This window comes from Anabas testudineus, chromosome 3 (assembly GCF_900324465.2).
Source record: "Anabas testudineus chromosome 3, fAnaTes1.2, whole genome shotgun sequence".
Lineage (NCBI taxonomy): Eukaryota > Metazoa > Chordata > Actinopteri > Anabantiformes > Anabantidae > Anabas > Anabas testudineus.
In genome coordinates, this window is record NC_046612.1 from 23570514 (window position 1) to 23714692 (window position 144179).

At 41.7% G+C, this 144179-nt stretch overlaps 1 protein-coding gene across 1 annotated transcript; it reads right to left on the reverse strand.

The window, feature by feature from the left end:
* Window positions 1–2102: 2102 nt before the first annotated feature.
* Window positions 2103–89913, reverse strand: cdh8 (cadherin 8). The gene is made up of 12 exons (XM_026377557.1): window positions 89698–89913; window positions 87228–87756; window positions 54646–54940; window positions 32272–32391; window positions 26453–26620; window positions 26001–26188; window positions 20056–20303; window positions 13615–13751; window positions 10931–11052; window positions 10079–10196; window positions 4356–4607; window positions 2103–4167 (listed from the first exon to the last, which is right to left on the reverse strand). The coding sequence occupies exons 2-12, from the start codon at window positions 87483–87485 to the stop codon at window positions 3674–3676; spliced, it is 2400 nt and encodes a 799-aa protein (XP_026233342.1). The 5' UTR covers window positions 87486–87756; window positions 89698–89913; the 3' UTR covers window positions 2103–3673.
* Window positions 89914–144179: the final 54266 nt, after the last annotated feature.

Consider the following 144179-nt stretch of genomic DNA (forward strand, 5'->3'; position numbering starts at 1 on the left):
TAGTTAGGCAACCTCTGTCAGACCTGCAGCCACACACAGCAGTGGGAGCATGAACATTGACTACAAATGAGTCTGCTGACCTGCCGGGGTCGCACATTCCAGAAAACAATTTGTGCTAACATTTAGCGGGGAGATATCAGTCAGTAAAATGTGTTCTGGCTGATTTCTGACTAATGGATCATGTGCATAAAGACAGCCGCCTTCAGGTTTTGCCATTACTTCCAATTCCGCAGGCCAAATGCATGTGAAAAACCACCTTGGCAATTCAGAAACAGTAGGTGCACAATATGTTGCAGTGGAGAATCAGTTGATGAGATTTAGAATATTTGTGACACTAAATTTATCTAATCTTTGAGACAAGAATCCATATTGTTTTGTATACAAGCACATTAATGCTGTCTTTATTGTGTGTGGAGGCTCTATATATAGGCAGAGTGGCTTGTGTGATTGTGGTGCCTTTGAGTTCAGCGAAGCACAGTGAGTAATTGATACGATCAAAAGCTTTTGTTATTTATGAGAAACCTCAATATCAGATAAAGCCGAACAAAACTCTAATCTTTCAACAAGATTAACAAAGAGGAGACAATGTCAGAAATAAAAAAAAAAAGACAAAGAAAGGAGAATTAAAAGAAAAAAAAAACAGGCAAGAAAATGGGAAATTGCATTATATCTAATCTCCTTTGCTGGTAAAAAAAAATAAAATAAATAAATAACAGAGGCAGATGAGTATTACTGTAACCCAATATCACTGTTTACATCCCAGACTAATTAATATAATGAAGGCCTTTCTCATGCAAAACTTTTATCTCCCTGGGTGCATACTGTTTGAATAATAAATCAGAATTAATTCACAGCTTAATTTTTCCTTTTGATAACACATAGATAATGACAGACAGCGGATTAAGTTGCGTCAATCTAAGATTATATAAAATAAGAACCATATACTGTCTAAAATGATGACATAGTAAGCGATAATTGCGTTGCTCCCTGATTTTATCCTTGATTCTCTTTGAATGATTGTGACTGTGCTTTAAAGTCCAGTCAGTGGGACACAGCCTCTCAACATTCAGTCCTCCTGTCGCCTATATCCTTCTAAAAGGTGTCCCGGCTTCATAATGCCAAACTGATAAAAACACATCCTTAAGACTCTATATTTTCTCAGCGAGCAAAACGGCAACTTTTAGGGATGAAAGGTTGCCTTCAACATCAGAAACATTTTCAAGCCAAAGAAAAGCTGCTGGAAAAGGGGGAAAAAAAAAAGATAAGCATTTGACTTGATTTTTTTCTTCCTCCCTGTCGATGTGTTTTCGTATCTTGCTGCTGTTTTTGGGGCGCAGGTTCAGTCTTCAGCTGTAATAATAGAATGTTGAGTCAAGTGGGTTAAAAGTCCTTTTTTTTTTGCTTTCCACAGCATGAGGAAAGACAGCAAAACAAGGCTTTTATAGCATTCAAGGAGCTGAGGGCCAGAATATGCTCGGTGACTAAGTGAAGAACAGTATGGGAAATATAATGCTACAGGGCTGCTTTTGATGACGCATCAGCCTGCCACAAGCATTTTTAGACATTCAGCACATCTTCCTGCTCTTAGATTCTGTTGTTGTTGGATATAATGTGACTTTCAAGGCTTTCCGGGAGCTATTTTGTGATGAAATGTCGCAATTTAATTTTGTAGTGTCTCCGCTTTCAGTCAGAGTTTCCACTTGTCTGTGAGAAGAAAAACGCCACCAAACAACAAAAATGCACCCACAAATCCATTGCAGGAAACACAGTCGGTAGTAAATTTACAGGCTACAGTAGAATTGTACTCAAATACATCAAATAAAATAATAAAAGGAGCAGCAGGAATGGGAATGGTATTCTGGAGTTTTTGAGGTGACCAAAGTGATTATCACTAACTTTGGAAAGCTCCCCACAGAGCCACAAAAGACATTATACAGTACTTCTCATAATGATTTAACTGACTCTTGAATAAAGTTGATGAAATATCCCTCTAGCGGTGTTAGTATTCTGTCTGCAACTTGTTCCATCTCACAAGAAAACCACACCAATTCAGCAGTATTTATAAAAATATATTTCACAAAGTAGGAAACAATACAGGGTATCTTAGATTACAATACAGGGAGTAAATAATTGAACATACACATTTATAAGCATTAAAGCACAGTAGAAAATATGATCTGCATGTAGGACTATTCAATATATATTGTTTAGTCTACCGACAACTGCCATAATACTGGATCAGTACAAACTGAGTATGCACGCAGCTGTAGTGCCATTGAAATTCTCATTATGTGCAAGAGCTAACGTGCAGAGACAAAACCTACCACCTCGTTGAAAGCTAATGACGTTAGCAGTAACTCTATGTACAGTACAAGTCTTTTTTATTGATATCATACAGTGTAAGCACAATATGCACATGGTCTGGATCTTTTTATTTTACTTGCATTTCCTAAAGGAGATTTCATGTTCAGGTTTCTCAGGTTTCAATTGGAGCATTGTGCTCAGATGGTCACTGGTCGTACCTCAGAATGTATTATGACATATGGTTTTACATAGAATTAGCGTGTGCCAGAAAGGTCCTGTTCCTACAGTCCCAATTAATTAGACCATCTGGATTGTTAGAGCTCTTTTTTGCCCACTTACATCAAGCCTATGTCTTCAACTGCAGTAAATTCATGATATAGTTTGGCTGCTATGGTATAGTGTTCAAGTGGTTGAAAAAACAGCTGAATGTGAAATAATCTAAACACACTCACTTTAAATTGTCAGCACAGAAAAAGAATGATTTAAGAACAGATATACAAAAACTCATAGAACAATAATGAAGGATCAACACGTCTCTTGTCAAAAAACAGTAGATTACAATTGTATTTAATGTTGCTTCTGTAAAAAGAAGGCCTCAGAGTTTCTACATTTCTCTTTTTTGTCCTCACCTCAGTCTTTTATAGGCTAGTAACACAGTAGCGTGTAAATACAAAGAGTTGTATAAAGCAAGCCTTTCTGGGCTTTAGATAGTTTATAAATGTGGCCACCAGAGTACATATCAAATGATAACAAATTCACCTTAAAGCCAATACTCGGTTGTCTTTTTGTGTTTTTCAAATCATACATACATTCATCATTGTAATGTAGACCGTATATTGCTTTTTCATTGTCAGTTTGTTTCGCATCACCGATCAGCTGGACGGCTTCGGGAGACATGAAACAAGAGTCCCTCTGCAGCTTCTCTAGTCCAGCCTGCTGTCCATGGAGCGTGGAGTATGATGTCCGCTCAAGCTTCAGAGAACCAAGCAATATCCATTATTTCCTTGCGCTGGGTTACTACCAGCAATCCCAGGGCTTTTCTGCTACTGGCAGTCACAGCAAATGACTAACACCCAAAATACTGCTAGACACTCCACAATGGAATCTAAGTTACACTCCACAAGAATCATAGATCTCCTAAGAAAGACATTGTTTGGCTCAACAATTACAATGCGCTTGACGTAGTGGATGACTGCTATACCTCACTCTAAGAAGAATACAAAAAGGTGGCCTCCTTTATTTGTTAACTGTTTTTTTCTTTTTAAACACCTGTTTCTAAAAGCCAGCAAACCCCCTAGCGTTTAATACAGAAGTATGTGAACAGAAAAAAAAAATCTGAAAGGTCTTTTTTTTTCTAACAAACCAAAGGTCAGGTCTCGCGGTCACTCTCGCCCACAGAGTAGAGCTCCCCAAGTCTTCTGAAGCGTGGACCCCACTCTCTGAGATAGTCATAGTTCTGGTCCGAGTCTGAAGATGCTGTCTCCAGTGAGCTGAGGGAGCCGGCAATGGATCCCCGGCCCTCGTATCCATAGATCTGGATGGAGTCATAAGGTGGAGCTGTGGGATCATTATCTGCTTCGTGGAGTCGGACGTTGATGAATTCGTCGACATCCACGCCATTTGGGCCCGAGTGCTGGCCTGCCCTGGGCATGAACTGCAAGTCGGGCTTGATGTCTTTACGTGGCAAGTAACCGTTGATGCCGTCTGGGTTCTGCAGCGTGGCGATGTCGAACGCCTCCGTGTCCTCCTCGCCGCCTCCCTCGTCATCGTAACGGATAATATTCTCCCTCACATCCTCGTCATCCTTAATGATCAGAGGCTCATTCTTATGTCTCCTCAGGGTCACAAATAGAACTACTATTACTGTCAGAAAAAAAAGACAGAAGAAATGGAAGAGAGACACAAAGAAGTCGAGGTCAAGCTTTGACTACTGGATTTTCAGTCAGGTAAAATAACATCATTCACAAAGGACAGGTTATAAAAGTTTTCTTGCATGTCTGTATAATCATTTCAAGGTAACAGTGTTACAATATTAAAAACAAACACCTCACCTAAAAGCAGTATAATGCAGGCCAGGATGGCGATGAGCGCTCCCATGCTGAGGCCGATGGGTAAGACGTAGGCCTCCACGTTGCAGGACTGCACAATGCCGTCCTTGCTGCACCCACACACTCGGATGGTCAAAGTGTTGGTGCTGCTCATTGGTGGATTCCCATTGTCCGTCACAATGATTGGCAGGAAATACATCTCCTGTTTCTGTCGTCGGAAGGTATCATGCTTGGCTAGAACACTGATTGAATTGTCTGTCAGAGGGAGGTAAAGCCAGAGATGATTTTTTTTTTTTTTTACTTTTGCAAAGATGTGTGAAAAACCCATTATTATTCATGCTGGCGACAGACTGAAGTTCTATTATTAAATTGTGTGAAGATCAGTGCAGCATGAGGGTAAACTAATTTCACATCAATCGTCACTAGGCTTTTTAGCGTTCTCACATTCCAGTGCTGCAGATGGATTTCAGCCACCTTCCTTTCTCTCGACAGTCCAATTGGGGAATTCTAAAGGAAGGCAAGCCCGAGTTTGCTGTCCCCCTCCTTTGAAAGCTGAGGAAATGAAGGGACCGCGGCAGGCGACACTGACTTAGAAGATGGCACATGTCGACCCAGAAAGGTGCCAGCTGCTCTTTGATGACACTTCTGTGAAGCTGTCTGCTCATTAGCTGGCTCTCCTTACCCTGCTCACATTATCAAACACTTGCATTCCCATAAGAATCTTCTCCTGCTGATCTTATGGAAAACGTACAAGAATTTCTGATAGTCTAACCTTTGGCTCTCCGCTTGAGTGTGCACTGAAGAGGAGGGGGAAAGCAGATCTGTCGACATACACTATAGAGAGACGGGCCATGTTGAAACATCTGCGTTGACAGAGCAAACTTAATCAAAAGATGGAATGCTTCATGATAGAATTATTTGCTTTGCACAATCTGTAATTGATGTGTACATATGCTCAGATTTATTTTCTTACGAGTGGCGTCACAAAGTGGTACGCTCTGCTTTGCAAGCGCCGACATGTCCAACTTCATTCGGATCACTCAGCACTGCATAGTGGTATGCAAACATCTACTATACTTTAATAAACCATGAGGTCTTGTTCCTGTATACAGGTCATTTTTATTTTCTTGGCAACTATTGATGGTAAAAATAGAAGTGAACATTTCCTGCCCGTCAGGCCATCCACAGAAGGAGACTGCTACTCAAAGAGAAAGACAGCTGTGCAGATAACCTTCAAACAGGCGGAACAGTTGTAAAAAAAAATATTTTTTTTCTTTTAATCTTTTATATATTAGGGCACATTAACAGTGTTTAATCTAGCGACTGACGGATTGTGACGACAACACGGTGTATAATAAATATTAATCATCACCATAACAAAAGCGGTGGCTCATTTGAATTAAGGTTTTGCTATAAATAACTTAATATGTAGGAGGCTTCAAATGACAGTAGTGACAGTAGAAGTGACATTAACAATCTGGAAACTTTCTGAACTTGTGAAGTCTCATAAGATTATGTGAGAAGCTACATAACATTCATGAACACTAAAGGAGCAGGATATAAATGCTTCATAATAACAAAGGACGGGAAGAAGCAAAAAGGCACGGCGATGTTGGTGGGTCCAGTGTTGTCTAGACAGAACTAGTGGCTGTAAGTAAGGTGACAGTATCACATGCATGCCGGTGTTATTGTAAATGTAATATGGAAATAGTGCAGTATTTCATCCTACAACACAGACAGGAATTAATTTATCCTGTCTTACTTATTTATAATATATTCAACCTGCTATACAGTGTAGCTGCTGCAGTCCAACTGAAATCTTAAAAATCTTTTTATGCAGTCACAGTTTTTACCGCATTGCTTAAAGGGAGAAAAAAAAGAGGAATTTAGTAGATATATATCCGAAATCTTCTTTTGGCTCTGAAAAGGAAGGCTGGAGTTCATGTTTGACTGACAACTTGCCTGGCTGGGCCCTGACACAGGCAAGCTTGCATCAGTAAATGATAAATGTAACTTACAAACTAAGGAATTCTTATTGAAGAACAAGGACAAAACCAATCACAATGCTGATGTCGATTCTCCCAGCGGATCAGATGATTTCAAAAGTTGTACTACCTGAGAGACTTATTAAAAATGCAATTTTTGTGCAGCAAAATAGATGAGTTTCGACAGAAGAGTTTATGAGGGTTTGAGAAACACCTTCAGAAATTCAGTAGGTGTTGTAAAACAACTGTCTGGATTTAGGAAAGTTCACCACCAATTGATTTTCAGAGTCATTGGCGAGTTAACTCTGTGACTCAAATGTATGGCAATACATGAGATGCCCAAGCTGGGGCTAGTTTACAGCACTGTGGGGCGGGGGTGCTGACATGAGATCAAATTCAGTTGGGCTAATTGTATTGTTTTGTAGCTTTTACCGTCTATGGCAACATTAGGCCATCACAAGGTGCGGGTAACATAGCAGGTCAAAGTTAGGATATACAGTTAGGTTCATAAATAACTGTGCACTTAGTGCAAGGGCTTTAACAAAACTGTGGCATTAACCATTCAAGAATTACAGCTATTTTTATACACACACCTGCTTTACTGGGAGCTCCTGATACATTTATCAGCAGCCAAGTCATCAATAAACACCAGTTACTTTGTCCCACTGGCAGTTCTTTCAGTTTTCTATTTCTCTTCCTATCATTCTGGTTAGTCTTGGTTCATCTTATTCCAGGACTGGTTTGGCTATTTTAGGTGTTTTCTGGCAAGTCTAATTGGGCTGTTCTGTTCTTGAGCCTTACTTGTGTTTTGCACCTTGTTGTGAAGCCTCTGTATTTACATTCATAGAGCGTTTCTTGACTGTAGAATATGACAATGACATGTCTACCTCAGCAAAAGTGTTCTTGACTTTGACTAAATGTTGTAAAATTGTTCTGCTTCACCATGCACAGATTTCTGTGGTCATTCACTTTATTGTCATATATGGTCATCCAGGCCGAGCTGCCGATACCAGATTGATATGTAAACTGCAGCGGGTCCAGTGCTGAGCACAAAGGTGACCAATCCTCTCCATGGTCTTCATCAGGTGAGAAGTTAAGGCAACGTGTCTGTAGTAGTTCAGTGGGCAGAATCAAATCTATTGAAAAACAGATTCAGTTAATTTTCCAAGGCCTGGTCTCCAGTGACCTGGTGACCATCCCCACCTTTTCCATGGCCCAAGATGTATTTCAGTCCCCTCCACACATCACAGACATTGTTCTGCTCCAGGCGCTCTTCCAGCTTTTTCCTGCAGCTGACCTTGCGCCTCCTGATCTTGTACTTCAGCTCCCGCTGCACTCTCCTCAGCTCCTCCTTGTCCCCTGAGAAGAAAACCCTCCTCTTCTCATTCAGCAGGGCCTTCAGCTCAGCTGTAACCACACAGGAGGGCTTCCACAGGGCCAACCTGCTGTGTGGCTCAGGGCTCACCCAGGGCTTGTTGTTGGGAAAACACCATACACTCCTGTCACAGTGTTTTCCACACAGAAGTTTAGTGTAGTCCGTGATACAGTGTGTGAGACTGTCAATCTCCTTCCCAATGTGGGCTGCAGAGAATGTCCCTCAACTGCTCACGTGCCTCCTCTGTCTAGATCTTCAATTCTCTGAACTGTGGTGACTGTTTTTTCACCACTGGAATGTAAGAGGGAAGCACCTGAATAACACTGTGATCAGAGCGGCCAAGAGGAGGGAGGGGGTTAGAGGCGTATGCGGTTCTAACATTTACATATAGTACGTCCAGAGTTTTATTGTCCCTTGTGTGGCAATTTACATACTGAGTGAAGCTGGGGAGGGTGATTACAGGCCCCAGAAACGAGGATGAGAGCCTGTGGATGCTCTGTCTGCAGCTGAGACACAAGGGTGGAACTGTCCACACTTGGCCATGCAATTACCTGTCAGTCATTATCATTATCCTTCCAATATTTATGAACCCTCAAAATGGGTGTGTGTGCATTAAAATACTATAAAAAAAATTATATAATGACACATGCTACTACATACAAATTTTTGTTTGGAGCTACAGGTGTCGAACCACTCACCCTGTGGTTTATGGACAACTACTCTACTAACTCAGCTACATGCCGCTACAGTAATACCACAGTTTTGTCAAACCCCTTGAATTAAAGCCAAAAGTCTTGACATCTGTGACATCTTGATTGGTTTAATTTTAAACTCAGTGTGATGGTGTACAGAGGCCAAATGCCAAAAAAACGTATTATCATTCCATTATTTATGGATCTAACTGCAGCCTTTGAGCATACTAAACTAAGCAAGGGTGCATTTTATTACTAATGAGCTCAACTTTACATTTTGGAGTGAAATGTTCTGCTGTGTTGCAACCTCTCTTCCTGAACAAAGTGTTGTCAGTGCTTGATATCTTGTACACAGCTGGTCACAACCCATTTTCCCCACTGTGGGCAACCCCTAACCTCTTCACTACGCAATCCCTACAATTAGATTTATCATCGCAAACAAAAGCAGCACACAGAGGCATACAGGAGCCTGACGCTCTTCACTGAAGTGTCTCCCACAGCTGCAGATTCAGATAGAAATAGTCAGTGAAGTGCTCGGGGATATGGCGCGATGGGCTTCGTTTCTCTGTTCGGAATTAGCAGCACCACAGATAAGTGGTTGGGGCTGTGTGCAATACATACAACTGAATCACAACACATATTTTTCTTTAAATTCAGGTAAGTGAGGGGAAAATGTAGGGTGTTTTTGCTATTTGAAGTAACACTAAGATGTGCTTGTACTGGTGAAACATTTCTAGAGGGGGTTTTATCTGTTACATCATCTTAAGAAACTATTAAATCTCCTCTGAACGAAAAGGCAGGGTTCAGGAACCTGCATGTTTTATACACTTTGACGTTGATCCACAGTTAAGACCGAGTATTTAGCAGTGAATCTGTGCCTGTTAAAGAGCTCCTTTATTTCTGACTCAGTTTTCTGGGAGGAATTTTATCACATATGTGATAAGAAAAAATATATATTTTAAATTGTTGCTTAATGTATCATGAGAAGCATAGATATCCAAAGATATCTTTCCTCTGCCTCTGATTATTACATGGGTATTTCATCTCTTCCTGTCTTCTAATGTACCTGTCTCAAAAAAGTAAAGTAAAAGGTTTTTTATTTTTGTCAAAAGATGGCTAGATGACCTGATTTTTATGGACTCTTTCTTCCATCAGAGGAAGTTAGCCTGCAGCCCCTGCATGGAAACAGAAGGCTAGTGCCATATGAAGAATTTTTGCCCCAAGCTGAAAACATTACCCAACATCATTGTGAGCACAGCCTGTTCAGAGCCGGGTATGGAGGGGATTGCAGGAAAAGAGGAACTGAATAAAGATGGGAAAAACAGCAAATAAACCAATCAGAGTATTTAGCAAATAAATTTAGTACCATCTGCCACACTGCAACAGCTCCTAGGAAGTCATCGTACATTGAGCTGCAAGACTACCAGGAAAAGCCATTTGGATACCATTCATTTAGTTTCCCTCAAAACGCACTGGGGAGTAAAAAGAAGCTGGTGTCCAGACAATTTCACATCTGCTAATTGTGAGCTACACTGATCCACCAGATTTCATCTCCAGTATGGCTAACATGCTGCGGGTTAGGAATTAGACTGGAAAGCCATTGGAGAAATTTACAGAAACTTCAGTCATTCTGCCACAGAAATGTTCCCACTCGAGCGCTCTTTAGTCTCTCACCTTGGTTGTTTTTGATGGTAAAGTTTGGGTTGTTGAGCATCTCTGGGACTAGACGGTAGTCAAAGTAGTGGCCCTGGATTGGGTCGTCTTTGTCCACTGCGCTGACAGTCTGGATCACCTGTGTTGAAAAGAGAGACGTGAAGCTATACAGAGGAGGGCTCAAAGCCATTAGAGGAGGCAGCCTATTCATTACTCTGTTTTTGCCACAGCAGATTGCCTCAGTGTAATACTGGCTGGATCACACCTGATGAAATATATACCCTATTCATTCCTGGAGCTTGAGATTATTATCAATGAAGTCCTGTCTAGTCTGGCACACTTTCAGGCTCCTAGCTCTATCTGTTAATCTGTCATCATAGGTCTTATCAAGCTGTATGTCTTTATGATTGATTGGAAATTAGAATTCAGGCCCTACAGGACAGTTTCCTCTTCTTCAGTTTGCTTTTTTTCCCCTTCTCCTTTCAATAAAGCTCCCTATTGTATGTATGCAGGTTCCCTGAATGAGGTCGACTGATGAGAAGGAGAATGCTAAGTACTTGTTCAGGATTTTTGGCTGGGGGAAGCATTGTGCCATCTGGAGGAGGACATGAAAGAAAGTCTTGAATTATGATCCACTCTGATCAATCCTGACTGCTCTCATTTCCCCTTTGCTCCGCACACACTGTGTCAAGGGAGGACTGTTTCAGGGAAAAAAGACCGTACTCCCACCTCTGTAGTTTCTCAGTGAAATAAATAGGCTATAATTCACTGTGGCCAATCATTAGAGGGGAGGGAAAGAGAGAGAAATAAAGGCAGAGACAGAAAGAAAGTGATAGATCACCGGATTGATGAATGGGTCACTTTATTCCTTACCTGCCCAGGCTTTCCATTTTCACACAGGAAGGCCTCATATTCGGTGGCAAACTCAGGGGCGTTGTCGTTGATGTCCATTACTCTGATGGCCACAATTGCCCTTGATATCTGACTGTGATTTCCTAATACACAGTTAAAGATAGATAGATAGATAGACAGATAGATAGATAGATAGATAGAAAGAGGAGAATAAAAACATGAGGCAAAAGACAGAAGAAAAGACGATGTGGAAAATATAAAACAACAATAAAAGAACATGGTTTTGCATGAAATCCCACGTAAATTCTATAACCTAGTTTTAATTTCCTTTATTTTCCATCTTTATTTCTCCCTTCATTTCCTGAGCCGATGGGAGGACACATGATAAGCCACATCAATCTACATTTCAGCTGGTATCAGCGATGCAAAACAGGATTCTAGGCAACAGAAAAGAAAAAAAAAAATCCCCATTCAAAGTGCTTTTGAAAATCCCCTGTACAGTGTAATGTTTAAAACATGAGGGTTCAAATATGCATATTAATGAGTCATTGGTAACTGAAGTCTGAAAAGACAATAAAAGGCAGTTTAATTAGATTAGTTTTTGATTGGAATTATTCATCACTCGTAATTGACAGTCCCTTTCGAGTGGCCCTGAGAATGGTTGTATTTATTAATAAGTGCTGCAAATGCCAACTTTTAAAGCAATTATCTATTAATGTGGCCCCAAGAGGGCTGTCTCACTGGCCAATAGCAAGTGAGGACTTGAGGATTTTTATCTCCTTTTATCAAAGTTGTTTCAATTTAAATTGTTTTATTTAGTGTGAAATAAAAAAAAAAAGTGCGAAATTATAAAATGGTTGATTTAAAACTGTTAAAGCAAGACTAACAGCGGCTATTGTGGTAACTACACTGAATTTGCCTCCATTCATTGGTTTCGATTTTCTTGAGCCAACTGCTTTAAAGATACTATCAGAAAAAAAGTAATAAATTGTCAGCCAATGTGCTCATTAATCAGTTTGATGGAATCTCTCTAAAGTATGCATTAGTTAATGTTAGCTACCATAAGCTTACAGTGAAGCTTTAAAAGCAAAAACCCTGAAAGTAAAACATGAACTAAGCTGCATTTTACTGATTATGCATTCATCTTTTCATTTGTAAGAGAAAGCTTATGATAATTCCTCTTTTCAAAGTTACATAGTCTCACTTTTACCTGGTATTACAAAAGCAATCAATTGCAACACAAGAGCATGAAATTATAGTAGGCCTTATTTTTCCAAACAGACACCTTTTACCGCCTTTGCTTCTTTAATTATTCATTTTTAAATAAAACCTACAATTGGAGCAACAGACAAGATGACCCAGAAATTGAAAGCCTCCAGCAGTCCTGGACACAAGTAGAAAAACAGGTAAACAGTGAGGAGAGTGGAAATTGACTGATGGACAATGATATTGGATGGATTAGGGCATATGGAGAGAAGGAGACAGAGCTCCCTCCCTCCTAAAAAAAGTGACATTCTCCCCGCAGCAGACAGGGAATAGAATCTGATTAGTCAGATGTCAACTGGTGCGAGGCAGCAGAACGCGCCTCCGTTTGGGTAGCAAATGGCATCGGGATAGAACTGGGAACACATCTATTCCTCTTCACGCCAGAGAAGACATCGGCTTCCCCTCCCCATCCGTGAAGAATAGCAAAACTGCCATATTTATTTTGGCAAATTCCTATTAGGTGTTCTCAGAGATGCCACTATCTCAAACCACAGTTACTTTGCCAGGAGGCATGAAAACTCGCTTTAAATGTATGGGTGCAAGACATGACAAGGCAACCGGCTTATCAAATGAGACACATTCAATTCCTCCAACGGGGCTGCTATAATGGTGGGATTTGTCTGTACTGCACGGCCAAAACATTATGACAGTGTTTGGGCTTTCATTTATTCTGACAATTAATGTGTGTTTCCTTTGATTAAGCAAAGAAAGGGGCAGATAGAGGATGAGACAGAGAAGAGGAGGAGAGAGATAGAGCGGAAGAGGACAGGAAAAAAAAAAGTTACAAGCTGTGTAAATTTCTATTCCAATTGCTTTAAGGGGTACATTAAGCTTTATCACAACATACAGCCCCCCTGAAACAATCTGTATGCAAATAAAGCCTTACATATGGTTTGAGCTGTTTGTAGCTCTGCCGGCAAGATTTTCTACGTAGTCAGTGAGTTTTGCGGTTCGCAGATGTTCTTTAATCTGTAATGGATGCTGGCGTTGGAGCAATCCACTCTGGAGCATGTCTTTAAAACTGTTTATTTGATACGTCTTAATGTTCTTGCACTTCCACAAATTGACTACTGAGCTGTTTAATTCAATCAAAACTCAGCAAATTAACGTATTTAATGCCTCTGTGGATTCAAATGCTAATTGTTTGTGCCATACTCTCAGAGCGATTAAAAGCTGTGGTTTACAAAGCACTATACTGTTGAACAGAGGATTGTGTGTACCAGGTCAGCGATTCCTTTGACACAGACAACCTTTGAAGCTGCTCGGAAGAAGAACAACAAAAAAGAAAAGAAAAGATACTGTACGTGTCTCCTTGCAGCTCTCTGTTTGGCGTGCCAATAAATGTCTAATAGTATGCTGAATTTGAACAGGACATTACAATTCATGAGGCACAACCTGCACAGCAGGGTCAGAAAACAGAGTCGGAAAGGGTCACTTACTGACTTCTGTGGCGGTTACTGTGATGTTGTGCCACATGTCCGTCTCTCGGTCCAGCGGTTTGGCCAGCGTGATCTTCCCGTCGTCCACATTGATGTTGAACTGCCTCTCCAGGTCCGTGTGACGATCAATGAAGTACCTGCAAAGTCACGGGAAATGTGAGCCAAAAACTCTCAGCGGCGGCACTTTCACAGGCCCTGTTGTGTTGTGGTTAACAAAGCCATCCCCATCAGGAGAAACCTGCAGATTCATGCACATTACAGCAATAGGAAATCAATAATTATCATCTGAGGAATAACTAAAGCCTTCGCACGAGCAGCAGAAAAGCACAACACGGTTCGAGGAGCCCTTCCCTTGATCACAACAACGGCGCTGTCCTGCTAAAAAGACCATTAGCACATGTTATGTCAGAATAAGAGATGGGGTGTTGTTAACCCTGTTTGGGATCTGTCAACATGCAATAGCTCCCAAAGGCTTTTTATTAATGAGTTAGGACAGCATAGTGTCACAAACAAGTTCCAACAAGACAGAGGGGGGTGGAGGGGGGATAATAGATGTAATGGTAAGGACTAGTGCCCGGCTTGTTATGTGTGACCTTGTAGGATATTAACAACAACGAGTTGTTTTAATATGAATCCACTCACCATGTTTAGGTTTTTTGTGAAGAGAATGTTCTTTTTCCCAGTGACCCTGAATGTGACACACTGACTTTTTGCCACTCTTAAAAATACAGTGGCAAGACACAAAACTATCCCGAAAAAAACAAAAAAAAACAAAAACAAAAAGCTCAGCAGCGGGTATGAAATTGGAATGCACATAAAAGAGAATTTTCCGATGCCACTTGAAGCTGTGAAATCGCTCTTTCATGTTGCAACGCGCGCGGCGCCAATTTTTGGGACGAGCCCACACAAAACTGACTAAAAAAGAATCTGTCATTATGGGTCATCTTTGGTTTCACACGTTTCATTTGCCATTATGTGTGACTGTCATAAACATCCTACTCACCCAAAACACAAGGCCGCGGTGATTCACATGAGCTAATTACAAGTATTTCCATACCTCCAGGACAAAGTGTCCCTGTTCCTTTCTCTCACTGTCTCACTCTCACATCCTCCCTCACAAGCTCTCCCCCTCCTCTTACTCACTAACAGTCAAAAAGTATTTTTTTTTTCTTTTCCATCCAGCTGGGTCTCAAGCTCTTCCTAATCCAATCCCCCTATCCAATTTTTTCCACACCCCCTTCCCCAGACAGTGATCCCTCAGTCACCAGGCGCCCTGCTCACCCCGTCTCCCTTCCTTCCTAACCCTGGGTCTCGCAGTGGAACCGCTCATCCCTATCAGTGCAGACCTGTTGGCAGGAACCCTGCAGTTCATATATGAGAAAGAGGGGAGAGAGAGAGAGAAAGGATAGGATACGGAAAGATGGAAAGAGACTTAGAGAGAGAAAGAGGCAAAGACAAAGTCACAACAACAGCAGTTTATATGAAGGAGGATCCTGCTTATACAAGAATGGAGGGAAATTAAATAAATAAACCACTGGCCCAGATTCCAATTGTTGGGAAGATGTACCGAGCCGTGACATTTCCATTTTTGAGATGAAATGGTGTAAAATCCTCTAGACGCCGGGCTGGGAGAGGTCCATGAGGACCCTATCTCCCCACCACCACCCTCCCTCTTCTCTTTCTCTCCTGCCCTGCAGACGCAGAGCACTTTCAAGACAGGCAGACAGCAGCAAACCACCTGGGAGCAGCCTCTCTCCTGCAGACTGAGTGGATCGCAGTCAAACTCTGACAGCCTCACGTGGAAGCGAGGAGACAGACCCTGAAATGTTCTGCCACCTGTCACTCAAACTGACAACGTGATGTGAAAAGAATTAAAAGCAAATAAAAAAAATAAAAAAAAATCATATCCAGCATTATATGTGCGCAGTTTTCCAGAGTGTGATGTGGGAATGTGTTCAAATGCGTTCACGTGCGACTCCGCGCGCGCGCACACTCACGTATGCACGTACTGATTTCAACTGTGCCTTTCTTTTCACGGGTCTTTAAACGGCGCAGGACTGACCTTAGTCTAACAGTTAAACATCGCATAGAGGCTGCATGTGTCAGATATTTCGCAGCAGAGCAGCTCTCTTGTGACTGATGCAACAGACATCCAGAAATATCCAGGCTCTGTGTAAAACAAACATGATAAAGCTCAGAAAAATCAAAATGCGTCAACGTCAGGAGCAGTTCTGTGGATAAAAAGCATAACTATGAGTTCTAATCCGCCACATTGTTATTCCATTTTCCATTCATCTACGGTTTTTGTGTTCATTAACGTCAGACCTCCACACACACACACACACACACACATCACCTATCAATCAAATATGACCTGGACATTTCTCTCTGTTTGACTTCCTGCAGGTGGCCGTCGTATGTCTCTCCAGCCACAGTGACTTTATTTGGTCTTGCTAACTATCAATCACATAATGTGTGTCAAGCAATTTTCTCCAGTTAAGACGTATCAGATGCTGAGCAGAGACTGTGAAACCTTTCATGAATCAAGCAACATACTCACTGAGGCAATTCATCCATTGGACCCTGTGCACTGGTCATGTGGCTGCAGTATGCTGCTTTGGCTTTTCACCCTAATTCCATTCAAACAACGTTTTTTCCAAAATGGCCTGCAGAGTTTGTGATTCGGAAAATGCTGGCTTGATGTCATAGTGCGTACAGGGAAAATATAAGCTTAGTTGAATTGGTGACGAAACAGATGGTGGAGGTAGTGCAGCATTTGGCCTAGTGGCCAAATTGCAGTACAGCAACTTCCTTGTTGATGACGTGATGTACACAAGCATTTTTTCCATCATGGTGATCATTGTAAAATGTAAAATCATCACCTGTATAACAGTGAACACATATTTCTAAGCATCGCTTATGCCACAACCTGGTGCCTGGTTTACTGTACTGCTGCATCAAATGTAATCCCAAGTAGATCTACTGCTTGCAATATGGGACAAATGTGAGGTACTTTGGACAAAATCAGCATTTACAAAGGTATTTTAAATCTACTTGCATTTTGGAAAGTAGTGTTTCTGTAGTTAAAGTCAGCTAGAGAAAAGTCAGAACGCTCCTTCGTGTTGTGCTTTACCTCTTTTGGTAAGTTTGTTACTTACTGTATCAGCCGACAGTATGTGCTGTTATAATGACATGTAGGATTACAGTGGCTTAGTACTACTGCAAGGTCTAAAGGGTCAGCTACTGTGGAAACGTTTAGTGTACACTGCTGCTTGTGTCTTTTTCACACGTGTATGTATGACAGTTGCAATGCTGGGTCACCTCAGTTACAGAGTGAATGTTCGTGAATGTGCACATCAAAGAGCCCGTCCAGAAGGCCTGAAAGAAAAGAGGTGAAAAGATCGAGAACAAATAATTTATTTTTCCACCACTCAGAACAAAATGCCTCTGTGGCATTCCTGCTTGTTATTAGGTCAGTAATTCCACTGGGACGATCACAGATGTAGAACTAATTTTTGTCGTCCCCTGAATGCTGACTAGTTGTGTTTTAGCACTACATCTTATTCATGCTGGTTACTGGAAGGGTGATACTGTTGGAGGCTGCAAAGTAAATATAAATAGCAAAAACAAAATAACCCCAAAACAAAACAAACAACAGTAGTTCAGAATAGAAAAGTCTGTGCCTCCCTGACATTAAATTCAAACTCATTTCAGAGCCATCTCCTTTACATGTCTGCTTGTATTACAATATGCAGCATGTCAGCTGTCAGCACTGAAAAAACAAAAGTAAGCCTGCAGAAAGAAACAATCTTTACAGATTCCATTACGTCCCCACAATTTAGTTCGACAATAAAATGAAGAAAAAACGAGAACAGAGACAAAAATGTAAAGCGAACCTTATTAAAACGCAAAGTGGATTCTGGCGCTGCCTGTCACAGTATCAATATTTTGGGAATGAAACCCATTCGCAGCTACAGTATTCCATGAAATCCAGCAGTTCGTGTTAGACAGCTATAGTGACTGCCAGATGTCACATTTCTTTTTATGTGTGATCAGTCAGGTAGAAAATGACAGAGCACAGGCTCCAGAGAGAAGCAATACTGACGGAGTATTTCATGGAGTGCACCTGAAACGTTGTTGCTTGGGTGCATTAAGTACAGCTAAGGGCTTGTTTGTCTCCTGAGTGCAGAGGACATAGCAGCCCACCAGAGCATTCCCCCTGAGTGGTTTAGACTCAGACTGGTTTGATCTGGTCTGGCTGCAGAAAGGGGTGGGGGGGTGGGGGGTAGGTCTCTGAAACAGAGAGCGATTCTAATCAGACAGGTCGACTTGAGAGCTTGTTCAGATGGTGGTCAGGAGAACAGTCACACTGATTCTGCTATTACTGCTGCCACTTGTCTGCTATGGTTTAACTCCACCTTCACCAAACTATAGCTTTCTTTTTGGAGGCGCCTTTCCAATAACTGAAACACTGAGCTACAGTGTCAGTGTTACGTGAAGACCTGCCCATTGCACGTGTTACAACTGATATATTGCACAATGCACAGTGACATTAAGATGTAGTTTTCTCTAACTTACTCTAAATTTGTTAATCAATCGCTTTATATATATTTTGATGATTGATTTATCATCTTTGTCATTTTTTTCAGTTAGAAACACATTTTCTAGTTGCCTCTTACAAACTGTTGTTGTGAGAGGTACTGCTGAGGCTGCAGCCCCCCTGTCAGGCACTGTGCCTGTCAGATTGTAATCATTCGAGGCTAATACAAAGTCTGACTTAGTAACATAAAGTGGTCTTTGGTAAGGGTGATGCATCATATTCAGCGTATTAAGATGAAATGTTCTTTGTGTGTGTGTGTGTGTGTGTGTGTGTGTATGATCTTTGAGCAGTGATTTTCACTCAATGATCAGTGGCTTTACAGGAGTTGGCAGAAGATTAATGCAGCCCTCTGTTATCCACTGTGTACTTACTATTGGAATAAGACTGAAGGTTTGAGCTTTATTAAAAAAATTTAACAGGGTCTTGAGAACATTTCTTTTTTAAAGTATCTCTTCTGTTTCTCTGGCTGTGGATTTTTTTTTTTCTTTTTTGACAGTCACACAAAGCCCCTAAGCAACAATCCATTGTGAAAATAACAACTTCTCCACAAAATTATTAAATTGCTGATTAAAAGCGTAATGAACACTATGAGCGTAAGCCGCTGACCCCAGGACAAACGGAAAAAGAAAGGAAGAGAGAATGAGGCTGCAAGAAAAGGCACATTACCTGGTGCAGAGATGAGGTGGCAGCCTGTCTCTCAGTTTGAACTGAATCATGCTCAAAAAATGTTTTAACAAGTGCCAACACAGGATGTTGATATCTGGACACTTTCATAGCAGCAAATGTGTGAAGAGATCATGTCAGCAGGGTGCTGCCATCTGCACGCACGCTCATTCATTATTTAGTCACTTACTAAGGTGAATAACAAGAAAGAAGGCAAACGTAACACGCTATCATTACTGCACATAATTCTGAAACAAATTCTTGCATTTAATGATACGCTAGACTTTTGTACACTTAATTTGTCAAGCTTCTTTAACTTTCTCTCTCGACCTCTAAAACACATTCTGGCTTTGACTGACAGCGGAGCGCTGTGACACGAAAATAAGGACAGTGAGAGGCAAAACATGTTATTATACGGGAAATATACTTCTCTTTTTTAACCAGGGGAAGGACACCGTGCTACCTCAGGGTTCAATTCCACCTGGCAATATCATCACTAAACATGAGGATGCCACCAAAAAAAGGAAAAAAAAGTATATAAAAAAAAGGAAAGATAGTAGAATGAACCGGCCCCTGTTCTATAGCCTCGGCCAATCTATGAAACTCAGTCTGCTCTCTGCTCGCCATGCAATTACACACAACCTGTTGAGTGTTGTCCCGGGAATGCGGTCAGCAAGTCGCTGGAGAATTAATGAAATGCCAAGATGGAGGGAGAGAAATTGCCTGTATAACCTATCCTCAAGGTGCCCTTGTGGTATTTCCGAGAATAAGTCACACAAGAGGAGAATACAGCGAGGCAGATCACACACTGAAGGAGAAAGTTGTGCTGCCTTCAACTTATAATCTACTTTTCGTTTTTTTTTTTTTTTCTTTGGTTCGTATGTGGATAGGAACGCAGCTATTGAGATGCTTCCCCACCGTCAAAGACACTTCCACAGTTTCCAAAGGTCACAGGCATGAAAAGATTTAATTGCATGCCTCACTGTCAGGCCTTTTATTAAAACAACTCATTACAGCCTGAAAAGACTCATTTGCTAACCTATTCTCTCCATCACTTCTGGAAGTTACACTAAAGAGCCTTTTCTTTTCCAGCCCCTGGACAGCAAATAGCAAACAGTTAAGCAGTAGTAGTACGAGTTTTTTCTTTCTCTCTCTGTGAACTGAATCCATTCACGTACCTGACAGAGCTCCCAGTGGAGTCTGGATCCCTGGCGTTGACGGTCCCTATCACCGTGTTGATGGGGGCGTTCTCATTCACTTCCAGTGAGTACATGGGTTTGGAGAAAACTGGGGGCTCATCTGCGTCTTCCACCACGATCTTCACCGTGGCTGTATCTTTGAAAGGCCCGCCGCTGCTGGGTTCGAAGCGGACGTTGGTGGCCTCAACTTTTAGAGTGTAGGCTCTCTTGCTCTCGTAGTCCAAAGGCTGCAGGGGAAACAAGGACAGAGGTGATCTAAAACTGCTTCATTGCCCCAAATAGGGTTTTTTCAAATCAGACCCTACCTTTCTGAATGTGCTACCCAACGCCTTGTATAGGCACTCGTATCTTGTCTCGACTACTGCAGTGCCCAACGAGCAGCACTGCCAGATGCACAATCAAACCTCTCCAGATGATTACATTTTTTATAAACCAAAAAGGACACGTCACACACCACTGTTCATTTCTCTGCACTGGCTTCCAGGTTCATTTTCCAAGCTTTGACACTCTCGCTTACAGAGTGGTCAACACCTCCCTAGCTGAACACCCTCATCCAGATGTACAAATCCCTCCCGCCAACTGGACTCTGCCAGCGAATGGCACCTGCTGGTCCCTGCACCGCATAGCAAAAGATTCCAAGCAAAGCTCTTAAGCTCAGTGGTCCCTCAATGGTGGAAGCAGCTACCTGCCTCTGCATACTCAGCTGCCTCACTCCCAATATTGCAAAAACAATTAAAGTACTCCTCTGCACCTTCCTCTGCACCTTCCTATGTCAGAAAGTAGAAAGTGCGCATTACAAAGTGAGTGGTTGGAAAACCTGGGTGTTATAACGAAAGACACCGCATGTATTTCATTATGTGGAATGTACTACCACAAGCTCAGAGCCTGGTCTCTGCTGAATTAATGTCTTTAAAAATAAAGTCTTTAGTCCTCCAACTTTATGAAAATGCAAGGCAGGTAAAAAGTTTCAACCAGCTACGTACAACAATCACAGCCACTGTGCATAATGAGTATTTTTGCTTTAGACTGAAAAAGCTGTAATTCTGTAATTCATTGTGTGGCTCCTTTTTCAAGTTCCAAAAGTTAACTTTCACTGCTGTTAAAATCAGATTACTTATTTTTGATTAAAAACAATGAGCCATACTTCATCATGGGGGCTAAATTGAGTTGTGGGTTGAGTGAGCATACGTGTAGTAGACTTACTATTTCCACATTTTTCTACTAAGAAGCCTCAGTATCATTTAAAGAAGCTGAATCACATCAAAATGACACTTAACAACGAAGGGATGGAGTTTATGAGCGTCTGCGATAACATCTGGGCTGTCCGTCTATTGCTGCAAACAAAATGTTTTTGATTTAAATCAATCATTGACAATGATTGTAACTTTCACAGTTGCAAAACCTGAAAATTTTTTTTTCAGTCTTTATTGGCATGAAAGAGCACAAATCTGCCTGTTAATACTGTCTGAGGCAGCAGATTATTAGAGCTTTCATACTGCTATCACAACCAGCTCACAGAAAATAAATGACAAGAGTCGCTTATTCAACACTATCAACAAAAGGCATAATTGTTTCAAAGAGAAAAGAAAACATACTTTCAACAGGACATGTCATGTGTGACTGACATATCTGTTTAATCCCTGTTTTTAGTTGTTATACAGTATTTCCTCTACAGATGGCTCATCATTAATATTTAAAAGGAAGAGGAGAGTCACAATTTTACTCTCTTGGTATTTCTGAGGACACCCCAGACTGTCACAATTTCATTCAGAATCACCTCTGGTCACTCTCATACTACTAGAATAATGGGATCAAGTCACTTCCACGCTCCATAACCAGGATTTATAGGGAAATCAAAACTGGGCCTTGCCGCTTGAGGGGTTGGGAACTGGGTTTTGGAGAGAGAAGGACTAAGAGAAGGGAGGGGAACAAAAGTGTGAAATGTATTCAGATGATGAGGAAGAGAGCAAGAGGAACTGTCCCCCTGGACAGGGCCAGTGCTGAGAGCTCTTCGGGTAGAGGGGGGGGATGTGGGTGGAGCGGTGCCTGAGAGTCCAACTGTGAGACAGTAGCAGGGGGATGGAGATGGCCACCCGGAGCTTTGACTTCCACACTCCTACACTCCTGGCAACAGGACACTAGTAGACAGACCGAAGCCCCTGAAGCCTTTCCAAGCCCCACTCCTCCACGGTCGGAGATGCTATTTGGAACACTTTCATTATTAACCTCCCCCTCTTCGCCTCCTCCCACTTCTCCTCGCTGCTGACACCTAAACACCCATTCTCCATTCCTTCATTCCTCTCTCTCTAATCCTACAGTACCTTCTGTGCTGAGAAAGTACATAGTATGGCTAGTCCTTGAGCTGAGGGGCTTTAATTCAGAGGGTAGTGGAGAGTAGGAGACTGTATGAGGCTGTGTAGTCAAAATCATCATGAAACGGAGAAAAGGGGGAAGGCCTACACGCCTAACATGATTTTTTTTTAAATGGTGATTACAATCACATGAATATCATTTTAATACCTATACGTTTTTCTGTGTGTTGGGCTACATTCACATAATCATTTGAGCTATTGTTACTTAAAATATTGATCCATGCAGCTTTAGGGGTACTAGATTAGTTTCGTGATCTAAGTAATATAACAATTTACTCCACATTATAGTCGTCTAGGACAATTGGTTCACAGTGCTCTGCTTTCCCCTTATCAAAATATTTCAGTATTATTCCCGCTTGACAGCATGTAGAAACAACTCATTATATTTGTTTCCAGTGTCCTAACAGAGAGAAGGAAAGGGGAGAGGGAGGGCTCTCTCTGCTGCTGGCATATTTAATTATACCAAATCCACTTGAATGGTTTAAGGAAAACAGTGGTAAACAGCTTCTTTCATTAGCCTAGTTAAGGTTGATTAAAATAATTCTCAATATCAATTACAAAATCAAATAAAGCATCTAAGCAAGCTGCTCTTTTAAATACTGTATAATGTCATAGCCATTGAATCAGAATACAAGTTTTATTTTGACCCTTTCAAATTATTATTTCAATAAGCGCACACTGCGCTTTGACTGAGTAACCCACTTTGATTTTTATTAGTATGCACAGTGCTACTGTTGCACAGCCACTGTTGATTACTAAGAGATTCATGAATGCAGAAGGAAAATGGCAGAGCAATGTACCTGGGATTATAGAGTCACATGTTCATACTTATACATTTGATGTTCACTTCCTCTGTCTAAACAGAGGCACTGACTTGCGCTGAGCGACAAACAGACAGTTTTTTGTTGTATCTCCAGTCTTAACACGCACTCGCCATCGTGTCCCACCCCACAAGCCTGCTGTGTCATTCTTCGCTCTCGCTCATGCGTTAGCATCAAATCAGTATGTACGCACGGGCCTTCTAGAGACTTCAAAGATCAGCGTTGGCTGCAGGGGTGAAAGCTCAGCATCCCACTAACATCCCTCGACAGGCCTGGGGGCTGGCAGATAAAAAGCTTAAAACCCGAACAGCAAAGAATCTCTCTCTTGGTTTGTGTCTCTCCAGCCTTAGTTAGATCAATATATTTTAACCTTGCTGCAAAGGATCTTTAAGAATTTGAATTCTGTGTTAGATGGCAGCTTATAGACCCATACAGTTGTTGACAGGGACAGGGTGCATTAGAGAAAGAGTTTTACTAAATCTTTTCTTCTGTCACCCTGGTTGGAGGATAACATTTGTGATGATATAGAACAAAAGAGGAGAGGCATAACAACTGCGTTCTAAAAAGTCATCTTGACTTGTGACACCGCCGTATGCAGGGATGCAAAAAGAGTAGGAGTGCTGCGCTATTCTCCCAACACGTTATGAGTGAAAGCAGAGCCGATATGGGGAAGAGTGAGGCTCTCCGCAGGACACTGAAAGGGAGGTTGACTAAAAGACTAACACATTTGACATTTGCTTTGTCAACAGTTAGAGATTTTATGACTTTGGGTTGAGTTTGTTCTCCAGCAGTGATGTTTTCTTTAGTGGCAGTGTATTGTAGTCCCGGCAGATTGCTTTAGCTCTTAAATATTCCACCTCCCGTGCAGTTCATTGTTCGCAACTTTGACAAAGTCACACCGCACGTCCTTGGGGTAATGTCTTTTTACATCACAACAAAATGGCATTCTGCATTTGAGTGATGTATAGCCGTTCTTGCCAGACACTGAACCAACCATGACTCAAGACTTAAGGAAGTCCATCCATCAATCATCTTTAGGATCCAATATATGCAAACATCCTGTTCCAGGAAGGGCTTCTGTAGACTTAGAATATGCACATATAAATCACATGTGCTTTGCCATCTTTGATATTTCCACAGATGTCCTTTGTCTAAACTTGCCTGGATTGAAATTTCACATAATCTGTGAGCAAACTATGGGATCAGGTGACCCTGACAATCAAATCTAGAGTCACACCTCTACATCTTTTACATTAGAGAAAATATCTGTACTACATGCGTACAATATGTCTAGAAATGCATTACATTATGTGAACCTGTGTGAAGATGACAAGCTCCTGGGATCCTCATTCTCTACAATATAAAGCATATGGCTTAGCCTCTGCCATACTTTTAAAATTATCTGATGAATGCAATGCTATTAATTCCAACATCACAATGCACCGTGCCATTATGTGCTAATGTGTTTGCCTCAAGGTAAATGAATCAGGTTTTTTTTTGACATTACTGTCTCTAGCTTGTTTTCCTCAGGACCATCCACCTGGGAATAGCCTCATGAGTACATTTAATGAGCACTCTTTTCTTCTTTGAACAGCTACTACCAATGTACCCTTAAGCAACAGCCCTGATGAAGTTGCTTTTTGGCCAGTTTGAAAGCTGCAGCTCGTGGACGTGTTAAGGACAACAGGCAACGTTAAGTCAAAGTTATGGTGATGGTAATGTGGGTGTCAACAAAACTGAATTTATACAAAGTTGGAACAGGAGCTGTACCAATTTGCAATTTGTAACAATATGCCTTAAGCTAAAACAGCTAAAGTTAAATGGGAAAGACTATAATTTAAAACTACGACTATCTTGTCAGAAAAAGAAAAAAACAATTCACAGCTCTCCGTTTCCACAGATTTGATGTATTTGCTTTAATGTCCATACACAAACACAAAGAAGGTGCTGCCAGGAAACTCATACTTTGCTTAAAGCAAAAACCATGTTAAAGTGATGTTAGAATTTAGTGTTACTACTTTTTCTTTCATAGATTTTGTGGTTGGATGAAAAATAGGTTGAAGCAATATATACAGAAGAGAAAATGCTCCTTTAGCCTCCAAGCTACTCAGGGGGCAGGCCCCGGTGTTTCAATATTTAATGCAGCCTATACTTTTGAGTGAAGCCTTTCTGAAAAGCTAAGGCACATAATATCCCTAGAAGTTATACAAAAGAAGCAGAGCACCGTGGCATTATGTCAGCACACCATTGAGAATGATTGTACAAAACATTGCTTTTATATAATAATATAGTAATATATTAATTAACACTTATATGGTAATTAATTTTGTCTTTAAAGGCATTGTTGGTTTATCTTTTTATTTTTGGGCCCCTACTGAAAGAGTTAAGGACAATTTCCCCAAATTGCTTATTTTTCTTATAATTATATGGTACTGTATGAAACACATCATTTTAGCTTGTCTCTTTATGACCACAGCACCCTCAAATCCCTCTCTTCTGATTGGCTGTGGGCTAAATGGATATATTATGAGGACGCGCGTGTGTGTGTGTGTGCTGTGGTTGTGCAGACCCTAAATGGAGGTCAATTTATGGATTGTATTGCATAAGTTAATGCTAAAAATATAAAAAAGCAGTACAGTAATATTGCCTTTGTGTGTCATTAGCTGTTGCAGCTTGGCTAGCTCAGCTAACATGCCCAATGCCCCCAGTGCCCTAGTTTCTGAGGTCTTACCTTTTTCAGTCGTAGAAGCCCTTCTTGTGTCTGCGGGTCCGTGACAATCTCAAACACGCCTTGATCGTTACCCTCGATGACGCTGTATGTCGACTTGGCATTCTCGCCGATGTCTCTGTCATTTGCCTTCACCTTGCCGCCCATTTTCCCTGTCGGCAGATCTTCAGGAATGATGAACTCATACAAACCTGTGGAGGGAGAGGCACAGCTCTTTGGTTTCTATCAATTTTGATCATATGAAACAAAATAGTGGAAGTATATTGCAGTAGTGCATCATCATTAGGCAATACAGCAGCAAGAGGAATGAGTTGCTGAGGAGCCTGCTGATGAAATTTACAAAACATTTATTTTTCCCAATTAGAACCAATCAGAGAAATACTCATTTGGAGCAGGAGTAATTTGTTTCTTCTTATAATTTGATTTGGGATGTTTAAGTCTGTGAAGTTACTTACTTTTAGAGAACTTTGGTGGATTGTCATTGATGTCTGTCAAGGTGATGGTGACTGTCGTAGTTCCAGACAAGCCCCCCATGTGACCTCCCATGTCCTTAGCCTGAATGACCACCAGGTACTCCTCTCTCATCTCACGATCCATCCCGTGGAGAGCGATTTTTATAGTCGCTGGAGGTGGAAACAGTTCATAACACATTAATGCAATTAAAATCGTGACTGATATACTGTGAGCATCACCGTAGTGATCCTCTTATGAGAATGCACAAGCAAGCGCACAAAAAAGGCAGTGCAGTATAGTAACCTTCACGTCCACCTTGCTCCCTGCTTTAACTTGAATTATTTTAGAGCATGACTTAACAAAACAAAGACTCCATACTAAGCAGAGATGAAGAATTCCCTGCAGGTTCATTCTCTGAAAAAGGCACAGTCTCTGCGAGCACAGCTAGGTGGTCATGACTGAGCTGGTCCCTGCACTGAGAATCAGCTGTGTTTGTTTTTGAATGTGTTGTTCCGCCGTCTGCAGTCATTTGTATTCTGATTGAGTGTGAATTATGCTGTCTGTCTTGTATAATCTTGAATATTGTATGCAGAATGGACCTTATTGACTCTGCCACAGCGCTGAATATAAAAAGGGCTCAGCACCGGCACATACGGATAATCCACTCAGGAAACAGAGGCCCGCAGGATCATCAAATGAATATAAAACCCCTCATAAAAGACAGGCTTTGGCATGACACCCTGCCTTGGTCCTGAGCCGCCTCAGTCAATGAGAATATGCTTGGCTATGATGAAAAACATGGGAGGGGTTAGGGTGTTGTCTGGGCCTGCATTTTTTATTCTTGAGATAGATTTTCCTCGGAGATGTAACACAATTTCAGGGTCAGGTTTGCTTTTGGAGGTCACACGCAACGCACGTGATCTAAACAACTAGAGAATGTGAAGAAGAAGAGTTGAATATTTTAAATACAATAGTGGCCTGATCTCATCTGCAAGGCAGCTTTGGAGGAAGGAGAGGTTGTTATTATTCAGATAATTTAATAAATAAATCTTTTTGAATACAACATGCTTTTTCTTACTATTGCATCCTCCACCTCAAGCATTACATGTTGGTATTATCATCATTCCCTTGGCTCCATGAATTATTAATTTCTGCAATGTAATGACTTCTTAACTAAATATATATATATATAGTTATAAAGAAGCTTGTGACCGTGGAATCAACAACAAATTGATTTGAACACTGGCCAAGTTTAGTTCAGGTGAAAAAAACTAAACAAAACAATAATGAGAAAGAAAGAAAAAACTAGTTATTATTGTCCTTTTTGCAGAGTATATACATTCTCAGGTTTCATATATTACATGGGCTCCACTTACACAAAATAACCATCTTTGCTTCTCAGGTCTGTGACACCACAAACACAACATACACTTTAAACATGTTATCAACTCCAAATCATGTTTTTCAAGCAACTGTCATAAATATGGGAAAGAAAAATCACTGTATCTAGGTCATAAAACAATTTTAAGCATGTTGTTTCATTGCCATGCGTGTCTCCAGCCTCCCAAACTTTCCTCTCTGCCAGAGTATATTCAGTTACAAGATGCTCAGTTTGCAACCTGTTATCTTTTCAATACATACTGTGCCTACATAGAGGCTGGTACCACTGCTGTAGGATCATTACGACTTTTTTAGACAGTGATTGATCTGATGGCACATTTCATTAAGAAATACACACAAGCAATAACACTCAAGAACTATAACTTAAGTATAATTGTAGGGTAATTGTATTTGAATTTTATGTTACTTTTACTACATTTACAGTATTTGACAGCTTTTTTTCCCCCATTTCATTCTTTTCTTAAATGTTTACATGCAGTGAACAAGTGACAAGGCCCTAGACTTAGATTTCCACATAAACCTAATGCAAGTACTTCAATATGAGTGAAGCATTTAAAGTAATATTTCTATTTGTAGTGAAGTATTTTTATAGGCAATTACTTGCACTATTAGTTGAGTTTTGAGTTTTTGTACTTCTACACCCTCTGTCCAATATACAATTGTATGCAAACTCTCATTATTCCTCCAAAGTCTCCTCTGCTTCTAAAATTAATCCGGTGCACACCAAGTGTGTATATGATTGGTGTGTATGAGTAATGTTTCTATCCTACATGTAGTATTCTAGTTGCAAAGAAAAGTCTTATTTTGGTGTGAGCTCTACATTGTATATGAATATATGATAAAAAGAGTGGCAGAAACAAGTGTTGCACTTCATAATCTCTTTTCCACAAACACACAGACAAACATGCTTCAGTCATCCTGCTAGCAGCAACACTCTCATCTCTGTTGATCATCGTTAATTATTCAAATTAATTCCTAATCACTGAAAAGGGAGGATAGACAAACACTCATTTCCATAGATTTTTGCTTCAACTTTCTTTTTTCTTTTTTTTTTTTTGGTTTTCACCGACCATTAACCAAGTGATGAATTGGGCATGATGTTTATTTATTTACTGAATGCTTTTTCATTTCCAATGTGGCGTTGTAAGTGTCAAATGCATTCTAATGGTTGTTTTCCCCCTTACCTTTTATTTTTCATTAACATTCATTAAAACATCTGGCTCACTTGAATGAGCCGTCTGCAAGTGTGCGCCTCGATCACACAAAGCAAGAATGCTAATCCTTAAATTGTCCGTCCTCAGCGTGTTTTCTGGTTTTCTATAGTCCCGTTGCCAGCTGCCTATGCTTTGGAGTTTGTGACGCCTATAGCGGCCCGGACAAGTCCAAAATTCTATGTGTTGATCCTAATTATGTACATGAATAAATGGAGATTTTGCGACTCCCTTTTTTTTCCAGCTTGTTTATCATGTGCTGTTTTCCAAATTGTGAGCGCTCGATTTCCATCTCATTTCTTATTAATGTAATTTCACCATTATTTAATCATATTGCTTACAGACACATGCTAAAAAGTCAGCTGCAAAAAGCAATTAAAGATCCAATCTGGAATCTGTTTTGAGATGACTTTATGCATGATGACGCTGCTGAAGAGTTTGCCTTGTGAAAGGAACTAATTATTATTATTATTATTATTATTATTATTATTATTATTATTTATATTATTATTATTTTGAATTCATAACCCAATGGTGTTCCACAGCAGCAAATAAGTCCTGGCCCATTTAGCATTTAGGGCAGCCAATCAGCTGATAGAAAAGCGCAAAGCTCAACTCATATGAATCTTATACATTTGTAGTTTTAATAATGACTTTCATGCTGCCCATTGTGGAATTGTGCAATGTCTGACTGACAATCAGATGACCTACATAAAAACTTTAATATGATGCTATTATATTTGAAAACCTTTGTATATGTCGATGTATTTTAACTGATAGAAGTGCACTTTGTCCTCAGCCTAACACTTCCTGTTCTGAACGGCTACACGTGTATTACTCCCATTCAGCACCATCCTGACTACTTCTGTACAAGGGCTAAAGTAGAGTCTATTATAATATGTAGATTCTAATCACCTGTCAGATATATTATGTATTTATATATCTAATACTTTCCATTTCTGAAACCTCATCTGTATGAAATCAAATATTCTCATTAAAGGACGACAACCTGAGTATTGCATCCTGTGGTTCTATTTTGTGAAGAACATACCGGATATATCGATGATATTAAACGTACGTTTTTTTCCCCTCTTAGATTAAAATATTTTCCTGCCTCTGGCTCGAAAACGGAAAAGACTTCTCCAAAGAGTTGTGCAGAAAACTACGACCTCTGAATGTGGAACCAGATGACATCATCTGGCCTGAAAAAACTCCTCCAAGTCATGTCACCCACCACCCAGTTTTTCACCCAGAAAACAGAGATACTTCAATGTAGAGCAGGTTACAGGGAAGTTTCGTACACATGCACGCCTTAAACTGGTGCCATAGGAAGCAAGCTGAAAATTTGTGAACGCTCCCTGTAAATGTATAGCGAGCCACTGACACAGTGTGTGTGGATATTATTTAACTGTTTTTTTTTTATTACCCAATTTAACTATTGTGCCTCCAGTAACGCACATTTTAGCCCCAATGCAGTGTTTATATTTTGAAGTGGGTGTGCAGCTGTAGAGGGATCGGGTGGGGAAGGGAGCGAGCCTGGGAGCCTGAGTGAACAGAGGCCTCATGCAGCGATAATCTACAGGCATTTCAAAAAAAACAGATGGGCTGCGTTACCTGCAGTCCTGTTGTTGTTACACTAGTCTTTAAGCTATAACCAACACTTGTCAGCTCCTTAATGTTGTCCCTGAGGTTACAGAATAGCATGGACACATACATGGCGGTAAATGCTCATTAACATAGTTGCTGCGCAGACCTGTGAGAAGAGTTTTTCTTTTTTGTCCTTTCACAAACGATGCATTTTAAGCTCAATAACACCACCCACTGCTGTTTCCGCAGTGCATTCTTTTACATTTAAAGCCACAGTTTTGGCAGCACACAGTCCTGGAAACATTAGTACACATATGAAGTGATGATAATCTAAACTGTGAATAATAAAGGAATGGCACTGAGTTATAATCACTGTGCTGGGTAGGTCTCTCTCTCTCACCAAATACCGTAAGCACTGGAGGATGACCCTCCAGCCTAAATGCCAGCTTAAAGATGTTTCTGTGTCTCCACTGCAGATTGTTCATGTATATTCATGTAATCAGGATGTTTCAGCTCATGTTTAGATGTCACACTTTACCAGGTAGCCCCGTCTTCTCATCCAAAAAGCAAAACTGATTAAATATTCACCTAATTCTCCATTATCTAACTGTCTGCTATGTCATCTGGCTGTTTTTCATTCCCCTGTAGTTCTTCTCCCAAGAACAATGTGTTCTTCAAGTGCTTTATTCAGCTAAAGGAGTAAGAGAATTTTATCAGGCCATATAGTAAGTGCGTTTAATCAAGTCTAATTAATTAATTTACAATCACCAAATATGAAGATACTACACGGTTTTAACTTACACAGAAAAAGCATATAAGGGAATGATCAGATTTGCGGGGTGTTGCATCATAAATCCTCTTTAAATCTTTTGTCTCCAGGTGACATTTGTGATTGGCTTACAATAATTATAACTATATGGTTATAGTGTTATAATGTAGCTTTAGCTGTAGCCGTGCAGGACTCTACATTTTACCATCATGAGCTTTATCCTCTGCATGTACATCTATACAGAATAAAAAAGACCACTGCCATTTGGATGTACTTACAGTTTGACTCAGTCAAAGTGTGATAGCTCACTACTTGACCTGGGTTGACTGTGGAAGCTCATTTATCTAAACTGAAGCAGGTACGGAAAAGGGACAATGTTTAAACACTAAAAGGTTCTGTCCTAATGTCTCTGACCCTGTACAGAAGAAAAAGGCCATTGAAGCCAATTTCTTTCCTTTTTGTCCCATTATGGGCGTGGTGTTTCATTCATTACATTTTGTAATACATTATGCTCTCCACTGGTTAGAAACAGACAAAGGATTTGCACACTGTATTAATAGCTCCCATTAAATTTAATGAAGCAACATTTCGATCTCACAGAGATCTTTGTCAGGCTTTGTCAGGCAAACAATGAATAACAGCACAAAGGGCTCCGCTGGGTAGCCTGCCCTGCGGTCTCTTCTTTTTGTGCCTCCTTCTTTTCTTTAAGTCAGAGAGATTACATTGCAAGTCTCTATTATTGCATGTGGAGCATTTAGCATGCCACTGTAGTCCTAGCTGCAGGGAGTCATATTACGTATGTGAGATTCAATATAAACTTCTAAGACTGCAACAAGTGGAGAAAATCACTCACCTGAGTTGGGGTCTACGGAGAAATACGGTTGACCCTCCAGTATGCTGTAGACCAGTTTAGCACTGTTCCCGTACACTGGATCATCAGCATCCGTTGCTGTTACTCGGGTAACCGGGGTACCTGTGAGGCAGAGAGACAGGATTTTGAAGTTTAACTTCACAGGCAATCAGAGCTACATCACTGTGAAGTGAAAGTGCCCACCCAGTGCAATAATACTGAGACAATCTGACCTTACAGTGTGTGATGTGGGTCTGATTTTGTTCAAAATACACCTGTGTCAGATGGGCTTGATATTTGAAACACGTGTACCAGTGCACTGGTAGTAAGGTACTGCATGAATTTATTTCAGTCTAGAAAAACAAGGTGGAGCCCATCCATTTTCAATTTGCTTTAGATGTCATATACACATTACTATCTATTTTGCTTTATATATAGTATATCTATATACTTTGAACTGAAATGAAATAATCTTAACGGAAAACTCCTCCCTGTGATGTCATCTGTCACTTTGAAGCACAGAGATATTTTAAAATAGTGAAGTTTAATACCATACCATGCCATTAAAATACCCTAGTGTTTTAAATTTAACAAGTAAATAATAGAACAATAACTGATCATATTATCATAATATCCTCTAAACTGCATAGTGATTACTACTATCATTAAATTAAGTATTATCACTGTCAGTAAAAGAAATAAACTACAACATTTTCATGAGAAAAATTTTCAAGGTTTAATAAAAAAAAAAATACAATAAACCTTCACACTTTATGACCCCTGTCTCCTCTTATTTCCGTACACTGTCAAACCAACATGAAATAAAACCAACAAACCGAACTAAGACAACACCAACACGTGTGATCTGATAATGTGCCACGTCGTGCCCTCAATTCATCTACCAGTCTTGTGCGGACCGTTCCGGCGTCAGAGTGTCAATTACTTGAGGCAAATGTGACATGAGTTCAGATCAAATATGCTATAATGGGTGTCTGGCATAAGTGAGCAAACCAGTTGTGTCAGAGCTGATTAGTCATCTCGCCTCTTGTGAGCTTCTGCTGGATATGTACGCTAGTGTGCAAAGCAACATGACAGTGATGGATGTGTCACACGCTTAATGTAACACAGCAGGAAAACTAGCCGCAGCCCATCTACTAAAGGCCAAATTATACTTTAATATGTAATTTCACATTTTCACTATATTTTGCATAGACTACTGAAGGTTAGAAGACACTAGAAAGCGTGACCTCACAATTCAAAGCAAACTTTAAGCATTAACAAACAAAGAAAACACTTCACCTTCTCTAAAGAGTTTGCCCAATTAAAAGTTCGGCTGGCTTTGACTGTAGGCGTGCATATTCTTAAAAATGCTAATCGGAGATCACTACTCCTTTACCACTAAAGCAATTAGCTATTACGTTTACACCAACAATACTCAATGCAGCAGAAATGAGGCTCTTTATTAAACCAGCACTACTAGGTTTGTGGAAAATATATGCAAGGACCTTCATCAATACACCAACTCTGCCAAACGCTCAAGGCAAATTAGAAATAGATTAGTGACAATTCAATCCTGTATTCATGGCGCCATTATAAGGTATCAGGAAAAAAATGTACTGAAAAACTGAATATAAAGAGACTATTAACACAATTAAACTCATCCATTTCAATTCACTGTGACCTAGCTCCTCATCAGTCTCAGTGTGAGGAAATGTGTGTGCATGTGTGTGAGAGAGAGAGAGAGAGAGAGAGAGAGAGTGAGACATGCTGACAGCGAGCAACACGTCAGCAGGAAGCTACAGATGGCATGGTAATTGTTTCTGTGGAAGATGTTTAAAGGTGTTCTGACAACAAAGGGAGATGTCCCTTGTCGCAGACAGTACAGGTCCCTGCCGCAGGCATCTGGGTCTGTCCACTGCGCACAAAAAGGCTGGTGGTAAAAACACGCAGTGCCAGATGTGATGGAGACAGTCGCTGCAAAGTTTACAGTGTGTACCTCACTGTCGGTGCCTCTGTAAGCACTGAAACAACCTGCTGACCACTGTGAAGACTTAAAATACTGTAACTCTACATTAAAAAACTGGACTTTATGTCATCTGCCACACTTGTCAACCATTGATTAATAGTCGCCGCTGTGTCTGTGGTCTTGTACCAGCAAAACAAAGTAAAAGCCACCTTTGCACTTGCAACTGGAGTAGCAGTTTTACTGTAGCAACCCAATTATTTCACAGTGAGGGAGCCTCAAGTGGTCCTCAGAGACAGAGGAGTTCTAGTAATTCACAGTCTTATGATGATCCATGCTGTTGGCTTGCCAAAGCTTACCTTGTAAATTTCATGTCGCTTGTTACACCTCATGCCTTTTTTCCGTGTTGAGATTGCAGCAAATCAATGAGCTCCCTTTCTTTCTGTGCTTCAGCTTGCTGTGGAGCTACTGACAAAAACTTGACGTCAGCTGCTGATAGACTTGGAATTTTCTCTGCCCAGATCCCTGTGAAATGCCACTCTGATCACTTACTCACGAGAACTGTGAGCACAGTGTTCCCTGTTTTAACATAGCACAATGCATATGACGGCACTGGCTGTAATTAGCTTAAGCTGCACGTTTTGTTTGAAATGTAATTTACATCGAGTCGCTGTGAATTTAGACGTGTAGGATGACACCTCAGTGCGAGGGTACGTGTCAGCTGTTCACACTTCAGCTCAAAAACTGGCATTACGTCGCAAATTTCCACAAATGGGTTAGATAAGTCAATAAATGATCAACTAAATTAGTTGACAAAATGTAAGAAAAACATAATTATGTGAATTATATGCCACCGATGTGCACAATAATCCAAATTGGTGTGCTCATGCAGTGACGCTGGGAAGCGAATTATATCCTGTGTGCCATAGATGTTTGCCAATTGTCAAATGAATAAAATGAGAGACAGCTAAGGAAATTGCACCTCCCTTTCTTCAGAGATACAGAGTCTTATCTGCCTTAAAGTTAAATTACTACTACTACAGAGGGAGAAGGCAGCCATCTACACATTCCTAATTATGAAAAGTACCGTCGCCCTTCTAAAAAGGTGTCTGGCTGTTGCAAACAGGCTTTATAAATTCAGTTACACTATGGATTGAAGTGGGGCAAGTAGAGGGTAGGAAGAAATCTTCATAAAAACAGTGGAACTGGTGAAGCATGAAATAGCTCCCTCTTTCTTTCCCTCCCACAGGGGTAAAATGCTCCTCACCACCTCTGATAAAAAAAAAAAATGAAGGATTAGGAAAGCCAGTGTTTTGGTCCTGTTTCAAATCAGTGCAGATTAGCTTGTCCTTCCCCTTGATAATGTGCGGAAATTTCAGGGACACTGCAGAAAGGGATGCAGCTGTGGGCCAGGCAATGGGCACACAAACCCAATTGTGGGAGGAATATTGTCTCTGGCTTTTGTTTGAGGCCTGTAGCATTGTGGTGATTACAATAATAGCAACACAACACCTATAAAGTTCCAGGGATGAAAAAGCCGAATGGTTGCCAAAGACAAAGGCTTTGCAGGGAGGAATTAGGCCTGTAATAAACCTACATGTAAAATGCACATGTGGTAGACCCTAATTTGGTTTTGCTTTCTGGAAAAGTATTACTTGCACATTTTGAGTTAAAACCAGCTTAAAACGTGGACGCCAGTGCAATCATCCTGTTTCCTGTCTAAATGGATTTGTCTAATTTTTCTCCTGCTGTCCAGCAGATGTCCAGACACCGAGAGACTGCTCATAACCTGCTCCTGGGGAAGCAATTCTCCCTCTGCATTATGCATTAGACATGTGTGAAAATACAGCCTGCGTTTACGGGTGTCTTCCCACTCTAAGTGTAATATCATTAAGTTCACAGGATTTAATATCACACCAATAATTTTAAACACACATCATTTTCAAAGGTGCCATTACTGCATGGGCGCGTGAGGCGTTTACATCAGATTTACAGCTGGTGTCTTGTGGTTGAAGGGTCTGCGGTTTCTGAAGGGATCCCACAATAAAGACACGGGGGTAAGCTTTCTGTTTTATCAACTGACAGGAATAATAGGGCGCACACTTCCTATTTATTCTGTACACTGGCTTAGTGATAGGAAATCAATAGGAATCTTCCTTGAGCCAGAGAGGGGATAAATTGGGGGGGCGCAGCCCGATGTGACACAATGGCTGTGGAAGGACACTGCAGCTTTTTTCTGTAGCACCATCGTCCCGCAACGCAGCTTCATCTGTGTAGCCTGCTTATTTCCTTAGAAGTATTGCAAGGATAATCAAACAGCAGAAGGTCATAAAGATGTAGATGTAAGCTTCGAGTCATCACGAAATGCAGACGGTTACTGAACACTGCAGGGTGACAAGGAAAAGGAAATGAATTTGAAAATTAAACACCGCAGTACACTTTATCTACAAGTAGAGATTTTTCATTACTATATATTTTGGGGAGATACTCCCCATTTAAACACTAATGGTTCAGTTAACGTACAGAAAAAAAATGAGGTGATGAAAAATTGTTTTATTTACCCGGCATTCAAGATATGAAAATAATAAATACTATACTACTATACTAATAATACCATGGTTTAAAAGGACATGTAATGGACTACTACTACAACATGTACTACTGCTACCACTACTTCGTGTTTTGATAAACTGGATGATAAAGCATCAAACTAGAGTTCAAAAATGATCTTTCAAAGATATAGCTCCCTTTTTGGGAAAGTATAACACACAAATTGCCCATAAGTATTACAAAGTCTTCATTATGCTCTTATGTTGTGTTAATCCTAATAAGAACATCGGACAGTCCCCCTCCCCATTACCCAGAACTCACCCTCAGCATGCTTAGTACAACTTGGCAAACGGCACCACAGGGAAGCACTCTCAGCTCAAGTGGCATAATACCTATAATCAGTCAAAAGAATGTGTCATTACAGTTCATTTACTGTTGCTGGGATGCTAGATTCTCCTCCACATCACTTCGTCCAACAAGCATGGCAGCTGTGTAACATCTCAGCTCTGCTCAGCTTGGACCAGCTTAGAAGCGTGAAGGGTAGAAGACAGGGCATTCATATGTATGCAGGCACTGAGCCATAGAGAAGGGATATCACTGAGGCATGTGGAGAGCTGTGGTCTGCATGAGGCGTGGGGCTAACAGTGCCCTGCTGCGAGCCCTACCCGGGTAAAACAATACTGTTTACGTCTGACTGGCTTTTCACTGCAGGGGTCGAAAGCGAGAGTAAGAAACACTCCGATAAACAGAGAGAGAAGGGCACAAGTGTGCATAACAACACAGAATTGTGGATGGTTTATTGCTACACCAAGGTATGCACAAAGCACATATTACAAAATTTACTTTGGTGAAAACAGGTGGGGGTTGAGGCAGCATGCAACGCTGTCTGGTAGCCATATTGGAGTGTTACAGCCAGCAGGTGAAAAAAGTAAAATACTATTGTTTAAGAAGACCAAAGCACAAATATGGATATTTTTGACCATTTCTTGAAAGAAGAAAATATTATGTGGCCCTTGTAAAGTCTCTGCTTATAAGCTACAAGCTACATAGATCTATTAAAATCACACACGCAATAGAAGCTAATGCTACATTACTGTCATGTGGAAGTGAAGGCAACAGTTTGGATATATTTACATATTCATGACTTGTGAGCGTTCATGTCACAGCTTTCTGTATTTTTTAATTATACCTATTGGAGACTCCATCAGTCTTTAGTGTTAAAACAGAACAATGCAAAGAGCAGCTACATCTCTTCAAAAATCATCAAAACTAACTAACCAAGCAAGCAAATTGTCACTATTATTGGCTTCTTTACAGAAGTGTGATTTGAACACATACAGTGTGACAGTTTAAAATGCTGCCCTGTGGTAAATGCCATGCAAAGGCAAGGAAGTAATTTTTAAAGGTAAAAATTTAAAATTTGTACTAACCCCAACCATGTCTATTTAGTACCAAAACGTAGGCCAGATATTTAATCCTAACCAAATTGTCATGATCAAAGCTTGTGATGCAGGTCACATGTCACGTGAAGTTAAGGAAGCAGTGATTTTAACACTAGAACTACGACAGACCAGTCAAATGACAATATACCTAGGAGCCCGACAAGGTGGTCAAATGACAACCTGGCAAAAAAAAAGTTCATTTTTACTAATTCACTATTTACTACCAATATTTAAAGCCCTACTTTAACCAAATGACTTTTTTTGCGTACCTGTTTTCCACTGTTTTTGACTGTTGATGAAAATAAATGTTACACAAGTTGCCACTTTAGTGCCACTGCTCTGTATGAGGAAGCAGATGCCATTTTGGCACCTGATTCCACTGGGAGGGTAATCTCAAGAGATGCCTCTCTCTGCATATGACACACAACTTATATCATACAACAACAAACAATTTGGAGGACTTGTTTCTATAAAAAGAAATGAGTTAAAACCAGAAATAAGTCACTGGCACTGACAAACCTAATCTAAAGATTTCCACCCATTTCTGTTACCTGATAAATGGATTTTCAGTTCATTCTGGTTTTAAAACCCATAGCGTCACTGTTCTGGGTCACTCTCATTGCTGTCATTAGTTGCCTGCGGGCAACTGTTAAAATGTTCCTGACCAGCATAAGATGGCAGGCAGTGAAGCATTTACTGTGGATAAAGTGCCACCATATTTATTAGTACATGAGTTGGATGAGACACAACTAAAAGGAGAACATTAGTCTTGCCAGGAGGCCAGAAAACAACTCAGAATGAATACTAAAGAGCCACATTAGCATTTGTTAAGAGTGGAAATGTTAATAACTTTTGGTAACAAGTTTGTTGTCAACTTTATCAGGACATAAATTGCCAATGTAGTGTTTAGAGGGTACAGTATCCAAACTACACAGTGATAGCAGGAAACCTTACAAGCATCAATAGGACTGTATCAGTGTATCAATGAATTCAACTACTCCTTATCACAATGCTACGACTCTGACTTACAAACTCTCTTTTTGGGTTTATCAATATCTTCACACAAGATCAAGTCACCATCATGTCATGGCTGTAGACAAACAAACTGCTTGATGTTAGATGAACACAGGATCTCTGGGAACCTGTTCCACATGTGTGTGCTGAAAACACATACAATTATGCACCATACCTATGTACCTATGGAAGTACTGTGGCAATATGGGTATTGCGCACATCTTTCTCTTTTATCATTTCAAAACCTGCTTTTAATAAGTTAGCTGGGATAAGAGACTTTTAGTGGCCTTTAATGTTTAATGCACTCAGGTAAATTTGACATTGTTTTGGTAAAATCTTCACAGTTGATTAGATTTTCCCATTTGCTGTAAGAAACAATTTGATTACTACAGTGTCAACGGGAATAGTCCTCTTGACTGTGGAGTTACACGAATAAAAGTGAAAAATCCCTCCATTATTCAGAAATTGTAAATGTCATACGTTCATTGGACAATTAGACAATTGTTCAATGAAGCCATGTAACAAATGATGTTAACTGCATGCTCCCCTGCCATTAGACCGGGGCAAGTCGCTCTGTTGGTCAGTAAATATTTTTTCTGGTCTCATAACTATCTGTTCTTCAACTGTTCTTATATGAGCAAACTAATGTAATGAACCCAAGCACAGTGAAAATGTAATAATGCATCCCATGCCAATAACTGTTTAAATGAGCCCAGCCTTCACTTACCACTGCTCACTTTCCCCTCCTGCTTTTCTAGGTCAGAAAGATGGCGTGCCAACCCCTTTTTTCTAAGATGGCTGGTCTGCAGGGTCGGACCGTCCCCTGATAGCGCCATTGCGGTGACAGGAAAGTGATTATGTATTGATTATGATCACATAGACACTGGTGTAGCTCTCTCTCCTGTCTGTGGGCAGAGAGGATAATAGCTCATGATCAGGCTGGGAGACTGACAGCCCATCTCTCCAGGAAGTGCCGCTAGCACTATTTTTGGCCACTACCACCTATTTGATTAAAATGCATGCGCACGTATGGGGAATAACGGAAGAATTAAGAGGTGATTAGCACTGCGAGGCAGAGTACTGTCAAAAACAAAGTGTAGTGCTGTGCTGTAGTGTGGCAGGCCAAAGCTCTTGATAACACAGAAACGGTTGTAACGAGGTGGAGAAAACAAGCGTGTCGAGGCATCCTTTCATCCATCCATCCATCCCCGTCCATCTATTCTATCAGAGGAGAAGATGACATAGTTGGAGCCCTGCCAGTTGATTTTCCTACAGTAGTCAAAGCCAGTTTTAGATTCCTGGGCTGCAGATGGGCATTTATGACAACACTGCAGATGGGCATTAAGGGAAACCCTTAAACAAATAAGCATGCTCATAAACAAATGGCATGTGCAATCCTTTTGTCATTTGCCAATGCAGCCTCAAATCCCCCTCCCCTTCATTTGTCACCATTTCCACACTCATATGATCTACAGTCGAGACTGCGAGTGAAAGCGGTGCCTCTCCTGTGCCATGATATTTTATATCAAGAAGGTATAAGTATCAAAACACAGGGAGCCACAGTAAATAATTGCAAAGCAGGAAAAAACATAGTCTCCCTCCGGCAATAGGTCCTTGTAACAGGACTAATGCATACTCATGCTAAACTGCGTGTTTCAGCAGGGCTACAGAATGCAGCTGAGAAACAAGTTGAATGAATAGAGAACACCCTACGGAGGCTGGAAAGATCAGGTTATATGTGTTTATATCAGGCTCCAACACCAGGTTCAAGATTAAACTCTGCCATATACAACATGGGCCAACAGAAAATCTTGACTATAAGATATGGTTGTCAGCATCCAAGAAATTGTTCCCCAGGGAGATGATGGATAAGGGATGTTGCACTTTTGAAGAGTAAGGGGACCGTCACTTTAAGCCTTTACACTGTCATTGTTGTGGTACAATTACTATTCTTTTATAGTACAGAGAGCGAGTCGTCACAGGGGGCAGTGTTTGCGCGCATGTGTGTACAATATGTGTCTGTTTGTGTACATGACATCCCTTTCTCATGGAGTTGGCTTGTGAGTCTGCTGCCTTGACAAGCCGCTTACAGGAACGACAGGAACAAAATAATTAAGAGGGTCCTTTGTTCCCCACTGATGGCTGTGACATATGCCGCCATTTTAAAGGGTTGTGTCATTGATTCACTTTAATTAGTTCATAGGAAATGTGTGCAACATGCAGATAGAGTTCAGGACTGGAAGTCGAGGACGGAAAATTGGGCACTTCACATGTTTAATTGCTCCCAAGGCATTTACAATGGGAAGGTAATAACAAAGAATAAGGCAAAGTATATTGTCTAATGAACAACTTTATCATGGGTAAATGAACAAAATGTTGCTTAATTTGAGAACTCTGCCACAGGGGCATGGGTGTTTAATGTGAATTATGCTTCCTCAGTAACACAAAAAAAAAAAAAAAAAAGAGGCACGTTTCAGCATAATGCAAAAATGTAGCTGCAGTGGGAAACGAACTTGAGGTTAATATTTTGCCGCACGACCTCAGCACTTGTTCCAGCACACAAGTTATTATTTAATACCAGACATGTATTACTCATGTGTGCAATGCTGCCTAAATAGCTCTGAGTGACCAGTAGTAACCAACTCTCTGTCTGTTTGTGTGTGTGCACTGTTACGACAGATGGTATCATGGCACATGGGTATTATACTCAACATATAATGCATCTATTTATATTGTACAGTATATGCTATGTGCTTTCTTTAGCCTGCAAACGTGTTAATTCTTCATTATAAACTAGTGCTGATGATAATTTTTACGAGCGATGGAGTCTTAGAGGAACATAAAATAAAGTTGGAAAAGTTTTGGCTATTTCACATCCGACATTTTAGTGTTTGAGTTCTGCCTGACCTGTTAGAACTAGTTTGAAGTGAGTGGAGCTCAGTTATCCATCCGTTATCTAAACCGCTTATCCTGTTAAGGGCCGCAGGGGTGCTGGAACCGATCCTAGTTGTCATCGGGCAGAACGAGGCGCACACTGCGGACGGGGTTGACACACAGAGGCTGACAACCATTTACTGTGCACCTCTGGGCAATTTAGTCGCCAGTTAACCTAACTGCATGTGTTTGGGCTGTGGGAATTTTGGACGAGAGCATTAAAACATTGAGGCGGTGTCAATGGTGACCAGCGTACACTAATGCATTGCAAAATGAAAATTACCATAAACTTTAACTGTATAATGAACTGCAGCCGCTTCCCCAAGTACAGATGTAGAGGTGTATAGGTAATAGTAGAGCGTTGTTTTTCTTCTAGCTATCTATTTTAGAAAAAGTCAATTAGCTTTACATACCAGAATAAGCAGTCTTTCATTTCGTATTCTATGGACAGCAGCAGCACTGAGGACGATGGTGCATTTAAAGTAGAGGACAGAGCTGGGTAGAAGCGTGGTCCTCCCTCTCTCAGCAACACCTCCCCCAGGCTGCTGCAGTGCAAGAAGATGTTCCCAGTCAACTGCATATTTTCTATTCTTATAGATAAAAAAAAAAAAAAAAACTAGACCTCGGGCCACTCAGTGAAAGTGGTAGCACACAGTTTGTAGCCCATAACTCCATCAATTGGCCCATCTAAAAGCAATGTGTGACAGAGGTCCTACACCACCCACACAGCTGCATTAAACCACTGAACTTCACCAGATCCAGCCATACTGCAGGGTTTTTTTTGTTTTTTTATTGTACCAGCCAGCACCTTCTGAGTAACATACTCTCTCATCTAACAGCTGTCCTGGAGTGAGAAGGGTTAAAGCGTTTTCCCAAAGGAATGTTGAAACGTACTACGTCTACGTGACTGGTGACTTAATGTCTCCGTCAGCCGGTGAGAGCGGTGCTATGCTGCCTCCTGACAAGCAATCCATCACGGAGAACACACAGACAGAAAGCTGCATGCCGCCACATAAAGTGCCCGCACGACAGACGCTCTAAAACACACGCCCGCCGACGCGCGCGTGCGCGGTGTGATGGAGGCAGACGCACATTCAGGCACTTGTTAACATGCTGACTGTCATAAAACGCAGCGAGACAGACAGATGCACAAACACACTCCAAATAATGAGCAAACATCTAACACACCCCTAGTCTCTCAAAGTAAGTGGCCAACAGAAGAAAAAAAGGAGGAGAAAATGACAGAAGAGGAGAGCGACAGAAAGACTGGAATGTGGATTTACACCCCTGGTAATCCCAAGGTTTGTTTACACTCCCAGAAGTGAAGTGAAATTTTAAAGGGCTATCTCTGCAGCGTGCTGGAGAGTAGATTCACCCAATTACACAGCAGCCCCCGGTGTGACATAGTAAACCTGCTGTAGGAGTGACTGTTTGCGTGTGTGTGTGTGTGTGTGTGTGCATGTGTGGACACCAGACTGTGACCGTGGTAAAACCGCAAACTGACTAAATCCATACTGCAACGCTGAGAGCGATACAGCTGCCAGTGTTCCAAGACACAAACAGCCACAGCAGGAGCAACACTGTCTCCTGAAAATGACATTCCTATGCAGCTGAACTGCAACCGCGATCACTTTGTTGGAATGAATCAAGTGCTGCATTTGTTAGTGGAAAGCGAGGAAAGGTGGCGGATGGAGGGCGTATATAACGTGCAGGACTTAAAAACAGTCCAGAGTCCCGTGTGAGGTTGAGTTTAGGAAAGAAAAGCATTTTGCCAGACTTGAGTTTGGTATCAGCAGGCGGTAAAATACAATGAAACCTGGACATTTGAAGCGATGCCCGAACAGAGAGTCAAGCTAAAGTGTTCACAAAATAAATTACAAGCGGGGCCATAAATTTCGATGACAAAATAAAAGCATGGCAGAAGTCTTGCTTTTCCCCTTCATTGCATCAGACAGCTGAAGCGTGGCAGCGATTGTGCATTAGGAGCCGGGCGAGGGTTTTAGTTAATGGGGACAGACATCAAGAGCAGGGGCCTCGCTGGCCTGTGCTGGAGATTTGATCTTTCTCGTCTTAGCAGCTTCTTTTTTCAAATGACCTTGCTGTACAGACTTTTATTCCTTCCCCTCCTCCCCATTCCCCACCATTTTATTCTCTGCCGGTGATTGGATGGGCCTTTCTAGTCTCAAATCTCTGCCACCTTGATGAATGTGTTCCACCCCCATCTATGTTGCACTGACCAATCCACCTCCAACACCAGCTATAGCATGATACATGAATCTTGGTTGTGGCCATTTGAAGGTGTAGCGACACACGCAGGCATACAAAAATATACAATATACAAAATATAAAATAAAATAACAGAAAAACAAGCTAATGAAGATATTTCCAGAGCCTGTCTTTGTTCCTCTTTTTGCTTTTTTTTCTCTATGTTTCTCTTGCAGTTAAATTAAGTACAGAGTCTTTTGTGGGAACAAAATGTAACTTTAAAGAGTGTTATTATGTCTTTCAATGGCATGCAATCACTGCTTTTAATTTTAGGTACAGAGTGCTGGATGCCTACAGGGTCCAAATAACTATAGTTGGTACCTCAGACAATTAATAATGCAGACATGGGGGAATGAGAGTACAGGGGATCCTGTTATTGCTGCTCAACACTGTAAAATCACCCCAAGCATGACAAGAGTGCATAGCCTCCAACACACACACACACACACACACGCACACACACACACACACACACACACACACACACACACACACACACACATACATTTTTTGTTGACTTTTGGCTGCACAGCTATGGAGCAGAAGTGCTTGCTTTTTTAGAAAACAACAAAAAAACAAACAAAAAAAAAAAAAACACAAGGGTAAGAGGGAATAACAAGCAATACAACATGCAGCAGGAAGGAGATGCAAAGGAGCAAACGGGGATGAATGCAGAGCAGGAGAAAACGTCCCTACAACACAACATTAAATATCCACAACTCTCTTCTTGAATAATTAATAGGTGAGCCACGGCAGCGCACTGAAGAATGTGTATGAGAAAGCATCCTGGCATCTTCGCAGATATGAGTAAGCATTTGCCAAGTCGGAGGTGCGAACTGGAGCCCTCCTCATATTCCCTGCAATAATGATGATGCAGAGAGGACCTCCCACTCACCAGCATGACTTGAAACAGTTCCTTGTCACTTCTGGCTGATATGTAACACAGCTGAGAAGGACAGACGCGGGTGCACGCACGCACACACACACACACACACACATATATATACACCCACGTCCTAGAAAGTAAAATCACTTCCACCACCTTTTGAAATGGAACTTTTTGTGTGTGTGTGTGTGTGTGTGTGTGTGTGTTACACTGAAGGATTCACTAACACGATTGCATTAAGTCCATAAAATATCTCTACATTAAGACAAATTAACTGAGAAGTTAATTACTATAGTTGTAAAACTGCAGAGATGATTTGTTCCCACAGAGATAAATAAAAAAATTAATAAATACCAGCAGCAACAACATGAAAACATGTAAAAAGTCAGAATAAGTATCACAGTAGAGTGGATGGTGCCAGCTCAGTGTGTCATGTGTACAGCAGAGGGCTGATAGGCAATTAGAGTGAACTGTATGAGTGAGTGTACTGTATTTCTGTTTCAGCCAGACTACACCAGATCTCTGTCTGCTACTATAAGATGTGAGACCACGGCCTAATGAATGCACGTGACGTTGCCAGCAAACTTCACAGACGCAGGTGATCTTGTCTTATTAATATCAGTAGTGTGTCATCAGTTTGATAAGGACCCCCTCTGTGTTTCTGCCAACTGCACATCTGCTGAGGTAGCTCCGACATACGGGTCAAACTAAAATATGTGTCTCCACAGCTAAACTGCAAATGCAAATATATTTTAAGGAGCTTTGATTAAAATCTTTCTTTAATTTTACCCAAAGTGCTTCTCTTATCTATATTTAACCACACTAGGAAGTCTGGAGTTGAGTTCAGGTGTGACTTGTCACAGTCGTAACATTCTGCATTTATGTCTGTGTATTGCTGTATATTGTACAAAGTGACACTATATTTAATAGATGCTGTGTATGAGGTGCGGTCAGTGAAAACACGTGTTCTGTATCATCTGAATCTCTTTTGTGAATATCTACACAAGCCAACAGTGGCCCATCATCAGCAAACATTAAGACTGTGTTCTAATTAATATCAATTCAAAAGTTTAAGCACTTATTAGTAAATCTTTTTGAAATTATTTCAGCACAGCTGAAAACATGTATGTTTTAATTGAAAAAAAACCTAAGTGAACCCAAACTTTAGAATACTAGTGTAAATCCTAAACTAAAATCTCAAAGGATAATTAAGTAGCAGCCCTCTAACAGCAGGGAAGATCACAACAATTTAACATGCTGAGGAAAACCTACAACTCACGGTGAAGCCCGCAAACCCATAAAAATATGTATATTATTTTTTTGCTGTGGCTCTGGAGGAGTTTTGTGAAGCCTAAGGAAAAATCTTTCACTATAGGCTCAGAGACTTCAAATTATGATCATAAAGCTGCAGAACAGGAAGTGTGAGGTTCAAAAGACAGAGGCATTTGCCAGGAAAGCAGGTCTAGCTCTGTTGAATGGTAAGAGCCATGTTTTGAAACAGATTAGGCACTATAAAAGATATCTAGGAATACACTACATTCATTCTGACCAATAGACAAAGGCACTGCCGCCCATTTACAACCCGGGAAATACTGTATATGATCACCAGTGATGACGGCTTCAGTTACAGTGACTTATTTTTATTCTTATCAATCTGCTTTTTTTACTAATCTATTCGGTGATTAACAACTGGTCAATAAAAGATTAGAAAACAATAACTAGAAAAAGAGTTTTCTATGTAACAAGGTGCTTAAATTGCATTTGCTTTAAATAATTTAAACACTTAATGAATGGGTGCCCATCCACCGCCCAATGAGCGTAACAGGAGTCGTGTGGGCATTTCAACACTGCAAAAACTTCCATTAAAATTAACCTGTTACCTAGAACACAGGGACTTTTGTGAGTTTGACAGGGAGTCTTTAAGTCTTAATTCTAGCACTGCAGCCTTATAGTGTGAAGAAGAAGAAAGGAAGAAAAACGTGAATGAAAGTGAAAGAAAATATATTCAGGCAAATGCATTGTATTTTATACATTTGCTTCCTTCATGTCCTATGTACCACTGTTGAACCTGCTGCATGAAACCCATTTAATCACATCCACTCAGCGCACCGACACTGAGGGTGGCATGTGTGACAGCCGGGGACATTCACATCCTCCTCATCATGGTTGCAAAAAAACAGGCGCACAACAGCTTGCACACATACTCTCTAACTGCTAACACACAGATCCACACGTGCTCTCTCTCGTTTTCCCTTCCCTTTCATGATTTCGTTTCTTATTTACCTCTTTTCTTTTAAATGTTCTTCTCATTGTACTTCATAGGCAAAAAAAAGTCGTTTGAGAAACGACACTGTGGCTACGGAGGAGGCTGTTTTTTGTCCTTAGTCTCATTGAGAGTCTTTTGCTATTCATCGGGGCAAAGGCAGCCAGGCCAGCAAGGGAGGCAATCTTATGCAGATCACATTGAAGGGCTTCATTACCTAGAAGCCAGCTACTTTTTGTTCTCCCTCAAGGGAAGAGCAAGAGAGAGAGAGAGCACTAGCTTAGCAAAAGGGAGGAAGAGGTAGAGGGGAAAAGAAAGTGTGTGCATGAAAAGCGATTGAGAGGGAGAGAGGGAGTGGGTTTCTGTGAGGTTACACAGGGGAGCAGGGACAAATTACAACTGAACAACAGCATATTTACGAGTGCACGGTGACTTTATGCTAACGCAGACACGGTGCACGTTTTAGTTCGCATGTGCACTTCCACATGGTTTTGTGCAGTCTGTATGAAATCATATATCTGCTCACATTATATATATATATATATATAAAAACAAAGTGCCGCAGGAGGCTCTAAATGGCTTATTATATTACAGTATATGGACCAATGACTAATGATGTTACATACATAATGCAGGGATACATTGGATGATAAATATCATTTGATGAACTAGTAATACACATTTCTATGTGATCTTGAGCAGCTGTGTGTGCATGTTTTGTTTTTTGTTTGTTTTGTTTTTTTTTTTGTTTTTTCCGCACACAAACAGCATATGTTTTAGCTAAAGTCATATCTGACTTGAATTAGCAGCGGCTCTCTGTGTATCGGCTACAGGCAAGCGCAGCGGAATAAAAGAATGGATGCACACAAGAAAAAAAATGAGTCACTGGGTTATTGACAGGTGACAGGAACTGTGTGTGCAAACAAAGGTGAATAAAAACAAGCTTACAAATACACCCACATACACAGGAACACACACATGCACGCACACATACACACTTACAGGCAGGGATACACAAGTGCAGATGCTGTTGCCAAATGAGGTGAGATAGATAGCAGTAGCAGGTTATTTACAGAGAAACTCCAGCATGTCAGTTAAATCCTTTCTACCTCGGAGGCCTGTCCTATCCCCATTTAGCACGACCACAGAAAGGGCAGGCTGGCATGCACGCTGCCTGGCAGTTAGACAGGCCTAAGAGAGTCAGAGCCTTGGCCAGGTTCACTGCTTCGACCCCCTCTCACCCCCAGCTCAGCCTGCAAGCCACCCACCACCGACTCCGCACCCGAGTCCTGCCGCGTCCCTGCCCAGCCCAGCCCCGGAGCCTGCTCGTCAGATGTGCCCCGGCCCAGCTCTGGCCCAGCTCTGGCCCAGCTGCACACTGTGTTAAAGGGCCAAGGGCCCCCTGCCACTCAGTCCATCTGCCAAGCCGCAGAGCAGAGTTTAGGATCAGAGAAGAGAGAGACACAAACACCAGACACCCTCGCTCTTAGCACACTGCTCCAAGCTCAACTGAGAAATGCCAGATAAAAGATGTACTATATATGTGCTTCTTTCACTTATGTGGGTTGCTGTGACCCTGAAATACTGCTAGGGTTTATACAAGTTAAACTGCATTTAATGCATTCAGACTCCGACTTTCCAAGGCTGAGATATGTTCAGGATTTACTGCAAAATCAGCAAAGTACAATAATATTTTTAGGTATATCAAGGAAAGGGGATTTTTATAGAACATCTGGCCCAAGTGGAGCATGAAATGCTCTCAAAATAGCTCAGCTTTTCCTGTATTGATCTGAAAGATGGCAAAAAGTAAGTAAAGAGCCATGTGAATTAGTTCTAGGTAGACAGGCCGATGGATAGATACTGTAGATAGACAGATAAACACATATAGACACGTGTTTTGATGAAACTACAGCAGCATTTAACAATGTTATCTGTCATGCAGGATCACGTATCAGCGTATCACCGATGCAACAGCGAGAGTATTAAATCTTTTGTGATCACAGTGAGCTTTCTGCTGCATGTTGGAAGCATGAGACGATGGGCTCTGATAAAGTTCTGCGTCTTGCTCATTTCCATATGGCTCCCCTTGATCAAGTCTGCTCATTTATCGTCCAAATCCGAGATGACAAGCCTTTACTTATTTTCCCAGCTGCCGGTGGTGATGAGAGCGTAATCAGAAACATCATTAAGGCCCTACATAGACGGCTGTGCCTGTTAGTCCTGTTACCTACACCCATAATAACTCTGAAAATGCAAATCAACTCCAGGTAATCTATTAATGTCACTTCAATTTTATGTCTGCGCTCCAATTTAGCAGATCTTGACACATTTGGCAAGGATCCGCGCTTCCATACAGGTATTCATTTTGCCAGGGTCTCTGAGAGCGCGGCCCATGCGAAGAGGAGACGGGCCATCTGTCTACGTGTGCGTTTATTAATCGCCCTGATAATGAAGCACACTCACAGCTCAACACTCCCGGGGCATCTCTCACATGAGTTCCATCCAGCAAAACAACTTTCAGCAAGTTTGTTTCGCAGTGTGGCAATTATTGTCATTCACACCACCCTCAGCGCAGGGAGGAGGGTCTGGCGACCTCCTTCTAATTACCTGAGGCGTCACTTCAAGCAGACTTTGTAATTTCTAACTACATCACAACCCCCTTGTTAGCTGCAGAAGGGTAGCAGAGCCTCATAATTCCAGCATATGGTCGACAGACAGACGGGGGAATTTGTCAGCTTGTACTGGCCTTAAAGTCGAAGACCCTATTAACAGGAAAACAGGATCTACTAATCCTGTGAGATCTGTGCAATCCGTGCAAATGAATTATAATTCGAATCATGGCCAGGCTTACACAAATAAGCAACAAACTTACTTTGAACTTGACATGCTATATATTTATGAAACATAAAGAATGTGAGAGAGGAAAGAGGTGGAGTTTATAAAATATTAATTTGTTCAAATGGATTGATACTGGCACCAATTGTTACCCTTCAATTACATGACAGATCACATGGTCCTTGTCTTGCCTGAAGATTAGAATCAGAGCAAATGAGCCTTGGTAAAATATACAAAGCAAAGTCAATTAGATGAAAAAACTTTTACTATTACTATTTAAACATTAACAATGGATAAATTATGGAAGTTCTGGAAATCAACCTAATACCAGCATGACACCACCCTGCCCTTCCTGCCCCTTCCTGTCTCGTGTTTCATGATGCTCCACTCCACCCACCCTTTCACTTACCTCTCTGCTCAGTTCACTGTCTCAGCTAATGCAGGAAATTGGGAAACTTGCTGGTCTGTGAGTATGACACAGTGTCATCTTTCAGCAGGGAATGCTAACTACTAGCTTGATGTCTCGCGAGATGTAGTGTGTTCACAGGTTGATTGACATCTGTGACCTTCCGCATCTGACTTTGGCCTTCTCTGATTGGTTAGAAGGGTAAGGCTTGTCTGCACTGCTCGCAATCAGTCTGGGTTACAGAAGCCCCCACATTAACGCACACTATGGAGCAAATTTTGAATAAAGGACATTAGAAAAAAAGTTACATATTGTAGCTTTAACTAAGAGAGCAATTGTCTATGAACCCCAAGGTCAGTGGTTCCATTCCTGGTTCCTCCTGGCTACATGATGAGGTGTCTTTGGACAAGATACCAAAACCCTGCAGTAGCACTGACATGAATGCTCTGGCAGCTGCCCAACAAAATTACTCAAGGGGATCAATAAAGTAAACCATTTTAAAATGCTTTAATGTCAGGTAAATGTAATTCATCTGCCAATCAACAACTAAATAATTGTTAAAGTTTCTGTGGCATGGGCATTAGCAGCACGGTTAGGGAAAGATTGAGGTGTTGTTGAATGTGTATAAAATGTTCGTCACTTCTAGCTGGGGAAACACAATGTTTGTTTAATGACTAACATTTAACTTTAGGCTCAGACTCTCAGTTTTTCCACTGCATTGCATTGAACTTTATATTTTCTTGAATGTTCTGTATTTGAAGCACATTCGTTAACACTGTGAATGTTTTCTAAAGTTGCAGTGTGAGGAGATTTCCACGACACCGTTCTTTATCCTCAGTTATGACAGACATATAAGTTATAGCCGGCTACTAGCTGAAAAAACAGGCTACAGTATTCATCAATAAATGACAAGGTAGCGACAAGGAGATTAAAACAGAGCCATGAGGAGAGTGAATTACCATGTCATGTGGCCATAAACATGACTCCAAATAAGTGTTTCTCTGCTGCTGAATGTGTAAACATGCCATTGTTAGCCAAGATGACTTCATATACAGTATGGTGTCATACTGTTTCCCTGCCTGTTACACAGTTTTATCTAGATTCAGAAAATGTCATATTTTGAAGAAGCATATTTTCACCTACAGCACCGTGGAGTAACACACAAAGCCTCCACTGGCAGCCCACTTATCCCGGCTCCTTACACTAATAAGATCAAACTCTATTCCGACTGGCCATCACTCCTCCAGCTCAGCCGCCACCTTTGCTCTCCACTCCTTCTTATTGTTGCACTGTACTCTGAAAGAGGATCCACTCAACAATTAAAATGGTAGTCACCTCCATTCTCAGCTATTCAGGAAAAATGAAAGTCACTGAAAAGTCACAGAAAGCCACACATCTTATCCGAGCGGCCCTTTTAAAGGAAGAACAAAAGGTCTTTCTCCTTCATTTCCCATTAACCTCTATGCACCTCCGCACACAGGAAACATGGCGACCTTTGTGGCCTATGTCACATATCTCATCCGGCTGTGGGGACCGCTTCCTATGGGGGATGGTGACATTCAGTGAGTGGGGTTTTCTATCTAGCTGTAGTCCTTGACAGATAAAAGGTGGGTGTTGATATTTGTCACTGGTCCACTGATACCACATGGATACACTCTTGGTAAGTGAAGAGCTTGGGAGACATTGATGACATCTGGAGTAGGACTGACAAGCTCTGTAGGTGGATAACGTCATCAGGAGATTTAGCCTGTTACGATTTGCCCAACGCCGTCCGTTTGTTTTCTGCTCTCTTTCCTGTGGACTTTATTAGTTATCCACTGTTCAGCACACTTCCAGTAATCCACTTCGTTCGGCACCAATTCTTATTCCAGCACGATAAAGATCAAACACAACTGTAAAGAAACCGGTGATTTATGAATATGAGGCGAGAGAGATGAATGACTTATTATTTGTTTGTCCGGGGCGTCTGATTCTTTCCCATAATGCTGCGCACATGAAAACTTACGAAGAGGAAAACTAGTTGCTGAAAGAAAAGCCTTTCAAGCAAACAACTGAGCATTCGTGAATGTTTAATTAATCAGTAGTGACAAAAGGGAACAACAATCAACAAAGAGACGCCGATTTCCATTTCTTATGCATTATTCCCACTGGCAAATCACAGAGTGCTGTCAACCACCACTTTCCTCTCTACCCCTTCACTATGGCTGTCCCTGCACTGCACCGACAAAACCCTTGGAGAGCTACAGTACATTTCAACTGAGATCCAAAACAATGAGCAGCCGGGATCAAGTAACAGAGTTCAGACAACAAGAGTTCACTGTTATTCCGTGTTTACACGGATACTTTAGCAGTGTGTTTTGTTCCTTTTTGCTTCCGCCGCCGCAGCTGCAGCGGCTAATAAGAATCAGCTACGATGATGGCGAGAAGCTGGAGCGAAATCGCTGCTACTTCCAGGAACCTACAGATGGGATTTACCCAAACAGATTCCGTTACATACCACAACACCATCTGCCCTAGCATGTTATGTCATGTTCATGACAGGTAACAAGAGGACAAGAGGAAGCTCGATGACGAAACATAATAACAAGAGCATAGAGCCCAACAACAGACCTCAGCACCCTTGTTGAACTCCTCCAATGTCAAAAGCGGCATAAAGACACTCTGATCTCCTTCCTGCTAGGGATAGAAACATTTTCTACAAGTCTCCTGCTGCTCTGGGGTCAGAGGAGAAGCTCCCCTGATGGGAAAAAAAACCCACATTGCGCTGATTCGTTTACAGACTCCTGCTTATCCTAGATGATGGCTATACATTCGAAGTATGTGATCATCACGCAGTAGGTATTTAAATGCACGACTGGCATAAGTGAATATATGAATATATTAGCACACAGTGAAACAGAAAGTGTTTGCAGTGCTTTCTATACCAGTTGTGGAGGCTTGAAGAATGGTAGCTTGGAGAAACTGGCGTCACTGTTGTCAAGCTAAGCGACTTGCGCACAGTTTGCGAGGATACACGATTATAGCATTTCTGAATTAAAGTCAGTCCATGCACAGACTTTTCAGTTTCTTAACAGCGAGATTTGTTTAGCCGTTTCAGGAAGAAAGGTCAAATGTGGAGTTCTGAAAAGCCTTTGATAGAAAATGAGTGAGTCCACAGCGGTTTGTTCTCTACTTTGCCTTTTCCCACAGTTTTTGTGAGGGATAAAATATTATAGCCTGAGCTTTCTAATCTCTCCATAAATATTTGATCACACCAATCACCAGCTTATTTCACATAAATGAGTGCACACAAGGAAATGTTACAAAAAAGCAATAAAAATTCCACACATTTCCAAGGGGTCCACATCAGAAGATAGCGTGGCCCCTCGACCTGTATACAAAGTGGAAAATAGCATTTCAATTCATGCTGGGCGGTTTGAGCATTTAAATTTTGTAAAATAAAAAAATGTTTGGCTCATATTTTGCATATTTTTAGCTAGACATCTTTGTGAGTGGGCCGTAGCAGAGGATGTAACATTAGCATCGGAGTGGCCTTGCGAAGCGTGTGTTGACACTGACGCCAGTTGTTCAGTTGCAGCACTGAGCTATGGGTGAAGTTCTAGTCATTTGATTTGATTCATCATTTTTCTGTTTTCATTTGCCGAGATGCTCATAGCAGGCAAGCATGTAAATAGGCACACTCATTTCCGCTTCTTCTTATTCACTCATTATTTTTATGCAATAGCCCATTAGAGATCAGCCGACTCACAAATCTCACACACTGATTAGGCTGCTGTGTGCGGCAGAGACCAGAAATGAAGTCTGTCTGTTGTGACTCACCAACAGGGGACATTTCTGGAACAGAGGCTCGGTATGGGCCCTCAATGAACTGCGGTGGATTGTCATTTATGTCCTGGACTTTGATGATGAACTCAGACGGTGGCTCCAAGGGCTCGTCCGTGTCGGCGTTAACGACTTGGGCTGTTAGCGTGTACTCTGCCTTCTCTTCACGGTCCAGCCTCTTCATGGCGTGGATGTCTCCTGTTAACTCATTGATGGCGAAGATGGTGCCTGCCCCCTCACCTGCTAGGACATACTTGATGTTCTTGCTGCCCACGTCCAAGTCCGTGTGTAGCTGCAATCAAAAGGAACAGAACAAATAATAAATACAGGTAAAAGGTGCAGCAGAGTGCTCAGTGTGATCCCAGTGTGCAAACAGACACTGGATGGGGGTTTTAATGAATGCGAGTTGATATGCTCAGCAGATTCGAGACATGCTCGCCATGTGCTGTACATAAATGCAGAAAGTGTACGATATGAAGCGAATGTGCTTTGCGGCAACTAGTGAAGCAGAGACACTAAACATGGCTCAACATAGGCTACACTTTGCTAAATGAGGCCCACTGGGGACAATAACTTTATAAGTAGCACAAGAAATGGACCTTAGCCTACATTGTTCCTCGTTATATATTGCAAATGCATCATACGAACACGCATTGTGGGGGATATTGCTCCCTACAGTCACAAAACGGAGAAATTGGTGCGAATGTGCGTTGCATAACACGGGCAAGAAGAGAAAAGTATCAGAATCCATAAAAAATTAAAGTGGATGATTCATGCTCACAAATAAGTAGCCCCAAAGTTACTGGACGATACTGCGTGTTCCTCATTATTTTTGTAATTACACTTTCATTAGTTCACTAAAGCTGAATTATGGGCCAGGCTGAGTGGTTGGCTCCCACTCACCGCATCGACTGAGTATAACTAATGAGTCTGACAATGCTACATAAGGTCGTCTGTGTTCTTCTGTGGACAGAAGAACAGGCAGTACCTTCTGCTGCTTCAAGTTTAAAAAAGGTAAATTGGGAGAGCAGGAGATACAACACTGTAGAAAGAAAAGAGGTCAGAGAAAGAGAGAAACACTAAGGCTTTGACATCTGGGGAAACAAAGAACATTGCTTTTTATTCACATACACAGAAAGGGCCCTTCTTTTACTGTAAGTCACCTTTCTCGTAAGCCTCCTGATCCCCAAGGTGAGTGACTTTCAGAGGGTGAGGAGAGTGGCACCGAGTAGAACATTTAGAAAATCCAACTGTGTTCGGTGCAGCTGTGACACGGCTGGCAGCGTGACGCCGCGCACGCACGTGCCTCTCGCAAAACCCGGCCCGCACGCACACAACAGGGCACCCGGGCGTGCATCAGAACATCTGCATTCAGCAACTTTAATTTCATTTCCTGCCACAGTGTTTTCCACAGAGAGATTCCTGTGGGAGCGTGGTTAGGGTGCAGAATAGCAAACTAAAAATCTGTCGTTGAGAAATCCTGACCTCTAAACCCCCTGCAACGTTTTTATAAGCCGGCTTTTATGCATACACTGTCTCCGAGGTGTTGTTTGCAGACACTGACAAAGCACATTCACTTAAATTGTCACACCTTGCACTTTTGTTTTCCTAATTGTGCCATCATTTCACATGAATGATGTAGCTCATTAACACAAATGCCTCGCAACATCCTGCACACTGAGAAACTCTTTAAATGAGCTCAAATTAATGATGGGCTGTCACTGTTTTTTTTGTTGTTTTTTTTTCTTTTTTCATGCTATACTTGACTTCCTGTGTGTAGTGTGATATGACTGCATGTGTCTATGTTTCATCTCACAGGCGCACATCGACCGTGGTAGCTTGCATGTTGGTTTTGGTACTGCCATATTTAGTATTCAACATATTTTTAGCCACACGTCATCAATTCAGTGCAAGTGTGCTCTGCCACTGACATTTTACTTCTTTACTTGCCACTAATACGCTCAGTTGAGGTCACCTGTATAAAAGCTATGTTAATATATATATTTATGAATATATTAATTTATGACCCATTTTCAAGGTCAGTTTTAGTATCATATTAATATTTGTCGAGCACAGAGTTCATGGGTTTGGAAACACTGTGAACCTGTGGTAAAATATTTTAAACATGCTTTGCTGCTGCTGTTTTCCTGCCCTTCAACCGTATTTCCCACTTCACAAAGTGAACTCGCCCAAATGTCATCATACTAAATGCCACAGGGGACACAGCTGTTTAGAAAGCCAGCGTTAACTTGAAAGCTTAACTTGGAAATATCTGACCAATGTCAAACAGCGCAGTTACATTTTCTTTTATTAGTAAGAATGAGTGTATTTGTTTGATTAAAAAAATAAAAATAAAAACAGAGAGAGATAATCGAAAAGCATGCTTAACCATCAATGCAATATAAAAAACAAAATAAGTCATTCAAGTCATTTTTTTTATTAAAGAGTCAGTTCTGCATCAAACACTGAGGCTGCTGGGCCTAAATGCAACACCAACTTTTATCATGGTTATTATTCTTTTCTCCACATTTTTAAGTTTTTAACAGTGCATGCTGGTTTTGTCTACTTCTAATGAGTTGAGCAAACTATTGGCAGGTCATGGATTCAATTCAATTTCAAGTCAGAACCATTTCAAGCTACAAGGTATAAAGTACCTTGATTCTAAGTTGAATTTAACAAGACAAGCTTATATGGTAAATTCCAGTATTACACAGGACCAATCCTAACCTGTTGTAAATAATAAGCTGATGGGCTATTAATATTACACACAGTGATTCTATAGGCTAGATTGGTTCATTATAGGTATTTTCAAATCTGTGTGTTTACAATTGTCTAAATTAGAAAATATGTTTGTAGATTTCTGTCCATCTTCATTTAATTAATTTTCCTTTCACACATTGAAAAAGCCAATTGCCCAAAATACATCACTACAAACCAAACAAATCCTGTACTGTCTGCATATTGGTTGAATGAATGTGGGGTTGGAACAAGAAAAGTAAACATAGGAAGAAGATCGTGTTCCCCATGCCCGAAAATTTGCTATTAAAGATTTAAAAAATTGTAGATTCTGCATTTTCTGAATGTAGGAACAGCTGTAACTATCCTGACAATATACCAAACCAAACTGCTTGTTACATTGCCACTGCAGACTGCTGAATGAAACACTACTTCACACTGTGTAAAGAAGCTGTACTGTAAAAGCCATTTAGCAAAAACATGCCGCTGTCAGATCATGTTCTCATCACAAACTAAACCCTTCAGAGTTTGTTTGGGACCAGACCAAACCACATACAGTAAATGATTTGGGTTTGAACCGCACCAAGGTGGAAAAAAAACAAACTGAGATTTGACTCAAACTGTCTAAACTAGGTAGATCCCTTAATGTGACAGGTTGGACTTCATACAGACTGAACATACAGACTGAAGTAAAGAGAGTAAATACTGTTGTGTGTAATGAAGTGCAATGATGCACTTGATCAGAATGAGCAAAGGGATCTGTGATTTCCTCTTATCATCATAATGCATAATAATAATAATGCATTTCAGTGCAGTAACTTGTACAATCAAGAACGAGTGTGAAGTTCAAGAGAAGCACTGTTCACACATCCAGTGAGGATTAGTAACGGCTCTCCTTGTCTGTCCACTTTAAAATGTTACACGTTCCATACATTAGGGAGTAAAATACGACTCTGTAAGTGATAAACATGAGGCTGACAGCCTGATGCTTTCCATTAGCACATTCACTCAAGTATACAAACTTACAGTAAAAACCTGGTGTTACCATAGCCACACTCCTAAAAAACAAAACCCAACAGGAGGTGACTGCACAGCGGGCGCGCTCGCTGCTCCTTGATAAACAGCACTGATTTGTCTTCTCGTGGACAATTGTAAAATGGAACAGTTGACAGTTTAATTATGTTTCCACATTGTCTGGCAGACTAGGTGGTGAAAGCCATCTGCATCCCGCCTCCCCCCCCCCCCAAAAAAAAAAAGTTACCGAAAATGATAGGTGGATAAAAAAAAGCCTCCGCTTTACAGAAATGGCACACTGTGTGCTTTGGCTTCAAAAGAAAAGAAAAGTCAGGCATCCAGTCAACACTTTGCCACTTTAACTGTTGAAAGTTAGGACGAGCTGCCTTTAACCAGCTACAGTTATCAACACTGATGTCGCCTCTGAATGCCCTGGTCGCCCACTTCTTAGACAGCCTTCGCGCTGGAGTGCGCAAATGGTCATCAAAGAGTACAATTACCGGAGGGGGGGAAAAAAAAGTCTGCCACAGGTCCCTGTCATTAACTGAGTTGCCTGGGCAACTAAAACAGCACCAACAATCAGTGACATTGACTGTGGCATTCAGAAAGCGGGGAGCTAATGGATAACAACATCCAGTAGTCATGATGCAGTACAGAGTAAAGGTTGTTTAGACACATAGATCGCTGTCCACCTTTATGTCCTATTGGAGCAGTAACATTATTAACAGGGCTGTTACTGTAACATCCCAGCCACCGTCCACAAACCTTTGGACAGCTTAAGCTGAAACGAACGACAACTGTCATGTGGAGTTTTATTCTACTTGTAAGCAGTGGTATAGTGAGCGGTGATTGTGGTTTTGTATATATGTAAACAGAATCAATCATAAAGGAATAATAATGCCAACAGTGAAGGCAGTGTGTGTACACAGGCTGGGAAAGTTATTATTATGACTCCTGACTTAGTCGCTGTTCTCTGGCTGTTGAAAAGACAGACGTCCATATATTCTGAAGCTGCTGTTCAGGATGATGAAGAAAGCCTCGCTTGACTGAAAGAAATTATCGCGTGGCAGTGCGCCCCCATGCACGCGCATACACACACACACGCACGAGCACGCATGCATACCTCCGTTTGCCAACTACGACTCCCAATCAGGAGCTGCATGGGACTGCTTATCCTGTCAGCGGAGGAGGAAATATGTCAGTCCCTGCTGAAGATGAGCTTTTACAGCAATCACTTGAACAATCACTGTGCCCTAATGAGGAAGATTCTACAGATTCTACTCCCACCCCCTCCTCTACCCCCGTCTGGGGCCTCGGTTCCACATTCTTGAGGATATGTAGCCCCACAGATGGAACTAATGATTTTGCTCCTTGTCAGGGGCAAATGGTAGATAGGACATGTGCTCCTCCTATTTATGTACCAGTAGGAATGGAGAAGGAGAGGGAGACTGAAGAGAGGAGTGAGAGGGAGGAGATGCTGTCACTGTGATGCAGCTTGTCAGCTACTGTCTGCTAAAACAGAGCGTACACAGTACGTCGGACTGCCTTCTCCACATTCTGTCTCACTTAGTCCTTGGTGAGGGTCAGTGGTTGCTTCTTTTTCTAAAATATGCCTCGGAAAACTCGGTTACACACAGATATACAAGCATCAGACACAACGTTAAGGCCACCTGGTGGTTTTGCGGTAATGTTGCTCGTGAACGGCAGGTGTCAGGACACAGTGCAGCACAGCGTGCTCAACATAGGCCTACATAGACACACAGTGGTCAGACTGCCCGTCCTGCCCCCTGCGCTGCTTTAAGATATTCTTTATTTATCCCACATTGGGGAAATTCAATTGCTACAGCAGGTCAGTGCAAAAAGAACAACAGCAATGTGCAAAAAGAATGAGAGGGTGTGCAAAAATACAAAAGTAATAAACATTTTACGAGAATCTACAACTGTATACACTATTACGAGTTAACATATATAATATGTTATACGTAATAAAAAATAAATAAAATAAAGTAAAAACAATACAGTCAACAGTCTTGAGACAGTCAACACTGTGTGTGCTTCAAATTCAAGTTTTGATGACTCCGAATTTGTTCTGAGCAAAATGTACAAAAACTATCAAAAGCACTCATTCGGCAGAAAAATGGCTGCTGTGAGTGATGTGTTATTACATGTGACATTATCAGATTCTTAATAGTGATGCAACTTTGTGCAAGCAGCATGGTGTTGTAGCCGCTTCTGTTGTATAACTGCACTAATTTCAGAGGGTGGTTCAGTCCCGCAGTCCCCAACATAGAGGTCAGACCTGTCTAAAAGCTCATCAAATAAATCTGCGGGAGCCCCAGAATGATTAATGGGAGAAGAACTTTGTTTGATCTTTGCATGTTTTTTGCAAAATACGGATTTTTACTTTCTTAAGAAATTGACTAATACATTGTGAAACATTGCAAGTACACTAGTTACTAGCTACACACTAGTCAGACAAAAAAGTTGGGAAAAGGTGGTTTACTATGTAGAAATGAATGTATTTATCAGAGTGTTACTGTGTATATTAAATGTATTACCTTACTCTTACCTCGTATATATATATATATATATATATATATATATATATATATATATGTGTAACGGTATTTAACTTCTTCTATTAAAATATCCCTCCAGATGACACCACCCGAAGGAGTTTTCAATTCAGAATATGTCATCTGGAGGAATTCTGGAGCCAGTCACACCTCAGACACTATCACCTCTGTAGTACGAGCAGCTAGATGGCATCATCTGAACTGAACGAACCCTTTCAGATGACATCATCAGAAGGAGCGAGAAGCAGTGAAATATTAAAATATGGTGAAACTAGAGTCACATTTTAAGTAACAAGTAAGCAGCAGTGAGATAAATGAACTGGTGTAAAAAGTATAGAAGATCCCTGTGAACTGTAGTGGAGTAGAACTGTGATATACCAACAGAGGTACAACTATCTCGAATGTGTATTTAAGTGCAGTATGCGAGTGTGTGGTTGTTTTTACAGCACATATGTAACATTCAGTGACATTCAGTGAGAAATGATGTAAACTGGCAGAAACACAGACAAGCATGAAAATGTGCTGTATAATACATCATTGTTTATTGTGATCCTGATGTGGAGAATACGAACCATTAAATATGCAGCAGATTGCATGTTGTTATGTAAAATGTATGGGAACCCCGAGGCTATGCGGCGTGTGGACTATAGCACGCAGAGCACCTTTTGTAAGGGCCAGATGTTGACCTTTTTCCTATTCAGTTCAGTCGGTTATTATGGCCCAGTTCTTCTCCTCTGGTCAAAGTGACCCAGTCTCATAAAACAAATCGAAAGAATTCATTCAAGATGGCTTCACACTGCAATCAGGGATCAACAGGGGCTAATTCATTGCCAGAACTGGTAAAATTAGAGCCACCATTTTTAATTTTCCATCTGTACACCCTTAGGCAACTGTAGCCTAAATAGTTACTCCAGATAGATTCTGCTCAAACATGACTGGAAATGAATTGTGACTTCCTCTCATTTGTTGGATTTCGACTCTGTTAATTACACCTACATGAATAATCTGTAATTCTAAATATTGCAATAACATTTTGAATGTACGGAACAGATGGCGCAATGCATGATATATGATACACTTAGCTATTCTTGGGAACATTTTCCCTCCAGTCTGTCTCATGGCACGTAGCGTTTTATCAAATTGGACAGAAAAGTCCCCTTCTGGTGTGAACCACAACAGACTTTTATTGGAGAAAACCACACAGTGAACATCCGCGGTGCTGGAACATTCGAAATGAAATGCTTCATTCAGAAATAGCTTTTTCATAACCCAAAAGGAGGCAGTGTTTGAAGGTGTTAAGTATATGCTTAAACAGATTCATTAATTCTTACTTCTCTTGTGAACAAATATAGATTTTTCTCAAAAGCTCAGTTAGAATGAATCTCTTTATTTTCTCTGTCTCTGGCCACAGAGGATTTAAATCCATGGGGGATTATTGGGCATCGGCTGAAATAGAGCAATAATCAATAGTGCTCATCCGAGAGGTCAAACAGTGGTTATGGAGCAACAAGAAGAGAAAAAAAGAAAACAGTGCCAGAGGTGCCGTGCATGTCTTCCTGTTCATTTATTATCATCGCAGACACTCTCCTTTTATTGAGACAGTGGAGAAGAGATGGTGTCATGACCCACACACTAGCACAGGTGACGTTTTGGAATCGAAGCCATCTCCACTAAGAAAAGGTACACTAATTGCAATCAACACAGATCCTCCCAGTGTTATACCATCTCCACATAGCTTTTTTTTTTTTCTTTTTTTTTATCCCCTGTTAGTGGACAGAGAGCTGAATCCCTCTTCAACCATTTGTCCTCTTCCGCTTTCATTTTCTTTTATTGTCCTTTTGGACAAGCGTAAATTAATGAGACAAACAGAAACAATGAGACAACGTGTGCAGGGTGCGTGCATGTGCATGTGTGTATGTGTGTGTGTGTGTGTGTGTGTGTGTGTGTGTGCAATCTCTACTAAGGTCAATCAGGGCTAATGTGTTCAGCTTTGATCAGTGGCACGTGTTGCATTCACTGCCACCGGCGCATTATTGCTTGTGGAGAATAAGTCAAAGCAGCAACCTTAAGTACAAGAGACCAACACAATTAGATTTAGCCACCCATAAAAAAAGCCTTTTGTTTGTGGGTGTGGATGTATTTTAATCATAGGAGGGGGTGAGTGTCACTGCAGAGAGAGACTCTGAAATAGGCAAACAATTCTGCATTAACACATCCAGGCTGTTCACTTCAAGAATGACCTATTGTATGCAAGCAATGTTCAGTATGGATTTTATCCCCTGCTCATTACACCCTGTTGTTAGAACAAGAGAGCATTAGACAATCAGCCTGTTCACTGGTGTGTGCCCGATGCAACCCCCCCCCAACACCACAACACAAAGATTAAAAAAATAAATAAATGAATAAAAAACTCCTGATGTAATGCATTTCTCAGATTCCTGACAGCTCCACGTGTACGACATCCTCCGAAGAGCTCCGCATCCAGAATTAAGCTGTTGCAAGAGAAACGGTGATTTGCAAAACAAAGAAAGAAAGAAAGGGAAGAAATGTTCTGAACAATAGAAGACAGAGCTGTGGAAAAGTGTAAATGAGCTCAGCTACGGGGACTGTGGCACACACGCTGCGTGTTAAATAGAGGGAGATTTTTTAGCATTAACCTCGACTATTGTCATTACCCTACCTGTGGGCCCAAAACTCATCAGTATACACAGCATGCTGAAGGTGGGTGAGTGTAGAGGGGTGCAAAACAAAACAAGCTTAATGAAGGACCACAACAGTTTTCTCTTTCTTCTGTGTGGCTGACCTAATCAAATCAAGGAATGAGATTGATTTCATGAGGTGCAGATGGATCTCGTAGCAAGTCTAATTCAATGTGCCGGCTCTCCACTATGATGTGTGTTTTCTCGGTCCAGATGGCGCTGCTCGGGTCTGTAATTCATATTTCAACATTTCTACTCCTCCACTCCTCTCCCTCCCTTCCCTCTTCCTCCCGCCCTCTTTCTTTCACTCGTTTCTTTTTTTTTTTTTCGCTCGTACTTTACTGAGTAAATGAGTGTTGATATGGATCACAAACTCATCTGTCAAACACGGATCTTGTAATGTTGTTAAATGTCACAAACACCACATGCTGACTTCTGAGATGCATGTCGGAGCTCATGTTTGGCAAAGTAAAGGAGAGAAGGAGAAACTGTAGGAAAAGTATAGTGATGGGGAGGGTGGTCAATATGAGGGTTTTTATTATGTGGGCATTGGTGGTACATATTAAAAGCTCCATTATGAAATTAAGATACATATATGCACTTTTATGTTATGTTGAATTGTGAATTTCAAAACTTAAAAGCATTATAACAGTTTAACAGTACTGTACTATAGTATAAAGTGAAAGGCCTATAATTAAAATATTACTGTACAAGTACAGAACTATTATTAGCAAAAGCACATCTAAATTATTAAAAGCAAGAGCCCCCCTTTAAAATAATCATAAAAAAATTACAGTATATTTTTAACGTCATATCCTGTTGAGCGGTTTACATTAAGGTGGTCACTGTTGTGAAATTATAAATAATAATAAAAAAAGAAATTCTCTGATTAGTCAGAAGGGTGAGTCTCCTTTTATTGAAAGAATTTGTGGTGCAGATGATTTCTGTTAAAAAAAAAAAAAAAATGAAAAAAGGTTCCATACAGTATGTATGTACAAATGAAATGGTCACAAAACAGCTCTTAAACACAGTACTTTAATAAATGTCATCAATTATTCAGTGAATTTAACATGTTGAACCACGTTACATACCAAGGGTGGGGACTGCAATATCTGTGGATCACTGATGAATTAAATATTAATAATTACTATTAAAATATATATATTAAACAAACCCACAGGAGATAAGAGTCATATTCTGATTTTCTTTGCTTTTCAATCAGCATGTTTCAGGAGGCGTTTCGTATACAGTCTATAGAGACGTGCGCAGATTTCCATAATTGGGAGACGTGCGGTGCTGGAGCCATTCTCTGGGACTCACTCCTTCGGAAAAAAAAAAAAATGCAGATGTGCTCCGCAGTGCCTGTTCGAGCTGTCAAAGTCATTGTTCTCAACCTAAGAAACCTTGCAAATTATTCAGTTTCAATGCCACCTGCTACTGGCAGAAAGGCATGCATTTCTGCGGTTGAAATCTCCTGCAGGTATACAATGCGTTTTCTGTATGGAGACTTCAAAAATGGGCTCTGACAGCTTTGGCTAAGCACTTTTATTTGTGTCATAGAAAGCCTCTACTGTAGGCGCTTCCTTATAGTACAGAGCCGCAGGCTATATCATGATTATATCAATTATTAATGTTTAATAAATGCATGTGATCAGTTAGATGAGCACAACATATGTAACAAATCAGAACGGCTAGAGGATCAATATCATGGCTACATTATTATGTGCTATGTGTCTTTTTTTTTATATACACTTTGTGTCAGTAGCTAATGCCAGTGTCCAAACTGTCAAAGGGAGACACACGTGTATGTAGTTTCTCCGCATTCAAAGCCAACACTTCTCTCCATGGGATGCAGCTTATAATAGGCATGTATTGGAAAGCTGTATTTGCTCAGGCCTAAGAACAAAAGGCGGTATAAATGAGGGCTTCATTGGCTATATTAATAATCATCTGTGCCTTCTCCTTTGAGAGGCCTGTGATATCGAGTATCATTAGACATGCAAATAACAGCTCCATTTTCCCGTCCCTGGGATTAGGAAGGAAAGAGAGAAAAATGAAGAAGAGGCATGGCTGTGGCAGAAACAATTAAGCCATCCTCTTCGCGGAAGCACTTGGCAGCCAGCTTCAGACTGGTAAGGGGGTGGGGGGGTGGGGTGGGACGGGTTTGGGGGCAGGAGGGGTCCTTTAGCGAGGCAGCGACGTCAACATGCTTGTCTGAGTGAATGTGCAATTGCGCAGCGCGTCGCTTTAAGATGTCAGATCACCTTGGAGTGGACGGCAGCTACAAGCACACGCACTCCTCCTGTGTGTCATGATGCCACTGTACGTGTTTCACAGTGTGTCTGAAACACCGACCCAGAGATGGGAGGGGGGCGAGGTGGTTGAGGAGAGAAAGAGAGAAGAGGGAGAACAAAGGAACAATCAGCAGAGGAAAAGTACAAAGGAGACAAGGACAAGGGAGAGGAGACAGAGTCATCCCTGTTGTCTTATGCAGTGGACACTGATGACATGCTCCTTTTATTGCTTCCCTCACTGTGCACGAGGCAACCATCAAGGGCATTACCACACCACTCCAAGACAAAATCCTTCAGCCTTCGTCCATCGCATTAGACAAATATCCAAGACCTTTCTCCCTTACATAATCGCGCTTCTCATTCAACCGCGGCAATACCACAAAACCAAGAGAAGTCGCAGGAAGTCTCTCCTGGGATGCTCCACTTGAGACGAAGTACTACAAGATTTCTTCATACACTTAAGTAAAAGTCATTTACGGTTCACTTTGGTGCTTGGAAAGGGAGGGGTGGGCACGGGAATTGGCTCTGATAACCCATTTCCCTGATTCCCTTGTTTCCCTCACTTCATTTCCAAGTTGTCCTCATCTATCCACTTCTTGTGATCATATAACAAAGCTACTAGAGCTGGAAAAATAAATCTATCTTTGTCTGTTAAAAGGTTACCCAAAGAAAAGTAAGAAAACAGGTTAGGTCTGAGGGGTATTGGAGCTGTAAGATCCGGCAAACGAATTAAAGGGGCTTTTTTAAGACCGGTTAAAAAAAAAAAAGGTAGTTTCTCTGCGTCAGTCTATAAAAGAGGAAGAATAAAAGATCATTAAACATGGCAAATCTCAATGAAAGACTGAGGATGAAAGCGCACAGCCCACTGAGTTCAGTCAATCATTCGGGAGACAAATACAAGACAGCGAGTCAAAAAGTAAGAAAGTCAAAAGTGACTGCTTGAAATGCTCACGTCTCCTCACATTTCTCTCTCTTTCGCTCCCATTCCCTCTTTATCACTCTCTTCCTCCTCTCCTGCTCTCGCTCCGTGTCTTTTTCTGGAATCGCCCGTCGGTAATGTCAACAGAGATTTCACGGCACAGTGCCAGTGCATCAGCCGGGCTCACATTTCCCCTACCTGTGATTTACATCAGAGAAGAGGCTCATGGGGGATTTTCCATGCCAACAAAAGGGAGGGGAGTGATGATGGCGATGGTGGGTGAGTAAGGGGGGGGGGGTGATGGAGTCAGTACCCTGGGGGCTTGACGCAGTAAGGCACTCTAACAATGGTGGCGTAGACCACCAGACTGAGAGATGCTTTTACTGCACAGAGAACCTGCATGACTGCATTCAGACCCTGCTCCTTAAATGTCAGCTTCCTCCTGATACAGCACACAGGTCTGACTGGTTTATGTGGAGAACAGTTTGGAGCAGGACCATGTGAGTCTGTGCAGCCTGGCCGTCACATTTACTTCAAGATTTGCTCACATGTCACATAAAGGAAATGTGAAGTTTTGTTTGTGATAAAACTGGTGTGATACAGCTTCTCCTGCTGGAAAAACAGATTGTACGTTTTTATTTTAAAATGATCTCCAGAAAGCAAATTGGGTTTGGGGAGTCATTCAGAAATCATGTTTGGATTCAGGAAAGGTTTAGTCAGGTAGGGCAAACCAAACCAAGGAAAAGACAGCAGGGCCAATCAAATGCATCTTTTGTTAGACTTAACTGCATGGGCTCGGTTTGGGTAATAAAAAATATGCTTGTCGGCTTTTAGTCAGGTTTGGTGATCACACTTTTAACCTCGTGGAAAGATGTACGCTACTTTAAACAGATGTACGACAGTGAATAAGAGTGTTTTACAATGTATCTGGCTGATATGTTTTTGGACACTAACAGAGGTCTCCGGCACAGATAAATAAACTAATCCAGGTTGCAGACTGATGGGCATCATGCAATGATGATGACATTCCATTCAGCTTCATTGTATTGACAGGATCTCTGAGGCAAAAGCATCAAAATCAAACAATACTTGAAGAAACACAAGGATCTGTATTTAGTTTTGCTAGTTTAGTTTAGTATTAATTATGAAAAACAATTAAACGTAATGTTTCCTGTAAAAAAAAAGTCATTCTGATGCATTTAAATCCATAAACCTCTTCACAGGAGAAATAACCCAAACCCAGGCCGGTCTTTAGTATTCAACTAAAACAAAGAATCAGCCTCATATCTACATGTTGAATCTCAACACGTGCTGTGCTGTGTGAGTGCTCCAAATGTTTAACCACAGAAGGGGACACAATTAAATGAAATGTGTTGCGCTGGTTGTCATGTCCGGAGCTAACGAGACGGGACACAGCGTTGCAACGACATGCCATTTGTCTCCCGTAATAAGACATGAGAGCTCGCAGACATTTGAAGGAAGTCAGCATCGCAAAACGACTCCTTCCTGGAAACACACACAGCGAAGCTTGCCAGGAAGGCATTCAATGTGTGTGTGTGTGTGTGTGTGTGTGTTGTGTGGCTTAATAGATGTGTGCACGCTTGCCTCCCTCGCCGACTTGTTTGTTTGTGTGTGTTTGCGCGCGTGTGCTCAAGCAGACTTGCTTGCTTTGAAAACACAGGCTGCGGTGTGTGTACGTGTTTGCGCTGCGCGTGCGCGCGTGTGTCCCTGTACAAATGCCCCCTCCCTATTACAGCTGACTAGTAGATGGATGCTGGCTGTCACACCTGCATGACTTTGTTCCTGCCAGATGCGGTGGGGTCACAGGGAAAGCGCCCAAACACTCATCAATCTCAACCATTGTCCAACATCCTTTCGGCTCCGCCAACAGCCTCCAATATCCATCCAGCCGCTCCAGACGCAGACAAAAAATGCTTACATATGCAGAAAAGGGGGTGGCTGAACCCACCGACCTGCACTGTCAGTACGGGTGAATGAAGAAACAAACACGTCTTGAGCAGTCTATAAGGGCTTGTGAAAAATACAAGTTTAACATTGCGTTTACTTTGCGGGGTCGTCATTGTCATTAGTCTGGCAGTAAAAGAAATTGAATTTGGTGTGTTCCCAAAGGTAGCTGTCGAGCAAGTGCCAGAATACTGCCTTTGGACCTCAGGACCTAATAACATCAAAGCCAAACAGAGGAGCTCTGGAATCACACAAACAAAAAACAAAAAAAAAACGGATGTAAATAAACTCTAGCTGTGCTAAAGGTTTGGCAATGTATCCAAAAGCAATATAATGTGGATCATTTTAGTCAAGAACACACCATTTTGCCTTTGTGAACACACCAAACTCAATTACATTTGAAATACACTTCTGGCCTCATACAAGCGCCATGCAGAGAAGCCAGAAAAGTAATTTCCATCACTCTGGCTCGTGCAGAGTTTTGCAGTTCCCTTGACAGGAAACAGCAGTTGAGTAGCCAATCCACTAATGGGAGGGAGGGAAATGGAGATAGAAAGTGTAAGTCTGACAAAATAAATTGTTATCATGCCGGAGTTTTTATTTCCTCGAGAAAATTAAAAAAAATAACATTTTGGAGAAGTTTGCACGGTTAAATATTTATAATGGTTAAGAAAAAAAAATGAAGGGGTGCCGCTGTAATATGTGGGAACTCAATTAAGTTGTGTTGTGTTATGTTGGTTGATCAACCACTACTGCTCTGGTCATAGTGTTGTGTTTTTCTGCAGCACTTTTTTTTTTTTTTTTTTGCCATCCAGTAGTTACTCAGGGTGCTAAAACGCTCTACAAACAGTAATGGTGTGAAATACAGCTCTCACCCGCTCTGCAGCTTTTCTCTTAGCGTCTTCTCTACATTTTTACCCCTCAGCTCTTTTTCCCCTCTCTCTCTCTCTCTCTCTCTCTCTCTCCCTCTTTTTAATTCTCCCTCTCCTCCTCCGGGCCTCCTGAGGGTTGGGAAATAATGTACACAAACATAACAGGCGAACGGGAGAAGCGCTCATGTTGTTTACGCGAGGAAAGGTGGAGGGGGAGAGGGAGAAATAAATAAATAAATAAATAAATAAAAGAGGAGGGGGGAAGAAATCATCACAGCACGCATTCCCGTTCCTGCACCCGACTTTAATTGTGAAGAAATCAGAAAGTTGAGAGAATTCCCCTCAGTATGCAGATGCACTTTGATGCTGTCACTCACACGGTGTGGGGCTTTTGATTAGGCCCTGTCTGTGCACTGGAGGCACATGACCACACTTGGCAGGCAGGAGCCATTAAAATCCCAGCAACTCTGGCTCCCCCCTCAGTCTCTCCCTGAGTCTCGTTTTGTCTTCCTCCCTCTCTCCCAATTGGGTCACCCGCCGCGAGAGACTTGATACAGAAGGTAACGCCGCTAATAAACTAGTGCCTGTAATGGAGAGAAGGGGGGTGAAGGGTGGGTGGAGGGCAGCCATGAACAAATGGGAGGAAATATTTAAAGTAGATTTACAGAGAGAGCTATTATTCCAATTCACGAAGTGCTATTATAACTGAAGTGTAAACTAAACTAAAAATAAAAAAATATAACAGCAACTCATTTACTATTGTTTAAAATATGTTGTTTTCTCAGTGCCACACTCTCTCCCAGTGTTTCCTGCCTGCCTTTCTTCTCCTTCTACTTCAAAAATATATGTAAAAATATAAATATATAAGAAAAAAATGTACTTGATGAATGAAACATGAGCATTATCAGTTACTGTGTTATTTTAGGTGACTCTATGTTTCATTTTCCTGTATTTTGTACAAAGATACTTAACATTTGTGGTGTGCATCACTCTACATAAGAATCCAATGAAGGCTTCAGCTAACCTCTAAATATTTTTATCGTAGTTCAAACACGGGGTCATTGTTAATTACTATGAAAGTTTCTCTTTAATTTTCTTGAAAACTGCAAAGTGAAACGACTTGAGAGCTGTCATGTTCAGATCTGTTCTGTTGTTACTGTTCAACGTGATTACGCAAATCATGACAAAACATGACAAAACTTTTCAGCAAACTGTTTAATTATAGCTTTTAATTACTGAAACGTGAGAATTTGTTGCATTTCACTTGGTTCTCAAGTCGTCAGTCTTGAGTATTCGCACATCAAATTTGGCCTTCCCAGCACCCGTACCTTAATTAATAGAAGCGATGCTGCTGTGCTGATGTATCAGTAACACCGTGTTCTATGAGGAGGTGTCATTGGCACCATGCTCAATGTTTTGAAACTTCATGTCCCATTAGGGATGTAGAGGACCAAAAAGAAGCAGCTGGATTAACGTAGAAGGTCCTTTAGATTGTTTCCCAACCCTCAGAAGATTGTGCTCAAGTTAACTAGCAGTAATGCAAGATGAAAAGACAACGCAGACTGTGCAGAGGCAATTCGGGACCACTTAGAACCAGTTAATGAAGAGTCAGTGTGTTGTTTAAGATGACATGGGGGGGGGGGTGTACCATACTTACTTTCACTCATGGGTTCAAGTAAATTTTATGTACAGTAGTTTTTAAACCTGAGTAAATAATGTATGTGGCACTTGGACTGGGGTATTTTTTTATTTGCACTTTTTCTTGAGTATTCAACTTAGTTACTGTAGAGTACCATCTCTGGTAAATACACAGGCAAAGAAAAAATAAAGTCAACTTTCAACTTTAGTTCTCCTTTATTTTCTTTTGCTGATAAAAATGTGCTCTCAAAACTGGGGCTTCTTGGTTGCCAAGTAGATAAAGATGCATTGCACATAACTGCAATGTCCCAAATTCTATACCCCTGGGTACGATAGAGCATCTTCAAGGAATTGTTTTTGTGGGGTTTCTGCCTCCTAAGTATTCACAACTTAGAGCCATGTTTGTTTACCTTTGCACCTGAATAAAGCTAATTGAGGCTGAAACTTCGACGGCGTTATGTGTCGTTCGCAGGGAGAAGTTGCAATTACAGAAATGAACCGTGTGGAACTTTTGATGTCTAGATTTGGCCTGTTTTCAAGATTTACGGTCAAATTAAAATTTTTACAGATTTCACGTGGAGTAGCAGAAGCTCAACTTTTCAGTCATCTCATTCGCAATAATTGGAGTAAGCTGTAACAACCGGCCATACTGCATACTGTGCACCTAAATGAGTCATGTGGTCACTACGCCACAGGGCTGGCCCATATAAAAGGTAAAATGGTGCAGGAAAATGTAGCCCAGGATTGAAGAGACAAAAAAGAAAGTTTGTGCATTTGCCTGGTCAGGCGTTTGGAGGGCGACAGAAAGTGCGAAGCGAAGACGCAGTGTCCGTGTGCAACCGACAAGGCACCAGAGACGGTGCGACACTCGCGCGACACTTCCACTCTGCCGCCCACTCCTCTGCACGACCACACTTCCTCTCTGCCTTGCCGAGTCCTGGGGACATCTTCCATGCACGCTGGGTGTCACAGCAGACGGATGACTAGCTCCAGTAGCACCATGCCATTTCCCCTCATCACACTAAACTGTCACCTGACATACCCACCCACCCGTCCACCCCGCCCGCCCTTTCCTCTGTGCCTTCCCCGGCCTGCTGGGCCTTACTGATTCTTGCCAGGACTGAAATTCACACTCAAATGCGCACGCATACGCACACAGACAGACAACAAGGCACACACACTTATTCATACATGCATGCTCCCACAAGTACAGGCATCCACTCCTCTCACTTTCTTTCTGTGATTTACACTCAGTGGGAAACAGCACGGCTAGTCACAGTCATCCCACTGGCTGACTCCAGGAGCCTCTTCTCCCAGGCTAAGTGAGTAACTCTGCTCGACCGGATTCACGCTGTAATTCTAAAGGTCACAACACTAGCTCTTACATCATGGCCCATGTGGCTCACAACAACAGCAGCGGACTTTATCACAAAACAGCCAAGTTTTGTGAAGACTCTTGACCTAACGCTCTTAAGAACGGATTTTGAAAGAGAAATTAAAGGTGATATGAAAAGCGATGACTGCTGTGAATGAGTGCAACAAAAAAGACCAATACCGACCACCTTTCTGTACCAATAATAACTATTAGGGCAGTTGCAATTGCTGCCAGGAAATTATCATAAAGAGCCTATTGCTGTTTTCTCTGCATTCTAGTGATTGGAGAATAAACCAGAAATGAGGCATTAAACAAATGCTACCCCTGAGACAGCGCCAAACAAACAGGAAAGACAGGAGAAAACTACGGGAAGGGATAAAAATGTCTCACCCGAAGAAATTCAAGATTTGCGAATATGAAAGCAGCAGGCTCTCGCAAATCAAAATTTCCCACCAATTTGCTTCTGTTCACATTTCTGGAGGTGCAAAATGGCTTGTTTGTGTGTCCCCTGTCAGAGTCTGGAGGGTTCTCAAATGAAGCCTGTGACAAAACACACAAAGTTACCGCAGTAGAAAGAGAGGCTCCGGCAGCACTGCAGAGCACCATTTATCCATATCAATACTTGTGCATTAGAGTTCATTTGCAAAGGCGCATTAACGCCGCTGGTAAAACCTCCGCCATCCCCCTCTCCTCTGTCTTCCCTTTAAATCTCTCATAAATCTCAGAGCATCCCTTCTTCTACCAGCATCACTGCAGAAAGCCACACTTTTCAATTTCTGGAGTGAGAAAAGGACAGGGGGTAAAAAGCCTCTTCCAGTATTACATCTTTTCTACTTTATTACCAGTCTTCTGGGAAAATGGAGGCAGCTTTGCAGGCTGGCTATCTGTTTACATTTTCTTTACAAGACTATATTGGAATTATAATTGTGTTCTATGGCGCCTTCTTTTGGTGCCTTGCTCTGTTTAAAGGTCCTGTGGACCTGGGGAGATGAAGAAAAATGGACCCCTTTTGAGGGATTCGATTACTGAGGAAGAAAATGCAGCTGCACACTGGTCCTCTTTTTTTCTTTTCCCTTTTCTGTTTTCCTCCAGGTGCCAATCTCTCGGGATGCTCGATATTAGAGCTGGAATGGCGCTGACGCAAACACCCCAGCATCAATGCACTGGGAAATTATTTCTTTCTGCAATTAAGGTGGAAAGAGACAAGGGGGCATATAACAGGAGATGGATCATTATAAATTAGACAGTTAAAGAGAAGTCTGGTGTTTCTGTGATTGACCACCGATCCTGCTGGACGGATATTAATTGCTTTATTGACTTTGGTGACTCATCTTTACTAGAGGTCAAAGTGGTGAATTGCTGCCTTTGAGTTGAAATAGCGATGTGCTTTATACATAAAGATAGATATTAGAAAAAAAGAAGAACAATTTCCATATAAATAAGCAAATACTGAAAAGTAACTTTTCCCCTTATACATATACAGTAACTGCATGAATTTGCTATTGATTGATAATATTCTACCAATTTAAGGACTGGATCTGTTTTCCAACTCTTCAGTTATCACCATGATAAGAGCAGGAAAAAAAAAAAAAAGGCTTTATCACTAGTCACGACACAATGTGACATGCAGGTTACACAAACAGCTTAAATATTCCATCACAATATGGATAATTGCTGATATTCCTGCAGCTCAACTACACTGCGTCGCGCAGTGGAGTGAGACTGTGAATTTGTAACCTTAATAATGTTTGGAATTAATTAAAATTCGGAGCTACGAGCCCAGAGTGCAACCACAGGTGGCGGTGAAGAGAGAGCAGTGAGAGCAGCCGTGATCAGTACGAACCTCCATAACTCATGTCCATTTAACTGATGAGTTCTAATTTTACTATTGTTATTCATATTATTTTTTGCCACCATTTCAATGAGATGAGTTTGCCATTTTATACAACAATTTCCTGTGTAATATCACTCTGTCAATAAGTAATTACTTGCTTGGCAAATTGCTGTGCAAAATGTTCATCGGAGGGGAGAAGATCCATATCAATTGTTCATTTGCATAATGCAAATGAATCCACGGAGAGGAAAAAACAACTTTGCTGCCATCGCTGACAGTTGGATACCAGCACTGCTGCTGGAAAAGCAAAAGTGCCTTAATAAGGACCAACACAAAGGTCTTTAGCATTTTACTGTACAATGAAAAGTGAATTTTCTCTTTTTTGTTTTGTCTTTTCAGCTGGTAGGATAAAAATAAAATGCTGCCACTGTTGTGACGTGTGTTGGGGACGTTTGTGAGCAGTTGTCCATTTGCTGCAGCTGATACCTTAGCACAGGATGAGCTCCCCGCCACTCCATTAGGCTTTTCCCTGATAGAGTAACACCATTTTAGCCCCCTGTTTACTTAATATGCAGGATCCGGCCCTGTCTATTTGCTTCTAATCAACTGATAAGACGAAAGGCCTTTTCCACAGCCCCTGGAGGATGAAAACCAAACTCCTAATGGTCATTAGTAGCAATTATGTTCCGTAACTGGCACACCCCTTTCTGCTTTTGCTGCGCTGGCTGCTTAGGCGCACATGGATCCGATGTGGACACAGGGGACCCTGGATGCAGCTCCGGAGCATTTTGCGATACACTTTCATAGGCTGAGGCTGACCACAGCGTCTATTTGATGATGGATAAGTTTAGCTTCCTGTTTGATCGCCTGCTGCGATTGGGATAAGTTGCTATTTGCGCTCACAAGTACACAGCAATGACTGTGTGTGTGTGTGTGTGTGTGTGTGTGTGTGTGTGTGTGTGTGTATGGTCTATTGAAAGCATGGTTACAGTGCATCAATTGCTCCATGACTCAAAACACCCGTCTATTCTCCTCCTCTCTGAAAGCATCATTAACACAGCACTCTGACTGTACTGTAATTGCAGCATTGTCAAAGGCATCTTGAGGACACTACATGAAGCTACAAGTCCATCCCAGCATGCAGCAGCACCTCCCAATTAGCTAACTCAGCTCCTTTGCTACAGGATTCACTAGACTTGTGATTTTTATGCAAAACCACCAAGATCAAACGGCCTCTGCCCTAATCCCCGGAGTTGAACCTGGTGAGTGCGATTCTTATCGACAAACGCCAAGCTGGTGCAGAGCGCGATCCCATTACGTATGCACAGAGACCTTTTTGACATGCATTTCCCCTCCGCATCAGTGATGCTACAAAGGCAGGAATCCTGCTCCTAGTTTGTGCATTGTAAATGTTAGCACACATTATGTGTGCAGAAATCCTGCTTGAGAAACCCAATCTGAATCCTGCCTTGATCCTTTGTGGTATTTGTCGAAGTAATACTGCACACTCAGGTAGCTGCTCAGCTAAATCCCTCGATCCTATTTTCATCTATGTGTCGGACTGGATATGATCCATTTATGAATCCCTGGAGATCATCTCTAAGACGTTCCTGTGGATGAATAACTGGATAAGAAATGGTGATACTATGGATATTATGACTATTGTTGAGCCAAACTGACATATAAATAGAAGCATCATCACACACTCGATCCATTGTCTTTATCAGATGTGCACGAGTAGCAGCATGAGGACTCTTAGTGTACTTTAGGATTCTGCTGTGCAAACAGGACAACAGAAGAGCCTCACACACACTAAAACACACACAGCACTCAGCGGTGACAAGGAAGGCCATTGTCAGAAAACTAATAAAGAGGCAGCATGTTGCTGTGGCGCAGTAATTACACATCCCAGGATATCAGCACGGTATTTATAAAAAACACCAGGCATCAACAAAGAAGAAAAGGTCATCAAGACAGATATGGCATTAGCATTTCGACTGGGCACACTCACACACACGTCCACATGTAGATAGTAACGCATGTGTGTGTGTGTGTGTGTGTGTGTGTACTTGGATGCACAGGTACACAGACACACCAAAAAGATAATGTCATGTTTTCTTATCTGGCCACTCAATGAGACACATAGACAATGTGTGTTTGTGTTTACAGCTGCATCTGTGTTTATGTGGCTGCGCGTTGCTGTGTGCAGAGAGAGACACTGATAAACACGCCGCTTCTTGGCAAGTGGGGATTCAAGCGGGCGCCGGCTCCTGTAAACACCGGGAGTGCTGCACAGATTGAAATGGAGGGAAACGAGGACCTGCGCGGCTGCTTCCATCCAGACGGCGGGTGCAATGGTTTTGGGGTTAGGCCCAGGTCTTTTTACCCCCGATGGCAAACCATCCAAAGATCTGTGGAGCCATTAAAATATTGCTGCCTCACCACAGCTGCGACTTCTCTTCATCAGCTAACAGCAGCGACGCGGCTTCGTGACGCAGATAAAGCACAGAAAGGAACATGAAAGGGCACTGTGCCATTTGGCAGAGTCTTTCTCTTGTTAGAGGCGAGGAGAGTCATCTCCTGAGACTCGGTGGGGGTTTCCCTTCCAAAACGCAGCTCCTCTTTTTTTTTTTTATTTAGAAATTTTAAACATATCGTTATACCGCCTGGTTTGACCGCTCTGCATTTACAGAGAATTTCCTCAAAGAGTAATATCGTTGATCATTTTTGAAATTATTTTATTATTATTTCATTTCAATTCAATGCAGTATTAAAAGCGTATTCTTAATGGCACATTTAAAGTGGTTAACTTGTAAGTGGCTGGATAGTGTAGTGTTAAGATCATCGCTCTCCATGCAGTTCGAATCCTGGCTGTGGCCTACCTCCAGTAAGGGTCCAAGGATGAAAGTGTCTGCCAACTGACTAAATCTAACAAATACCATTGAATTGCTAGTCACCGTCTTTTCCATGCATTTTGTAACTACAGTATGTTTGCCAAAAACAACATAAATAGTATACATCGTGTTGCTGTGTGGACTTTAGTGGTGTGGCATGATCTCCCTGCGTCTGTTCTGGTTTCCGTTCACAGGCACGCAGGTTAGGTGAACTGGAAACTGGAAATTGCTCGTAGGTGTGAATGCGAGTGTGAATGTGTTGTGGATGTGTGTCAGCCCTGTGACAGATTGGCAGCCTAGTGAGGGTGTACCCTCTTTCTTGCCCAATGCATGCCGGGACTGGCTCCAAGCCCCCTGAGACGCAAGATAAGGCTAGAAAATAGATGTTCATGACACAAACACGTGATTACTGGAATGCATGTTGTTTTTAATTTTGACCAAATAGTAGAAACATTAATGTTGTTTATATTCTGCAGAGGCAGTGCTCTTTCTCTTAGTCTTCTCCAGGTTGCATTAATTTTGTAGTGTACTCTGTGTGTTATATCACTTCCATTTCAAAGGCCAGCTAGTGAGGTTATATTGTTAACAGTCAGTCTATTGTGCAATTTCAACGCTCCATTACTCCATAGCCCGGTAACATATTGAGTGCTGAAGTTACAGGCCTCTAGTTGTCGCTGAGAGTTTCAACAGTCTGGTCATTCGCCCTCACCAAAAAAAAAACAGACAAACAGAAACGACTAAAGCCAGCTACATCCCCCTCCTTTGCATAATGTGTTGGACACAGCACAGTGCAGGCGCTGCCAGTGACTCAGCAGGTGTTCATTTACCATGATCAGAAAGTAGCATCTAGTGGGAATCCACTCCAAACATTAACAAGTGGGCTTCCACTTTCAGAGAGGACGCTGGTTAGCCTAGCCTGCGAGCCTCTGCTTTTCCAGCATTGAATGCAGACTTCGGCAAACAGTGGGTCTTTCTAGGTGCAGGACAGATAACGTGCTGATGGTGCGTAACCAAAGCTATGGTAACTTGTTGAGAAGTGAGAAATATACTTCCTGTAGCAGCTTTTTTTTTTTTACAGAGTAAGACAAGTTCCCCAGTCAGCGGGGAACCACGCACATTTACAGCTTAAATTCTAGCAATGCTCGCCCTCCAATATTGGCTCAGCACTGTTTCCACAAATATACACAAAAGTCCCATCGTAGCTTTTGGTTTTCTTGAACTAAAGCGACTCAAGTTCGACTTTCAGCTCTGTCTAAATCATCTGCAGGTACTCCTCAAGGTTTTGTCTTGTCACTAAGTCCTAGACAGTGGACTAACACAACATTCAAACACAATGATAACTTAACTAAACGCTCCCACTCTCCCGACATTACAGCGGTCCGGCCTTTCATGAAGCTCATCTGTGATGATGTTCCGCTAATTGGATGTTCTATTATTCATAATAGCAGAAGTTTTTCTTGGAACTCTGCATTTCATTAAAACACAATAGAGACGACTGGGTGTTAGCATAGATTTGTTAATATTTCATCAGATAGACCATTGGTGCGTGTCCAGTCCGCGAGCAGAACAACAAGCAGTTGCAGTCGGGATAAAGGCAATTAGCCAGACTTTGATAACAGACGGCCTCTAGCCCCTAAAAGCTTTTCACATGTTTCTGGCATCCTCCATTCAGTGTCCCTCAACACCTCATTTCGTTGCCATCGAGAGAGGAAAGAGCAGCTGAGAGAGGCAACGTAACATGGCGTGTCGCTCGTTGTGCACGCGGCGCTAACAGACGACACACACACACACACACACACACCAGGATTCTTTGAGAACTATTTCAACATCCTGCGTGCTCGGCCCTGATTCCCATTAAGCATTCATGATTCATCTGGATTTTATATTATAACGTTTTGAATTTTTCATGTGTCTGCCCCCCCCCTTCCCACCCCCACTCCCATGCTTTCCGTACATCCCACCCCCCTTTTGTGATCTGACGTGGGGGGAAAGAAAAAAAAGAAGAATTAATCAAACATTGGAGGAAGAAACGTGTTAGTCTCACACACAAAGATGTGTATGTGTTTTCCATCATCATCGCCACCTGCTTGTAACATCCTGGGTATTTTCTTTTCTCGAAGTCAGTTCATTTGTAAGGCTCAGGCTGGATGTATCACATGCACCTTGGAGACACAAACACGAGCGAGAGGCATTATTAGAAGGATACAGGTGTCTTGTGTGAGGATAAGGTGTCTTGGTTGTTGTGTAAGTAAAGATGGAGAATAAAGTATGGGGTATGTGTGGGTGTTGCCCTTTTACGACCCAAGCCCCCCTCCTCCCTTCACTCTTTGCTATTATTTGAGCTATCTTTTTGTTCTTTCTGCAGAAGGGATCATTAAACTGAAATTATTCATTTGTGAGAAAGGTCAAAGCCACAGTCTGTTGGCACCCAGATACCACAGTTAGGAGTAGTTTCATTGAGAGCGCGAAGACAGCAAAGGATGGAGCCATTGATTCTTCGTGTGTGTGTGTGTGTGTGTGTGTGTGTGTGTTTTTCTTATTGTCAACTCAGTGATTGCGGCGAGCATCCCTCTGCCTTCCGCTCAGCAGTGATGATAATCATCTTCTTTAATACCTGTTATAGGTGAAGACACCGATCCTCAAGTAAATGTCACATCCACTGTTTACAGAGGCCACTTTGTTGTTATTATGTCGTATGAGGCGGGCGAGGAGCAAGGTAAGGAGTTTCTAGGGAAGGAGCGGGGAGGGAAAGTCAGGAGGCGGAGGAAGAGGGTTGAGGGCTGTCATCTTTTAAGTGCCAGAAATAGGCACTCACACCCCCCCCCCTACACACCTCTGCTCCAGTACTCCCACCCCATTGTCTCTTCCGCTCCAGCCCACGTGTGCTCCTCGGCAAAACCGCGGAGCCAAAATGCACATCCAGCCGCACAATAACAACATCCATTCTTAACAAGATTACTCCAGCAGTCCCAGTTTGGCTGATGGGATGCGTACGGGAGCAGAGGCGCGCGGATAAGCCGCCTGCAGCATTTCACGTACGCTGGGCTCTATCCATAGGAGAGGAGCTGCCTGGAGAGTTGAGCCAAACATCGAGCCCACAAGAGCACACTGGCACCAGGAGCAGGAATATTTAGCTGCTACTGTTTCTGCGGCTTCTCCCGCTGCTGTGGCTTATGCCCACAACTACTATGTCACAGGCAAGACCCAATTAGTAGGTTTCAGATAATCATAATCTTTTGATTTGAATAATCAGATTGGAACAATTGTAACCTCATTTACTGCTACTGATGCTTGGCCAGTGTTGTGACTGGAAAACACGCAGAACGTCCAACATCAGCATCAGGCTCTCTAATGTTGCTTCAATTTAGCCATCACTGCCTGTTTAAAATATAATTATACACAGGCCAGTGTTTCGTTTAATTATTTAAATGTCAGCACAACACGAAGGCCAAGAGGTTTGAGTGTGTTAAATAGCAAAAACATCTCCTGATAATTCCAGAACGCTCCAATTCAAAAAAAAAAAAATCCCCTGTTCTGAAAAGCAACTAGACTAATTTAGTCAAAGCAACGCACGAGCCAAGCGTTTGAGGTGAACTGCTTTAATTCCTATAAATTAGTTGGAGCAAAGTTCAAGGCAGAGCGCCAGATGATTTAGCCTGCTAAGCGCTCCACCTCCGCAAGACCAGCCCAGGCCAAGCCCGGAGAGTGAGAGAGCCAAGAGGAGGGAAGGAGAGCAGTTGAAATAAGTTAGGGATGGAGGGTGGAGGGGGGTTTCTGGATTTTTGCTGGTAGAGTTTCAGACCATTGACTGACAAACACAAACATGGGAGAGCGCTAATTGTGGCAGCGCAGTCCAAGGTGAAACCATAAAGGGGCCATTTGCTATGAATTAGCACCGGTGTAAAAGCTCAGGAAAGTGGCCCCCGTGTGAGCTGCTCACTGTACAACACGGATTTAATCACGCCGAGCCGCAGATGTGAGTGATAGCAGCGAGCTTGTTATTTTGCTCAGGGACTCTGAAGCCATGTGAATGGATGTGCTTTCCTGTTAAATTATTATTGCAGCTGATGCATGTACACTAGAGAGCTTCCAGGGATCGAGACGCATCACGCGCCTCCTTACGATACACTGAGCCGAAACATGATTTCAGCTCCCTTATGAAAATACACACAGGGAGAAAATGCAGAATTTGATTTAATGCAGCAGTCGCCAGGTACCATTCGAGACGTGAGACAGGACGCCGGGAGCCGGGGTCCGCGCCAAGTGTTTATACGTGTGGGTGTGTTAAGGAAGACATAAAGAGGAAAACAGAACGAGAGATATTTCAAAGATGACGCATCTGCCGATTGTAAAGTGTGAGTTGTTGTATGTACTATTGTTGTCTATGAAATGATCACTGACAGGCTGGTAAAAAAAAAAGAAAGAAAGCAAAAATTGGCAATAACATTTAAGATACAAGCGATGTTCAGTACATTTACCGGAAAGGTAATAACACCAGTGTGGATGAGATCACCTGTAAATTTGAAATGCCACAGATTTCAAGCAGCAATTTCTGTTCAAAGCACATATAGAGAGAAATCTTTCATAAGTACAAGTTGCGCTGACACCCCGGCAAATGTTTGCAAAGCTATAAGCTCCATGGACACACTGTATTTACTGTTGCTCGCTCAGCCCTCGTGTCTAAATATACCCCATCCAAGCCTGTGTCCGCTCATCTCATTTTTAGTCTATAACACCACCAAATGGACTGGTGGATGATACATACACATGCGCAGCTTGTTAATGGGAACCACGACGACAACACAAAGCCATAGACAAGCTGTCAAGCTCTTCGAGGGCAGCACTAATGTGATCCCACAGCTCTATCAGAGCCACCGCTGGGCCCAGTGTTTTATTACAGACCGGGAGGGACAGACAGAGGGAGAGATTGGAAAGGAAGAGGGAGACGGCGACCATGGCCCATTGATATAATGGTCCTGCCGACATTAGTGATACACCGTACAGGTGGGCCTCGGGGAAAGAGAGAAGAGCACTAGCACAACACACAAAGAGGGAGGACGGAGAGATGTTAGCGTTTATTTCTAAATTACAAAAGGAATGGAGATCTGAGGGGCTCAGAGACAGAGGAGCTGCTGCGAGACTGCAGCTCAATATGGATCTTTGTGGTGCTGCCTGAAGAAAGATTCCAAAGCTGTATTCCAGGAGCTGTGGTGGGTGTAAAATTGAATGAAATTAAGTCCAGCAAACACTGATGGGCTTTCCTTTTCCTGCTTTTAATGACAGCTTTTTGATTAAACCCTCTCAGTATGCCAGTGGAACCTGTGTCTAATTTGGGCCATATTTCAGAATTTATTATATCCGAGCCAGTGCTTATAATTTATGTGTCATAATGGCTATCAATCACTTGCAATAATTCGGCTAATATTCTTGTTAACTCCCACTCCTCATCCATCAATCAAGGGCAGGGCCAGATATCAGCTCAATTGTTGGAGCTGGAGTAAATGCAGATTAAGGTGGGGGATCCCTGCTAATCAGAGGGCCACAGTGACGCGACTCAGTCAAGAACGGGGGATCGGGTTTTCATGTGCTGTAAACCCGCGACTCTAGGGACCTTTTGGCAGGACCAGGGAGTCTCAGGCTTCTCCGGCAGCTGCATTCAGGACTCAATCTCGCCTTAGCTTTGCCTCGCTAAAGCCAAGCACTTGGAGAAATTTTAACAATGTCATTGTACCGCACCCCATCGGTCCTGGAGGCAAGCTTACTTGGGCTCAAGAGCCACTCTGACCATAATCGCCCCATCACAGAGAGAAAAAAGAGTGAAAGGGGGGAGACAGATGGGGGGGGGGGGGCAGAGGCGGAGGAGGTGAGGGACAGACACTGAGAGGCAATCCAGTCGAGCAGAAGCAGCTTGCATCAGTATTTATAGACTGATGTCCCACATCTTGTACTAGCAGTGCAAAGTGCAGAAAGCAACAAAAAAAAAAAAAGGTCTGAAGTGAATTCAGAGAGCGATCCCAGATAGACCGGGCTGGGAAACAGACAGCAGAGCATGAAGCCGACTCCGATTTGAACTTATATCACACTCATAAGCCTTGAACGCCTCACTTTAAAATAAACTAGTCAGGAGACAAAAGGAATGTACAGTTACAGCTCCTGTCTTGTTTCCAAGGTACGATGTGAATCCAAGCTGTGATGTCTTACCACTTAACTCCAATCTGCCTCTAAAGAGGAAAACAAGAAAGACAGCGGGATTGAACCGTCTCGGAGAAGTCAGCACAAGCAAAAAAAGCTCTTTAGCATTATGTTACTGAAAATCACCTCTGCTTCGAGCACAATCGGCCCACTGATGTGCGTTACAGGAGCAGCCTGATAGTGCGGCCATTCTTGTTGGGGATCCCGTCAAACGGTTTGTTTTGGGAGAGCAGAGAGTTTGTTTCCTTCCCCCAGCACACACAAAGCTTTGTCTTTGTCTCTGTCTTTGTGTGTCATAGACATATCTGTTGTCTTTGCTGAATCAATAATCAAAGCTCTCCTTCTTTCTCTATTTGTCCTTGCGATCTCGCAGTTCAGCGTGAACCGATGAATATTAATGGTCGATTATCATTTCTCTTTGCACACACAACGCCGGGGACGGCCGCATCCTCCCGCATCTTCAGGCAGGCTGGAATCCGTCATTACGAATCCTCACAAGCCATATGCTAAATGATTACTGGGAGGCGAGAGAGGAGTCTGGAAAAGTTAGGTCTGAGGCCGTGAGCCGTTTCAGCGCTAGCCGTCATCAATCTGGCTCCAAAGGAAACACATTCGGATTTCTCTTTTAGTGCAAACGCAGCAATTTGTTCACTGTTTGTGTTTTGTTCTAAGGCTGTGTTTTGCCCTTAATGGCCCGATGTAAATGCTTCTTTGCACGTTTGAATAATTGAAACAGCTTTGATTGAAGAGGCAAGTGGGTGGGAAAACATGGCCGCCGTTGCAGACGTTTCGGATCGGGGGCCTCGCGCCTGAATGAAGAAAGGTCTTCAACGCGACTATTTTAAAAACCCAGGCTGCTCTTTTTTCCCACTGTGATTGTACAGTGGTGAATCAAGAGCTGCTTTCCCAAAAATGACCACCTGCTTGCCTTCCAGTGGTCTACATGAGAGCCTTTACTCGCTCAAGTGGCGTCTCCACTCGGCGTCAACAATGCGCGCGAGTGTCCCTTCACTTCGCATGAGCAATGCGTTGAAGCCCATCCACTGTCGCACTACATTTGCCTATTTCTGTTCTTAATGACAGGTTATTTCTGAACCGTCCCTTACTCGTGATGAGTAATCCTAAAATCCCTCCCAACACCGTGTTCATTTTTTATTTTTTTAAAGCTACAGCCGAGCAACAAGCTTTCACAGCTGTCTCCCCTGCTTCACTTTAACAAGTACTGCATGTCTGCCTCCCCGACGCCAACGGGACTGACGGGGGCTGACGAACGTGCCGCTCAGTGAATCACAATGTCAAGAAACGACGCGCTGAAGAAGAACAGCGAAAGGGAAGGGGTGCCGTCACGCCTTGTGGCCATCCTTCTCACTCTCCTGTACCTCCCCCCCCCCCCCCCCCCCCCCCACTTGCACCCTCCTCCCCGAGCCTTCCTGCGTTTATGCAAATAGTCTCTGCTGAAAGAGAACAGCCGAGAATGACACACCATTAAAAATCGATGGCACAATCTCTTTCTGTCCCACTCACAAACACTATCTCTCGCTCTTAATCCCAATATTGGTGTAGTTGAGGGCAGCCCGGTTGCAGACAAAGATTGGGGATGCAAGTATAATTAAACCTCAGAGTGTGCCAGCAATAAAAAAAAAAAAAAAAACTATGGGATGGAAAGAGTCCAATCTTTGCCTGGACTTCCTTGATAATCAGCCCACAACCACAGACACAGGCGGCCTCACACACAGCGGAGGAAATTGTGCAAAACACACAGAGAGCTGTATGACCCATTTGAATCACACCTCCCACCCATTTGATTCATTTTTTTTTAATTAAGTGTGAGAAACACAGAGAAAGGGGAAGAAGAGGAGACAGAGGGACAGAGATGGGGCGAGATTTATAGTCTTAAACCGATACATCACGCTCTAACATAGGACTTATCTTAGCTCTGCCAGGCATACTCATGAGCACTTAACCTTGCAGCGAACACAACCCGTCATCAGCGCCTCGTACGAGGCGAGCCGTGCTCTCCTTTGCCCAGAGATGCCCCCCCCCACCCTATGTTCACTGTTTGGAAGATACTTATACATATGACTAACCAATCGCACAGACAAGAGTGCTGCAAACATTAACCGAGGCCTTCAGAGGAAGCATTCTTCTAGACCGGGAGCTTGATTTTATGCCACCAATCCTCTGTTCACAATCTGCAGCATATAAGAACACAGCACGCTATCTTAAGCAAAAATAAATACGAAACTCTGGCAAAAATCTAACATCATGTTAGTTTAACTTTTTCTTATTTCACTTGAAACATTTGGAAACACTTTGCCAGGCCGGTCTGTCACATTCTCTGACGCTCAGCGTCTCACAGCAGCGAGCTAACCTTTAAATTCCAAGCTCACGTGTGGTCACCACGGCCCCGGTGAGTGCTTGTTTGTTTGAGCAGTCTGATGAGCAGCCATTGTCAAATCCAGCAGAGGCTGCCTAATTGACTCGCCTGAAAAATTAATGCATCACTTAACAGCATTTTTGTGTTCGTATGGTATTTAGAAAACACAGGTGCAAATCCCGCATGGTGGCAAATGTTTAATTGATGCAGCCATATGACAATGTGACTGGGAGAAAAAACAAAACAAACAAAAAAAAAAAAAAACACAAGAGGTACTGGAAGTAGAAGTGATTACTTGGACCACAAGTCACTTATTTTTCCTGTGCAACAAAAATGGAAACAGCTTTTTTTTTTTTGTTTTAGTGCCATCAGGTGTCATTTTAAAGGGTTGAAAACACAGGTTTTAGTGTCAATGTGTCACAACAAAGAAATGCACACCCACCAATTATCAAATATTAGGCACTGAAACACTGTTTGCAAAAGCTATTACTGAACAAGATCAAATATTATGCTAGATGGCCTGCATTCCTGCCCACTCCAGAGTGGCTGGGTGACATTCTGTTTGAGGGAGGTGAGCGTGGCTGCCAGGCGGACTCTCCCCAGGTGAGTCCCAGCAATGAGCTGTGAACAAGCTGCTTTGGCCGGGCTGGCCAGCAGCCTTCTCCCCTCCTCTGAAACCTGCCTGACACTTCCACACAGGCCAGGGAGCAGGTGGCCCTTAGCTGCAGGATTAGCCTGCAGTTTTGTTCATTACAAAGCTGCAAATAAAAAAAAAAAACCTCTCCTATGTTCCTCACAATTCATAAATCATGCCTTATGTGGGGGGGGGGAGGGGAGATTTGGTTAAAAAAAATAGAAAGAAAGAAGACATTTGTGATTGCTATACAGTGTCTTGGATTTCAAGGACACCCAACATCGCCGAAAATATTTGCAACCAGTATTTGATGGGAGTTTAATTATTTGGAAAAAGCATTTCGTGGTCCCCCTACCACCGCTGCCACTGCTCGCCTCTCTCTCTCTCTCTCTCTGTCTTGTCCCCATATCTCTGCTTCCCCTTGACAACCCAAACCCTCCCACTGCCCATGGGAAGAAAAAAAAAAAGAAAAAAAAAATGGATGGAGCATTCAAATGGCCGAATTAATGTTTCCACACGATAAGCGAGCTTAATATAATGCTGACAATCACGGCACTCACCCTGCCAACTAGAATTGGATCGGGTCCAGAAAATTCCTCCAGCACAAACATTTGATTCCAAACCCATCCTCTCTTGGCGCGGCTCAGTAATCTTTGTCCTTCGCCAAGACCGCTCGCCACTGCTGTGGACCCACCAGTTTGTGTACTTTTGGACTGGCCTATGATAGGAGTCATAGACACGCAGGGAACGCAAGTAATCCACACCAGCAGCAAGGACATCCACAGATCCATGAGCATCTCCTCGGACTGCTTTGGCATCCTCGTCGTTGTGTGTTTTATTTGTTTGTTTGTTTGCTCTACAAGCCTCTTCTCTCTCTCGCTCTCTTGTTTCCCCCCCCCTCCTCTCTTCAGATCAACAGCTCCTTCTTAGATAACAAGAAAAGGTTACTTGTGTCCTCTTTGAACGGCAGAGCTTGCATTCATGGTGCGATAAAGGTCACTTGCATGGCTTGGCATGCCTCCATAGCAGTTGGTGAGGGGGTGAGGCACTCAGCACAGCATCCATTTGGCGTTATTCCGAGGGGCAGACCTATAAGGGAGCAATCACAGTTTGTTAGTTGTCTTTTAGTCTTGTGAGGAGCTGTCAGGAGGTGGGGAAAGAACGAAAGGGGGTAGTCAAATAAACATTTGAACAAATCAGACGAGGCAGCCAGCATGAGAGAGATGAAAAATCAGTTTTTTAAGTCAGGCAAACAGATAGAAAGGAAATAAAAAAAAAAGAAAAACAGAAGGGAAATACTCATGTTAGCATAGGAAGTGAAGATGTCACTTCATCGTTTCAAATGCTCATAACCCTTTATTCCAATCTTCTCCTCATATTATCCCACTACAATTAAACAACATGTCTGTACTCCGAGGCTATTCAGCCCTCACCATCAGATTTCCCTCGCATTAATCTGTTGTTCTGGGGATTATGCTGAAAAGATTGCGAGCAATTACATGTTCCTTACGATTCATGTTTTGACATTGCCTTTCGTGTGAAACATCCTTACACGCCTCGGTCAAAATTCTGCAGACACCAGCTTGTGCATGCACTCGTGTCAGCTTTGGGCAGAAAGACTGGCTGCAGGTGAGCTCGACAATGTCAACTGCGCTGCAGCTCACTGATATCACAGTAATCCAGATTCATTGAGATAGAGTCATGGAGATGTGATGTTACATTATGTAGATGGTTTTTCACTGACAACCAAAGCAGTGAACTTTTTTGGAGATCAAACAAGAATAACACAGAATACAACAGAGCAGTGTAACATTGAACAGCCTCATGCAAATTTTACCCTTTAATCAAAAACTGTTTCAACATCCACTTCATCCCTCACTGTGTAAAAACTGATTCATTCTGTTCACCAGAAGACAAAAAAAAAAAAAAAAGAAAAGCTTGGCTCTGAGTTGTCCCCAGCTCAGACTGATGCAGGTGGACAAGCTATCACAGCACCGAATGCTTTGCTCTCAGCACAGTGTCAGTGTTAGTTCTTCCAACTTTTATTGCACACGGTGTGGAGTAATACATGTTTCATGTTTCCACCGGTGCAATTTCAAGGACAATAAGCTGGAACGTATTCCACCTGAAGCCAACAGCAATATCATAAAATGTGGAGAGATTCGAGTTACTGTGACATTCTCCAAGTGCAGGCAACGACCTGGAGACTAAAAAGACCGGGGTAATAAAAAGAAAAGGGAGAAATATATCGGAGGGAGATGAGTAAGAGGAGAAAATAAACCTGCTAAGATATGAAATAACCACCCATATAAAATTTAACTGTAAATAACTCACATGAAATTGGATGATTTCTCATCTTTTTTAGTGCATTAACAAGTCGCTGTGGTGCGTGACTAAGCAGGCGGCTTCAGCACCATGAGCGTTGGACAGCTCCCCGCCGGAGAGCAGCCGGTCCACACGGCTCAGCCGACAACCAAGCGCCGGCAGCGGAGGAGCTGTCCAAGGTAGGAAACATGGACGCACAGGAGCAATTCAGTCCTCCAGTCACTCGGCAAGAAATTACACCACGAATTAAGCCACAAAGTTTGACGCTCATGTCTGCAATAATCTGCACCACGTACCTCGATTACCCGAATCTCTGAAGTTTTCCCCCCGTTGACGGAGACCTGTGTTTGCAGCCAAGCCACCTGAGTGCGTCAGATGTGCCACTGGACCACATGAGCACTCCCGGCGAAGATAAAACGAACTGAATAGTGGCTGGATGTGCAACTTACAGGCAAGTGAGACGCGAATAACGTAGGTAGCCTAAGTTGCAGACCCTTTTTCTACACTTGCTCTGTCTTTCCCCGCGTCCTCTCGCTCCTGCAAATGTGCACAGAGATTGTACTGTAGCACCGCGGTGGAGAAAGGGGCAAAGAAGTCCAGTGAACCCTCATCCAACCCACCTCCCCCGCGTCCACAAAAAGACCTCTGTGACACAACGGTGATGCCCGTTATGTTTAGGTGTTAGGATATGAGGGCTATACTTACTAGTGAGACTTGCATCCTTCTCCGCTGCTGCATCATTTCACCGTTTTCTCCTTCAAAATACGCACAAGAGAAAAAAAAAAAAAAAGTCCAATGCGTCTCGGTCGAGGCGGCGGGGGAAATGAGCGAAAAGCGCAGAGACGAGAGGCTAGAAATCCTTCGTGCAGTTTGTCAAAGGCGGAGTGACAGTGTTGGGTTGGTAGTTAAGAGCTCCGACGGGCTCGCTGGCCGACTGGAAAAGTGAGGAAGAGATGGTGGAGAGAAGCACGGTGGCGTAGAGAGCCTCCCCTCCACGGCGCTCATTGGGTTGATGAGGAGCCGGGTCAACAGGCGCACAAATGAACGCATGCCGCTCTGCCCGGGCACGAACGCGCAAAGGTTATCGTCTCACATAGTCGCCCCATAGCTGCAGATATCACATAGGTGCGCGCAGGTGAGATTCCTCTCATTAGTGTCTTTCCCTCCGCGGTCTAACTCTTCTCTTTGTTGAGGCAACGACGCGTGAGTTTTTGGCCGTCACTTCTCCCGGTTATTAGTGAAATGAAATCGGCCGGGCGATCAGTGAAACGGAGCTGAGGCAGCTCATTTACACTGTCACTTGATAGGGTTAAGCAATGAACAGATGGACGCGGGCGCGCGCGCGCGCGCGCACACACACACACACACACACACACACAGTTAGACACTGTGCTCATGCTGGCACAATGGAAAGTAAAGAACTATTCCATCCATTCAGGATACTGTGACCAAAATCTTACACTGTTCTGGTTTTAGTTTATTTGGATTCCTGACACGTGAATGTGCCTATATCCTGTGTGTGTGTGTGTGTGTGTGTGTGTACAGGTGCTATTTAGACATTAAGAGAAAAGGTCATGCCTCATCACTGCACAGCAGCTGGATGTATGTGTTTGTGCAGGAGGGCAGCAGAGTGCGTGAGTGACAGCGGAGGGGGCCCGTTGCTGCTGTCCATGGAGAGAGCCCTCTAGTGTTTGCGCGGCTGCTTGGCAGCAGCCAGGCAGGCCTTGGGGGGGGGGGGGTGGCAGGGGAGGGGGGTGAGAAGCCTTTATCACTGCAGTAGGAGAGGATGGTCAGTACCCTGTCAGGAACACGAGGCCTTTTTCTCAGCTGTGAGAACGTCTTCATGACACGTACACAGCATTCTCATTCAGTGCTAATAAGCACTGCCCGGAGAGTGAAAGAGTTTGTCTGAGAGAGCGGGACGTGATATTGCATCTCAGCACCTTAGCACAATAGAGCTGTTCTTCCTAGGCTTCGCCTCGTGGAGGCCTTTTGACCCGAGTGCCAGAGATCCCAATTAGCAAAGACATCAAGTCTACCATTACTTATTTCTGTACCATTTAATTTTCCTCCCACTCACGCTTTGATGTTGCAGCTGTGATTCAGATGGGAGTTCTCCAATCATCTTCTTTAAAAGCTTCTGCTGCATAATACATTAGGCTGTAAATGTTGAGCCATGTTTTCCCTTGCTCAGTATGAATGATGATTTCATTGACGGACAAGCGCGCGGCTCGTGTGTGGGTAGAGTTAGATGTATTTTAAGAAAAGAGTGCGCGTGTTCATTCTGAAGTAAATAAGCAGGCGACAAGCACCTGTCAGTAACTGAAGCTGTTGCCGTGGTGCAATTCAGTCTAATGTCTAATCTTCCTCTCTCTCTGTCACACACACGTGCACGGCCTAACACAACACAGTAAAAGTCATGCCTAATAAGAGAATATATAGTGTTGTAAAAACGCATCTGCATTAATGTAATTCATGGCACAGTCTTCAAAAAGCAGGATAAAAGCCACATTGACATCAGGTGAATCTGAAACATACTAATCACTCAGAATCTCCTTCTGTGAGCAGAGTTTTGTGCAAATGAGAAGGTTTGGGCTTTAAATTAGTGATTAATTCCACTGACATGGCCCCTGCCAGTGATCAAAATATCAGATGGCTTTGAAAAAGGCAAAGTAAGTGAAGGGGAAATGGTCTTTAGAACCCAAGCATCCTCAATCGATCATTAGTTACTGCTTTGTCAGTGGTATTAATCACAGTGCCGTTGCAGTGTGTGCCACAGACCTCCGCAGCTGAAACGCTGCAGAACAAGTCACCACCGCGGGGACTGTTGCTATATGAAGATTTTGTTACTTGATTTAGATGCTGGAGATGTCGTTTTAGATATTTCTTCCCTGATATATCATCACGGCCCGAGCTTGCACACACTCATGGATATTTACACCAGGGTATTCTGAGTAGCAAGTATACAAACCTGTTATAGCAAGCGTAAACATCCTCAAAGACACATTTTTGCAAATAACCCTCTGCCACCAGCACCGCTTCTGCACCCTAATTTGACCAAGTTTCCCACTCATTACATATCACTCATCTTGATGAGCAGTCTACCTTGAAACAGCATCCAGCCTGAGGCTGCGATAACCAGCAACTGTAAACTGTATATTTAGCTTGATGTCCCTTCCTCACTTTGCTTTACTTGTTATTTTATTGCTGTCTGTTGCTGGCGGAGCCCCCTGCTGCGACTACTGGCCTCATGTTGACAGCAACAACTGGCGCAACAACTGGCTCACATGACTGGCCAGAGCTGGCACAACATCTGGTGCAAAATATTGAACTCAGCGAAGAGACGTCCTCGATGAGAGCGATGATGGTTTTCATGCAATGAGTTGTGCAAATACAGTCTTTTTTTAGAAACCAAGCGTTATTTTTTGATCATCAGTTGAGAAACATAGTAAGTCAGTCACTTTATAATGATTGCAAACATTGCAGAGGTCACTTCTGACCCAAACCTTCCTAAACATTTTTAAAAATATCCATGGCTTTGGATTCTCGTTTTGTGCAGACTTCTCTAGTCCACTGCGGTAGTTGGAGGGTAACGGGTTTATTCGGGCGCAACACAGTCGTGTTGTACAATTACTCACAGAAACTCTACAGTGTCTCATGCACCCAGTGTATCAGCATCCTATAGCTCATATTACTCCAGCACGGGCTTCGTGACGCTGGTGTCCTGTCAAAGTTGACACTGAACAACAACCCCACTTGAGCAAGGACAAGGCGACAGTGGAGAGGAAAAATAACACATGACAGAAGATTAATTGGCCGCAAATCTCAATAATTATCACTGTACCTATAGCACAGGATGCCCCTAAGGGCTTTAGTTGCCTTGTCCTAACCAGCCCTGAACTAAAAAAGCTCTGTAACATTTGGTCTGTACGTCGGGCGTCTTGTCAGTCAAATCCTTCATCCTAATTTCTTAAAAAGGTCACAAAAGGTCAGATAGTGCACCTATATCAACTTGCAGGTATCTCTTGTGACATAAAATAGCGCCCGTACAGCATGGTTAAAATAGATGATGTATGGATTTAATGGAAGGCAGACTTGAACACACATGACTGTGAGCTGACTAAGAATGGACCTGTGTAATATATCTAATCAATCTGGTGCCTTTTCATTGGTAAAAAAAAAAAAAAAAACCCTGACTGCAGCTTTAAAGGAGGTTGGACCTTTGGGAGCAATGCTCATTCACTTCCTCCTCCAGGGGATTTCCCAGGTGATCAAGAGATGGAGAGTTTCCCTCTGGTCACAAACGTGTCTCACTGATGCTTGGGCTATTGCCACAATCATTAGGGGGAAAGATACAGTGTTTACCAAAGAGTTACAGCCCAGGTCACATGTCAGGATGGAGTGGGGAACTGGAGGCGGAGGGGAAGAGTTCTGCATCTCAACTGACCAAATTGCCTTCCTCTTCTTCTTTTATTCATCCTCCTCTTCACCTTGTCCCCATGTCTTGGTCAATGAAACATTAAAACATCATATCAGTAAAAGTGCTTTACTCAATAGAAATGTGTCTGGTGGACATGAAAGGCTTGGAAATACTCATTGTTCTTCATTGCCAAGCGCTGCCCTCTCCGTTTGACAGTATAATATTAACAGCACAATTGAGTACCCGGGCTGGTGCATTCCATCGGCTCCTTCTAAACCACACTGGCTGATTTCAGGAAGGTTTTTTTTTCCTTTTTTAAAAATCCTCTTTTGAGCTACTGCAAAAATGTTTAACGTGTCAAAATATGCAAATCGCTTCTGACCTCTTTTGAAACATGAAACACAGCAAACGATCGAACTTAAATTCCAGTTAAGTGCGTAAGAGAAAATTAACCACGGCACAGTTAACGATTAACCACTTCCTGTTCAGACAATATGCATACACATACACATACACATACACACACACACACACACACATACTTGAAGCTACTGAGAAATTTTGGGTGACTCCCGTGTTTGAACAGGCTGAGATATAAGTACAGCATGTGGCACATTAGCATTCCTAAAAGTCAAATTTTAATTGGTTGCAGATTAAAGTTAATTGATTTAGCTGATACTTTTAAAGCTCCTGAAGATAATTAAGTGCAGTGTTGAGAATTCTGATATGTTGACATTTTGAGAATGAACAACCTGTAACATGTGGGTGCAACATAACGTTAACTAACATCTTAATCATGCAAATTGAAAAACATGGCAGATTTAATTATCACCGGTCGAATCATTGGTCCTCATTAATTACATTGAGCTTATTTATTCACATTCACATATCTATTCCACTTACTTTCCAATTATGCAGGACAGTCCTCAGACCCCCGCTGATATAACAAACAGTAATTCCATTCCTGCTTCATTAGGGGACGCATGTAATAAGACGCTGAGGAGATGAGGGGGACAAATGAGTATCCAAGGTTGAGGAGCTGCAGCAACAAGAATCCAGACCATCACAAACTGTCGTTATGCGTACGTTTGTTTGTTTTTTAGATTGGAAATATGTGACAAAAAGGTTTGTCATACATGACTAGTGAAATGGGACTTAAATTATCCCCAGCACACCCACAGACACTGAAAAAACAAGTTTATGTGCCGTGTTAAAAATTGCTAATCGTCTCAACCAGCAGTGAGTAGCTGTTGTTCGTATATAAACGTGTGTGTGAACTTAAGATAATAAGGTTGATCAGCAGATGTTACTATCTGAAGCAATAATTAAGTGAACTAATTAATGAACAAAATTCAAATTATATTTGTTTCTTTTTTGCTGAGAGCAGAAAACAGCTGCAGCAGACTTAGGTTGTTCTAAAATTTGCCTTCGCTGTTGGGGGGGGGGTCAGGATTGAATGCGGGCCTCGAGCGTGGTTGAAAATAGCTTTATTTTTAGAATAATTCACTCAAACACTTAACAAATTAATAACTTTCATAACACCGTGAATCATTCAAACTATTAAAAAAAATCACAGAGCTCCTTATTTAACTGCTACAGTGAACACAGGTGGTGATTTAATTATTTCTGTGGGGTGCTGAGCGTAGCTGCCTTCATCTTCCCACCTCCCTGCACCCCAAATCAGGTACATACAGTGTGGTAAATCATATCTTAACTACAATGTGACAGTACATTAAGTAAATCAATTGACATTATGTGTTAAATGGCACAGTTAAAACATCATTAATAATCAGGTTGGACACTTTAATATGGCACAGAGTCGACGCTCTAATGTTGTGCTGCTGAATTTGAACTTTACAATTTGAGGTTATGCAGGAAAGGTCATATAAATCCTCTTCACACTCCTTATGGCAACAGATAGGATACCATAAGATACTAGGATACTAGTAATATTAATATTGTGTGTGACAAGGAGCAAGAGAACACCTGAGCATTGCACTGGTCATGGATGTTTCGGTGCCACAGCTCTGCAGGACTCTGCTGATGTTTTGCAAACATGCTAATGCTAACACATTATTGGTGTAAGGTGGTACAGTAATATTATTAATTTCTTTAATGGTAATATTATTACAGTTGCTAAACCAAGCCAAGTGTTCACAGGGGCTATTAGCCAAAAAGCTAAACATAGGATGAAGGATAAAGCAGAGAGGCTTTAATCACCTTGAAGTGTGGCTATTATTCTGAATTTATCCTAGTCAAAGATGCAAAGAACGTTATTGGGAAACGCTACAAAGAGAAGACTGATAACAAGCTGTCACACAGAAATATATTTGCTTGCTACCTGGAGAAAGATGTGGTGATGGAATATCATTAGAAGGCCACACTCAGAGAGGTAAGCAGTGTTTCTACCAAGCACTAAATATGTTACAGTTCCTCCCTCCGGCCCTATCTTTTAGTTTGGTTTTGTTTGTTCTGTCTCACTCTCCTGCCACACACCCATATATGGACTTCCTCTTCCCCCACTCTCCACACTCTGGACTGATTACAGACTCAATTCACCTGTGACTCCCTCCATTTTAAAAGCACCCCTCAGTCCTCAGTTCGGTGCTGGTTTGTCACTTCCACTTGCTCATTGACTTTCACACATTGCCTTCACCCTGATTTCATTCATGTAGCACACTACTCCTCCACAATCTGGTCAGTCAGTTAGTCTGTTTGTTTGTTGGTTTGTCTGTGAGGCACTGTTCTGTTTTTGGTTTGTCGGTTTGAGTTGTTTGGTCTGCGCTCATGCAGTGTTTTTCAGTTGATACTTTGTCCTGTTAGTTTTGTATGTTTTGTTCTCGTTTTCCTGCCCTCTGCAGTGATTTTGGTTTGTTACTTTGTACATCTGCTTTGTCCGTTGGTTTGGTCCACATTAGTGTGTAGTTTCAGTTGTTACTTTGTATGTTGGGTTATGGTTTTGTTTGTATGTTGTTACAGCGTTTTTGGGTCTCTTTAATTTGGTACTTTGTTCGTGTTTGTTAGTTCCCTGTGTCCCCTGCCCTTTTTGTTAATAAATATCCTTTTGGTTCGTACCTGTTTGGTCCCAGTCAGTCTGTTCGTAACAGAACAAACCAGCCCGTTTGCGACCATGGAACCACCACATTCCACCACTGGTCGCTTCCCCCTTCCTCCCTGTCCTAGTTTTGTTTGTTATGGGGGCCTGGCGGATATTCTGGAGGAGGAGTATTTAGACTTGCTTTGCAGTGCGGAGCATTTGGTCAGTTGGCTGCACTCGGGTGTGGACCCCGAGTGTTTCGAGGCGCTGTACAGGGCAGCAATCAGAACCTTTGTGAAGAAGGGATACTTGATGACATATCCAGAGTTTCAGCGTCTTAAAGACGCTGTCATGGCTGCTCTGAGTTCCTTCGAGCAAAGGTTTTGCTTGACTGCCCTGCCTAGCCAGCACCATTTGCTCTCCTCCTCCAGTACTCCCCGGTCCCCAGCGTTTGTTAGTCCTGCAGCTAGTGCTGCTTTTGTTGGTTGTGCAGCCGAAGCTGCTTTTGTTAGTTCTGCAGCCGAAGCTGCTTTTGTTAGTCCTGCAGCTACTGCTGCTTTTGTTGGTCCTGCAGCTAATGCTGCTTTAGTTAGTCGTGCAGCCGAAGCTGTTCTTGTTAGTCCCGCAGCTCCCGCTGCTCTTGTTAGTCCGGCAGCCGATGCCGTGTGTGTTAGTCCGGCAGCCGATGCCGTGTGTGTTAGTCCGGCAGCCGATGCCGTGTGTGTTAGTCCGGCAGCCGATGCCGTGTGTGTTAGTCCGGCAGCCGATGCCGTTTGTGTTGGTCCCGCAGCTCCCGCTGCTTTTGTTGGTCCTGCAGCCCAGGCTGCTTTGGTCTCGGCTCCTGTTCCTGTCACGGATCCGGCTCCTGTTCCTGTCACGGATCCGGCTCCTGTTCCTGTCACGGATCCGGCTTCTGTTCCTGGTCCTTCAGCTGTCGCCGCAGTTGCAGCCACCTTGATTGCTGCAGTCACCGCTGCTCTGGTGTCAGCTGCTGCTCCGGTCCCTGCAGCCGCCAGGTTCCCAGGCGGGTCGACGCAGAGGTCGCCGTCGCCGCCGTCTCTTCAGTCTTCGGACGGGTCGACGCAGAGGCCGTCGCCGCCGTCTCTTCAGTCTTCGGACGGGTCGACGCAGAGGCCGTCGCCGCCGTCTCTTCAGTCTTCGGACGGGTCGACGCAGAGGCCGTCGCCGCCGTCTCTACCCTTCGAACTTTGTTTGTCACCCCAGGAGATGTGGTGGGATGACAATGAGGACACCACCACCCTGCTCCTGTCTCCTTGGGGGGCCCCTGAGAACTGTGGTCCTGTTCTGGCCCCTCAGCTCCAGCTGGCTCAAAGTTCGTCGCCGCCGGGCAGTCCGCCCGGGGCTCTCCAGCCTTGTTCGTCGCCGCCGGGCAGTCCGCCTGGGAGTCCTCAGCCGTCTTGCTGTTCCCCGGCTCACTGCTCGCCATCCGGCAGTCCGCCTGCGGGTCTCCTGCCCCGTGGGTCGTATCCTGGCCCCCGGCCTGGGGGTCCTCGGCCTGCTCTCCGGCTGGCTTTCCGGTCCCCGGTTCTCCAGCCGGCTCAAGGGTCTCGGGCTCTGTCTTCTGGTTCGTCGCCTCCCGGCCGTCCGCCCGAGGCTCTGTCTTCTGGTTCGTCGCCTCCCGGCCGTCCGCCCGAGGCTCTGTCTTCTGGTTCGTCGCCTCCCGGCCGTCCGCCCGAGGCTCTGTCTTCTGGTTCGTCGCCTCCCGGCCGTCCGCCCGAGGCTCTGTCTTCTGGTTCGTCGCCTCCCGGCCGTCCGCCCGAGGCTCCGTCTTCTGGTTCGTCGCCTCCCGGCCGTCCGCCCGAGGCTCCGTCTTCTGGTTCGTCGCCTCCCGGCCGTCCGCCCGAGGCTCCGTCTTCTGGTTCGTCGCCTCCCGGCCGTCCGCCCGAGGCTCCGTCTTCTGGTTCGTCGTCTCTTCAGTCCTGTTCGCCGCCTCCCGGCCGTCCGCCCGAGGCCCGGCTTTCTGGTTCGTCGTCTCTTCAGTCCTGTTTGCCGCCTCCTGGCCGTCCGCCGGAGGCACTCCTGGTCCGTTTGCCGCCTCCTGGCCGTCCGCCGGAGGCACTCCTGGTCCGTTTGCCGCCTCCTGGCCGTCCGCCAGAGGCACTCCTGGTCCGTTTGCCGCCTCCTGGCCGTCCGCCGGAGGCACTCCTGGTCTGCTGCGCCCGGTCCCTCCTCCGGGCCTCCCTCCGCCCGCCCGGTCTGGTGTTTCGGGCCCTCCTCCGGGCCTCCCTCCCCCCGCCCGTCCTGGTTTGTTTGGGGCCGTCTGGGATCCGCCCCTTGCCGGGGGGGTTCTGTTACAGTTCCTCCCTCCGGCCCTATCTTTTAGTTTGGTTTTGTTTGTTCTGTCTCACTCTCCTGCCACACACCCATATATGGACTTCCTCTTCCCCCACTCTCCACACTCTGGACTGATTACAGACTCAATTCACCTGTGACTCCCTCCATTTTAAAAGCACCCCTCAGTCCTCAGTTCGGTGCTGGTTTGTCACTTCCACTTGCTCATTGACTTTCACACATTGCCTTCACCCTGATTTCATTCATGTAGCACACTACTCCTCCACAATCTGGTCAGTCAGTTAGTCTGTTTGTTTGTTGGTTTGTCTGTGAGGCACTGTTCTGTTTTTGGTTTGTCGGTTTGAGTTGTTTGGTCTGCGCTCATGCAGTGTTTTCAGTTGATACTTCTGTTCCTGTTAGTTTTGTATGTTTGGTTCTCGTTTTCCTGCCCTCTGCAGTGATTTTGGTTGTTACTTTGTACATCTGCTTTGTCCGTTGGTTTGGTCCACATTAGTGTGTAGTTTCAGTTGTTACTTTGTATGTTGGGTTATGGTTTTGTTTGTATGTTGTTACAGCGTTTTTGGGTCTCTTTAATTTGGTACTTTGTTCGTGTTTGTTAGTTCCCTGTGTCCCCTGCCCTTTTTGTTAATAAATATCCTTTTGGTTCGTACCTGTTTGGTCCCAGTCAGTCTGTTCGTAACAAAATAAACATGTATCTGAAGTCACTGTTAAGGTTTTCCTTTTAAGCCAGACCCAGTCTTTCTCTAATTTGTGCTATGAGAGTCTTAACACAACCATAAAAAAGTTAAATCATTTGGTTTGAACAAAGAAACATGTTTAGATGCATTTAATGCTACAGCTGTTGCACAAAACAGTAATACAGCAAGTAAAGTACCTTAATACTCTTCATGCTGAATAATAGGCCATTAGCTTTGAATGTACCAGATAAATTAAAATAATGACAGTAGTAATGATACTGGTAGAGGAAAGGTCAAGAGATCAGGATGAGAAGGACTGTGCACAATTTCTCTGCAATCTATCCAATGGTTGTTAAGATGTTTCAATCTGAACCAGAGTGTATTGGACTGATGGACCAATAGCGACCGGCATTGCACATCCCCAGAGCCTCATGCATGTCAAGAAAACAAATCCATTGCTTACAGGTGTAATTGATTGCATCTGTTATCCTGATTGCAATAGCATCCATTTTAAAGTTTCTGTGCATTTGTTCAAGGTAGTTCTTTTGGATATGAGCCGTGACGTTTGATTCACTGTATTAAACCGCAGTGGTTCATATGCCACAGGAGACTCTGAGGACACTAAGAAAGTTAATACAGTAATGGAAAGTGTTTTGTTCACAGTTACAACTCCACTCTGACAGTGTTTCCAATCCTCTATTTATCTTCATTGGACAACAGCCCAGTCTGCTGATGTGGTTTCTCTAAAGTATGATTTCCCCATGGGTGCTCACAATTTCCCAGAAACGACGTCTATGACTGCGAAACACTTACGATACGAACACATTAAGTTTGTTCATATCAGAATTAAAAGCCACCGGTGACCAACTCAAGTTCTGAGATGGAAATGCACACAAGTGTAGAGTGAAACTGACAAATCTACAAATGTAAACCTGGATTTTATTAAACACAGGTTTGTTTCACTGAAGTGTGCTGAGTTTTTAAGGCACCTATTTAGGGAAACTCAGAGAGAAAGTGGCATCAGAACATTTCAATATGTGACCCAGCTCTATTTATCAACATCTCCATCCCCTGTCAGCCTCTCTGACAGTCGCGATGCTTTATGAGCGTGGGGATACAATAGCAAATTTGAATGTGGCAAAAAAGAAATAATTCGACATTAATCTAGTGTAATGCGAGAGGGAGGTTATAGATGAAGACAAGTGCCCACAGAAGAGTTCTATGATTAGATGAAGACAGACATCAATAGACATTGATGGTTGTAATGAATAGACAGAGTGCTGCAGTAATGACACTTTACCTTTAATAGTGCTCATTAAGAACACTAGCCACTTGGTTAACGAGGATGAGAGATGAGCACCGCCATTTGTCGCCAGGCCATAGACAGAGGCAGAGGCTTCTGAATTTCATTGCTGATAAGAGGGAAAAAATATGGCTGCCAAATGGTTATTATAGTTTAGTGGAAAAGTTTGAAACACGGGCAGATGAGGACATACACTCAAAGAAGATGGGCACATTTGGAAAATGAGAAAAAAGATGTTAGATTCTAATATGATACCAGAGTCTAGGTATCATATACTCATTGAATTACTTCATGGAATTGTTCATTCAATGTAAGAAATGCCAACAACAGTAGCAAAACATAACGCTCATTACTAACTCCATCAATAAAACACGCACAACACAGATCTTGCCAACAGGGGGCACAGGACAACTTCACTGGCAGAGATGAGAAACTAACTATCCTGAGTGTGAGCTCAGTGCAAAGATGCAGCAAAGAGGTTGTTTTCTCCCTTTTTGAAAACTTGTTCTATTTAACATTTCAGCAGGGTCGCGATTGAACTTTTTTAATATAAAGTCGCAACAAATGCACAGTAGCAGTTATAGTTAAGTTATATTTGCATAAAACAATTACACTGTACAGTACCCCACATAACCTGTTGATGTCAGTTCGTGCCATTTGTTTGCAATGACATAACATATATTTCAATTAACCGTGTCGCCATGCGCTTTTATTGGAGTAATTAGCATCCTGTTATTACACAGACTTAAAGAAACATGTTTCCCTAATCACAATATTGCGCCTGAACAATGACTGTGATTGCACACAAGCAGCGAAACCTAAAAATGCCCATGATTATTCCTCTTGACACAACAGAACAAAATATTTTGATTAACCAGATGAAACTGTGTTTGGGTTTTGCTTAAATTAAAAGTGCCGTGACAGCTTTGATGGATGACAGTACTCACCACGCCAGCCACGTTCCGAACGGCTTAAGACTAATTGTGAACTCGTGTGATATTCTCAGAAGGCAAACTGAATATTTTGTACTGTATCCTGATACCATCTTGGAAATAAATAACCACTTAAGGTATAAATACTGTGTTACTGGTAAATTGCGCATTTTACCACTAATTCACAACTTATTGATCATTCATTGCTTTAATCACACTAAACTTTACATTTTGATGGACACAACACCAAATAAAAAGGTGATCACATCTCAGAGTTTACAGCTCTGCTGTTACAAATGGATCTGGCAGGTCTAAATGGAAAATTAATAATAATGAATTAGTAAGTAATTAGTGTTCATTTCTATTTCACATTGGGTCTTTGTTTATGAGCTACTATGCTATACGTCTTCCTCATTCACCATACACGCTGCTATCACCTTGCAATTTGAAATAGTCCTTTGAATTGGATTTGAATCATACATTGATGCAGTAAAGCCAGGCAGATACTTTATAGATTCTGCCTGGTTTTAGCTCCAGTTCAGCTGCATCCCAAAGATTTTAGAATTGCGCATACATTTGGCCCAGTGTTTGTCGCACACTTTGAGCCGACTCCTGGCACTCGAACAGTCACCTGACCAACCCCTGAACCCGCTCGGATGATCATCTAGAGTGTCTGTAGAGTGAAGTATGCATTAATGTATGTATTAACAGGAGTGAGCTTGTTTTAATGTTACTGGAGTCGTAGTTGTGGCTAAATGGTGGTATATACAGATCTGCCACAACATTAAAACCACCATGTGCAGACTGATGTGATATAAAACAGAACTTCCTTTAAGAAAAGATACAGAAAATCGGTTGCATTTTCAATCCCAACATGTAATGCCTCCTTTTTTTCTCTCTTTTTCAGAATAGAGTCCTTTCGTTTGAATAAACTTGGAATTTTCACTGCACAGACCTGACAACCTGACAACGGTCCTTGATGATCAGCGTGAACTCCATATCGTTGCCAATGGACTGCCTCTGCTCAACTTAAAAGCCTGTTAAATAGCAGGTTTATGTGTACCCAGATCAGAACGCAAATACTGTCCCACTGAGTACAAACACAACATGCTAACTGAGTAAAGCTGTCATGTATTGATGTATCTTAGTTACCAGTAAAGAGCTGAAACACACCTTCTCCACCAGTGTTTTTTCTATATTTGTATAATTTTCAACATTTTATTACTGAAGGCATTACAATTATGACAGAATAACAGTGTGTTGTTTTGCTGAGACTTCATCTCATCTGGTTTGCACTTTGTGGGAGCATCACTTGTTTGTCAGCAGGACAATGACCCTAAATGACCCTCAACAACGTACTCCTTCAAGACTGTTGGAAACCATTCCAGGTAATTTAGAAGTTGAGTCATAGCAACTTTCTTGTTGAATTAAAACATTTCACTACTCATCCATGTAGCTTCGTCAGTCTGCCCTGAATAGTCTCGTTAGGTGAAACAATAGAAGGTGAAGGGCGTGAAAGATGTAATCGTCACACCTCTGCCAACCCCTGCCACCCCTCCAACCCCCTAAAGTGGCCTTTAGGTGTGGCGGATGTGTGAATTGGTGATCGTTCTGGAAGATGGATGAAAGGGCAGCATGATAAATAGGAGACAGGTTGTGTCTTAGGCCTCTACCTCTGTTGAGTGAAGGGGTATTGATTTGCACGTGCAAGGCTTCCCTCAAACCATTTGTCTTCTCTGTCTAATACATGAACATCATTGTCCTCCAATGAGTGTCCTCTGTTCTTCAGATGGAGCTGCACAGCTGATTCAGATCCTGAGGTGTTGCTCCTCGCGTGCTCTGCTTCCTTCACTTACAGAGGTGACTTTTACAAGCAGAGACATGGCTGCGTCATGGTTTAAAGGCCACATTAGGGGGTTGGAGGGGTTAGCAGAGGTGTGGCTGTTACATCTTTCATACCCTCCCCTTCCATTGTTTCAATTAACAAGGCTATACAGGCCAAGGGTGAAGTGAAACCAACCTTGAGGATAAATTTGTGACCTCCAACCAACTATCTTCAGATTGAAGAAGCTTCTTGGATGAGTAGTGTTGCCATAAGTCAACTTCCATGAAAACTTCTCCTGGACGACTGAGAACCTTCACCGAAGGCTTTTTTGTTTACTGTTACTGTTAAAAATAATATAACTAAAGGGAAACCATTGAAAAAGAAGGTGTAGTAGTATGTCTGCATGTAGTTGCATGGCAGTACACCTGACAAGAGAAGATGGGTTTGAAATGGTACGCAGTTTGGCAACAACGGGACAAACTAATTCTTTTTTCTTGTGCTAAGATCTAAGAGGGACTTCCAGTTTCTGATTGTTAATTGGTATGTATGGCTGATGCTCTGTGAGATCATTTGAAGTCATTAGGAAACACCCCCCTTCCACCGACTCTTAGGAGAGTAAGAAGGCGACCAGAAATCCAGCAGGGACTGCACAGCCGCACCAAAAGTGTTTTGTTCAAGAAATTTAATTGCTGCAACTACAAACTCATTCCTGGGAGTATTACAAAATAATGACTGTGTTCTAACAAGAAATTAAAAGCAAAAGGTTTTTTTTTTTCTCCACGCTGGAATATTCTTAATAGAAAAATATAAACGTTAACACCCTTAATCCTGTTGTTCTCGGTGCCTTACTTCATTGTTTGATTATAAGTAGCCACTTGTCCCAACTCTCCATTAAAGTCTCTCTGTGTTTGGTTTTCAGTATCTTGTAGCATTCGCAGTCCAAAAAAAGACTTCCCTTGGTAGTGCATACAGAAAGTTTCTTTTGTTCTCTGCAGAATTAACCAAAGCAGACAGCCAAGTGTGACGTAATGTTTCATGATAAACGCCGACAAATACTTTAGTGTATCATGACTAATTAGCAGACAGCACAATATGCCACAGCTTTAAGATCACGTTTAACAAGCTTAAAAATTACATTTAAAAAAACAAAACTAAGGGACATGGATATGTAATGCAACATGTCGAGACTGGCAAAAAGAAAGAAAGGTACTTCAGGACAGAAGCATATGGAAAGGGCTGGAGCAGAATAGAAAACACCAGGACAAACACATTTAGGCTATTGATTTATTGGAGGGTAAAATCCTAGAGACGGGTGCAAGATTGATCAAATGGAAGGTTATCCTTACTCACAGAGGCAAGCTGTTTGCCAATATCCATCACTGGAAACTCAAAATGGCTCAAAGGATCCTTGACATTCCCTAACACTGCAGTGCCAGTAGCCGGCCGGGTTCGGAGCTTCTCCGTGCGAGGAGGGATTCTGTTAGACTCCACTCTGACTGAAAGGCTGTACATTAACCTTCACGTAGGTAAAAACCCGAGGCAGGTGTCTGTGTCTTTTTAGCATCAGGGCATCAGCTGAAGGAGATTCATCAGTTTCTTGTCTGGAAATACAATAATACAATATTGGATTCAGACAGTATGTAGGCGCATGTGTATCTAAATACATACAGTCTGTTCTACTCTGTCTATCTGCATAGGTTGAGTGATTTGGAGATGGTAAATACCTTTTTATATCAGTGGATATCAGTGAATATAATTAAACAAGTAACTCCTATTCCTAGTATTCCTAGTTGAATCAATAGGTCATCATTTCAGGATATGTAAAATGACCATCATGAGTTAAAACATTCACTCCAACAGTAGGTACATCTTTCTTTTATGGTTTATAGTGTTTTGTACATATGTTTTAATATGTTGTTTCTCTATTGTTTGGTATTTGCCTTAGAAGAAGCTGCATGCCATCAAACAGTTTTTTATCGTGCACTGCACCTATTAGATACCTACTAGGTTTGTTAGCCCCCGCCCCCAATATATGGATTCTGTTCACCTGTTCACCATATATGGCGTCACTTATGTCAATCATTAGACACACCCCATGCATCCTTGTCAAATTTAGAGGTTTACTGGTCAGACATCACGATGGTGCTCATGACACTGTTTTTTATTTGGCTGTATATGATTGGTTGTATTTTTTGTTTAATATCCATTCTACTTTAATTTAATTTGTCCTTTGACAGCAGCTAGCATGAATTCTACTTTTACAAGATGATCATTTTTCAGTTTTTGTTGAAACTTCCAGAAAGGTGACACTTGATGGTGGAGTCGAGTGCATAAAAAAGATGTTTTTGGCTCCCTTATAAATGGAAATATGCTGGTAGTACACAGGTGTACAGGTATACATAATAAAGGGGCCAGATATTGTATGATAGCAGTCTTATTACAGCTTATCACAACCCCCACGTGCACAAGAAAGCCACCAGAAAGCATACATACTGTATCTACTATGTCCTGAACCTGCCCAGACCGCTCTGGGAAGTTATGGCCTGTTGAGCATCTATTAATTTGCATCTGCGCTGCTGTTGACAAGAATCACCATCAGGTTTACTGCCCTGATTGTTTCATCTGTCGGGGCACGGGAGTAAAATGAGACAATTAATTCCTGTGAACCAAAATCTACCCTGTCCATTAATCTTGTAATTGTAACAGAACACAGCAGTGGAGGCCACGGCGGCAGCTTGTCAAGTGGGGAATGTGAGATGAAGGAGATTCAGTGATCCTACAGATTGGCTGTGAAAGCTTTAACACAGAGACAAACTTCCTAAATACATTTTAGTTCACCTCTTGTGTTTTCTATGTTTTATGAAGCATATGAAATTAAATATATTGACAATATGCATGGAGTCTGGTTTCTACCACATTTGTTCCTCTAAGATCAGCATGTTGATACGCTGCCAGCAACAACAAAACATATTTTTATTATCAATAACCTCTTTATTGTTTTGTTTCTGAAATGTGATAAAACGAGTCGATCATTCGCCAGTTGCTTATTCTGACTGCACGGTCAATGAATATAGTGTTTGAATACTGCTTATAAATGGCAAACAGGAGATGAAATAAAAGGTGTTGCTGACAGAATGCGTTTTTCTCCTTTCAATGTAACAAGCCTAGAGTGTTTATTCAAGAACAGGTCTTCAGCGATGAAGGTAAAAAGCACTTGTGTCATGTCCTGTACTAATTCTAACAAAGATTTTGAGTAAACCATCACTCTGGATAATATATGTAACTGTGCTAACTACAGAATGTTGGAAAATGAAGCAAAGAAGTACCAAACTTTTAAAGTCCTCTTTTCAATTTAAGCTAGTTTAATTAGCATTCTAAAGGTGCAGTTTGACATCCAACCCATATTGTGTATTTCTTGTTTGTGATGTATAAAACACTTTAGAGGTCTTTAAAGCCACCTGCAAAAACAGAATACTATGCAGTGCATGCTGGATCCAGCACTGCACAATATTCTACTATGACCTCCATGTTGCCAGTGAAGATAAATCACAAATTCTAAATAGTTGAATGTAGTGAAGTATATGAAAGACCATATCAAGGATAAAGGAACAATTTCTTCAACAAAAAGTAGTTCCTACAAAAACAGTTGACTGTGTCCTCCCGTGAATCTCCCACACTAACTGAAACACAATTTCTAGAAGGACACACTGTTGTTTCGTGTTTCAAATGTAATTTTCCGATGCTTTGAGCACCACAAACACAAACTCCAGTCACCTCCGTTGTTTTGGGGTTGGTGGCATAAATCTCAGAGACAAAAATCTCTGCACACAAAACCAAAATTATCCGCATGGGTAGATCCCGCAAAAGGTAAGTGATGAATGATGTTATTTTCTGATTTGGGTGAAGTGACCCTTAAAAGAGACAGTGTTGTCATGACACATCTGCACCATCAATTAACAGCTTACCACCAATGACATGAGGACTGAGTGAGTCACGCTGGAGGCCGCCGTTTTTTTTTATACAGTACTGTGCACATACTATATTTGATTGTTTGTGCTGTTATACTTACGTTACCTGCTCATGCTGTACTTGATTAAATTATATTTCCTCGGCACCCTGAGTCTCCTCTCAAAGAGAAGGCGCCAGGTGTTTCACAGATAGTGTGATTTGTCATCTGGTATGTTCAGTCGGTGTGTAGGCCGCTATATCATAGGAAAAGTCCCACAGTTTCCACCGCAGGCGCTTGTGTCACGCTCATCACGTTTGACAGCTGTTCAAACTTCACCGCATCTGCTTATTTGGAGGAAAAGTCTGTTGCTATCATTAGCACATTCACAACATTGCCACAGAGCCCCTTTTTTTGCATCTGTTCTCAGAAGTAAACTGTAACTGATGGTATTATCTAAAGCCGTGATTCAATAATCTGGCTAATCCTTTGGGACTTCTTAGAAGTGGGTGTTGTAGGACTGAACACTTGCTGTGCTCTTGGAAAAGTAAGGAGCCTTAGAGTCAAGAGTTGAAATTATGGTGTGCAGGATAAAACTATTTTTGGGATTAGGAATATTTCATTTGGAAAATTAATGAACGTACTCTGCAGAAACGGAGAGAGAACTTTTATGCTCGCATAAAGATGATGAACACAGTGTCAAAGCTAGAATGATGAAAGACTGAAATAGGTGCATTCATCAAAAAAAAAAAAAAAAAAAAGTTCCATTAAACACAAAGAGAAGTGTTGCAGTGTGACAGCGATTAAAATGCATGCTTGTTTAGGAGCGGCACTGGCTAGGAAGGCTCCATTGTATTTGGAGTGGGGCTATGTTTAGACTGGAGGAACACTAAGGTCATAAGAAGCTTTGGGGTGAAAAAAGAAAAAAAACACATACCACCTCCTTCCCTCCCTTATTCCTTCACACTTTCCTGCAAACCCTGCCATTTCAGAGATTTATAAATAGTATTAAGACTGTTCTTGGCTCTCTTGTCGTTATGGGCCGCTCACTTTGAGTGGCGGTTGTCACTGACAATTTCTATCATACTTTCATAGAAAAAAGCTGTTCATCGAGGAGTAGAAAATTCCCTTTGAGGAGGCAAAGTCTTAGTTGGAAGAAAATTGGCCGCAGCGACTGCTGATCTATTTTGGCAAGTAATTGTAAAAGCAAAAAAAGAATAAATACACTAGTGTTGCCAAAGGTCTCCAGAGCTTTCAGGTAAACACTCTGACTTGATTTCAAGTGTTAACACATCAGAGAAGTGTGATTTGATAACCTGCAGCATTTGTAAGGCACTTAACAATCCTTCACAACTTGTGATTTATGCATTTCCAGGTGGTTCCTCCCACAAGGGCAGAAAAAGCTCCATAAATTGAGAGTATACTGTGAACTGATATATGGCATCTATACATCACCAGTGGTAAGACCTTTTTTTTTTCATTTCACCTGTAATCATGATGAATATTCAGCAGGGGTGTGTGGAATCAAGCCTGACTGATGTATCAATAAAACATTGTGGCTAGACACATCATGAGCCCGTAATTGTCAGGGAGGTAAAACAAATCCTAAACAAAGCTGTAATGTATATTTTAGTGCTGTGTTGGAAGGTTTTAGGCAGAGACTTGATGCACAATCTGACAGGCATCAGGGAATAGTAGCAAAAAATGGCAAATCCCTCTTAGACTCAGAACTGGGAGAAATAAATGATGTAATTGGCAGAAAATGTCTCGGGACTGAAGTCTTGTGTTTTGTAGAAGTTCTCCATTCGTTCTGACAGAGGAGTAACATTTATACACATACTGCAATAACTAAGAAATCGCCCTGACACTGGGTAGGTTGCATGAAGCTCGCCTCTGTTTGTGAAGCTCTTCGCCCTCAGGTCCATGAGGTGCCCTGAGATCTACTGTACCATACTCTTAAGACACCTACTCGGCTCCTATACTTTGCAAGTCTTTCTGCCCGCTAGCTCACTAACACTCATCATTTCACCGCTTACATTATTCAGCAACTCACGCTGCAGTATGTGCCACATTATTTTAAAGGGGTTTTACATGATCACACATTTTTAAAGCAGCGCGATGCACCTTTTCTCGCGTGATTGTTTTAATGAGTATGAAGAACAGCATGCTGGCTTTATGCCGCGGGCATTCGTGCAGTTGCCCGGCAGCTTTGGGGAAATTCTCAGCGCTGAAAACGATCCAACTCTTGATACGTCCCAGGAGGAACGTTAGTATTGAAATAGTTAGATTTGTGTAATTGAAATACAACACTAAGCTTCTTTTATAAGACCAAATTGAATAAAAAACACTCATAGGCACTTACCATTTTCTTTTCCATTCTAGCAGAGCATACTGTATACGCAGTTTCTAATGTGGTTTTGAATATTTGTGCTCATTTTCATTCAAACAACTGATGAATGATATCACACAAATGTTGACATAAGCTGGTTTCCCATATCTAGCCATCATTGTCAGATGGAATGACAACTGTTAGTGGCAGATTAGCTACTGCTGTGTATGTTACTGTAACTCATTCAGCTACTTGAAAACATTTTACTTCCCTCCTGTCGCTGTGCTTTGACTAACATATGGATTGTGTGCGTCACAGAAATCACGTCTCCTAAAATGAATGTATTATGCTACAATGCATTATGTTGTGATGCAACATATTTTTATAATTAATTAAGCATGACACTTATTAACATGAGTCATGGCTGGCTTAAAATATAACACTATAGACCAACACCACTGACTCATGTGTGTTTATGTTTATGCAAGAAAAGCACTGTGGTTAAGGTTAGGGAAAAATTGCAGTTTTGTTTGAAGGTCAATGAACATATTGTTTTTGAAGTTACATTTTTCTGTATTCAGCCAGAACACAGCGTTTCCGTGACCTTGTGCTGTACACGACTAAACACAACCATGAAAAACTTAAATAATGCCACTTTCAGTATCATTGAATTTGCATCATTTATGTATCTAATTACTTTGTATCAACACGTCCTCACGATGTTAACAGAACATCACATTCAATAATGCATTCATGCTCTCTACAAAATGTATTAGTGTTTGCTGTTTAATTGTATAGAAATGTAATTTTTAGTTTTTACTAAGTTAAGCTACAGGCAAAGGATGGAGGATCAAGCAGAAGGCTGGATAGAGTGAAGCGCATACATTTTGAGTCGCATTGTACAGCTAGCTTGACTTTCAAAGGCTGCACATCATTACTTCGATGATGGTGCACGACAACAACCTTACAATTTGCCACCTAAAACTGCCAAGACTCACAGGAACAATGGAGGACAATGGCATTCTCATTTCCTAGTATTGAGTATTCCTAGTAGGAGACAAATTTGAATTTTTGTGGTTGTATTAACATTTTCATGTCACCTTATGGTATTAGCTTGACTGGAACCTTAACAGAAGTGATCCCAGGTAACAGATACTATTTATTACTTTTGTTTAATTGAAATAAATTATAAAGTCAAGTTGAGTTGAGCTGTTACCATGCACTGGAAAAGCACTAATTTAGAGCAAAGGGGGAGAGGTGAGCAGGAACAGCCAGAAAATAAGTTGATTGATACAGTTAAGGTTGCAGCCACAACAAAAATTGGTTCACATTTATGTGTGTTTGAAAGAGGGTGAGATAAATTTATTCCTGTTGGCAACCAGTCCCACATCCTGCACTTCACTCTCCAGTTCGGTTTGATCCAACTTTGACCCATGGAATTCTGCCTGAAGGTCCCCTGTCTCCTCCTGCTTTTGGCCAGTGTAACTGAAGAAGACAGAATAGAAGAGAAGACAATAACTTGGACAAAGACTTGGATTTAATGACGGCTCCAATTGTTTGTAATGAGATAGTTAGATGGTTTTTAATCTTTAACTTTTAATCCATTTATTATACCTTTACATGTGTTTTTGGTTTTAGAAAGTGATAAAAAACAACAATCTGTGTCCAGTTGCTGACTATCAGCCCCATAATGACAAATTCAAAACCTGACAGGCCTTCCATCATCTCATTGATGTGGAAAATGACAACATCTAAAAGCAAATCAACTATTTTTTACATTAGGTTGATCTGACGTCTTGGCTGTGATTGAAGTAACTGCAACTAAAGGTATTTAACATGTTGTTCTCCACCAGATGTAACACAATGCACCATCATTGCAGCTATTGAAATGGTGTATTGTCCCTTTGACACAGGCTTCACTGTGAAGTGAAGTAATGTATCCCAACCCAACAAAAACAAACTGGCTAATCAAGAAAGTTCTGTGCTCTAAACCGTCCAATTTTCCTGCAAAATTGATTTTAAATGTGTGGAATTTGAATTGATCGTCGATAACTATAAGTTGAATTGCCATTTATATCTCTATTGAAAATGACTTGTCAGCTCGTGATGTGCCAGTGCTCAGCCCTGCTGTTGCTGGTGTTCAACAGGCGGTGACAAATCAATGGCACCAGCTCCAAAATTATTTGCAGCAGTCTTTGCCCAGGTCTTCTCCCTACCGTGTCAAAACAACAAGACTAGGAAAATGCTAAAAATATGTTGACAAGGGCAGACTTCACATGCTGCCTCAGGACAAAGAATAAGAAAGACAAATACATTTGTATTCACCTCCCACCAACCCCTCAGAGTCTGACCCACCCCCTCTTTCATTTGGATCGCTTGCTCCTTGTTAAAAGGACCCAGCCCTGGATGGAGTGGGGTGGTGATACCCTTAATGAAGATGAATATTCAGCATCTTTAGAAAGGCTCCTGGAAGGCTGCCCAGTCTGCACTCGCTGTTGCAGTCAAATTGGAGGCATGGTGAGGGTGGAGGGAGAGGCCTGACGTGATGGGCTAATGTGAGCAAGTTGGCTGGTGGGGGCCAGCGGAGACGACTGGGGTGGCAGACAGACAGGGGAGTGTGTGTCATGCGTGCCTGGATGCTCCTCTGGTAAATGAGCAGATGCATAAAATGTGTTTGCACACACACTGTCCATGCATACACATACTGTACATGTGGACAGAGGCACAGTCCAAAATCAGTGGAGTGGGGCGGGAAGCTGTCAGCCTGTTGTGGAGGACAGTACAGCATAACTAAGAAGATGGACACAATAATTAACAAGGAGGCTTTGTTATTTTTGATCCTCGTCTGATTTGAAACTCTCTATCTGATTTGATTCTGATGAATCAAAAGAGGAGGACGAATGGGTGTAATGATGCCTTTTGGGGTCAAAAACTTCTGAAAAGATCAGAACCATTTGTGGAATTTGCCTAAGTGTAAAATGTGGAGATAAGATAAGCTTTTTGAAAAAAAAGAATCAGGTCCATTAATATCTAAAAAAGCATCATTCATGCCTTAAAGACACATTTTTTACTTGTGTGACTGTGCGAGTTGAGATGCATGTCAGCTCCTCTTTCATGTTCTAAACAACTTTAATTCCAGTTTGTAGAAAATGTCTGTCTCCGTTGCATGTCTACACATCGTAAAAAACTTTAGAAAATAAAGACAGGGGTTCACAAAATATAAGCATGTAAATAGTGAGGTAGAGAACCAGGGGACCGCTCTGACGTCCTAATACGACTGTTCTGAAGCACTCGCTTGTTTTTATATAGCAGCCTTTCTAGAAAATCCAGTTTAACTTCTTGCTTCTATTCCCGTATGGCACATTGCTCCCCCGTGGCATCAAGAATATTTATAATAACAAGAAAGAAATCACACCGTAGAAAGTTAATTGAAGATAAAGCAAAAAAATATCTGTTTGAAAGTCAGATTTTAAAATAACATTTGCAGTGAAAACAGTCAGAAACAGAATGATTCCTAGTTGATAATTATTAGTTAGTTAGAGGGACAATGAGCAAATTAGTGTGTGTGTGTGTGTTTTCTCTTGTTTTTGTTTCTTCACATTCTGCCACTTAAAGCCACTTTCTGACTAAACAACCAAGAGTCTGGCTTTGGAGGACACCAATTTATAAGAAGAGAAAAAAAAAAGAGCAAGAAGCATCCTGTTAAACTATTTATCATTGTGTAAAAATTACAGAACATTGAAGTGGAAACTGTAAAAAAAAATAAAATAAAATGATGACACTAATTTCTGAGTGGATGTTGATAATGCTTGGTTTAAATGCTCTGTGCTGCGCCATGTGCTGTCACGGTTCAGGCTACCTTTGGCCGCGGCTGCGAGCGCACTCCTGTTGCCAGGTGGAGAGGGGGAGATGGAGAGAGCCGGCGGCCATTAATGGTGTTGGATATTGAAAGTGAAAAGAGAAGAAATGTGGGGCAGCTTTGCCACCCGTTTGAAGTTGGGACAGCTTGTTTGTGAAGTGGAGGCCGAGCGCTCGGCTTTCATGTCCTGCTCTCATGTGACCTGGGGAGACCTCAACTTCATAAACCATATTGAATATATCGCCTGAAAAAAAAAAAAAAAAAAAAAAAAAAACACACACACACACACATACACACACTGACACAATCTATTCCAGCACTTATGGGCCTTGGAAGCCTGAAGCTTTATGAAGTGAGATGAATGAGAGAGTTCTGGGAGTTTCAAGGCCAGCCCTTGACACAACAGAGAAACATTGAAATGTTCTCAAGTATTGACTCATTACCTGAGCAGTAAATAAGGGATTTAAGGGAATGATGTGACAGTTAATTTCAGGCCGCATAACAATACCAACACTGTGACATTTTGTTCGCGATTCTTTTAACGATACTGTCACACCCCATTAGCGTTTACTCTGTGATGCTGTAAACGATTGTGTGATTAAACACGAATTAAAAGTGAAACCATGAAATTGCAAATCCTCCCCACCACCTTCTTTAAAGTTGAAATCTTGTGCTCTTAACGGGAGTTTTTTGACACAACTGCTGATCCAGCTCTCGGGGATGAGGGCTTGAGAGACTTAGACGTTTTTTTGTCGTCTCTGCATTTCTTGGGAGGGAATTGGCAGATTATTTGGTCAACCTCGATCAGTTCCACCGCAGCTTAGGGGGATACATGCCCGCTGACTAATATTGCCCGGAAATCCATCAAAGTCAGAGGGCTTGTCCCCCCTTTAAAACGTCTGTGTTCCAATCAAGTGCTCGGCAAGTCTAAACCATCACAAACAGAGGCCACACTCCGCCTGCAACTGACACTGACACATCCTGATGAAAATAACTTATGCTGTCTGTGAGCATGAATGTACCTACTGTAATGTCGAATGACATGAAAGTTAGCTTTAATCTTCAAAGCGCTCCTATAGCATGATGCAGTTTTCTGTGCCACTTTAATATTCCATAAAAAAAAATGTTAATATGCTTTTTCACACTCAAGAGTTTTGATGTAGGACACAAAATGTCCTTCTCTGTCGTGCAGCTTGTTGTTCTACATCTAAGGCTGTGTAAGTATGCAGCCATGTTCGGTTCTGGAGCGGTGATTGCAATGAAGACATACAATAAATCAGGACATCGAGAGGTGACCTGAGAAAAGGACCAAAGGACTGTTGCAGTTTTATGCTTTCCATGAAACCATTATTGGTAGAGGTCAGAGCAGATAACGGTTAATCACACCGATGACGTCACAATCTTAATCTGCTTGCAATATTTTTTCAGTCTAAAACACAAAATTACAAATTAAACTGATAGAGGTCAAAAGCTTATTTTTTCAGATTAGCCTCACTGACTGAAGTGGTTTTATTAAGGCTGCACAGCTCTTTGTTCCTAATCCCTTAAGTTCCCTATACATTGTGCACGTGGAAATGCTCTTACTTTCACTATTAAACTTAACCATAAGTTCTAATGTTGTTTTTTTTACAATTTGATTTCACCAAAGTGATCAGTGATCACTTTATCAGTGATCAAGTGATCGCTGATAATTATAATTCAAGATTTAGATAGAAAAGATAGAAGTAAGTAATGTATTATCCTGCTAGTCTAGAAAAATCAGTTTCTACACAATAAAAAACTGTAAATGTCATTACACATGTAAGACTGGTTAAGTACAGTTAGTTAAGAAAAAAACTGTGGGAAATATTTTGGTTTTATTGTAAGACGTAATAAACATGTTTAGGCAGCGCCTAAACACAACCATAAAAAAGTTTAATAAGTAGTTGCAAAACTGTGTGTTGCACTGCAAGATCTCATAATTTGACAGAAACAAAACATATGACAAAAACATATTTACGTGTGCAGTTTAGTTTTTTGTCATCTTTTAGAGACAGCGCTGCATCATCAGCCTAAATGATGTAACTGAGAAAACAGCTGGAACACCTGGAAGATTTTATTTAATGACACCTCAACCTGCTATTAAAGTAGAACTGAAACCTTGAAACAGAAAGAAAACTTGCTTAAGCAATTTTTTTGGATTTTTTCGCCCTCTAACAAGCAAAGAGAGAATTTTGAACTTTTAGGTGAGCTTTAATTTGACATAGCTGGTGGTTAAAAAAAATCATTCAAAGAATTCATTGTAATAGGGATTTTTTTTAAATTCAGAGACACACATACATGTGAAGTTCGAAACAAAATTGATGAGTCAAGGTAAAACGCACTGTATTATAGATCACTGCCTTCCCATGTCTCCAAGACATTAACTATTCTCTTCTTACCTCCAGCCATTACAAATGTCAATGCTCTGCTTTGCTCAGCAGGATGCTCAATTCACAAGTGCAAGGAATGCACACACACACACACACACATCCACACACACAGCCTTACACATAATTTCACATTCCTTCTGGTCCTCAGCTGCAGCACGTGACAGAAAAACAGTTATTCAGCACAGGTCCCACGGGCTGTCTGTCTTCTCGTTTGTTAATGACAAGCATTTGGTGTAACCATCGATTTCCTGTGGCACTAATTAAGAGTAGACTCATTAAAACGTTTGCAATACGTCCTGCGTTAACTTTGCAGGCAGTGTTTTTCACTCTCTTGTCATTCTACTTTGATCACTGTGTCTTTCCTCTTGTTGAGGCAGGTGCTCGCACATCTACAGAGAATAACAGTGTTGTACTACACCCTCACCAATCACTTGTCTCTTGGAAAAAACCTGCAGCTTTGTTGGATGTAGCAGACACCTAATATGTTTCAAATAGTGACCAAGTGTTCCTGCGTTTGCCCATAAGCACGGCTAAATCTGTCTCTCATACCTCACATATCATTGCATCGGAACACAGCTAAGGATTTAATAGGAGTGAGAGGTAATGATGGAAAACCCTTGGCTTTCATTCCAACTACGTAAGCTGACTAACACTGGGAGGTATTTGAGTGGACATTCACATCCATTTAGGAGTGCAATCTGTATTAAAAGCCCAGTAGTTCTTATTCTGACCAGCCATATTGATCCACCCAACTGTCCTCCCCGTGTGTGTTTAGTGCCAGATTGGATATCTGTTGCCTGCTGTTGTCCATGTGCTGCTGCCTGATCACAGTTCACTAGGTGATTTGCCGTAGGCTGGTTATTTAACCTGAAAAAGGGGCTGGTTCACCAAACGTATTATCTGTAGTGCTTCAGTTCGTGAAGGCTGATACAAAATCATAGTGTGTTCTCTTACTGAATAGCTGAATCAATTGTATCATTGCCATTATTGAATTTTACTTTGGTGTAATGTCAGCTACTGTGATTTTACAACCATTTTGACACCCGTTTGTTGACACTTTTTGTAGTTCTTCTCTCTAAGTGGGAGATTTTGTAGCTGTGAGAAGAAATTTCTGAATCCTCTGTTGCTGAAAATTGCAACCGCAGGAGGTTGATGTGAGCATTTTCTCCCACTCAGCTGCTCATAAGTATGCACATAATTAAGTATTTACCGTACAACATACATGGCAGACTATCTACAGTAATGAGAATACAACTAAAGTAGCTGACTTTGAAAATTTTTAGAAATTGATTGTCATTATGATAAATTAATTTACCCAGTGCCAAACATAGGCGGCTTTAGGCCTTAAATATAGCAAGGCTCTGTATATATTATTATTCAGCCAATATATTATTTTATACATATATTAAATAATTTATTATATTATTATTATAAAATGATTTATATTTTCTCCCTTTTCTTCTTCTTTTCATTATTATTATTATTTTAATTGTTTCAGAAGTTGTATTTTTCCATATGTGAACCTTAAGCCAGAGTAATCAATCAACCAAACAAACATTCTTGATTAAATACCATTTCTTCACAGACCACATGATGAACCTCCGTTGGCACTTTGCGAACACAACATTTGTCCCATTATAATGGCAGACACTCTCTTTCTTTCTTTCTTCCTTTCTTTCTTTCTCAAATCTTGCTCTGCTAGTGGGCAGCAGTTGGAAATGTGTGGAATGAACAGCCTGCAACAATATCAAGTGTTAGCAGTCAACTCAACAGAAAGCTAATGAACCATAGCAAACAGCTTGTGGGGTGTAGCAAGAGAGAGCAGTTGCATCAAAAGCCCTTCATCGGCAGCTTGAGCACGCTGAAGTGAATAAACTATATCCTAAGGCGGGTGGTGGAAAACAGACATAATACGATGGCATGTACCAAACTCTAAGAGACAGTGTTGGGCTCAAGTGTAGATGTTGCACACAACAAAGACTCCATTCAAAAGACAGTGAAAATGAATTGCACTAATGTACGGCGGTGACTTATAGATTCATGTTTTTGCAGTTTTTTTTTATTTTTTGTAAACAACAACAACAACAAAAACTGGAATGTCTTAATAAAAAGTTCCTACAAAAGAATTTTGTGCTTTGTAGAAGCCTTTTTTGCAGCACTAGGAGCTTTGAGTCTTCTTGGGTAAGTCTCTCCAAGCTTTGAGCACCTAGATTTGGCAGTTTACCCCATTCTTCCTGGAAGATCCTCTCAGTCTGCATCAGACTGACTAATAATTGTCTTTGAATTGCCATCACTGGGTCTGTCGACAGATGTGCTGTAGGGTTTAAGTCTGGACTTCTATAAAACACTGTAACCATCTCTTAAAGCTTGATTTATGGAGTGCTGCTGAGATAATGTACCCTGTGCCAGGGTTTCCCATCTCTGCAGAGGACTTCTGAATCTCTGTTGGGTGGTCATTGGCTACCTGGTCACTTCAACCAAAGTCTTACTGATCTGGTGACATTTGGCCAACTTGCTGACTCTAGAAAGAATCCTGGTAGTTCTAAAGTTCCCCCATTTGACAAATACGGAGGCCAATATATTCCTGGGAACACAAAAACTCAAAACTTTAGAAATGGTTTTACAGTATACCCTTGCCCTGAGCTATGCCTCACAACTAATTTTATTGCTGAGGATACAAAGAATCACAAGTTGCAGAAACCAACAAACAAACAGAAATAAAAAATAATAATAATAAACCTCACAGTATTAATGAATGCTAACTCATGGGCAAAACTATAGCTGATTTTGTAATTTGAACACCTTTGATTAAGGTCAGGGTAATAACTTTCATTTTTATTTGAAGTGTGGATATTTTAGTAGTCAATAATATATAGGTATAAATCAATAAATCATCCCTGCCAATCATTTTCATTGTCACACTTCAACCTGTTTGCAGTCATGTATCTTCCAAAAAAAAAATTTTCCACACAGGATCCCTACATACAATACCTATCCTATGTCACAATATTCTCTAACAAAAGTAAATAATTAACATGTAGCCAACAGTATCTGTTCCGACTACAGCATCTGAACAACAACTGTGTAATGCTTTATCAAAATTTTTAAAATCACTACATGGGAAGCATTGATTTCATTTTTACAGTGAGAGCAGTGAGATGTAAAGTTAACAGTGATCAGAGCTGATGCTGCACTCACTGTCTTCTGTGTGTCTTTAACTGATGACACGTTCTTCAGCTTCAATACCGTATGTGCTTCTGCGGCCCTTCGCCTGACACATGATTCTTGTTTTTCACAAACCAAACCCGACTTGCTAATCTGCGAGTCTCTTGTTAGTATCAAGTCACATCAATCTTTTATTAAAACTAACATACAATGTTTCATTTTGAGTTGACTTATCAAAAAGTGCAAAAAATTGATTTAATTATCACAGGGTTTCAGGTTTCACAGGGCTTACACATAAAAACTATTACCTAACTATTCACGCTTACATTCACACTTCACAAAAAAATTGTGTCACCGGTTAAACCACGTCTTTTGGATTGTGTGAGAACACGTGTACTCTGAGTAAATCCAGACACTGCTGTCTGCCAGCTGTTCTTACAATTCCATTCATATTTTTCAAAATAAGAAACCTCATTTATGACTCCCACGTCATCATCTCTGTTGGATTTCATTTTGTAACACGGTATAGAATAACTCCAGACACTAACAAGTGTTCAATTTCTGGTGTGTCAAGGGGAACAAACAGCAAACATGCTGAAACAAAGGGTAAACACAAAGGAATTTCAAGGTGTCTACTCCATCATAATTGTACCGTTCAGACAGTAGTATTCATTAGAATTCAAGACCTGTGACTCCTCACTCTATAAAGTATCCTCTTCCCCAAGTCATCTGCCCTAGCATTGTGATCCTCAGCTAGTCCTCCTCACCGCATATCCTGCCTCTGTTTTCCAATGCAGGTGTTGGACTGGCAACGCGAATGGCAGTGTGAATGCTAATAGGCCGTCGTAATAAGGTCTTTGAAGTATGCAATACACTGTTGCAGAATCATAATGCGAAAATCCCTGTTTGAATCGGAAGACTCAGCTCTGCTTGACATTAGCAGGCCCTTGCTGTCTCCTCTCTCTGTCTTTCTTTCTCTCTTCAACCCCTGCATTTCTGCTTTTTTCCCCGTCACTCCTCCCAAACCCCAACCCAACCCCACCCCCACCACCTGCCCATCTCCCCCTGCATCTTTTAATATTCACTTCTGGCAGGAAGACTTGCCTTGCTCTGATAGGTCTTAGATGACAAGCAGGGTTTCCAAAATACCAACATGCAGGATGTAGCGATCCGTGGGAAAAAAGGAAGGGAGTGGACCCAGCAGGGACGAGTCTGGATTACTGGTTTAGGAGAGAAATAGCGGGGGTTTAAGAAGGGGCAGGCTGGAGTGGGGTTGGTCAGATGAGATGCATTACATTGGTAATGTTCCAGTTGCAGTTTCAGACATTTAAAGCGCACCAGCATGCTGAATGTTTGCCGATTAAAGGCGCTGTGTCTATAAGCAGGGATTCAATTAATTGGCTTGCTTTTCACGAACGACCTTGAACTGTTTGGAGGGCTTGACGAGAAAACTGCCTGATATTGTGCGCGACCTCTGAAGTTTACATCGCCATATGAGATGACTGAAATGACTGAAGGCTATGTTCATTTCGATGAACCAAAGCCGAGAGCAGGAAATCATCAAGCCACTTGAATTTCAATTTGTGATTCAGACAAGACCACTTCAACTTTCAAAAGACATCTCTACAAGTAACTAAGCAGAATTATTATGACCCTGAACGGTTTTATAGCATTCCTGCACTACAGATTGGAAGGATAACGTTTAATAGAAAATAAATGTGATTCAGTTCAGTCTCAACCTCTGCCATATAGTCACTTGAATGGTGCTCTTCATCAACACCTAACATCTGTTTATTCCAGTGCACAAATGCTGGGATGATGCTCGGGATCATCATTGATATTCATTTCCATATTCTATATGAACATTTCATATTTACAAATGTTTATTTTAAATACTTGATTATGAAAATTCATGTCAATATTGGATGAATAAATTATTTAAATTCACTATTATCTGTCATAAAGCGTGTTTTAAATCACATTTGCATTTGAAGCACATTTATTTATCTCCTATTCATATTTCTTATACTTTTACTTAACTGAAAGTTACTAATAGTCCAAGGTCGGACCAAACCTTTGCTCTTGCATTGCATTTTCTTGCATTTGGTTTACTCCTCCTCTGGATTTCATCCTCTTTTTTGACCAAAGAGCTCTGTGCAACTGGGATAAAATGAGCTAAATCTGCAGTGCAAGGGCAACACTGTAAGTCAATAGTGTTTGAGGGAACGCATTTTATATCCACTTTAACCTGCAAATAATTATTGCGGACTAAGTGAGTATTGATACAGAAAGTTGTGAGTGGTTTATTTGTTGTACTCGCTCTCTCGCTCTAAAGTCTACATCTACTTCAGTTAGTGAAATTGTACTTTCCCAAGAAAAGTGCTTCTGACAAGCGCTCAGTAAAGGGCTCCCTGTGCTGTGTACATGTAGGTGGAGAGAGTGATAACAGCGGCGCAGAAGGGTTTCTGCAGTCGAGAAAAAAAAAAGTGAGAGCAGACAGAAAAGCGCTGCTGAAATGTGCCATGTCCAATTGTTGTAATTACAGGGAGAAAAAAAGTGTTTTCTTACTTTGGATTTTTCCCTTTAAATTTCTGTGATACACTATCTCTTGTGGTATATTTGCTTTCCCACTCATCTCTTCTCTGATCTTCTCCCCCATCCATCTCTGCTGTCGCTTCATCACTTATGCCACTGTCAATCACCCAGTCATGCTTATAAAGCGGCTGAGTTATGAAGTGCTTTTATTTGCCGGGAGCGTAGTTGAACTTGACCTGTGATAAAGCCTTGACAGAGAACGTGTTAATGATGAAGCCCCGCTGACTGATGTGCCGCCGTACAGGAGTCGGGAGGGGAACTTATGAGACGTTGACCTTTTTCGACGAAATGTATTGAGGGGCCGCCGCTTCTCTGGCTCACTTGTTGGGCTGGTGGATTATCGACCTCATCACCAAAATAATCATAGCCATTGTCATCAGCATGTCATCTGTAGCAGCAGTCACTATTTCTCCTCTCTGCTTCTGCTTCCTCGCCAATTCCTCTTGCTGCACGCTTTTGTGACCAGATGACTCATTCCCCTCTCCTTTTTAAGCTCGTCTATTCCTTTTTATCTCTCCGAACAGGTGATTCAAGCCTTTCTTTCTGTCTCTGGTTTGCTCCTCTCAGTCGTTCTCATTACAAAAGGTGATCACCCATTGAGCTCATCAACCCGGAGTGAACTCCCTTCACCTGCTGACTGATGAGTGTGAGAAGGGGGCTGTCGCCACGCTGTCAGCTGCTCCTGAGCAGCAACGTATTAATGGCTCAGCTTCAGAAAAAAAAAAACGAAATGCACAGACCCCGCCGTCCCACCCAGCCTGCGGATACCACGCCGCTCGCCGCTGGTATTTCTTAAATGCCAACGTCAGTCATGAATAGGTCAGGACAACAAGCACTTAAATAAGGCTTTGTCACTGATTAATGAGAGGTGGAGAAGACTGGGAAGGCCCCTGACTGCCTCGCACAGATAAAACAATGAATGTTTTGTAAATAGCCACGGGTGCTTCTCTCCCTCTCTCTCTCTCTCTCTCTCTCTCTCTCTCTCTCTCTCTCTCTCCCTCTCTGTTCTTTCCTTCCCCTGGTGGAGAGAAACATCGCCGTCAGAAAAGTGACAGCTGCTCTGGGGATCGTGGAAACACATGTTCCCAGCCGCAGGACTGGGGGAAATCCAATCAGATCCCAGCGAGCCTACAGTGGCTCAATTTGCAAAGCCAACAGGCCTTTTACCAGTATTGTTGTAATGGTATTAACAGGTTGGATGCGAGCCAAGGTGCACTATAGCAGCACCATGCTGATGTTATTGACTACTTATCCATAAAAATGCATCCCTTCTCACTGCATTATGCTCACGCGTGGCACAAATTGACTAATCTGAGCAGATTAAAGTCACTTAGAGGAGATTGGAGTTCATCCATGGTTTTATTAAAATGCGCAAATCTAATCAGAGACAATGTGTAAATTGGCCGGCCAAAAAGGCAAATATGTTCTATGGTGTAAGGAGTACAGTTTATTTTGTTAAGCCTTGACTATCAATCAGAGGCAGTACATTCATAAAAGGCAATCAGCTGGAAATGCAGCTGAAATTAAATAAAACGATTTGATTTTTGTGTTTTAATAAAGTATTATAATAAAAATCAAATCTCCCTGAATGCAGCGTCTTTGAGTTTTGGTCCTTATTTGAATAATCCATAAACACAGAGCAGTTTGTGTTCTCCATCCGAAGAAAGTGGTGGCGCTCCCTCAGCGTAGACCCGGCTCTCGCACTCGTCACAGATGCCTCAGAGTTTCAGCCGTGTTAATTTTTTTTTTTCTCTCTCTCTCTCTCTCTTCCAAAGTAATTAACTTGTGGAAATGATTTACCCTTGAATGCTTGTCAGATCAATTTCTCATTGGAGGTCTTTGTAAACCTACTGTGGCACCCGCAGCCTGTCAGATCCCAGCCACTGGGCACATCAGGTCCCACATGAGTGATTTTGGAGTCGAACACAGCACAGTGAGTCTTTGAATGGAGCCTGGACCTGTAGGTTTGAAGTGACGACTCACTAATGAGATGAAATATTGTCAGCAAAGTTTGCGATGCTGCAATGCATGTTTTGAACCATACAGAATGCATGCTAGTGTTCTACCTCCAAGTGTCTTTAGGTATCAAATTTAGCTCGATATACCAATATAGGACGCTATATTGTGTCCACTTTTGGGTTTTTATTCTAGGTCAAGTAGAAGAGAATATCAAGAGAACAAAACACACAAGAACCAGGGAAGACATTATAAGGAAAATGAGTAGCAGGGGAGCATCAGACCAGCCACTAAAAGTCATTCTAAAAGTGAGTTTTCAATAGCTTTTTTGAATGTGAACAGGTTGGTACAGAGTTGCAGAGTTGAGGTTCAGGGCAGCAACAGAAAAAGCCCCGTCACTCAAGGTCCCATGTTTGGTCCTGCATGGCGTGGATAAGGGGATAAGAGGTTGGCATCGGCTGAATGGGAGACTGCGGGCAATAGTGCAGCGGTGGAGAAGGTCAGACAGGCGAGAGAGGGGAGGCTGGGAGGGAGGGGGGTGTTTATTTGGGAGTAATAAGCAGAGGTCGTGGGGCGGGAGTGGGCGAGCACATGGGCGGCGGAGTTCTCCGTGTGCCGGCGCCTACTGAGCATTTTGGATGTGACTGCTGGAGTCGAATCTGAACGTGACTAAAAACAGCTGGGAAGTAGAGCAAAGGGGGGGTCTCAAGACGCAAGAGGGCAGTTTGGGCGATGATGACATGAGGTGATGGCGGTGATGATGTCAGATATGCAAATAAACAACAATCACAGGTGTTGCTCGTATTGTTCAGAGACAGTTGTCGGATCACCTCATGTTCAGTGTTACGATCATTTGCATCTATTTCCCGCACAGACTAATTCATTTACTCCTCTCATTTGGATGAACTCATCATCTAAATGATCAGCAAAAGTCTTTGAACTATTTTGCTTCATAATTACATCACAATTAGGTTTTAAACGTGCGTCTGCGTCTGGAAATGCATTTAAACGTGTCCCTGGTGACACTATGGACACGAACCAGGCTCAGGCACATTGGTTTTTAATGATTAACCTGGCAACACACACCTCCTGTAAATATCTTATACGGAGCCAAGGAGTCTATTTCCAGACACATGAACAGTTCAGCCGCTTCATTTGACAATTCCATGCCTGTGGTGTGAAAAGTAATTGGTCATATTAGCCGGTGTCTCTGCGAGCGGAGAGCTGGTTTGAGTCTCGATCGAGCCAAGGTCTTCCTCTAATTCACATAATCTCAGACTTACATGTTTAAACCTCTCCTGTTTTAAATAAAAACACATCTGCCTCAGTTAATTACGAGGTTGGCTGTGTGCTTTGCGAATGTGTGGTTGCACCTGTGTGGTCTTTTGTGTGTGTGTGTGTGTGTGTGTGTGTGTGTCTTTATTATGAGCAGAATGATTTAGAGCTCTACGGTGTTGCGACATTAGGATGATTCTTCTTGCCCTCTTGCAGTCTTCCTGGCAGCTTCCCAAGGACAGGCGGCAGAAAGCAATTGCTATTAGTGCACATATATAGTCCAAGCAGATAAATATAGGCTGCTTTTAGCAGATGAGCCACAGCGCCATCAATTAAGATTAGGGCAAGTGCTATCACAGTGTCATAAAGAACAACAAGATGGCATTCCCTCAATGTCAAAGGTAAGATGAACATGTACAGGCCATTGGGGAAAATCAAAGAGAACCCGATAGCTCATATACATAATGCTCACATTGACAAATAGCTATTGATGTTTCTTCATCAATGAGAGTGACAGCGAGTGATGAGAAACAGCCCGCAGGGGATCGCATTTGAGCACCCAAATGAAATTATGCCCAAATTTGGCGAGGATGAATCTAATTAATTTCTTTCAGGCATGGGTGTTATTATCTATTGATACGAGGGGCGGTGGGGAAAAAAAAAAAATCTTGGAGACCCTCGCGCAGCTAGGGAACATTGTGTAGCCCGAGCCGAAGCCTGCCTCCACAGTGCTTGAAAAGTAAACACGGACGAGGAGGACAGAAATAGCTGCAGCTCATTGTGTGTGTGTGTGTGTGTGTGTGTGTGAAAATGAGACATGGCAGCACTGGAATTCATCTGTTGCTCTGTTGTCCAGTCACAGACCACGGCTCCCCTTCCGACTGGACCGCACCGACCCTGCCTTTGCCCGGTGTTCTCTTTTCTCTGCCCTGGTTGTAACAGAGAGTATGGCAACAATCTCTATGCCAGGCCAGGGGGACGTGGACAATGTGTGTGCCCTGTGACTCTCCAGTGATTTCCAAGTAAAGGCCATCACTCTCTCTAATTAGCCGGTCTCTTTTGGGCTGTGACTAAAATCACCTCTGTGGCTCCTTCCTCCATCGGATCACACCTAATTTTAATTAGACCCCTCGGAATATTAGCCGGGGTCTTCGTTCCGCTTCCTCTCATTAAGGAACCAGACAAATGAGTCTTTAAAATCCTTTACACATTTCCTCTACTTTTCTCCCTCTGTCTCACCCCGCTCTCTCTCCTTCTCACTCTCTCTCTCTCTCACTATTGTCCTCATCATTTTCTTGTGGACGCTGTTTAGCTGTGATATACTGTATATAATCAGCCCCCGGCCAAGCTGAAACCATGTGAGTAGTGATTGGCCATTCTGTCAAAATATCCCAGCAAAGTTGCACACTCAAAGGGCTGCAGATCCAGTTTGACCTGGATCACACAAACCTGTAGACTACAGAAATCAGTGAACTTGCATGGCAGGCAGAGTGCAAAGAAGTCGAACCAAATATTCAGCACTTCATAAATGTATAATTATTTTGTTGGATTATGGGACATATTTACGCACACACATGGAAATAGCTGCAATTTGTGCAGGAATTCTAAAAATATTGTTATTAAAGCCCTAAAATTTTACAGTTGACATTTTACACAGGTCCTGTTTTGGACTGCTGATTCACATCCAGTGCCTTTTACTCCCCATTTCGAACAAATTGATACACATTTAGCCAAAACAAGGACGCTGTGTAATTGATGTAAAGCACCTGAAACCAGGCCCAGCCAACAATCAACAGCCGCAGTGCCAACAGACCCAACAGGTCCTTTAAATTAAACAAATTTGGTTTGGAATTGACCTTTACCTTAACACGCGTAACCGTTTCTGAACCGGCGCTGCAGTGGCAAGTTAAGGCACAGAAACTGTTGCAGCATAGTTAAATGTACACTTACTAACTCACTGGTGAAGCAACTTTGTAATGAGTGTGTGGCTCACTGTTCGTGACACCCATGCCTGTTACGAACAGGGACGGACAAGACTGACGGGGACCAAACGGGTGCGAACAAAAAGTATATTTATTAACAAAAAGGTCAGGGGACACAGGGAACTAACAAACATGAAGTATCAACCAAAAGGGACCCAAAAACGCAATTGTAAAATACAAACAGAACCCTAGACCTGACATACAAAGTAACAACACAAAACTTCACACTAATGTGGACGAAACTAACAGACAAAGCAGAAGTACAAAGTAACAAACCAAAATCTCTGCACAAGGCAGAAGAACATTATTAAACAGACGAACCAACAGTACAAAGTATCAACGAAAAACCGCGCACTAAAGTGGACAAGAAACCAACAGACAAACTAGACGTACAAAGTAAAAAACCAAAATCACTGCAGGAGGCAGAATGGACAGGAACAAACATACAAAACTAACAGGACAAAGTAACAACAAAAAAATACACTGCAAAAGGCAGGCCAAACAATTCAAACTAACAAACAAAACAGAGGTTCCTGATGGACAAACGAACGAACAAACTGAACAGAATTGTGGAGCATGAACGAAGCAGAAGTGAGCAGCATGAGCGAGCAATGAATGAATGTCAGAAGTGAGAGGATGAATGAACAACAAACCAGCAATTCAACTGAGGACTGAGGTGTGCTTATAAATCAGAGGGATGACCAGGTGAAATGAGTCAGTAATTAGTCCAATGTGTGGAGAGTGGGGGAAGAGGAAGTCAATATGTGGGTGTGGCAGGAGGGTGAGACACAGAACCAAACATAACAGACAGGGGCAGAGAGAGGAATCGTAGCAATGCCTTCACTCTCATGTACATGCACGATGCAAACAGTGTGTAAAGAAACCAGCAGAGGTGTCACCAGGCCCGGCCAGTAACATTTTAAAGCATAAAAAAGTCATAAAAAGCATTTTTGCCTCTCTTAGTCATTTTCTCCAAATAAAAGTACTTTTTGAATTATTTCACAGAGGACAAAAATACCAAACAAATCCAAGTTTACAAATTGTTGACTAAATTTACAGATGTAGCCACCAGGTACAAATAATGCATCTAAAATCTGCTCATCTATTGTTGCTGAAAAAACACATTTCAAATGTATTAAATGAACTCCTACTCTATGAGCAGAGCCACTGATGCTCTTGCTCATGCTAATTTGATAAACCCGTTTTTTTGCTTAGATGCTTTAAGTATATCATAATTTGTAATGAATTTGGAGCCACCTCAGTGATCATGGAGATAATAACCACACAAAAATTCATATGACAATTTAACTTGATTTTATTTTATTTTTCTTTTTACTCTTTAACACTTTAATTAGTTGACAGCATCTTGTTTCCAGCTGCAGGTTGCTGTCTAGGAAGAAATAAATGATTGTAGCTCATTAAGAACACGAAATGAAAGCTTTTTAAGTGGATTTCATTATTCTTATTTTTTGTGACTACTGAAGAAATCATTGTGTCTCATGTCTTTACTTGCTGAGCTGTTGAACAATGGGGGCTTGTGAAATACATCATGCTTGTGGGTTCTTGACACCAAAGGCTGACCTTTGCATTACTATTCTAAAGCAGTGCCTTCCAACTTTTTTGACCTCTAAAATAATCAAACGTCTACTCGTGACCCCTTATTGCAGGTTAAGGCCTCAGCGTGGACGCGACTGGTTATCAGTTGAACTCTATGATTGAAGAATTGTTAAGGGCCGTTTCACACAAAAGCAAAATAAATACTACATGAAAGGAAAAAAGACAAAGAAATCATCCTAACTCTGATGCGTAACACAGGTCAAAAGTGGCCCAAAAATGTTTCTCTTTAATATTTTTGCATGTGATGAATGTTATAACTGTCAATCAGGTTGATTTCCATTACTTTTTTTATGTTAAAATAAAAATATAACATTTTAGTCTTTAGTCTTTAGTCTAAGTCTTTTTTTTGTGCTACTACTCCATTAATCCATAGGTTGGACCTTCTACGTTACACCTGTCTCTTTCGGCCAGCTAGCTGCTGAACATTGGGGTTTTAAGTAGTGAAGTGGGACAGAGCAAACTGTTGACCATCTGACAAGTAGATAGGGAGACAAATCAGACACTGAGCGGAAGAATTCTGTGAAGATGATGATCCTGACCATGCCCCGCAGCATCCAAATGTATAGTGAGTGCGCCTGAGGGATCGGCTTCACCTGAAGACTCCACTGATGGAATAGAAGATTACTTTGATGAGTCTTTGGAAGAGGAGGCATTACCTGACCAGTTTACTAGATGGAGTAGCAGGAGGTCTCACTGAAAGGGAGACTCATCCTGTTCTGCATGTGGCCCTGTCCAAGGTTTAAGAATAGTTTAAGAAGAATCCTTCATACATGGATTACAGCAGCAAACTGTTGTAATTACTTCTGAGCATGAACACTCAGCAAAGATACAAAGAAACACGAGTGGATGTTACTCTCAAGTTTAGAGAGTTTTCAATCAGCACAGTTGTTGTAATTTATGAAAAGTCATAAATTGTTACCCCTAGTGACAAACACATTGTGGTTATTTGATCTCACTGTTCAGGAAAAGACAACAACACTGGAGTCCAAATTACACAGAGATTCTTTTGGTGGTTTTAGTTAGTTACTGTGGTTCACTGCAGCTTTTAAAGATAATTACAATTGCCATCCAGATAGTAGTATTGATCTGGATAATATAATCAGTATTGCATTGTGATATTTGATTTCAACTACTAATATTATAGTGGTTACTATTTTCGAATAGTGTAAGATGTGTTTTTGTTTTTTTTCTCCACAAAGTTTTTATAATGACTTGGGTTCTCTAAACATTCAGTTATAAACAAAATTGCAATGAAGATGACTGCAGGTCAGTGTGCATTGAAGTAGTAGAATATGTTCATCATTGGGATACTGATGAAATGTGTTTTTCCCCTTCTGCTATATGTTCTGCTTTTATATATGTTTAAAGCTGTAATTTAAATATATCTAAGTGTGAAGTTTATAAAAAAAAGTACTAGATGTAAAGAACCAGAATCAAGAAAAAGAAAATGTGGACAAGGAGGCGGAAATAGTTATCACTAAATATTGTCAATTTGATCTGCACCACACTAGGAACACAGCCAGCCTCAAGCATCTAGTGCACTTCCTCTTTATAGGAGATGCTGTTAACAAGGGGCATGTTGACTCCCCAGCAGTTGCCAATCTTTTTTTGATGGCAGCAGCACCTGTAGGAAAAAAAACAAACAAAAAAAAAAACACAACAACCGTCAAAATACATTAAAATCTCCCAGTGGCGACTCACCAGAGTTCAACTTCCTAATCTTTCTCACTCGTATTAACATCTGCAACCATTTAGCCAGTGCAAGTACATATCTGGCCTTGTGCTTGTCTTTGTGTGTGAGCGCACGCCAGAAACACACACGCACGCACAGTCACGCACCCACGCCCACGTGTTTACTATTTGTCTGCATAGAGAGAGTGTGAGATGCACTCATGGGTGGTTGAGTAATAGATGCTGATGCTCTGCCAGGGCCGCACGCCCTTGTTCATGAATTATAAATCCAAGAGCAATTATGGCTTTTACACAAATTAACCAAAGCATGCTGGATGCAAACTGTAATTGGGTCAGTGGTTATTTCCTGCAACACACCTGGGCTGGAAGTAAACGTTGGGTATCAATTATGAAAGGCTCCTAACCTACCCTGGGTGTGTAGCAGACCATGGCCTAACACAGCATATACAAGTGCATTAGCATACACACGATGATTGTAATGATCTCCATGATAATGCCTTAGTGTCTCTTACTCAGATTGTATTAGTGTTGCCTCTTTGTATTCTGGGGTCAAAGGAGGATGGAATGTGGCTGTGTGTGCACTTTTACACACAGTTATTGTGCACAAATAAGTTAACTGGAACATTGTATGTTTTAATTCTGATTTCTGTGTTTTTAAAGCATATCTCCATAATCTATACAAAGTTTTTCACTTTGTACATTTATAGTTCTTTGGTTTGGCAGTTTTAAAGATTTAAGGTCTTGGTGAGCAGGTGAGTCCTCTCTCTCCAGCAACGTAAAGTTCAAGTTTTAGTCGGTGACAAGTCAAACCCACAAAGGATACATGTCTTAACCCATGAATAAATTAAGTAACAGACTCCAAACTAGGCCAGAAGCGAAGCCCTAAGTCTTTCATTTATGCCAATCCTACGATTTAGTAGCAACAACAACAACAAAAAACTAATTAAATAAGAAATTAACACTTTGACCAAGAGCTTAGAAACTTTGCAAAAATACCTCAAAAGAAGAAGAAATCTGAAATCTGCTTCAAGAGTCAAGACTCATGAGACAGACCATAGCCTAATGTGGAATCAGCACACTATATTAATCTGTCAATCATTTTTTACACAGACAAACATGAGCTATTTTTATTTTACTCTCCCAAAATTCATCTTTTATCCCGAAACAGACACATGCACAAGAAGCAAATGGCCGTAATTCAGGGTTTGTCCCTCAGCTACTGTGTTTGTTGGCTGTCACAGTATAGTTTAGCTGAAATTATACCAAACAAACAAATTAACATTAGCATTTACGGAATTTGGGCTGTTGAAAGAGAAGAATCCCGTTCACCATTTTGCTACGTACTTGATATATGCCAGGTGTCTTTCACATCAGTGCAAAATCTCATACATGTGTGCAGTACACACAGGCACAGCTTTACTCAAAAGATATTATGTCAAGAGAGGACTTAATAAGTGTAATTTATCAGCCCACAGGACCATGAAAAGGCTCTGCACACCTGTTAGTGATTTCTCTGAAAATGTATTATAAGCAAGATCACCAAACTCCTAAAGCCTGATAAACTTTTAAATGTGTGGTTTGTGCAAAAGTATCTTATTAAAATCCAAATTTGACCATTTTGTCTAGTTGCCAGTAGTTAAAAATGCATCGCAGAAGCAGTAATATTCCAACCACACAAAATCATATATAAAAAAAGAGAATATATACTGATATAAATATATCTTAGCATTTGGCATTTGCTAAAGGCTGGTTTACCAGCTCCTGCACACCTACACAATGCATGTCTGCAATATTTAAACATGCATTACACAGCCTTTGATAGATGATTGATGGCTATGGCTTTAATAATGTGCACACATTCATGTGTGTGTAAAAAAAATGTAAAATAAAACATGTGACCCCAGGCTCAGTAACAAAATTGTCAAATATACTTAAGAACTGTTCACCTAGCAAGTCAAGACCCTGAGGAAAGTTTCTATATTTAAATGTTTAATTCCCCCTCATTTATAAAAGGAACTATTAGACAATTTAATCCTCAGCACTCCCTCGATTGCACAGCGCTTCAAATAACCACAGGTACCAATGATCTTTTTTAAAGCGTCTGAGAATCAGTCTTTATCAATGTCATAGCCTTTGGTTGAGTTATAATCTTCTGCAATAACAAATGAGATGTCACCGTGGCGAAAACAGCCCCGGCTGATATATCTGTTTTTATAGCCATTAAAGGAGGATCAAGAGAAAGAGAAATAGTTCCACTTTTGGTTTAAAACAACATAACGAGCAGACACCTGAATAAGCTACAGACACACGGCGTGCTGGATTTTCCAAACAATTGCTTCAGTGTGGCTTGTACTGTACTTTCTGGATAATAGTGTGATTAGACTGGAACATGAAGAAATGTTGTAAGGCTGTGACAGGTTGGTGAACCACGCTCAAGTGTTTGTTCTAATTAGGATATTAAACCAGGTCTCTGTGGTAAGGTGTGCAGCTGCTGAACTTTTAGGCAGGTCCCTTATACTGTATGTAGATGCACGTTGAAGTGTAGGAAGGTAGCACAGTAGATGCTGAAGGAGGGAATGGTGGAAGGAGGGAAATGGTGTTTTTGGAAACTGTGCTTCCAGAACTTATTCATTTTTGTTGTCATATTAAACACACAAATTCACTGTGGACATTTTCAGTATTAAACCGTACCACACACTTTAAGAGTGACTCCTTATCAGCTGTTGTTACCCTGTCACTTCTGCCTCTGATGGCTTTAAGATAAAGCAATAATCTTGAACAAAAATTTCCCCAGTCTTTATTTGGAGAACGCTTACTCTTATATGTGTTGTATGGTAAAGGTAACTTCACACCCGTACTGCAAATCTTGCTTTTGCTGTCACTGAGCAGTGTCAGTTTCCACATTGCTGCAGGGATATTAATCACTGCTGGGTGGTCTCACAGATACAACAGTAGCAGCAGACTTGAAACCTCTATACCTCTATAAAGAGGACAGCAAAACACTGCTTTTCATTAAGTTACGTTTTAACCAAGCGCTGAGTGCCCACGAAAGCAGATACAGTCTTGCAGGAGTCCGTTTGCCATTTCTTCCATACTGTATGATAACGATAGTACAGGACAATAGCGCTAACATAAGACTTAAAATCAATTTGGCTCTTCCTGCTCTTCTGTGCCGTACTCCACTCAGCCCAGCACTTCATCATTATCAAATTAGACAATGCTCCAAAAATGACTAATCGTGCAGAAGTAAGTGAAATTATCTGACTGGTTGGAAAGGTGAGCCTCACTCAACATGTTTTTCAAGTGAATATCTCTACAATGCTGCAGCGTTGGTAAATGGGTGCAGGTAGCAGAAGTCTTTGACAACCCCTCTCTACATTAAAACATAGTTTTGGAGCATATTTGTAGTAAGAAAGCATTACAAAAAGTCTCATACTGTATCTGTAATGATGATGTTGATAAGAATGTAATATGCATGGCATTTTGGTTTCATACACTTTGCGCTTTGTTGTTTGAATACATTTCTAGAATACAGAGGTACTGTTTGACTGGCGTTTTGTCCTCTTTAAGTGTTCTGCATTGGGGCAAAGAATGAGGCTTTCATGTTTAAATGTCAATTTAAATATGTATTGTAGATTTGAATCCACTTTAAAATAGCAATAATATAAACAAGAGAAAAACTTGTGTTCATGAGAAAAGTGTTTCTATCAAAACTACAATTCAACTTTATTCACATGAGTTCACAGTAGATTCATAGTTTTTATGCGGGACACCGGGGTTTGTATCCTGGCAGTGGCCTACCTCCAGTAGAGGTCCTTAGGTAAGACCTCTTTACACTTACCTGCCTTGTACCTTGTACCTCTATTGTAAGTCGCTTTGGTTGAAAGCGTCTGCCCAATGACTAATTGTAAATGCGATTGTAAATTATAGAGGCTTCACAACAAGGTACAAAACACTGGTAATGCTAGATTGCACTTCCAGAAAACAGCTAAAAAAGTCTGACCAAGTCTGGAATCAACTTGTAACAGATGATGGGAAGAGAAAAATATATAGAGGTAAAGAAACAGCCACCACATAATCTGTCAAACATGGTGGAGGTAGTGTTGTGTATGGCTACGAATGGAACTGTTTTACCGGTGTTTGCTGATGACCTGACTGCGGATGCAAGTATCAGGATTCATTCTGAAGAATAAGCTCTATACTCTCTCACACAAATGCTGCAAAATTGATAGAACAGAACTTCATACTACACATAAATAAACCAAAACATACAGCAAAAGCTGAACTGTAAACTTTTTCCTAATCACATTTAAGGGAGTGATAATCAGGTCTGTTGATTCATATGCCTTTGTCTGTTATTGCTATTATTATAAGAATGTCTAGTAAGGTTCACTCGTGTTCAAATACACACTTTAACACTTCAAAAATACTGCTACAGCATCAAAGTGTATGAAAGGAAACTTTAATCACATCTTAGGGAGATAAAACTACTTTTGGACTCAATACTCAAGGGATGTGAACTGGAAGAGAAAAAGTATTTTTCTGTTGTACATCTAACATGTCTGTGTACAGGAAGCAAAAGCTTTGCAACACATAAACAAAGGCCAAGACCTTTATTGATTCGAGAGGAACATAAAAACTTAAATTCACTTCTAAATTTTAGCGCACACAAACACAACAAACCAAAACAACACACCTAGAAGTTGTTACTTTCCTCCAGACAAGACTCAGATTTATATTATAACCAATCACCAATCAGCTTAATGGGACGTTATTACATGTACTGTAAACCATGCGAATCGAGCATGAGTGCTGGATTTTCAGAAAGCTACATATATCGACCAATGTGTTCACAGATAGACACACACGCATAAGCCATAATAGAGGACCAAATGAAAGAGCTGAAATGCGTAGTCACCACTGGAGTCTAAGCGTAATAATTTTGCAGCCACAGATCCCTGTTGAGCTCTGTCACCAGGTAGTCCCATGTGAGTCCTCTGGGAGGGAACTCATTGCACCTTCTCCCACAAGCTCATCTACTGCTCTGCAGGAGCACAAGCATAAAACTGAGCTTGTTTTCAGGTCAAAATTATTCTCTACCTCCGACAACGTCCTTTTTTTCCAGTGTTTCATAACATTAGAAAAAGACACTTGGGCAATTTAATTAAATATATGTGTGACCCCAACTTTACGGAAATGCATGACATTTACTGGATGGGCTGTAATAGGCATTTATTTTAAATGTTTGGCTTTAAGGTTCTGACATTCAAAGGTTACTGACTAAAACTAAGTCACAACCGCAGTTTTTTTACCCTCATTTGTCGGCTGTTCCCGCATGAGCATCAAAGGTGCTGCAAGCTTTGCAGCTATAAATAATGTTCCTGGTATCAGGTCAGAAGAACCACGGTCAAAGCTGACATGTCAGAGTTACACAGAGAGAGAACTATGTTTTCAACATTTCCAGAATTTCCAGGAAGAAGAAGTTCATGCAACATTTAAATTCCCAGAAATTCATCCTGCATTGATAGTGACCAAGCTCAAACCATGAATATTTCAACTCAATATATCTATAAAAGCTATAGTAGTTTTCAAAGAAAGCCCCTTATGTAAATTTAAAGCTGTCCTTAAGGCACAGAAAAGGTCAGACTTACTTCTCATACCTACTGACCTCTGTAACCTCTAGGGACATTAGGGGAATGTAACCTTTCATGGGTTAGCATGAATGAAAGAAGAAACAGCTACTGGCTGGTATTTCCTCATGCATACTGTACATTACACAGTTGAGTTTGAAACAAAACACTTGGTTAAGTTTTAGTTAAGTTTAAGCACACAGACAACTAGTTAAGTTTAGGAACAAAACTAAAGTGGCTTTGTTTAAAATATGTCCTTAATGTTATAGGATGTAGTTTAATTGCTTAAAAATTGGTTTTCAAAAGCTTTGCAATGGATTCGAAGGTCAGCCTCCTGTAGGGAAGTATTAAGATTACGTGATCTAACTCTTCCCTTCACTTCTGTCATAATTACTAAGGCTGCTGAAGGAGCATACCTACAATATATTACTGTTAGTTGTAGTAACATGTTGTACTCTGTATTGTACTGTATTTGCTTTTCACTGGTGTCCTTGTAAAGGGACTAGACTACTTCTCTAAAGTGTTTCAGTTATCCTGATTCTATAAAAGCATATACCACATACCACTGAAACATACGAACACTAAAATATAACGCTTCGAATAAATATATATGGACAGATGTCAGATTCTATGCCGAGTTTTGGCGGACAAGTGACCTCTTCCTGCAGGAAACAAGAGCTCAGGAGAGTTTCCCAGCCATGTGGGTCAGTCAGCTTAAAGACTTAAAGACTCCTTTTCCATTCCCAAGGACACGATCCCTTCTGTGCAAATGCAGTGTTGTCACAAAGCACGCCAACTTCAGTTATGGATTAGTGTCCAACTTAGTGAGAGAGAGTGAGTGTCCAGAAGCATAAACCTTGAACTGGAGGATGTGGCCATCTGAGACACATGGTATGTATGCATATAGTATACTGAAGAATGTAGCTTGGCTCTCCACCTCCACAAAAGCATTGTTTCAATTGCTGTGTTTTGAGAAAAGCTCACCTTGAGCTGTTCATCTGTTTCTATGGTGATTCTGCTTTTGAATATTCTTTTATTGCCGTCAGGTTTGAAACACTTTGGGCAGTTTTTGATCACTACTGTGTAGGTGCTGATACATGAGATTAGTGGTAATTGATGCAGGCTATTATTTTCATCACATTAAACTAGTTTATCTGTTGAGATCACCTGTACATGTACCATAAAATACACAAAGTTTCATGGTAACACATAATTCTAAACTACATAGCAAAATTCTGTGTTGAATAAATAGCACATGTTCTTTTTTTCAAACTTTTTTTTCTATGTGGGCTGCATTTATTCCGATTTTATTTTTCAGCCCTAGGCAGCCTACAAGCAATGTTCCAGAGATGAAGACATGTTAATAAGATGGAAATGACTGGAAGACCCTCTATGAGGAATACTGTCTTTAGTGTCATCATCATTCTCTGGATGTCATGTTCAGTTTGCCAGAAGGTCAGTTTAGGTTATGGAGGAGGAATGAAGGCAAAATTAATCTCATGCAATGACTCCAAATAATGAATATCAGAGGCTTACGACTGGGGAAATAATGGAAACTAAGACACTTGAAGCTAATTCAGGCTTCAGTGATTACATTTATTGCGTAAGTTAAAATAATAAAAAAAAAAAAAAAGGGGTTCATCTATATTACCACTGAAATTCCAAATCATTATCAGTGCATCAGCGTGGAGGTAGCTGTCGTTTAAAATTCATGTACGTGTTGTTTTTGTCCCTGAGCAAGTTACCAAGCCTTAATTTGGAGAGAGAGAGATACTGTTGTAAAAAAATATTCTAAAGTAATATTTAATACTAGGTGAAATTGTTTGCATAAGCCTGAGACCTGAACTTTGTCCATTTCTGAATGTGATTACCAAATTTAACAGGCTATATTTCAATCATATATATATACCTATATACTATACCATGTATACACACAGATCCTCAAACCATATACAGTGTGTTGTTTGTCCCTACCTTCTCATATAACCCATAGGAGCATAATTTGAAACAGCAGGGCCACCCTGGAATGAAATATTGGTGTTCTATGGGAAAATCGTGGCCCCTCCATCCCAAACTCATCTAAACATTGATATACTGCTTCACCTGATACATGTGTTATAATTTCTGCAATTATTAGATTACCCAATCCTGATCTCAGCCAAAGCTCTATGCTGTTTGTTGTATGCAACACATTGTCACTTCCTTAATGGGAAACAGATCTCCCAAGTTGCACTTCACTTGCAGACTGCATCAGATTTTCCTCCAGGATTTCACAGTGTTGCTGCATTTATTTTGCCCTCTACCATCATAAGCCTTCCAGGGCCTGTTGCCGCAATTAATCCCCACAGAATAATGCTGCTAAACTACCATACACCTTGGTTGAGAGGGTTTGTTTGTGATGGTGTGTTGTGTTTATATCAAACATACAGTAGCGTCTAATCTGATGGACAAAAAGCTCAGTTTGGTCTCTTCAGATCACAGAGCTTTGTTCCACTTCACCTCAGAGTTTCCCACATAAAAGTTGGAAAGCTCTATCTGAGAGTTAATATGAACTTGCTTCTTGTTGCCACTCTCCTATAAAGCTTGAATTTGTGAAGCACCTGGGCAACATTTGTTGAATGCATGGTGTATCCCATCTCAGCAGCAGAGGCTCGTTACTCCTTCAGTGGAGTCATAGGTGTCTTGGTGGACTCCCTCAGTAGTCTTGTCACCCACTTTTTGACGACGGTCTGCTGTAGGCAGATAAACGCATGTGCCATATTTCTTTCAGTTCTTGAAGATGGTCTGAAGGAAGGTCAGCTTTTGGTGTTCACTGGACTCGTCGAAAGACGTGGGAGAAAGCAACAGGCTACTCCATCAAAAGTGTGCAAAGCACTCCAGCCACAAGTCCTTTCTGCCATCAGACTTTCTATAGACATCTATACATTTACTCCATCAGTATTCCCTGCATTACTGGTGGTATTATAAATAGAAGAATTATTGTTCTCGGTTGGATTATCGCTTTGTCTCTAGGTTATTCTATTTGTTGTAGTTGTTGGTGCTGCTGGAACAGCTGAATATGCCTCTGTGGGTGAAGTGAAGTGTTACCTTAACTTATCTTAGCTGTACTTCAAGGGATATTCAGTAACTTGGAAATTTTCCTGTATCCATCTCCTTTTGCTTCTTGTTTATGTGATTTTTAGTGAGTGGACCTCGGCTGTATATATATATATATATATATATATATATATATGTGTCATTTTACCTGAACCACTCTTTCACAATCTGATCAATTCTGGCATTGTCATTTTGGAATATGCCCGTGCCATCAGGGAAGAAAAAATCTATTTTCGTTCAGTATATTCAGGTAGTCAGCTGACCTCATTCTTTGGACACATAATGTTGCTGAACCTAGACCTGACCTGCAGCAAGCCCAGATCATAGCACTGCCCCCACAGAAATGTACGTTAGGCACTAGGCATGATGGGTGCATCGCTTCACCTACCTCTGTTCTTACTCTGATGCTCCCTCACTGGAAGAGGGTAAATCTGGATTCATCAGACAACATGCCCTTCTAAATAATTTGACCTTTCGGAAACAGATTCACACCTTTTTCACAACCGACATGATTGTTTAAGAAATGAGAAGTTACTCAATGCATCAGTTTAGGTTAAATAACTTGTTGCCAGCTGAAAAATGATCATCCATGCAGTAATTATCCAATTGTAAACAAAACCGATTTGCTAAGTTAACAAGGTGGTGACATTTTTCTGGGCAGGCAGTGTACATATACTTTATATACACACACACACACACACAAACACACACCTATTATAACACTACACATTATAAATGTGGAATTCAGACAGTTCAAACTGTTAAGTTGTGATCATATGAAAAGTACAACTTGGTAGAAGTTTGAGTGTGAAGAGGTCCCCTTGTACTCAGTACCCTCTAAAGTTTATTACCTGCTTTCTCCTACAACCCACAGGCCCCCGCTGCTTATGAAAGTCATTGAGAACAATTTAGCTGCATCGTCCCACAGCCCCATTGTTCAGTACACTATGAATACACTGCCACCCAAGATAATGCTAGCACAGCAAGCCAATCTCCACAGAGAGACACCTCAAGCGTGAATCAATACCCCTGACTTCTATGAGACAAAAGCTAAGACCTTGCCAAGCCAAGAGCCACTTTGCCAGGGACATGTAGTCATGACTTTCCCATGTATGGCTAAAACCCAAAGACACCGGATCAACCACTGCATCAAATAGCGACAAAGCCTGGCTTAGTTCAAATCCACCTTCATTTTGGTCCATTCAGGCAGTGCACATTCATCAATATGCAAACAGGGAATAAATGTATTACACATTGCTCATCATTTGTAGTCCAAACACAAACATCTCAGATTGAACACTCCTTTGATTAACGCATAATGTTTTAGCTTTCACCTTGCTATTATCTGACATTCTCACTGAAATTGAGGCAAACTTCTGTTTCTGTGGCTTAATACAACACATGGCTATACAAAAATAAAACCACACACAAACATACACCCACACAGGGAAAGAACAGGAGGCAGAGAGAGCCAGAAAACAATGGAACACCAGGAAACACAGCAAAAGTGAGGGATATAACACTGAAATCAGTTCTTTATGCCCCCGGGAATTCTGAAAGAAAACAAAAACACATGAAATACGCAAAACAAAAGGAAAACTGATAGTTGATTTTATTGAAAAGGAGCTAATGTAGCTATAGATCATGTTTTCCACGTCAGTCTGAAGTACAGAGAATGGCAGTGGAAACAGTTTCTCAGGCAGTGGCTGCTTGTCACAAGTACAGAAAAAGTGTGCGGGAGGCAGGATTGTGTGGGTGGGTGCGTGGGTCGATGGGGGAGCCACAAATCTGGGGTGCTGTGATGAGTTTGTTTGGAGCCCAGCTGTGTGTTTGCCTGTGACGCCTAAAATCCATTAGAAATCTGCTGGGGGTCAGGGCTCCACTTCGACTGCGATGGCTCTGTGCCTTGGAGAGGCCCGAGTGGTCCACCTCAACCTCATTTTCTCCACAGAGCGGGGGCTGCGAGGCAATCAGGCTCCACAGGACAGACGCCTGGAGAGCCCAGAAGCATCAAAACATGCTGTCCGACCATCCCCAGAGAGGCTAACACACTGTGGCTGGCCTAAAAAAGATCTTTAGGTGAAGACTGATTATGTTGCGGCGGGTCTGTGTGATGCATTGATAGCTTTTTAGGAATTTTTAGGAATATAAGGTTTGAAGTCTTTCTTTTATCTAACAGAAGATTTTTATTTTACAATCTAGATGCATCATTCAAATCCAAATGGACAGCGGCAATTGTAGTTATAGCTTCATATGCTGCTATAGAGTATCAAATCTAATAATAGTAGTTCTGAAAGTCGTTGTAGAAGAAGCAGGAGCACTACACATATAGTGGTTGGTTGTTAGTTACATTGAATGCTAACAGGCCCATTTTTTTTTTTTTTGTTTTAACATTCTTTCATTACCATGTGTTTTCTTAGTAGAAACTAGTCCAACACAAGAAACATGAGGTTTAACAACATGCCCTGAGGTTAGCCAAACTTTTTGTGTAAAAGAAAAGAGAAGCAAATAGTGATGTATTAACCGAAAGGTCAGTTGCACAGTACGCATCCATCACCACTTACAGACCAACTTCCTTGTTCAACTTTGACCTTGAACTCGCTATGCATGCACACGCAGTTGCCAGATTATAACCAACATTTGTATTATTTGGATGTGTTTCTGTTTTACGTTCAAATCAAGCTTGTTTACAGCCTCTCTGAAAGCCTGTGTCTTTTTCTTTCAAAATTCTTTGCAGTGCTAGTTAAATGTTTTCACATTTCATCCATTTACTTTAATGAATCCAATTTCATTATAATCTACAGTAACAATGAACAAAGTGATAATACAGTTACAGATCAACAAAAAATAAAAGAAATGAAAAGTACAAAGAAAGTATTTCTCAAAACTGAAGCTTGCACCATAATCAAGTATGCATTCATTAATTTTTTGTTAATCACAGGAAACCTGAATTCTGTGTTTGAAAGTAGTCAAATTTTGCATTTTTGCATTTTCAAAAAGAAAACAATGTGACTAAATAGTGGACTAACTATCATATTTCAACCCTGTTTCCTGGAAATTATGTCCCTGTGCAACTTTGATTATGCTGCTGTAGTAAATGAATTATGCTATATTATCATTATTATTATATCATTATGCTGTGATGCTACATAATTTTTGAATTAATGTTGAAATATTGGATATAAAAATAAACAATATGTTCTAGATCTGATACTTTGGCAGACAAAAATATATTATAAAATATATTTATTGGAAAGAATTAATTTAAACTATACTATCTGAAAACTTTCTATTACTAAACTATATCCAGGAAAAATTGGCATTTTATAGAACTTCTCGAAAAAGTAAATACATTTAATGAAAAAAACAATTATAACATAAGATAAGTAATGCTTAATAAATTGTATTAAATTAGTTATCCTTAACCAGATGTGATGCCCCAATGCTGCAAATTTGACATTTTTTCACCACTGTGACTCTTTCTACAGTAGGATTGGTTCACTGTAGTCCCTAAAATGTTGTTGTAGTTCTAAAAGTGCCTGAGCTTAAATTATTTCACAAAATAGCAAGACACTAAGTTAAAACTTGATTCTTAACACTAAACTATGGCAGAAACAGCAGCAATATCAATACTTAACAAACAAATGAGCTGTATTGACATCCAGTCCAACTGACAGCATGTCCTTCCATCCACAAAGTTAGTGCCAATGCCAGTGGCCAAAGCTAGATTTCAATAGACAGCATCTAAGCCATCATAGGGACAAGCTGACAAGTGAGGGACGTGAGCAGGAACCAATCAGTGCCACCTACTGTGCAGAAGAGGCAAGAAAGCATTTCTGTAAGAGAGGCAGATTTACTAGGAGCCCTGCCGTCTGTGTTGAGAGCTGGTAAAATGACCAGGTCTTGACAAGACTTCAATTCACGGGTCACAAAACATGTCAGAGTAATGGCAGAAAGGTTGAGAAGCACACTTAGCTTGACAGGTTCCTTTTAATGCTAGCTGCCTCGGAGCTGTGATCCACGTGATATGGTGCACATACAGATTAACTTTGAGCACACTTGGTTTGCATGTCAATTTCCTTTCTAATGTCAATCTGAAGCAGTGGGGGGGGATCAGTGATGTTTTCACCCAGGTAATAGTTAGCATATATTCAGAAATCTTTACGCCGCACAAATTGCTCTGAATTAAAACAAAAATATATTTACTGAGTCACCGACACTGTCTTAAGGGAAGAGATTAGAGGGCTTAAAAACTGAAGGTTTCTCATCGTGGTGCCACTAATCAGTGGTTATCCAGCATGTTAGATAGCAAACGATTTCTCTGTCATTTGTGGTCCTTTCAAAGGTGACTTCATCATTGGTGCCTGAAAGACACGGTGCCCCTGAGTAACAAATGATTACCTCTCAATGAATCCCTAAAGACTCGCTGCTAATGCAGAACAATAGGTAGCGAGAATAGGGAGGCTGTGCTTTGCTTCAAGATCTATTTTTTATACCCGGCATCATTTTTTGCTTCACTGATCTATCACTAAACAACAGCTGCTGAGCAAGAGCCAGAGAGACGCACTGCAGGGAGGATGAGGCAAAGTGGGAGACATGGAGAAAGTAACAGAGAGAGAAAAAGAGAAGGGAAAAGGCATCTAAAATTGGAGACAGAGGAGTTGTAAGGGGTGAGGTCACTGGTGATAGCCTGAAGCTGTTAGGTACGGTGGCCCACTGAGAAGTGAGAGTGAGAAGAGGGATCCTGGCAGGTCTGCGTCTCTCATGACGGATAACAAGTCACCTGAAATGGCTTCCTGGGTGGCAGCCATTAGACAGACAATTTGCAATCATCCCTGGCCCAATTTCTCTCACCTTCTCTCCCTCTCTTTCTCTCTCACTTTTTCTCATATTACTCGGCTTCTCGCTCCGGTGCCCCATAGACCTTGGCAGCTTGAGTGACAGGGACTTAACTAGTCTAGTCACACAAATGTGAGAGGGGAAAATGAGGAAAAGAGAGGGGAGAATTTCATTCATCTCACAAATACCAAATAACCTCTGCTGCCTGGCCCATTTACATATTCCGTCCACATTCTCGCTTGGCCAGGTGCACTATCCTGTTTTCAAGTCATCTCATCTGGAACTCGA

What these genes read in the sequence shown, in the direction of transcription:
- cdh8 (XM_026377557.1), bottom strand. Translation starts at nt 87,485, where the DNA reads ATGCCAAAGCAGTCCGAGGAGATGCTCATGGATCTGTGGATGTCCTTG. An exon ending in TCCACCAAAGTTCTCTAAAA is followed by an intron (nt 26,189 to 26,452) that starts GTAAGTAACTTC and finishes CTCCCTCCACAG; the next exon opens with GTTTGTATGAGTTCATCATT. An exon ending in CTGCATTATACTGCTTTTAG is followed by an intron (nt 4,168 to 4,355) that starts GTGAGGTGTTTG and finishes TTTTTCTGACAG; the next exon opens with TAATAGTAGTTCTATTTGTG.